At 37.7% G+C, this 126,795-nt stretch overlaps 2 protein-coding genes across 5 annotated transcripts; one reads left to right on the top strand and one right to left on the bottom strand.

Moving 5' to 3' along the window:
* Positions 1-27,837: 27,837 nt before the first annotated feature.
* PPIC (peptidylprolyl isomerase C) lies at positions 27,838-36,248 on the top strand. 2 transcript variants are annotated; one of them, XM_021546252.4, is made up of 5 exons: positions 27,838-27,967; positions 32,006-32,119; positions 32,576-32,669; positions 34,319-34,503; positions 35,680-36,248. In XM_021546252.4, exons 1-5 carry the CDS (start codon positions 27,869-27,871, stop codon positions 35,806-35,808), a joined length of 621 nt encoding a protein of 206 aa, XP_021401927.3. In that variant the 5' UTR covers positions 27,838-27,868; the 3' UTR covers positions 35,809-36,248. The 2 variants fall into 2 exon arrangements, with proteins under 2 accessions (XP_021401927.3, XP_085422587.1); XM_085566461.1 differs by lacking the exon at positions 32,006-32,119.
* Positions 36,249-37,795: 1,547 nt separating this feature from the next.
* On the bottom strand, positions 37,796-126,497 carry SNX24 (sorting nexin 24). Of its 3 annotated transcripts, XM_021546253.3 has the most exons (7): positions 126,372-126,497; positions 81,280-81,363; positions 74,614-74,718; positions 44,372-44,466; positions 43,219-43,251; positions 42,311-42,375; positions 37,796-38,631 (listed from the first exon to the last, which is right to left on the bottom strand). In XM_021546253.3, the coding sequence occupies exons 1-7, from the start codon at positions 126,429-126,431 to the stop codon at positions 38,561-38,563; spliced, it is 513 nt and encodes a 170-aa protein (XP_021401928.1). In that variant the 5' UTR covers positions 126,432-126,497; the 3' UTR covers positions 37,796-38,560. The 3 variants fall into 3 exon arrangements, 2 of the variants coding, with proteins under 2 accessions (XP_021401928.1, XP_085422588.1); XM_085566462.1 differs by lacking the exon at positions 81,280-81,363; XR_014951192.1 differs by lacking the exons at positions 37,796-38,631; positions 42,311-42,375; positions 43,219-43,251 and adding exons at positions 45,147-45,369; positions 49,755-49,791 and having other exon boundaries at positions 44,433-44,466.
* Between the last annotated feature and the right edge of the window lie 298 nt (positions 126,498-126,795).

Here is a 126,795-nt window from a genome sequence, read left to right as displayed (position 1 = left end):
TTCCTTCCTTCCTTCCTTCCTTCCTTCCTTCCTTCCTTCCTTCCTTCCTTCCTTCCTTCCTTCCTTCCTTCCTTCCTTCCTTCCTTCCTTCCTTCCTTCCTATCTTTCTTTCTTTTTCTATCTCTTTCTTTCTTCCCTCTTTCTTGGCTGGGTTTTGTTTTGTAAACAACACTTACGATGGATGCCCTTCTCTTTGGAAACTCGAAGGCTTTATTTTAGACTTGGGTTAGAAAAGGGAGCTAAGCCCCTTTTAGCAAGGGATTAAATCGGGGACACCCTATCTGATTTCGTTTGACACACAATTAAGAAGTTTGCCTTTCATATTAATTAATTCTCCTGATCTGGGGAAGACAAATGGTCGGTCACCTCTGACAGGAGTCCGATAAAGGATTCTGCAGCTTCCCTTCTTGCCCTAGGCGTCTCCTCATTCCAGTTTTAAGGTCACAAGCGGCAGAGTTAATAATTCATTAATATAGACATTTATTCAGATGGGATTCACGGGAATTCGCTCTCTTCTACATCCCAGCGTTCGGATTCCAGTTCCCCTCAAACATAAGAGGGGAAGGAGAAGGGATAGCGGAAGGCTCTACACAATGGTCCTACACGGACCTATCTCTACACACGTGTTTAAAACGTGGTGCTCCCAACGCGAGCGCTGCCGGGTCAGCGAGCCCTGTTCAGGCAGGCGCCGCTCCCCAGGCCCAAGCGTCTGCCGAGGGCAGGGCGGCCTGGCGGCAGCCCCCGCCTCCCGAGCCTTTTCCGAGTCGAAGCCAGGCACTGCCCTCCCCCTTCTACTTCCCCGGAATCGGTGAAATTGCCCGAAAAAGCCGCTGGCAGCGCGCTCCGGGGTCGGGTACGGAGTGAGGAGCGGAGAAAGCTGCGCGGGAGCGGCCGCGACCGCGGAACTGGGGGTCATTGCCGGGGTGTCAGCGGTGGTCGCTGCAGAGGCATTAGGGGGGGTGTCAGAGGACATCACTGCCGGGGTGTCCGCGGGGGTGTCAGAGGACATCACTGCCGGGGTGTCCGCGGGGGTCGCTGCCGGGGGTCGCGCCCGGCAGGTCCGCGGACAGTGCAGAGTGCCGGAGGAGCCCCCGGGGGGTGCCCTCGGGGCCCGGCGGGGAGGGCGGGGGTCGCAATCGCCATCGCCGGCGCTGCGTGTCCCTCCGAGCGGGTCGGGACGGGCGCCCGGCCCCGCCGTGTGGCGCGGGCGACGCCGCCCTGCTGCCGCTCCCGAGGCGAGCGGAGCTGCGGCGGGCGCAGGAGCCGCCGGTGCCCGGGTGTACCCGAGGGCTGAAGGAGCTCCCCCACGAAAGGGAAGTCTGTCCCCGCCTTGGGATCAGGTAGCAAGAGGCTGTCCGAGGGGGTCTGCTGTGGGAAAGAAAGGAAAACACCTGGCCACGTGGAACTGGACAGCAATTGTTAAAGGATTTGGCAGTGGCCACGAGGCAGTTGCCAGCCAGGTCCGTAATGACTTTCTGCCACTATTGACCTGATACGGATGGGAACTCGGGACTCTTGGGGCGAAAAGCGCTATAGTCTATTACCAATTCCCCCAGCCACCAAATCCTCCTCACAGACAGTATCAAATGTTTATGCCCATCAACAAAACAAACTGCTCCAAGCAAGGCACACTGCAGATAGGATGAGAAAAGTAATTCTCAGTTGTAAAGACCTAAAAATAAATCAAGTCATGGCGTGAAGAAAGTTGCCACAATAAATTTGGATGAATTTCTTTCCTACTTTCGCATAGAACATCTGAAAGTACTCTCAATTATTTGAGAATTATAGGTGTTTTTTAAATTTTGTTTTGTTTTTTTTTGTTTGTTTGTTTGTTTTGGTTGGATTGAGGTTTTTTTGGTTGGTTTGGTTTTGGTTTTTGTTGTTTTTGTGGGCTTTTGTTGTTCTTATTGTTGTTTGTTTGTTTTTTCCTTTTTAAGCCCCAAACCAGTGTTTTTATCTATAATGCAGCACTTCAAGATGTTTTTCCAGATAGGATTCTAGAACTTAAAATCCATGTGCAATAACAAGATTAATAGGCAGAATACTTTAATCACTTCTGACATCGTTAAGCCCAGCTCTTGTGGGTTTTTTGATGTTTGCAGTCTGAGTGTACACTCTTACATGTACCTCATTCAACAGTTTTTAAAAGAAGTGGTTAAGGGAGCAGGCAGACCTTTCAGAATGCAGACCTCCTTTAAAATTCCTGATGCCAATCCTTCCAAAATCAAGTGACACAACATTTTGAATGAAGCTCTGGGTGGCTACTTTGAGCAGAAAAATAATCTGGAGAGTTTTCCTTTACTTTATCTAAAAATAGCTCTCAGAAATACAGAATTTATTAAACACGATTGTTTGCATGTGACACAAGAACAATAAGGTCTGGACAAAACTGCCATCATATTTGCAGAAATAAATGGAGATTATGGGGTTTCTGTCCAATTTTGATGCAGGATTGTAATCGTGACTCAATATTTTGGACAGAAACATTTCACATTCTCTGTTTTCCATTTAAAAGTTTTTCAAAATGTTTACTTTTCTAACGGATTTCTACAGGCCTGAACTTTAGCAATTTGTTTTGGTGGGGTTTTTTTTTAGGAGGAACAGGGGTTGAGTTGTTGTTGTTGGTTTTTTTGGGGGTTTTTGTGTTTTTTTTTTTTTTTTTCTTGTTTTATTTGGGTTTTTTTTTTCCTTTATAAATCAGCACTGAATCTATTGATGGGGAAAGGAGAAGACTGACTGTTCCAGGGAACAAGAGTTCAAAGCAGGGATTGTATCTTCCTTTGCTTTGTGTACCACATGGTAAAAGGCTGCAGGTACAACTCTGGAGTATCTGCCCTGCCAATGTTAACTGTTTCTTAGTGGTCTATGTCTGGTGGATGATAATCTGCTTAAAATAAGACTATATGTCAAACTAACTTCAGGAAGTCGGATTCTTGAATACAATTGTTCTTTCTGACAGCATTATTCAGGAATAGCCATCTTGGATTTTATGTTTTAATCCCAGCCAGCAGCCACTTGCTCCTCCCCCACCAATGAGATCAAGGAGAGAATGGGAAGGTTAAAAGCCAGAAAACTCATGTTTTGGGATAAAAACAGGTTAATAGGGAAAGCAAAAGCCACACACACAACCAAAGCAACACAAGGGATTAATTCACTGGTTCCCATGGGCAAATATCTCCAGGAGAGCAGGACACATAAAGGTGACTTGGGAAGACACCATCATGTCACCCGGTTCTTTTAAAAGTTTTAAAGTTGTTTTAAAATTTTCTATGCCTTCTGATGTTTACATTTCTACTGGAGTTTGGCACACACTGTTTATGTAAATAATTATTTCTTTGCATTCTTCTTTGTGGGAGGAGAGAATGGATGGACTGTTGGTTTGACCAGTGTCGTTGGAGAGGTGGCAATTTCACCCTGCAATCCACTGCAACTTTTGAGATTCTATATATTGCAAGGTCAGAAATAAAACTTCTCCTTTTCTATTTTTTTTCTTTTTTGCATCTTGAGTGAATTTTGTGTTGTCATGACACCATCACTGCAAGAATGCATATTCTTCTGCCTCTGCTTTATGTCCTGAGCATTATGTCACATGGTCTGGAAATCCCTTTGGTCAGTTGGGTCACCTGTCCCAGCTGTGCCTCCTCCCAGTCTCCCACACACTCCCAACTTCCTCACCAGTGTGGCAGTACAAACAGCAGAAAAGGCCTTGGTTCTGTGTAAGCCCTGCTGAGCAATAACAAAACATCCCTGTGTAATCAACCCTGTGTTCAGCATAAATCCGACACACAGCCCCATACCGGCCACTGCAAAGTAAATTACCCCAGTCAAACCCAGAACAATGGCAAAGTTTTGTGTAAATAGAAGGAACTGGGGAGAGGGTAGTAGTCCTGAAGAGCTGCTAATGAGTACCATGATGTGTACCATGCATACTGTGAAAAACCTCTGGTCACAGCTTTAGCACTAAGTAGAAAGTTTTAGCTGCCACTTCATTGTTGTGGCACCTCATGATGGCACCTCATGAGCAATAGAGTTTTCTAGGTAAATGAATAAAGCTGAACATTATATGAAGATGAATTCTTAAGGAATATCTAATTCAATAACTGAAATATCTAAGTAACTACAGTAGAGTACTTGCTACTCCATTACAGATCAGTTTCCAATGCTTTACAAGACAAATGTTTGTTTCAGTTCTTCATGTGGTTCTTAAAGATTTCCTATAAAGTTATTTCTAGAACTATAGAAGTCCAAAACTGAATCCAGAAATACTGATGTTAAAGAATAAATGACATAGATAAAACATATAGGTTTTCAATGGAGAGCAAGCATAATGAAGCTGGCAATTTTCTGCAGCAAGGTTTACATTCTAATATTCTTTAGTGTGAATTATTAAAAGCAGGGAGCCAAAACCAAAACAGCTGATGTATGGAAACATACAGAATGGCTACACACTTCAGGTATTGCCTAAGTACCTCATTGTGAAATCCTGAACTCTTCCCTTCTGACTAACAACAATCAGGTTTTCTAGATTCCTGTTTGGTTTCTGACAACCACACTGGCCTTGTTCTTTCACCTTGTGCACCTGAGCTAAATCTATTCTGGGAGCTAATCCCTCTATTAAAAAAAAAAAAAAAAAAAAGAAAAAAAAAAAAAGTAGGCTTTCTGTAGCTTATCACAGATACATAGCCTCCATCTAGCTGAACTCATATTAAAAAAATAGACAACCCTGAAAGCCAAAGCCCTAGAGACAAATGATTTTGTAAGCTATTCCACATTTTGTCTGGAACAGGTTAGGTGTTCTGCTACACTGGCAGTGCAAGTACAGATTTTGGGTTTAGAAAGAATAGAAAGCATAGACTGAGAGGAAACACTTTGGTTGCTGAGTTCAGTACATTGGCATTGCAGTCAACTGTGGAACAACTATTAAGTCCAAAAACAGTTAAAAAAAATAATTTCTGTCTACTGTATGCTGTAAGAGCTCTACCCTCTCCTTCTTCCCCTGAAAATACCCAATAACAATCTCCGGGCTTTCAAGTAGAAAAGACAGGAAATAAACTCCATAAAACTTCAGAATACACTGCACCATAGGCAAGGAACTACAGCTGTGTGGAAGAGAAAGTCTCTGTGTAGGATCTTTCTGTGGCACTGAATGCCATGAGAATTTGCAAAATTATCTCTACTGCTATACAGAAATGCGTTTGCAATCTATTTAAAATTTCCTTGTCTATCAAATGCTCTACTAAGAGCATCTCTCTATTGAGAGAATGTACTTAGTGCTAAAATTGAAAATTTGTTTACTGTTAAAATATTTCAAGCTAATTAGTCATACAAATGATTTTTTTATTGTAAATTCCTAGTAGGACTATTGTTTTCACTACAGTCTTTATAAAATTTAAATTTCACTAAAGCTAATAACTTCAACATGTTACACTTATATTTCCAGGGAATGTAAAATAATCAAAGTCATGCTGTCAATATGATGTATGATAAGTAACTTAAGGGATGAGCAGTATGTGCAGCTCAGGGGAGCTCTCACACAAGTCATTACTTGTGTTGCCTCTTTTCAGACATACAAACCCAAATCACACTTCTTAAATAGAAATGGATTACTGGGCTACTTATGTGAAATAGATTTATGAAATTCAGGAATGTTATCACTGCTTTTCAGATGAAACAACCCATGTCTCTGATGAAACAAACTTATAATGCATGCCAGACAAGTTAATTGACCTGGTGTCCTCCAACATTCAAAAACTTCTGTACTTAAAAGTAGTTTCCTGTCTATTCTACACCTGCATTGCTTATTAAAACATGCCACATGAATCAATACAATGGCACTACCTAAGGTAAAATGCTCTAAAACCCACTGATAATATAAAAATATTAAGCTTTAACTAACAATATTTGCAGCATACTGTTTTACACTAATACATAAAAGTGATCTTCATTATGGAGAGGAAACAAATGCAGTCACCATACAAATCCAATGTAATCTAAACCACGACATATCCCAAACATCTAAACTAAAACTACAGTACTTTAAAAGTTCAAATAGATTCTAGGAAGAAATTAATTTTACAATTCCATTGAGAGATTGCTGTCCTTCCTGTTCCTTAACAGCAGATTCTAGTTATGTCTCTAGGAGGTGAGGTGAGTACACTCCTGATCTTACTCTTCTGTTCCGTTAAGCTTCGCATTCCTTGAGCAACCTTGGTATGTACCTTTTCAAATGTATTCTTCCTGCCATTTTAACTGATAATTTGGTTGTCCAACATGTAATCTTGCTCCTTATGGGACTTCCAGAGAGTCCTTCAGATTTGCTAAACCATTTACAGAAAGAGCAGAGGCAGGAAAGTGAGCAGCTAGAAAGAGAGCCAGAGACACTACTTTCAGAAACCAGCATCAGGAAATGTAAAGATACAGAAATAGCTCCCAGGAAAAAAAAAATAGAAAAAAAAATACAGATAATGTACCTCTTGATTCTTTCAGGCCAAAAAGCCTCGTAATAAAGTCTTGACACATTTAACATAGGACTGCAATATTAGACCTTCAGTGAATGCAGAGCAACATAAGTAGTACAGACCATAACAAAATGTTACATTAAAACATTCATTTTACGATTATATTTATCATTCCAAAGAAAAATATTATAGGGCTGGAAGAAAGCAAGTACCTCAAACAAACACAAAGCACACATTTTGAGAAACTCCCTAATATCCTATATAAGAGTTCTTCTTTTCTGTTTAAATTTTTAGTAATCAAGAACAAAGAGTTATAACAGTGGGTAAATTTTGGTGACATCAGTGCGTCCCAAGTTTCTGATTGCAGGAGGACAAGTGCTATAATAAACACTACCAGGCACTCAGAGTACAAAGCTTGCATTTTTAAATCAAGTCTTCATTTTCCATCCTATTCCAATAAAAGACTGAAGATCTGCAAGATGCAGTTTTGATCACATGCTTTAGACAAAAGAAGTAAGAATCATTTTAATATAGATTTATGCCATAACTAAAGATTGTCCTATTTCTCTTGAGTCATTTGGAGGGAAAATAATCCCTCAGCTAAAACTGCATGACCTGAAGAAATTACAGAATCATTATTACTTCTTTTGAATTTTTTTAAATCACGTACAAGGGGCAATAACATTCACAGACTAATTCAGAATAGCCTGAGAACCTCCTTCAGGTTCAGCATGAGAACTGAACCTTTCCATCAAGTCTGCTTAGTCTTTGAATAAGAAAACTTTCAAAGACAACTTTTTCAGAGTGTATCTTCCATGGAGGGTGCTCAAGGGGTATTTTCTGCAATAATTTTTATAAAAGACAGTTTTTTAGAATAGTGAATGGCATGCCAATGTGTGTGTAGGCAATATAGTGAGCCCTGAGTACAATCTGATCTTGAGTCACAGCACATCTATCTCCATTCATTTCTGTTAAAATCTGCACATACAGATAGATATAGAATTCTGGAAATTAATCTGACAGCTATGCATTATGTTATGTTTGTACCCTAAGAAGCAGATTGGAAATCAATAGGGATAGTCAGAAGGAATAGACACTACATAAAACAGAGTATGATACTGGATTTATTAGATCTGGTTTAGTATTCAGTAGAATCTTGGAACATATTTTCTCTTGCCAAATGACCAAAGTATATACTTATACCAAGAGATATATACACACACAAACACACACACAGGGAATATAAAAGTATCTAAAGTATATATAGATGACTAGTTTGTTATATGTAGTCATCCCCTAGCTTGAATAGACATATGGAAGTTGCCATTTCAAAGAAAATTATTACCGTTAAGTGTACTTAATTTCAGCTTATTTAATGGGAACTTGACACTGTGCTGAAAGCTATCTTTAAGCCTTTTACATTGATTGGTACAATTGTATCTGTTTAAAACCAAAATGTGTCTGTGGTCAGGAAAGTGACTATATAAAAATGACATCTTCCAGCAGCCTTACTCCTGGTCTTAGCTGAGTCATAGCTGCTTTTCCTTCTTCTGTTTTTCTGTGATTAAAAAATATTTTTCCACCACTTTTGATTTCTGGTATTTGTGTAGAATCAACACAGTGGTAATAGAATGAGGTAGACAGTTTTCCATTTACGTAAGATAAGCAGATTTATTAGTTAACATCTGATTCTTTAATCTTTATTATCTGTGATATGGTGTCATCAGAAAAATAGCCCCAGCTTTGATTTTTGAACCCAGGTTGTATTTTCAGGAATAACTTCATTAAAACAAGTTTGAATTTCACACAATATTAAATGCAGGGTAGAAAATCCAAGAAACAATACAAAATGCAACCATCAGTACTGTATAGTTACAGGCACTTAAAATCCATATTTTAAGCATTTTCCCACATAAAGTCTGTTATAAAAAAAATCACCAGTACTGGAATACTAGGGTGTTCTATCACTGGACTCATCTACAATATATATTTTCATGTGATACATCCATAATATTTCATACAGTCTTACAAATCATGGAAACAGAGACCCAAGAATAATCTAATTAAATTTTCCTTTTTCTAACCTTTTAAGGCTTCTTTCTTAACTTGCAGAAAGTTAGATCACTTACTAAATATCCCACATACTTTCAAAACAATCTGGAGAATAGATGCTGACATTAGGAGGACTTGGTTATGTAAAGCATTTAAAATAATATAATTTATAAAGAGAAATGGACCAGTATTTTGGTAGCCTTTTGGAAAAACATGATGTTTTGGGTCTGTTGCACACCAGAAATACCAAGTACAACTTAAATTAAAAGGGCTGAGGATAATAGTTATTAGTTGTGTGTAAGATAAGAGCTGGTAAAACAGGGCATTTGATTGATAAGGCAGGAATACCTGGAGTATCAATACAGAATGCAATCAAGGTAACTATGTGCAAGTACTTTCTGAGAACCAATGATGGGTGTTTTCACTTTACATGTCTTTGTTTTACATCTTCAGAAAAGCTGAGAAAAAGACCAGTGCTAATATACACTGTGTTGCAAAAAGAAGGGATCTAACACCTGAAGACCTAAGCAGACCTGCTACACTGTATAGAATTAAATTATATCTGGGCAGATGGACTCCTAGCTGACAGTAAAATAGCATGGAAACTAACAAAATGGCACAAAAGATTTGCAGAGACATAGAGAGTGAGAAAAGCAGGACTTAAACCTGTTTATATACTGAATAGTGTGCACAAAAATGTGTCAAATAAATAGGCTGAGACAGCATGGCTGAAAAACTATGAAAGTTCTGTAATGATCTTCCTTTCTTCATGATCCCATATCTCTGGTTTCTGTACTCAGGCTAACTGCTTTCCCCAGTAATGTAATAAGCAAACCTTCCTGTCTGCAACAGAGTAGTGCCTCTACAGATGTACTAGTTATTATTGATTTGTAAAAAAGTTTTGATATCATCTGGTGAAAAATCGTGTATGTGCTAAGTATATGATTTGTTAATAGAATGGCAGTGAATGAACCCACTCTGATGGTTAATAACCCACTGGTTATTAACCATCAGACCACCTTTTCGTGCCTGTTCTGTGCTATGACATGCGTAAAGTACTCCAAACTGTGTGTGCCTGTGACTACATGCATGAGAGGGATAGAAAGAGAAAGTCAGGACCACTATGTGCATAAGAGATCTCAATGAAAACTAGAACAAAACCAATCTGAGTTGCCAAGAGACCTAATGTTCTATTATGATCAAAATAATGCCAAAGTAAATCAAGAGGTCAAGCAGCAGCAGCAAAAATTCATCACCACTCAGAGTACGAAGACCAAAAATTATCTCCTTAGAACACTGTTTCCCACTGCAGAGGACAGGGTCCAGCTTGAGATGAAACCAAGAAATATCCTTTGAAAGATACTGCTGCCACATTTACAGTGTACTACAATCACAAGAAAAAAAAAAAAAAGAATATTAAATAGCAAATGCAAGATCTTCTATTGGTAGCAGATTTTTTTTTTCTTAAAACTGGATAGATAATTGGTTTACTTTGTGTCATTATTAAGATGTTACCCACCATCAAAGAAAGATTAACAATGTGAGAATCCAGTGGGATTAGAGAATGAAGAAAAACTGTAACTGTTTAGACCAAAGATGTGGCAAAATGTAATAGTGTCCTGAGGTGTTGGAACATAAAATGCCTGAAGTATTTGTAGTTTGAAAATTTTGACAGGCTCAAGATTTGGAATTAAAAATTGTTAGTGTTGGCATCTTTGTTAGGGGGAAAGTAACTCACAATGATCTTAATTTTGTTCTCGAAGTTGGATGTGAACAGTTCACAAAGTTCTGTTAATGGAGGAAGAACCAGATTAGTCAACTTCCCTGCAATAAAAAGTTACAAGAAAGTAGGGCAGTCTGCCCATTCAGCAATTAAGTTGGAATAATAAGCAGATCTGGCTTGTTTCAAAACATTTCTGTACACATTTATATAGCACAAACTTGTAAGTGTACATGCAGACAAGAAGTCCTCAAACAGCACTTACCTTACAGCCCAGAACATTAACTTTTGAGTACATATTCCAAAAAGAAGTGTACAGAATTGGTATCCCCTTTATAGAATGGGTATCCCCTTTAGGGGATAAAGATGGTTATATTTAAGAGAAAATCTGAAAAAACCTGAAGCAATCAGTAGTATAAAAGGAATCTGCTTTGGTCAGGCAGATAACTACATTCAGTTAGAATGAGTGGAAAGCTAAAGTATCACAAGCCTTATTTAGGTTTTATTTAATTAAGTGGTTCAGAGGTGGAGTTTTGTTGGTTTTGGAGTTGTTTTTTCTTCTGTGAGTGTGCATGTTTTTTTTTTTTTTGTTTTGTTTTGTTTTTATTTTTGGCTAAGAATAAATGGTAGTAATAAGTTAAAAATAAATAGTGGCTAGCACTTCCATCTTTATCTACATCTCTTTCACTTTATTTACAAAGCCTCTTACCAGTATCACTAACTGCAGATGGCTAATCTCCAGATGAAGACACCAAGTCAATGGAAATAATAGATCTTGATCCATGGATTAAGAATGGCTTTAGACTTCACTCATAAGAATATATCCTTTGAAATCAATGGAGTAAGTGTCATGTGAACAGCTAAACATTCAGAGGAAAGTGGTCCAGAAGTGGGCATAGTTCCTTTGTATCTGTGCTTAAATTTGATTAATACAGCCTTTGGTAAAACTACTGAAAGTTCAATTCATGGCAGATCACAATGTTGTTCTTGGAGTTAATGGGACATGTAGATTTGGGGTTTAACTATACAATCCAAAACTTTTCCTAAACTGCCTTGACAATTCATATAGGTTTTATCTTGTATCTCTTACACTTTTACCATATTAAATACTAATAGAGAATTCTTCAATTATTTCTGCATGAAGAAGAAGAGAATAGCATGCTGCTGCTTGCTCTATTTTAGGAGACTGAGCAATTTGCTTCACTGTTGATGCCTTCAGTGTTTATTTTGGTAAGATTAAAGACAGAGTGCATATGGCAGTAATTCTGGTATTCCTACTTGTGGATGAATCATACAGAACTTCACGCACATTCAGAAATCATATTACTGTGTAATTTATTATCAGAAAGGGTCATAAGCAGTAAGTGATAGAAGTTCCAACTCTCAGTAAAAGAAGGAGATTATATAGTATCATGGAAAAGATATGATGGAGATAATCAGGTGCAACTCCTTGCTCAAGCAGGACACCTACAGTCAGTAGCCCAGAACTGTGGCCCATCAGATTTTTCATATCTCCAAGGATGGAGACTCCCCACCATACTGGGTAACCTGTGCCAGTGTTCAGTCACCCTCACAGTAACAAAATGTTTCTGGGTGTTTAGACAAAGCTTCCTGTATTTCAGCATGTGCTCACTGCCTCTGGTCCTGTCTCTGGGCACCACTGAAAAGCGCCTGGCTCTATTTGCACTGTGCTTTCAAGTATGTACATGCATAGGTGAGACCCCCTGAGCTTCCTGCTCCTTGGGAGGAAGTCTTCAGACTTTCTTCATAGGAGAGATACTCCAACCCCTTCATCTATTGTCACTAGTATATCTGTGTCTCTTTTCCTGGAGAGTCCTTAACTGCGGTGCAATCTGTTTTAAAAATAAAATTATGCCAAATATTAACTAATTTTCCTGATTTGGTGTGTTAATTAATATAAATTGTTAATGTAACTTTAAGTATTATAACAGAGAAGAGTTTTGCAGAAAAAAGTCAGATTGGGTACAACACAAAAAGGCATATTAAAAATAAATGTGTAGTCAATGTGGTTTCTTATTCTGACTTATCCTGTTGCACCCATAAGCACTCCCAGAAGTCTGGCTTTTTTATACCACATCACAGACCCTGCCTCCCCCAGAGAAGTTTATCTCTGACAGTTCTGTGGCTGGTGTGTTAGTTCCTGCACCACCTCGTATTTTTACACATGTATTAATTCCCTTTTTCAACAACCAGGGAAAATTCCTTGGAGAAAAAACAGATTGAGGAGAGTAGACTATGGAACTAAAAAAATAATGTGTAGCTGCAGTTACATAGAAAAAGGATAATTTAATGTTATTAATTTCCTATCCTTCAATAATCTACAGCAGCATGCAGAGACACAATGTAAAATGGGAGGTTAGTGTTGTTATTATTAATGAGTTAGCCAGACTTGTTACTTCTTCCTCTCCAATCCTAACTATGGAAGAGACCATCTGTTGAAAAATTCTGAGTAATTAGGAGTAAACACAGAAAGTTTTGATCTCGCAATGCCCCTTTCACTTCCTCTGAAACTCAATAGGAAACACACCTTTGATGATGCAATGTTATAATGATAGCTTCATAGCCTTGCAGGTATCCATAGCTATGCTATGCACCTGCTGGGCTGGTGAAGTCAGGAAAGCTTTTGGGAACTCTCCTCTTGCTGAATAATCGGGGTTCTTGGCCACTAGACATTACACTCAAGAAGCAAAAAATGGGTCAGTAAAAGCAGCTGAAATCTACCTACAGTACTCATCTCTCAGGCTCCTGTTTTGCCGTGTTGAAAGAAGAGGAAGATAGCTCTGTCACTAGGTTTTAGGTGTCTCTTGGCTGGCAACTTTTGAAACACCTACTTCAGTCCTTCTGCAGAAAAAAATTCTTTAGCATCAAAAGAGCGTTCCACTCTGATCTAAGTGGCTTCTCCCTGTATCTCTCCATTTTCTCCAAGTCCAGTTGTGCTACTCCTGTTTCCTATGTGCTTGAACCAAGCTAGGTAAATGGAATAAATCAAACTTAACATAATGCAATTAAGCAATCTATAACAACATTCCTCAAAAAAGGTTATGCCTCCATGATCAATACCAGCAACCTTGGAACATATTAATCTGTGAAAAGGTATGAACCTGTTTTTCCTAAAACAAAGCACTCCAGATGTAATCTATTAACTAGAATTTTACTAAAGACTGCTTTTTATGTCACCCTTTCTGATTCTTACTCCTTTCACAGTCAATGGTAGCAGCCCCTAGGGCTATATGCAGTCAGTGGGAAACTTTAAAACCACTTTTCTTTTGCATTCTAGTGAAAATGGAAATAGAAAGCAAGGTTGAAAATATATATTTCTTAGTGTACTTTTGTCTTGTTCTTATTACTTCCACCTGTTCTTTTTGTGCTATTGGAATTTCTTATACAAAATAAACATGAACTCCTTGTCTTGTCCCTGAGTCATCTCTTCACACTTATGCCTTATTTCCAGGATAAACAAGAGTCTGTTCTCCAAATCCTATTGAATTTATTGCACTTATCATGATAGGGGGATAAAAGTGTTGTTAAGAATTTAAGCACCCAAGATTTGATCTATACTGGTTTTGTGGTAATACTGGTCTGAACTAGGTCACAATACAGCTCTTGACACCAGACTTTTATTCCTCAGTCAAGGCCTTCCAGAGTCAGCTTTGTATGAAGGCAGCTTTGATGACACCTGAAGTCAAGCCAGGCATTCATGATTTCTGCTAGCTCACTCTCTCTAGTCCCACGGGCATCTTCTGGCTAGATTTTTTGGCAATTTCTTTCAATTTCTTGCAGTACTTTCTAGGCTGATATATAAAATTCTGACTGTTTTGAAAGGCAAATCCTCAAAATACAGAACTCATTTTTCAACTGCAGTCTTTTTTATGAGAGAAATGGAACTGCCACTGCAACTTCTGAAGTTTTGTAAGTAGTTGGGTCTGTGTCAGAGATGGATGTGACAGTGTGCAAAACCTTTTTCCTTCTCTTCAGTCTAAGAGTCCTCTTTACATGGATTATTATAATTTCTGCTGCTTCAGGACTGGCAGCTGCCAACAGCTGAGGTCTGGTGCTCCTTCAATTTTGTAGAGATAATGTTTGTAATAAAAGAGCAAATAATTCATGATCTGTAGTTATCTGTGATTTTTTCTCCTGAGAAGGGACCTGTACCTGATTCTGTAATAGATATTTTCTTGCCTACTTGAGGCAACTTTGAAAAACACTTCCTTGTGAAACCCAGAGTTCTATTAACAAACAATTCTATTAATCTGAAGTACAATACTTTCCAAACACATCTGCTGTTCAGAAAGTAAAATGCAGATAATATGCAACTGGTTAGTAGACTACAATTTTAGAATCAAGGAAGTAATTTAACTTAGTTCAACTCTTTGCCCAGAATACTGAGCATATGCTCAGTCTTATAACCATTCCCTACATAATATTAGTGACAGCAAGTGATATTACTCATACCAGCCAGGATTGCTCATGTCAGAACACTTGGTTTATTCTGTTGCTTTCCCCTGCTTTCCATCATGGATATCACTATAGCTTCTGCAACTCTGAATGCCTGTGAAGACCCTTTGAAAATATACCTTCTATTAAATGTATTGTCTTGCTGACATGACTGCTAGGTAGACACATAAATGCAATATTCGCAGGTGATAGAAGCAGGAATTTAGGGAAGGACAACTGCTTTCTACCTCATCCCACTCACTCAGACAATACAAGGCTTTGAAGATGATTCTGCTGAAAAAGTAAATGCAAAACTGGATAGGAGCTCAGTGACTGATGGTCTCCTCAAAGCCTCAAGCAGCCAGCTTCAACTGAAGCAGCTGAGATTGTTCAAGATCTCAGCAAAATTCATTGTTTGCTTTATCAGGTACCTTGCCCAGCAGGGAGAGACATAGTGTCCAGGCAAGATAAATGTTAAATAAAGCGGCTGTAGATACTGACACTATCTGTTTATTCAATTTCAGTCAAGATGCCAAGGCTTCACTGAATAACACAGAGCTCTGTATACTACTGCAAACAGTATCTCAGGCAGGTAGTCAAAGGATCATCTCACAGCACATTGTTGCCCTTACTATGATTCAGAATGAGCTAATTGCACAGCAGGTCTCTTGTCAGCATCTGGATGTCTTAATAGAGGAGGCAATAGCTTCCACTGGAAGATGGAGAAACAGTTGTCATTATGTTCCTGCAGAGGGGACTCACTATTTTCTCTCACAAATTTTGGAAAATACAGACGGAATCTGCAACAGAGCCACTGATGTGTATGTAGCAATGGGGTAGACAGATGAGCTAAATGTTTTTGTAAATCTCTGAAAATGTCAGTGGGAGAAGAAGAGAAGGAAGGAAAGGGAATATGAAGACCTAGCTTCATGTTTTCCTTGTTTGCCACAGTATAAGCTTGTGCCTGTCATCTTAGGTTTTCTTCGCAGATAGTCTGCTCCTGTTCCAGCATTCACAGAGGAATTATTTCAAAATATATTCTATTCTATTCTATTCTATTCTAATTATAATTATAATTATAATTATATTATTATTGATCTGAAATCCATAGTCATCTTATTTTCCTCCAGAAATCAGGACTGGGTCACCTTACAATTTTTCTTAATCAGTTCATGACTAAAATACAGCTTGTGACAGTATCTGTAGTCACAAGTCCTATTCTAGGTCTGAAGGGAGAAGCATGAATCACACCTCTGTCTTTGAACGGGTAAGACAGACACAACTATGGATAAGCTTCATCTAATCAGATCATAGCTTTGTAATGTCTCTTCTACCACTCATATCGCCTGGCAGAAAAGACCACGTGGACATTCTTAGTCTCACTAGAAAAACATCCTTAGTCAAGATGATCCTTAAAGACTGCCAGATATATAAATCTTACACCAGCAAATGTAAAAATCCTACTCAGACAGAAAATGCAATTAATGGGGAAGCATCACAGACAGAAGACAGAGAGAAAAGAAGGTCAGTCAACAAGGACACTCCTGCTGGATGCTTCACCAGCACACTGTTCCTGTGCTCTGGATTATCATGTTCTGATAGAAGCAAACACCACTTGGTTAGAACTGAGTTTACTCTGAGTTTACTCTGCTAAAGAAGCAGAGTAAAGATCCAAGTTCTAATTTACATTTCACTCACTTTCTCAGTGAACTCATTTTGCTTTTGTAAATAGTTTGAATTTAATTTTTTAATGACATTGTAATTTATGAACCTCACCATTAAAAGACAACACTTTAGCTGTGGATGACATTGTTTATCCTTTAGGAGAACATTTGCTGCATTAGCCATAATATATATAGCAAATGTGTTTATGAAACAAGTACCAACTTTGTCTTCATGTTCAGAAAGATTTACTTGTTCAAATTTGCAGATTGGTGTCCAAAGTGTGAAAACAGTAGTTTGCATGTCACATGATATATCCATCTGCTTTTACAGCAGTGTATAAGCAAAACAGTTGTGAATATACTCTGGATTTACAACACTACTGAGGTCTTCCACAAAGAGATACATATAAAGCTGTCACTTCCCTGACTATGTTGTCTGAAGTTAGAGAATTTTGACACAGAACATTGCTGACTCTAAAAAAGTTCTGGCTTTCCTGTCAATGGGGAGAGAGACAGAGCGCTGAACAGGAAAAACCTTTCCTAGAAACAAATTTTAAGTATTCATTGTAATCCTGTGTCTTCAGCAGCAGTTACAACTGGCAGTCTTAGGGCTGACTTTTTTTGTGCTTGTCAGATTGATGGAAGGAAAGATGTGGAGAAAGAGATCTATAAAAAAGTAAGTTTTCTAGAAGCCTTCAATGCCAATGATATCATAAGCATGCTAATGTTTAAAGAAGACTGAACATTTTGGAACAAAGCAGTACACGGACTTTATCAATCTGATGTTTTAATGAGAATAAAAATGCCACCACTAGTTTGCCAGGCCAAAATTTCTCTATTTCTAAGGATACCATTGACATATCCTTAGATACAATCAGAGAAACATCTGCTTTGTTACTCTCATGCTGCTTCTGCTAGAAACCAGGGCTGTATTTTAAGATATGTAAAAACTGACACAAAAATAAGTCAGCTTCCAGGTAGCTTTAATGGAATTACATTTAAATCCACCAAGGTCTATTTTGAACTGAAAACAAGTAATCAATGCAAGTCTTCGGGGCTTCTTATGAAGATAATCTAGAATTTAATGGGTTAAATAAGGGGGACTCTCCAATCTGTTTCACCATCCAAAGCATTAATTTGTCAACCAAAACTGTGGGATATACCATCTAAAGCATCATGATATCCGCATATGCTTCCAGAAACAGCAAAGTATGGTGTCCAGCAAAGTATAAGGAATCTAAAAACTTAAGGAAAAGCAATTCTTTCAATGGTGTTAACAATTACACTAAGTAAATTGGCACATAAAATACAATGTGAAGTTATATTTCTGAGAGCATTTCCCAGTGAGGTGCTATTAACACATCTGCTCTTTTAGCTATTTATCCCAGGTTCCTTTGCTTGCAGTCACAAATTTGATCATCTTCATAGAATCATAGAGTACTTTGGGTTGGAAGGGAACTTCAAAGGTCAGCTAGATCAAATGCCAGGAGCAGGGACATCTTAGACTTGACTAGGTTGCTCAGAAACCTGCTGTTTGTTCAGACCAATTGAAATTTCCCAGACCATTCCTACTTTTTTCTTCACTGAAAATCGGTAAAACATTTAATGACAACACACTAAGAAAAAGTACTGACATTTATGGCTTAGCAGTCTTGCTTCACAGGAAATACAGAGAATACAAACGGCAAGTGGTAAATTGCCATCAGCATCAGTTTCTGATGAATTTAAATATTGAGAAGTGATAGCTGTATGAGCAAATTTTAATTCCAGACAATTGCATTTCCATACATTATGCATATTCTATGTATTTTGTAAGAAATTCTTGTTTTAAAATGCTTTGTGCAGTCTTCAGGGCTTAAGTGGTTGATGATACTTTAAGAAAATCATTAGAATGCTACTATTTTTTCACTAGCTTAACTGTAAAATCTAAAAGCAATACTGAAAGGTTCCACCATAGCTGAAAGCTTCTTTTCCAAAAGTGAACAAGGAATTTAAAATCCCCAGCTTTTCATGTCAGACCTCCTATTTCCTCTTTTGACAAGGGGAATTCAGTGCTGAGATCCTCCACGTATCTCTGAACACCAGAACTGCAAATATAGAGGTGTAGTGTGTCTGGTTGGGATGGATTCTTCTTGTCATCACAGCCCTCACCTTGCTGTGCTGTGAGCTGATGGCTGAAGAGGCACTGGTCATGCTGAGCAGCCCTGGAACAGCACCAACATTCTGCCTCCTCCCTCACCCCAGCAACTGGTAGGTGTACTGAAACCCTAATTCCTGGGAAGTGGCTGGATACCACCTGCAGATGGGAAGAGGAAATAAATCTTTTGCTTTCCTTTGCTTCTATGCACAACGTTGTTTTCCACCTTTTTTTTTTTTTTTAAACTTCCCTCTTCCTAATTAATTGCTGCTCTCTCCATCTTTTTTTCTTCCCCCTCATTCTGCTGAGAAGAGTGATAGAGCAACTTGGTGGGCATCTTGTATGCAGCCAAGGCCCTTTCCCTACAGAGAGGTCCTGCTGCCATCAGTGCAGCTCTCAAAAGCTGTGAAACAGCAGAGTTATTTCCTAATTACCTACAATTCCTTTCCCAAAAATAACACACTTCCATTCATTACAAGCACTACAACAATGAAATGCAAGGATGATTGCTGGAATAAGTTAACGAACAGAAAATGTAGCATTTACAGAGCACTTGAGAATAGGATTTTATTGAAAAGAATCACTTAGAAAAGAGACAATTGACTTAGAATAGACAATGGTAATAGAAAGAAGAATAATGAAGAATAATTTCAATGGTGTTTGTTTGAACATACACAGCAAATGCCACTAAAATGCAAATACATGCAGAGTTATCATATTGTGCTCATCAGAATATTTTCTTTTTCTTTTAAGTATGAGAAATCATTACATTTTCCTAGATAATGTGACATGGAAATTCTTAATGAGCATCAGTGTAGAGAATTTTAACTGTGACTGACTGTAACGCTGTTACAGTCAGTCACAGTTAGAAAACACCAACTATATATATTGGCTAACAGCTGATCACTTAATGCCCACCTTGTATGCAGGACTATTGTCCTTTCCTTGATCCTTACAAAATCTTGATAGAGTTCCTCTATATTTCATATAGACAAAGGATCATGGTAGGTATTTCTCAGAAATTTGCCCTCTGACTGGCAAGATCTCCAAGAATACTACAGCGCTAATTAAAGACTTGGCTTACTTCAATGTATATTTTCTGAAAGACCTAAAACATGCGACAAATAGGGATGGTATCTAGGTCAAATGTATGCAGTTACCTGTATATGCATAAGAACAAAATCTTAATAGAAGTTAAAGTAAATATAGAGGTGAAGAATTAGACACAAATCTTTCTTAAGGTAGATTAAGATATCTTTTTTACATAGTGTAATCTGTCAGCAAATTAATACATCTTTTCAGAAACACTGCATCTTACTGAACAGAAATTAGAAAGAAACTAGGCAGATGAAGTCCTTGACCAGACACTACTTTTAACACGGTAATAACAATGCAGAACTTCAGGGACACTGAAATTACACCTATTTTTTTCCCCTGTACCTTCTAACCCATATTTCCTGTACTAATGAGGCTAGCTTTGTACTTCTGTCAGCACAGCATGCTCCAGAGTGAGCTGGAGAGAGAAATATCATGTATCCTCACCTTTCCCCATCTTGAAACAAATGACATATTTTCCTTCCACTTAAAACTATCCTGGCAGCAGTTCTTCCCTTGTTCTAGATGCTCAGGTCTTTTCAAAATGATCAGTGTTCATACAAAATCTCTCTAGATATTCAATACTTTCCTTATGATTTGTAAAGGAAAAACTCTTGTAATTTTCACTTTCCTTTTGAACAGCTTCATTTTCCCTTTTTATTACTGCAACATCATCTAGTATTTGGAAGGTCAGGGTGAAACACATTCACATGCTTTAGCACTACTGATTATGTTTGTTTTCTTCTGAATGTTACTCTTGGGTTGCCATTTACCTCCTGGACAATTAATGAGCTTTCACTGTTTCACTCTTCTTACATCCTTCTTTCCCTACCTTTCTCCTGCTCTGCCACCAAGAACAACAGTAATAATAATTGAAAATATCACATGAAAAGAACAAACCTGTGCCTATTCTTCACCACAGACATGTGATGGAATGCTACTTTTTTAGTTTCCCATTTCCATATTTGAGGAAGTTATTATCTTTTTTTCTTAAGAGCCTAGAAACATAGACTATATATTCTGATTTGCACCTCTGGGCATTATCAGGCTGGAAACGTAGATTTCTGGAACTTAAATTTAATGACAAAGACATAGTTTTCAAACACTCGTGCCTTCCTTTAGGTGTAAGTAGTTCCATGGCAAACAGATTGTAGCCATGATTTATGGACATGCAATAGCGTTTGGAGAACTGGAATGAACAACTTGCTATAACTTGAAGTAATATTTGGGGAAGGAAAAAAAAATTACGATCCTATGCAGTTTCATCTTTTTTTTTTTAACTGGATTTTAGTTTTTTGCCTTGAAAACAAAGAAATCTTACCATACATTTATTCACAGCTATGCTTTACTGAAAAAAAAAAAATCAGCTTTGTCCTAAGGGATCTTATGCAACCACAGATGCTATGAAAAACAGAATTTAAATGAATGACTATGTGCTAAATGAGATGTGCAATTACAGATAGCTCTGATATCCTGTAAACATATAGGTTTAAAATGGTTCTGCCTCCAGCTGCACTATTTTGAAAACACATTGCTGGTATCACCTAAATAAATGCTTTGACCATTAGAGTGGAAAGGGTGACACTTCAAATTGTGTTTGGATACAAAATTTAAAAAGCTTAAAAACTATTCACCAGAAGGAAGACACTTATCTGGAGCATAGGACATATTTATTTTGCATAAGTGCATCAGATGACAGGAGCAGTCTAAGCCATTTTACAAGTGGTTTAATAGAAGAGACAGCACATACAATACACTCCATCTTTCTGAAGTCACATAAAGGAAAGGGAAAAAAAAAAAACAAACCCAAACAAAACTTCCCATAAACCTCTTTCTTCATTATTCATGAGTACAATATACAGTGACTTACAATTTGCAGACCTTAAGCTGGTTTTTTTTAACTGTTGCATCTCAGAATCATATGTCAGGTCACAATAGCTCTGATCTTTTAACATTTTTAACCATTTTATAATGGTATATAATATACAGTGTGGCATTTCTTAGTCTTTATGGGATTAATGCTTGGCTTTAAACTTATGATTTTATTCTGCCAGTGATACATTAAATAAACAAGACAAGTAACACTATGTCAGTGTGAAACTTTATGGACAACGATCAGACCTGGAAGGGATGACACACTTTCAGTGATTCAGCCTTGAGAATCAAAAACCCATTTCAAAGTGAGAAAATAAAAATAAAAGCTCAGTTACAGCAGTCTTACAATTCTTACTCCAGGTTTTACCTTGGTAGCTATCAAGCAGTTAACACCAATGAACGTGTTTACAGAACCATAAAGCATTGTTACATGTATCAGAATTCCTTTACCTGTATAACATGATATACTAGAATAATTTTGATATGAAATATTTCTATATAATGACAACAAATTGTAGCTCACATCATGCCATAGTGCTGAAGAGAAGTCTAGAATTACTGCCAATGCTAGTACTACTAAAAATCAAAATCTGTTAGATTCTATATGGTCAATAGTTCTCTCTTCTGTACTCATTTTCAGTTGTAGAGAGCCTGTAAGAAACAATGAAACATCTCATTACCGACACTATTACTTAAATTGAAGACTGTCAAACAGTAGCAAATTATTCTTTTAAGAGGTTGGTGACTTCAAGAGACAAGCACCCACATAACACATCAGCTAGCTCTAAAATGCAACATGTTCTATACACCATAATACAAACACAAGATAGCTTAAGCATATTCTTTGAATGGGTTACACAATCTTTGCCACAACAGCCTTATGTCACTTGAACTACTTAAAAATAAAGGGAAAAAAAAAGCAAGATATGACAAAATGTGCTTATCTGTAGCTTCTACTCGTGTAAGGACAAAGGTAATATTTCAACTAAAAGTTATACATCCAGATGACACCTGCTCTAATACTTCACCCATGTGGAAAGATAGAAGGTATTGGGATTGTTAAGTCTACAAAGTCTAGGAAACAAAACTGAGGGAAGAAATTATAACAGTTTTTTCAAATCAACTTCATTGAAGAGGTGAAAAAATTGATCATAGCTAGGAAAGATGGAAAGATGGTTTCTGTTGTAGACCCTCTCTTGATTTTGCACCTTTTATTAAAATTTTAATATGGAGAAGCTGTCTCTGTGCAAAGTCACAGTGTATTCAGTGTAGTTTGCAGCACACTGTATCTAGCTGGTGTAAAGAGTTTGCAAAGATCTCCAAATTCTTCAAGAAAGCGATGAATAATTAAGGCAGAAAAATAAAGACGTTATAACAAGTTTTTACACATTGTCTAGCTTCATTGAACGGATTCCTTTCTTTTCACAGCTAACACAAAATTTACTGTCATGTCAAACTTTTGTGTACTTCCAATTTGATAGCCATGACATCAAACTCCTACAAAAAGAACATGTACTTCTTTTATCATCAGGAAGATATTTTGTTGTGTAAAATTGACTTTTCACTGAGCGTATTAAGTTTCTGCCTCTTTTCAAGATTTCCTCTTTAAACATTGTTTTATCTTCTTCCAAAAATTATTTAGCAGCATCACCAGTATGCATAAACTTTCCAAGATAATATAAACCAGATCCCATCTCCTCATCTTGCTGTTTTTAAATATCTTCAGTGCTATCAAGCACTCCTTTCATTCTTTCTGACTGCCCTCTTGTACATGAATGAAACATATTTACATGTCAATAAAAGGGAAGTCATCCTTGCAAACACCAATATTTTTATTGAGGGAGAGTGAAAGGGAACTCTTGCAAGTACTGCAACTTGATAGTGTAGTTCAGCATACCTACACCTACATATACTCTGTACAAAGGAGTATGAAATTAAGGAGCCTCTCAGCCAGATCATCTTTTTTGTGTCTTCCCAGCTCCTTGCTCATTCTTCTGCACCTCCTGGTTTGAATCAATGTACTACTCTAACTGATTTACTCAGAGAAAATACAGTCTCATCATCCAGCCTTTCAAATTGAAAACCTGGAATTAGCCTTGGCTCCACCTTTTTCCTTATTTCTTTACACATTCACCGGGTGACCCACATACATTTGAAGTAACAAAAATGTTTTGTCCCATGAATGACAAAATTAAAAATACTTCAAATTAAAAGACTAAATGGTTTAGGTCAGATATTAAGAAAATTGTTTATGGTAGAGGTGGTGAGGCACTGGAGCAGGCTGCCCAGAGAAGCTGTGGCTGCCCCATTTCTGGAAGAGTTCATGGCCAGGTTGGATGGACTCCGAGCAACCTGGTCCAATGAAAGCAGTACCTGCTCATGGCAAGGGAGTTGGAACTAGATGATCTTTAAGGTTCCTTCCAACTCAAATCATTCTATGCTTCTATGATTCTCTAAAAAGAGATGGAAATGGTAAATTCACAACTCCTGGATTTTAACTGTGGAGACTTAATTGATGAGATACATATGTAGAAAATACTTCTGTCACTATTTGACAGAATCCTTAACTATTGCCTAATGATTTTATACAGCAATAAAGATTTTTTAAAGTTTATATCCAACTGCTGGAACAAACCAATAAGCATTTGGACTTTGTTATATTTCTGCAGTAAATCTTGATGCTAGAGTTAGTTGAGCACCATTGCTATGTGTTTGCAGCACAAGGAAGGCAGATGAATCATAATATTAAATTCTCAGTACCTTATCAAACTGGCAGAGACTGTAAACACATAAGCAGTTTACTCTGAGTAAACTCTCATACTAACATACCTTCTGAAAAGGCAGTGACATATTAAAGAATATACCATATGAGACATGTTTCCTTTTGGGCCTGCTTTGTTATTTAAAGGATATTACTGTGCAATATTGTGCTCATTAGCAATGGGATCAGAGAAGTGCCACATGCACCTACACACACATGAATTAATTTTGATTTACTAAAATGAACAGATCTCAATAGCTACAGGATAAATGTCTTGTACCATGCACTGAAGCCCTATATCCCCTAGTGATGATGGCAGTCCCCAGGCGCAGGGCTTTGGTAAAACCCTCAGTTGTACAAAATGCCAGCACAAAATTCAGACGTCAAAGTTAAGTCCTAGGTTAGTCCAGATCACTCTTTGACTCAGGAACTACAAGTATGTTTTACACCTCTTGAGGAAAAAGGATCTATTTGTGTCAGTCATCAATTAAGCAAGATGATAATTAGGTGTTTCTACTCATGTGTTATGTAATGTGGAATCTGTAACCATGCCCTCTGCTGTGCCTGGGAAATTAAATTTTACTGTAGTCGTCTGATGAGAAATCTTGTTACACTCAGATACACTTGTGCAGGCAGCTTGTGAGCAGAATGGAAAAGAGCAGAAAAGTTACATCCCCTATGAAAAACAGTCTGTGATCACCCCATAGAGTCAAAAGTGAGTATCAGGGTATGCTATGTTTTGAATTGGATGAGGAATGACTTTTGAATTGGATCTTTCCAATGTACCAGCTTACTGTGTTTGTTTCAGAGAAGCCTTGCCACACATAAATGAGATGACTGACAAGCGTCTACATGAGAGAACATGTTCTACAAACATGCCTGAACTCTTCAAGTGTTGTAAGCATTTGGTCAGCTGCGCAAGCCACCTGAAAACACACAGCGAAGACATTCTCTGTTCATGCAAAAATGCACTCTTTCACTCTTTGCTGCCCAAAACCAGCTGGATGGCCAGGCCCAGGGAGTGGAGGTGAATGGAGTTAGATCCAGTCCTAAGTGCTGTTCCCCAGGGCTCAGCTGGGGACAGCCTTGTTTAAAATATTTACCCATGATCTGGATGCAGGGATCAAGTGCACCCTCTGTCAGTTTGCAGATGACACTAAGTTGGGTAGCAGTGTTGATCTGCTGGACTGTAGGCTCTGTTGAGGGATCTGGTCAGGCTGGATGGGCTGATGGCAGGATTACAAGGTTTAACAGAGGAAGTGCCAGGTCATGCACTTTGGTCACAACCCAAGCAGTGCTACAGGCTGGGGGCAGAGAGGCTGGAAAGTGGCCCAGTATTAAAGAACCTGGGTGTGCTGGTCAACAGAGGCAGAACATGAGCCAACTGTGCTCAGGTGGCCAGAAAAAAATGGTATAAGCCTGTATAAAAAATGGTGTGGCCAACATGACCAAGAAAGAGACTGTCACCCTGTATTCGGCAGTGGTGAGGCCATCTCAAAATCTGGGTTAAGTTTTGGACCCCTCACTACAAGAAATATGTTGAAGTGCTGAAGTGTGTCCAGAGAAGGTCAACAAAGGTGGGGAACAGTCTGTTGCGTAGGTCTGATAAGGAGCAGCTGAGGGAGCTGGGGATGTTCAGCCTGGAGAAAATGATAACCAGGCAGTCACCTGATCACTCTTTACAACAACCTGAAAGGAGGCTGTAGCAAGGGCATTAGCCTCTTTCTTGCAAGCAGAAAGAATTAGGACAAGAGGAAATATCCCTAAACTAGAGGCTTAAGTTGGATATTATGAAAAATTTTTCCATGAAAAGGGCTGTTAAGCACTGAACAGGCTGTCCAGAGAAGTGTTAGAATCACCATCTCTGGAGGTATTTAAAAGACATGTGGATGTGGTGCCTAAGGACATGGTTAACTGCTGGGCTTGGCAGTGCTGGTTTAATGGCTGGACTCTATGATCCAAATAAATTCCATAAGTCTGTGGCTATTGTCTCTACTTGTCAGCTGAGGCACAGTCTCAAACTGAGGGGTTCGGCAGACATGTAGTGCACATACAGTAGTGCAGAGCACATTCTCCCTTGGGCACTGCACCTGAGCTCTGGGCTGACTTTGTAATTGTCTGTGTAAGTACTACGCCATACACCCAGAACTACAGAGCTGCTGGCTTTAAGCCTGAGTGCATTTACATAAGCCACTGACAGCTTCCTGCTTGCAGTATATTGGCATCTATTTTAACTTTCATATGCTGGCAGCTGAGAGGCCACAAAATTTCAATGTGTGCTATAATTTACATATTTTCTAGGGACTGCGGCAGCAACTCATGAAAATGAAAATCATCATGAAAATTATTATTTTAGCACGCAATGGCTTGGGAGAAACATTTGTGTTTGATGAATGCTGTTTATTGTCCAAAGTCAGAGGCACAAGCTGGCATGGGTGCTAAGCAGTGCATCACCACTGCTAACACAAATGAACCCAAAAGTATTACAAGTGCCTCACAGGCTCCTGTTTCTACTCAACACATTAAATACAACAAACATAAAAGACCAATGACCCACTCTCAAATCATAGTATCAGAGAACTGGTCAGGTTGGAAGGGACCACAGGGTTGTCCTAGAGTACATGGCACAGGATTGCACCCAGATGGTTCTTCACTATTTCCAGTAAGGGAGACTCTGCAATCCCTCTGGGCAATCTATTCCAATGTGCAGTCATCTGCACAGTAAAGAAGTACTTGCTTGTAATCAGGTTGACCATCCTGTGCATCAGTTTCTGCCTGTTGCCTCTTATCCCATTGTGGGCACCACCAAGCAGAGCCTTCTTGACACTCTCCCTTCAGATACTCATAGACACTGATGTGGTCCCATCTCAGTCATCCTTTCTCCAGGCTGAACAGGGCCAGCTGTCTCAGCTTTTCCTCGTAAGACACATGCTCCAGTCCCTTTCTTGCCCTGTGCTGGACCCACTCCAGAAGCTCCACACTTCTCTTATGCTGAAGAGCCCAGCACTGGAGAGGGCAATCCAGATGTGTTCTCACCGGGGCTGAGGAGCACCATCACCTCCCTCCCCTTGCTGGCACCACTCTTTCGAATGCAGCCCAGGATACCATTGCCCTTTCCAACAAGGGTACACTGCTGGCTCAAACTCTTAAGCGTTGGTTTTGCTACTTCACCCACGTGTGGGACCCTGCTGGGTGCACAGCCTGGCCGAAGCCGAAGGACTTCTCCGGGGTCCAGCAGCCGCCGCTGGGCGAGGCTGGCCCGGGGGAAGGCACAGGGCTCCCGCCACGCCTCAGGACCCGCCCCACGTCCGGCTGGGGCGCCGGGACCCGAGCTCAGCCCCCGGGCGTGTCACCGCTTCAGCCGGGATGGGTGACGGCTTCTCCAGGATGGGTGACCAATCCCTGGCATGCGTGACCGGATGAGTGATCGCCCCCTGGCATAGATGGCCATTCCTCCGGATGGATGATGGCTCGTCAGGACGGATAACCGCTCCCTGGGATGGGTGGCTTCTGCTCCGGATGGGGCACCTCTGCCCCGAGGCTGACGGTCTTTCCCCGGGGCCGGACCACAGGCCGCTCCCCGAGCCCCCCGCCCCGGGCGGGAGGAGCCGCCCTTCCCCGGCGCAGGCGCCGCAGCGCTCGGCCGGCGCCATGGCCCGCGGGGCGCTGCTGGGCGCCGTGGCCTGTCTGTGCTTCCTGGCCCCCGCGGCCGAGGCCTTCAGGAGGAGGGGACCCAGCGTGACAGCTAAGGTGACTCTCGCCCGCGGCTGGAGCGGCCGCCGGAAAGCCTCAGGACGCGTCGGGCGGGGCCCGCGGCTGCGATGTCCCGCGGCCGGGATGTGCCGGGAGGAGCCGGCCGGCCTCTGCCCTGCCCCACTCCCACACCGGCCCCGCGCCGCGTCCCGGGCACCGAGGGCTCGGGCCGGGCTTGGTCTAACGCCAGAACTTCACCGTTTTAATAGGTTTTCTTGGCTGGTTGGTTACTTGGTTTTTAACCCCTTTGCGCATGCCGCCTTTCTGTAGGCGCTGGCACACCGTAGGGTTCGGGCCAGCATAGCCTCCCTTTGGCTTGCAGAAGTGGAAACTTTTAAATTCTTCATCCCTCCAGCGCTGCGGCAGCCTCTGCTGCTGCCAGGGCAGTTTGTGGCTGCTGGTGTTGCCAGGCTCCCCGAGCAGGACCGGGTTTAACTGCGCAAGGGCTCGCCTGTGCCATGGGTTTAATTAATTCCTCCCTGCCCTCTCTCCTGAAACTCTTGGAGAGGATCCAGCAGAGGGCTACTGAGTTGGTCAGGGGAGTGGAGCATCACTCTTGCCGGAAAGGCTGGGGGAGCTGGGCTTGTTCAGCCCGGAGAAGGAAGAACTGAGAAAAGGGCCTTATCAATGTCTATGAGTGTGTGAGGGGAGGGTGCCAAGAGGACGGACCAGGCTCTGCTCTGCCAAGCTGATGCACAGGAAGTTCCATCTGAATATCAGGAAGGACTTCTTTACTGTGCAGGTGACTGAGCAGTAGGAACAGATTGCTTAGAGAGGCTGTAGAGTTTCCCTCACAGGAGATATCCAAGAACCATCTGGACACACTTTTCTGCTGTGTGCTCTGTTGATGGCCCTGGTTGAGCGGAGAGGTTGGGCTAGATGACTTGCTGTGTCCTTTCCACTTTGACCGATTCTGTCATTGTGTGAAGCTCTTGGTATTTGGAGCAAATTGGTATTTGTTGGCCCCGTAGGAGGTGTACGTGGTGCGTGCAAGGTGCTGCCAGCAGAGATCCATGGATCTGGGATCCATGGGGCTCAGTACTGCAGGGCCCTGGGCAGGCAGGATGGATGGGTTGTGTGTCTGTGGCACACACGGGCGTTGCAATGGCACTGCCCAGGAGATGGACTTGTGGGCTGTGGGGCTGGCTGGCAGGATAGAGATGCACCTAACTACTGCAGCATAACAGCATCTCTTTCCAAAAAATGTTTGTTTGGTGGTGGAGGTGGACTGTCCCAACTTTGGAATTCCATGTTTCAGCCCCCAGGTGTTTTTCCACCTGCGGAAAGGAGAGAGAATTTGCCCATGCTGGAAAAAGACACCTACACTGATGAAAGTGTGACAGGGAAGGACAGAGTCAGAACTGCTTCCTCTAGTATGGCTTCAGCATCCTAAGCCCTGGGCCATGCTTTTGTCTCTGTACTTCATTGCCACTGTTGTCTGCAACTGCTTGTAGTTTCATTGCGATGGACTTCTAGATTTTAATTTTTTTTCTGGGGGGGTGGGGGGTAAATTTGACCTACAAGTAATCTTCTGGAAATATATTCCCATTTAATTATGCATAAATGCATAATTCTTCTTCATTCCTTCTGCGTGGACTATAATTTTATGCTCTTCTCTAATTGTTGTGGCACATAAAGAATTGCATTGCCAATTTTTCATGTCCTAGGCAGTGACTTTACAAGGCTCACACCATTTTTCTCTCTTCCAGTTTTAAGTAGTTTTCTGTAACCTTCTTCATATAAAAGATATTTCATACTTGTTGAGCATCTGTTCTTCCCATTTTCTTGCATTTTTTTAGGCTGGTTTTATCATTCTGCGATAGAGAGGTCAGAATTACATGCAGCACTCAGGGTGTGAACTCAGAGTACGGATGTAGCTATGCCCGTCTCTTTACTGTATCCATTTTAATTATTTCTAGTATTTGTTTTCCTTCTCTGACCTTCACAAGCCCAAAGCCAAACCTTTCACTAAACTACTCAGGATGATTCCATTTGGCCCCCTTGTTGGGGCCCTTATTGTGGTTCTATATAATATACAGTATTTTTGCACTTACGAGGTTATTACATTACCTGGTCTCTAAGAATCATGCGATCTTCCTTTCAAAGTCACTTTAGTTTCCTTGAATAATTGAATGCTTTTGTCCATTTTTTCAATTAGATGTACAGCATCTGGTGTAAATTATATATGAATATTTGTGTAAATATGAATATATGAATATTTTATGAGAACCAGCCATTCTTACTGGTGTATTTTTTTTCAGAATTTCAGTCTTGAAATACTTAACTGTAGATTGTAAACACTATTAAATATTTATAAAAATATTAATAAGACTGAAAATTTGTAATATTTATTTTCTTTCAAAGTTTTTGGTGAAGAATTTGGCCAGATGCTTTTTGAGATTTAAAAGTGCTGTATCAACCAGCTCAGAAGTGTCTACATGCTTACTGAATTTCCAGAGAACCTGTGGAAATACACTCATAAGAACATAGCTTTCTCTATACAGAAATAATGTCAAGGGCTACCAGATGTTTCTGTACTTGATTTTGTGGCCAAAAATGTGCAGAGACACATTTTTAAAAGTACTAGGTTTGCTGCTTAGGCAAGCAGCAGTGCCACGTATGAAACCCTGTGGCTGTGCTAGGTTTACAGCATATGACAAACTTGTCTCCTTGTGCTGTCAACAAAGTGTGTGATGTTCCTGCCCTGTGGGGTAATTGTTTGGTAGCCTTGGTCTTGTTACTTATATATGCCTATGTATTTCAGGCATAGAAGAACATTTCCAGGCAAAATAGACAGGCAGTGGGTTTAGCAAATGTAGGAAGGTAATACCCCTTACCTGCATAACCCTGGTGGCACAATTCAGAGAGGTTTGTTTATAAAACCGTTAAAACGTTAGTGAAAGTGTGCTGTTAATACTTTGGGAGCCACACATCTATGAGGCATGTTATTCAGTGCCAAGTACCAAGGAAATGAATGAGGTGTATCAAAAGGAATTTTATTTCCTTTATAGTGCTTTTATAGTGTTAGCCAAAAGTTCAACAGTCAAAACCACATAGAAGATCAAGAAATGGTAGAAAAGTTTAGTAGGAGAGCGTGAAAGAGACATTCACACTGGAGAGACTGTGGTCATTTATTATCATTATTGGACTAATTTCTTAGCATTACAGACAAGTAATACTTGGTTGAGTGCCACAAGGAACAGCAAATACCACATCATAGGAATACACATTGCTGTTTCCTAGAAGTTGTAATAGTCATTATGTAACTTTTTCAGAACTCCAGAATGCCTCATTTCCTGACAGCTGTTCCTATTTTCAGTAATTATTGGAACATTTTTGTACATTCAAATATGCATTCATAGATAAAATGTCTTGTAACTCATTTGTCTTTTTAAAGATGCTTTTCAATGAAATATACATTGAAGATTTAGGCAATCAGCTGAATAATCTGGCCTGCTTATTTCTCTGCTGGGTTTGAATTCATGTTTAGGAAGGCAACTGCTTGCTTGAGCCATAAGATTTTCTTCCCACTGTTTGTCAATTCAACGGAATTTAGGCTTTTGTGTATACGTACTGATGCCTAAAACATTGACCATTATGAATAGATAGCAAGTGGTCATTTGTGGGGAGTATCAGTACTATAGTTCCTTGTTATTTTCCCCCATATGGGAATAGAATAGTTGTTCTTCCTTACTTTCATTTTCATTTTTTTTTTCATTCAGCTTTAAAGATGTACATGTTTGGGAAAAATCTTCTTGAACACTATCTTCAAACTTGAGATACAGCAGTCTCACCAAGCCATTAAAAGCAGTAAGAATCAAAACATATAGTCATGGGTTCTCAAACAGTTTTCTGCATAACCTTATTTTGTTGGCTCTGAAAGGACTTCTCTGAAACAGCACCCTTAGGAATTGCAGGATACTATTTACACAGACCAGCCAGAAATAATTTCTTACCACCTTGCTCTTTGAAAAGCTTGGCTGTTTGCTGTGCTCACATCTTTATCACTTTTGTTCCCTTCACAAAAATATTTAGGTGTTCTTTGATGTGAAGATTGGAGACAAAGATGTTGGCAGAATTGTAATTGGATTGTTTGGAAAAGTTGTCCCAAAGACCGTGGAGAACTTCATTGCATTGGCAACTGGAGAAGTACGTTTGGTTTTGGGAAGGCAGTATCTGTTTAATGCTGTTGCAGTTGCAAACTGTCAATCTTCATTCACTGGAGCTTGTACACAGGTGCTGTCCCCAAGGATGTGCACTAGTGTGTGTCTTCTCAGGTCCTTGGTTCACAAGATGTAATTACGAGATGCTGGATATGAGCACATCAATCTCTCCCTGCCTTGCAGATCTAGCATGTGGAGTTACTGTGGTCAAATACCAGTCAAATAAAGACAATGGCTTTGATCACCTGAATAAATACCTTCTTTGTGGCAGTGCAGTCCAGCTGTGTTTGCATGCACCTCAGTTTAATGTGTTTCTTGACAGTATTATATTCCTTGGTAGTTTGTTCTGTGAAATCTAGCTGTTCACAACTTGTGTATTTTCATATGACAGTATATAGAACTGGATGTTATATTCATTTAAAATATTATTTCATTTTCTTAGAGAGGATATGGATACCAAGGAAGTAAATTTCATCGAGTGATCAAAGACTTCATGATTCAAGGAGGAGACTTTACAGCTGGAGATGGATCAGGAGGTAACATACCTAGTATCTTCCAGGTTCCCTTTTCTTTGTTCAAATGTCTGCTGAAAGTATGGGCAAACCAGCATATTCCTTCATAGTTTCTGCTCATATAAATGAAAAAACACCAAACCAGCCCATATTTATTTTAGAGCATCTAGTACTTTTCCAAGTGTCTTGTAGCCTAAGCTGCAGCTGTTTCGATTATCTGATTTATAAATATGTGTAGCTCTTCCTTTGTCCTCAATTTTTGCAGATAGCTCTTTTCTCTATGTGACTTGTCCCCATTCAAGAAGTATGGCTTTGTGTGCTGGGCTGGAGCCACGTGACCAGCTGAGCTGCTTCTGCAACTTACCGTCTCCAAAAGATGGATGTCTCCACCCTTCCCCTGCTCTGGCTTTGTGACAGCGCTCCTTCCCTGAGGCATTCACTGATTGCGTGTATAGGTGAACCAGTTCAAGTCATCCAGCAGAAGTCTAATCTGTGATGAAACAGTGAAAGCGCATAGAGGGAAGGCACGTAGGGAAGGAGGAGGCTGTCCTCTGTAGCCTCAGCTCAGTCTGTTCTGACGAACCTCTGAAATGTGCTGTGAGAAGGAATTTCTTAACAGGAAGAGAGAAAGAAATCAGAAGATGAGAGTCATGCCCTCTCATTTTTTCTCTTACTAAAACTGAAACCATAAACTTGCTGGTGCTGAGAGTCCTGCCTGTGTGTATCACTTCTTCCTCCTGAGCCTCCAGAAGAACAGTTCAGTACACTCAGAGGGGCAATGCCAGCACAGCATCTCTTGCACTGCACTCAATCTGGCTGCAGATCTCTTCCTTTACATGCACATTCTTGACATGCTATGATTTTAACTGTCTGCATGAACTGTTAGTGATTGTGCTGCTGGGATAGAATGGAATACACATGTTCCTTTTCCTAGCAGTCAGCAATGGGGAAGACCATAATACCAAAGACACAGTTTTAGCATTAAAGGTAGGCAGCATTTTTTTCCTGCTGATGTTGTTTATTGGGATAGCATTTGGTGGTGCTGGGAACGGTGTCCCCATTGTGCTAGGCACTGCACAAGTAGAGTTAGGCAGACAGCCTCTGCTTTTCAGAGTGATGGTGGTTTAACCATGACTGATGTGTTTTCTCTCTTAACTATTAGAAACATCAGAATCTTTATGTTGTGGTTGTACACATACACACCAAGTATTTTAGTCTAACTTCCATTTGGTTTTCATATGCTTCTAAACATGCCTAAAGCAATTTCTTACCATAAGGGAAAGGTTTAAATACTGAAATTGTCACAAAACCTGGCATTCTTATTGTTAGTGGCCATAAGTATGTGCTTTAATTTGCTCAACAGGATGAAGCATACTGTTGTTCAGTGGTCTGTAAACCATATCTTTGAAGGTGTTTAGGTTGCTTAAATTCAAGTGATAAAGCATCATGAGCTTTTACTGTTCTTTCCTTATGCGTGGTGGTTTAACTTACCTTTACACACAAAATTATTTTAGTTATGGAGTTGCTGATGGTTGAACAGTGATGCTGCTGTGTTTACTCAGTCAGTCTTCAAGTCCTGAATTCATACTTAATTTTCCCCATTTTTGAACAAAAAGGGGCTTTTGTTTGATTTATTTTTTTTAAGTTTGCTTTCTTTTTTTTTTTTGTCATAGGAAGAAGCATCTATGGAGAAAGGTTTCCTGATGAGAACTTCAAACTCAAACACTATGGAATTGGATGGGTTAGCATGGCTAATTCTGGCCCAGACACCAATGGATCCCAATTTTTCATCAGTGTGACAAAGCCTTCCTGGTTAGATGGAAAACACGTAGTATTTGGCAAAGTCCTTGATGGAATGGTAAGTTTAAAGTATTGGTTTATCTAGACAAATTGTGCCCCATTATACCATGGCTCAGAAACAGTTGCCTGTTCATCTAATATGTACACGGTAGAAGATGATTGTGAAGAACTCCAGCTGGATGATTTAGAACTGAAATAACAGAAATAGAAACCTGTACCATGCTTTTGCCTTTCACAGCCCTTATTTCAGACTGCTAAACACTAACACCTTTGCAAATTACAAATGGAGAAAGTTCAACTCCTCCTTTCAGTAACACTGTTACCCATGAAATAATTGTTTTTCTACAGGCTAAAATCAAATTTTGTAGCACACGCAAGTTATGGGAAACACTTTTTAGAAGCATGGTAATGTAAAGCAGGCAAACACAAACTGATGAGAGGCCAAATAGCATTTTAAACTAAAAAAATATATTTTCAAGTGATTATACTTTTATTAGTCTGGTTCTCCTTACAAATTACTGCTTTTTAATCTGTGTTTTGAAATTATTGGGGAAAACACGAACTGCTGGATGGACTTGGAGGAGTTTGAAAATTTCATCAGAATACTTGCCCTTTACTCCCACATTCATACTGAATTCCATTTTCATGATCTACAGTAGTAGATGTAAATTTTTGAGAAGGTATTTAGACTTAAGTTTCAATTTAGTCAGATTAATGGACAAATATCAAAAACCAAGTTGTCAATATACCTACATTAATTTTGTCCTTTAAAAAGATTGGTGCCACACTAAAAATATGTATGTGTGTGTTATATGATAAAGGTAAAAGCAGTAATAAGATTTGTGGAAGCACAGTTATGCTGTACAATTAGAAAAATAATAATGCTTGCTTTTTCTGATCTCTGGATTCACTTTCTGCTCAGAGGCCACAAACAGAATCCTGTATGTGCCAGCTTAATTAGCTGAATGTACATTTTCAATTGCCCCTTCAAAATGTTTTTGTTGGCTGAAAGATTTTCTAGGAGGACAAACAGCCTTCCCTGTGCTTCTGTCAACTGTGTGTGATTTACAGAGCAGCACAATTGCCAATGTGGGAAGAAAAGGTAGTTGACAGGGTAGAAGTCTTTGTTCACAAGTTGGTTAATAAGCAGTGATGTTTCCGTGGCTCCAGACTTCAGCCACTGGAGTTTGTTTTGCTAAAATGAACCTTTCTGTTTTCTTTTTTTGTTTGACAGTCTGTGGTGCACTCAATAGAACTTCAGCAGACAGATGAACATGATCGGCCCCTTCAAGACTGTGTGATTGTGAACAGTGGCAAAATAGCTGTAAAGGAACCATTTGTAGTTGAAGTTGGTGACTGGTGAGACCAATAGCCAGCATGGGAAGTAAAACTTAATCACTTCTCTTTAATGCTGGCTTTTGACCAATCTCAATGATCCACTGAGTTTTCTTCTCTAAACATATGAAGTTACATTTAGGCAATGCTTATAATTTGCCAAATACAGAAGAGGTAAGACTATTTCTATAACAACTTGTTGGAGCTGCCACTCCTTGAAATTCAAGACATATCCCACAAATTTTTAGATCTTGCAGAAATAGTCTTTTAATGAAAAATTATAGCAGTAATTCTAATTTTCCAGGGTTTAAAATATAGTAATTTTGTTCTGTTTGGAACTTTTAGCAATATTTGTTTTTGTTTTTTCAACTGAAAATATTTACTGTAACACTACCAGCATTACTAAAAACTTTTAAAAAAAATAAAATATATAAGTGTTTTGAATAAATAAACTTTACTTTCAGATAAGTACTTCAGATAATTTTTTACTCCACCCCGCAAGGTTTTTTTTCTCACCTCAGCTGATTCCACAAAATATGTGGGGGGTTTTGCTTTCCAGGAGATAAGGTTGTAAGGTTAGAGGAGAGATGGAAAATTTTCTTAATCTAAATATGTCAGATAAAGTCCCTACTGTCTTTCAGAGAACCACAGTATTCAGATACTATTCTGCGATCAAGAACAAGCATCTTTTCTGTCTATTATTGAATAAGGTAATCAGTTAGAAACTGATTAAAACAGAAGAACTTTTGTTTCACAGCATGGTGAATTTTGTAACACAACTAATGTTACTTGTGTTAAAGCTCAGATGTTTTTTCTTTATGTTTTTTTCTGTAAGTTTGAGAACTTCAGGTTCGTTTTCTTTTGTGATGCTTCATAAATACTCTTAAGCTGACAACTGGTAGATTTCAGAGAAAGTGTAGGGTAACACTTAAGAGACATCTGTGTTAAGTTCAGGGCAGAGATGTGGATTTTTTCCTTTTGAGTTGACTCTTTTACAGCTCAAGATGGAAGAGGCAGTACCAAGATCTGATGAAGGGCTCATCCACTTGTACCACGGGCAGGCAGCCCATCACTCCTCTTTGTAGTGTGTAGTTTCCTGAAAGGTGTCCTGAAGGAGCTCTGAGGTATCCAGAGGCGAAGTGATTCAGGGTAGGAGAGGCTGCTACAATACAAAGCTTGTAGGTACCTACTGGCATTCCTACTCACAAGGAAACAGGAAAAAGCTTTGAGCAGAGATTTACCCTGGGTTCTTCTGACATGTCATTTGCAATTAGAGGATGCTCCTACTGGTTCTTCATCCACAGCCCTGGGGCCTCTCCTTAAGGTAAATACTTCTTTTCAGACCTGTGAAAGAATTACTGTTCTCTGCAAACAGAACTGGAGGAGAACATGGCAAGGGCCTCTAAATTTGCCTAGTGCTAGGCAATCAGATTTATATTTTATCCCTGATAACTTTTCTTTCTACTATCTCTTTAAAGTAAAATTCTCTGAAAAGCAGTTCTAGGAGCAGGGTTAGCAAGCAGGAGTGAGAATACCTCAGCTTGATCCTCAGCTGAAATACCCTCAGCTGAAAACCCTCCTGGAGGCTGAGCCTACAGACCTCATAAAGTTATGCTACCTGAACAGGTGCTGCAGTCACAGGCCTACCTTTTTTTGAAGTCCTAGTTTTCCACTCTCCCCCAATGGCTCCCAAACACATTTAGTAGTTAGAGCAGGCAACCCGTATGTCTCCAGGATCTGACTTACGTTTGTGCCCAGATTTGCCATTGCTGCTTTTGTGTAACACTCCCTTCTGCTGATGAGCCCAGTGTTCCATTAAGCTTAATTTTTTTTCACCAAGACATACAGTTCTGTAACATTATCACATTCAGCTAAGAGAAGAGCTAAGAGCTTTAAATAAGCAGACATGCAGGTATTTTCTTACACTTCATGTGGAGACAGACATCTGTGAGACCTATCTCAGATGATAGAATCTCAGAAAAATTTCAATAGAAAAATTTCACAAAAAAGCCACATTCATGTCCTAGTAATTTATTTTGTAATGTCCAGTAGCACACATACAAATTTCCAGTTAAATCTGAACATATGAACGAACACACATACATATGTATCAGTTTTAGTTTGACCATAATCTTAATAATATGCTTGCTTTAGTTTACCACAGAGTTGTATGTTCTGTGACTTATAAAATGTTAATATATGGAATACAGTCAGCAAGTTGGTGTGGAGAGTAAACAAACACACAGGTTAGATATCATAACTGAATGGAGATGTGCAAAAGCCACATAAAAGCTCCTGGTAAGTAAAATAATTTCAATTGAAATCTAGAAAATTTCCTCAGAGAGTGCTATGTAAAAGCATGTTTCCAATTCAGCACACACTCTTCAGCGCTTTTAATCCATCCAGAGCTAGCAATGGGTAATGTGCTGGGAAAAATCCTGGTGCAAAATTTTAGTGTTTGCTTTAAGAGATATTATAGAAATAATTAGTAAAACTTTTCAAAGGTTAGCATAATTCAGTGTATGACTTAGAACATTTAGTGTTAAATAGAGCGTGTCAATATATAGAAAGTAGAAATAACTTCAATACTGTTGTTTCCATATATTTTTTTTTTTAAAGCAGAAACTGTAATGACAGTGATTTAATTTAAAAAGATATAATGCTTGAACTTAATCTGAGATTGTGCCTCTTGCTTTTGAGCATAATTTTCCCATCACAGAATTTTATTCCTGTTAATTCTATTAACCATGACTTCAGCTTCTTCTTGCCTTGTATTACTTCTACCTGGGCAGTAAGTGAGGATAAAATATTCCATGTAGAATGCCATCTATAACTACATTTGGAAAGTCATCTAAAAAGGAAAAAAAAAAAGAAAGAAACTTACTTTCTTATCCATGTCAGTACAATATAAATGTTTTTGTGAAACTTAACTAGGTAAGGCCTTACTTACTTTCGGTTACTGCATCACTCAACTGTTTATCCATGTTAAGGATGTGCTATTAGTAATGCTGTTTCAGCACTAAAGCCACTTTAGGGTAGCACTGGGCATTGCATGAATGTGCTGCCAGATTTGTAGCTTATTGATTTAAAGGGATGCTCTAATACTTAAGGCTGCTAGGCTCCAGCTCTTTATCTGAATCTTTTCTCAAAAGGAAGATGGATTACACTGGCAATTCAGTTTCTAACAAAATCTCAATATACTTGAAGAAATTTCTAGATTACTACTGGGAATACTTCAAAGCTGTATTTTTGTATTGTGGTTTACAGTAGTGTTTAGACTGGGAAGACTTGAGGATGCCTGTACAAGAAAGATTATTTGAGGCAAGAAATTTTGAGGTTGTCCAATCAACATAAAATGCCATGTTACAAAATGTCATCTTACAGTACTTGAAGGAAAAAATTTCCACTGCTTTGTTGTCACGGATGCAGAGGAAACTACCAGTTAATTTTCACATTCCATTTGGCATGAAAGAAGTGCCTCATAGAACACAGTAATAGATCTATGTAAATGGAGGTACACTATTGAATTGAAAAGATTTTTGAAATGCACCAACACCTGAGGGGTTAATGAAGGGTCTATTTAAATCACCAGGCATTAAAATGAAGAATTTCTTATCACATCTTACAACTCTAAAATTGTTAGTATACTAGAATTGGATTTCCTAAGAGCAGATGGTTCCTGCTTTCTGCACAAAACAAAACTTCAAATATCAGCCTACAGGTTTGTAACTGTGGATCTTATCTCTGGAAAAACAGTCTTGCAATTCAACAGTGCATAAAACTCAGTCACTAGAATAATAGCAAGATTGTATTTTATAAAGACAAGTCACAATGCGGTGACAGGGTAAAAATTTGAGTATTGTATTCCAGAAATAGTTATTTATTTTGTTTAAAACTCACACTATTTCCTATTTATTGAAATATGTTAACACAGGCATTCTGGTATCCAGGAAAGACTTCTGATTGAAATTCACCGTCTTTAAAGAAAACATTCAATAAACAGTTATTTGTTAATGGACACTCACTTTTGGTCATAAAAACTTTGGCTGTTTTTACAAAGGAATCAGAGTCTATTAAAGAACTCATATCAGAGGGAAAATTTTAGAAAGCTCATCTGTATTTTCTCTGTGCTGCAAACTAAGAATGAAGAATTAAAGTTAATGGTAGTTTTGTAAAAACTTTGTTTCTTTCTAACTAGACTTGAGTCAACTAGTAGAGGCCCTAGACTCAGGACTTGCTTTTCTTCTTCCTTTTTTAAACCATAATTCACATTCTAATTTGTGTTTTAATTCATGTAGTTAAAGAATGACTTGCAGTGAATTTGATGTTCTAGGGTTTTCAAATTCAAAGAAAATTCACCTGCCATATAAAATTCTAAATACTGTGGATCAAGGTCAGAAAATGCCTTGGCGAAAGTCTGAAATGTCCTTTCTATTGTATGTCATGAATGAAGCCTACTCAATATTTAAACATTATTCATTAGTAGAGGACTTTATGCTTTTTTGCATTACGTCAAAGAACAAAAATTCATTGGAAAGTTCCAGTGATGTCACAAAAAGGAGCTTTAGCCTTATTCAGAGTACACATTACGGAAGGGAGCTAAGTACCATCCCAGAACTGCAGAATCTTGAAGTCTTACAGCAAAATGTTACATGTGGGCTGGAAATGCTAAGCACCATCTCATTTTTTTGGGATAACTGTATATGAAATCCATTTTCTCTCTTCAGAATGGCACGGAGTTACATAATGTTCATAATTTATACCATGCTCTTGAGGAATCAAGTATACAATTAGGAGGAGCATTAAACACTAAGATTAAGACATGCAATGTGGCTCACTCAAAATACTAGTATAGCTAGCATCTGGACCAAATTTTAAATAGAGGTTACTCTGTGGGTGATTCTTCATTACTGTTGTCACATCACTGGGTCAGATGTGACCCTGTGCAGTGACGCCCTCCCCTTACTGTGCTTTGGCTTATCAATTCTGTGATCTGCACTTCAGCCTCAAATGAACTTTCAGTCTGTGAAATCAGACTAATGCCAAATCAAAGTAAAAGTTAAACAGCCTTGCAATCTGTCTTCCAAGGTGGACCTGAATCACACTGGACCTCTGCTGTCTGTGTTTCACTATAGTTACACACTGGAGTTCAGTAAGACTTCATGGGATCAAAGAGTGTTTGGCCCCACCTAGCTAGCATGGACATTGCCTGCAAGAGAGACTACTTAACCCTCTCAAAATATATGAGCTTGTCCCTATGGTTTTGGTGAACAGCATGAAAAAACAGCACTATCACATAACAGCTGCAGCTGGGGGATGACCAGAGGTGATCTGGTCCAAACCCCTTTTCAAGAAGGAGCACCTGCAGGAATCACCCAGGACCATGGCCAGGCAGCTTCCAAGTGTCTCCAAGAGTGGAGACCCAACACAACTCTGGACAACCTGTGTCTGGGCTTGGGAAAATGTTCCTTATGTTCTTAGTCCTATCACTGCGCAGCACTAAAAAGAGATTGGCTTTGTCTTCTTTATTCCCTCCCCTCAACTATTTATAAACACCTTGAAAAAATATCAAGGAAGTACACTCCATTGTCTAGAAAAAGCAAAAAAGTGTTCTTTTCTAAATTTATTGCTAAAAATTTAATGAATTTTAAGGCAGTGTGAGAATCTGCTTTCAACACATTATTTTGTAAAATGAAATAAAATGCCACATTAAAAAGGAATTTATGTGCAGCTCAGGGAGAAAATTTTCTTCTGAAAGCATATTACATTTTAAAAATAAATATTTATTTGCAACAAGTTCAAACAAGTAAAATTGACAAACCCAAGAGGAACCCACTCCAAAAATGGTTTTTTTTTCCCCTGCACACATTGAATTTGAGACTGTAAATTCTCTGAATTATTAATTCAAAGAACTTTTTATATTAAAGAGTTTATAACAATTTCCAATGCTCTTTTGAACCACAGAAGTCTACGGTAAATGTCCTATGAAATACATCACTTACACTTAAAGTACACTTTTTTCCCCCTATAAAGAACTCCAGAGGTTCCAGAGGTTATAAATTATAAGACATGATAATAATAATCCAAATGGAAATAAAAACACACTTGCAGTAGATCAGCTAGTGTTTAGGGGAAAGGCACTTACAAAGGACTGGCCTCCAAGTTTAAATCCTTCAGGCAAAACAGCCAAAGGGTCAACAACAAGAAAAGCAAAGCAGTGTTGTTCTTTTGATTTGAATTCTCAGTGGGTTTGCCTGAGAGAACTGGGGAGAAAATTCTACCCTTTTACAAATCACCCACCCCACTTAGTGTTTTATTGGTTTCTTACACATGAACTATCATTTTATTGGCAGGTTATTAGATGTGGACCAGTGTCATTTGACTAGGCTGGCATAATAATAACAATAATAAATAAATAAAAAAAAACTAACAAACAAACAAATAAATAAATAAAATAAAAATAATAATAGGTTTATGCAGTGCAGGGTCAAATTAGTAAAGTGGTGCTAACAGATGACAGGTTTGATTACCGTTTGCTTTAGGCAAGACATATGGATCCCTTAGGAACAGCAGCACAGGCTGGTGGGACAGTTTGCTGGAAAGGTCAAGAACAGCGATGTCAGTTTCCAGGGACAGTAAATAGACTGTTCTACAAACTAGCTTTGATAAAGTGAGGTTGTCGAGCTACCAGGAGCCATGCAGTGCGGTTCCACACACCAGCACTGCCCAGAAGGGCAGGCTCTATCTCTGGGAAGCAAAGCTCGCTGCTCCTCAGTCATACAGCAAAACCCTCAATGTCAAGCCGGAGTGAAGGGGCTGAGTCCAGGAGGAGTGACTTGCAGCTCTGAGACTTCCTGATGCTGCTCTGCTCCCTGGCACGTGGTATCATGCAGGCTACAAGACGATCTACAATCCATAGGCTCTCCAGGCCACCAAGCCAACTCAAAATGTCACCGTGTTCTTACAGCACCCAAAGTCTCACCCATGGAGAGAAGCCCTTGGAAGGTCCCCAGGCCTTACTCCCAGCCTTGGCCACAGCACAGACAGCCTCCCCTAGCCCTCTCCACTCTGCTCTGTACACATACATTCCAAATAGTGCAATCAGATGCAGATGAAACTCTATCAAATTCATGGGGAAGAACCCAGACTTTGAATTTCTTCTGCTAAATCTTCTTGCTACAAAAAATACATTCCCAGATATATTTCAGAGCTGACAGTGTTCTGTCAGTTTTGTAAGGAATTTCTCAACACTAGCATAAGGATGTTCAAGCCACACTAAAAATGTATAGATATAGCACAGCTGATGGTAATATTTAACAAATACAATTTTAATCCTAAACTACTAATTTGTTAACTGCAAGGAACTAATAAAGCAAATGGCAATAATTTAAGTAGTTTATTAATCCGGTGCCCTAAAAAGAGTAGAAATCAAGCTCACCTTGATTCTTCAGATTCTGTTTCATCAAAAGAGCTGCAAGTAAAGTGATGAAGCTTTGGTTACTACAAAATTAATTTTACAATTAAAACCCCCAAATCCTTTAAGAATCACCAAGGGGAATAATCTTCTTGTCAGTGGCCACATAATGCCACACAAGTAAATATACGTGGGAGATTGTATCATTTTATAACCACCACAACTCAAAAATAACAGCATCCTATAACACAATGACAGCACACTGTAACAGATTAATTTCCATCTATCTGTGAACAGCTCAGGTGTAGTTCCACTGAGGATACTAGCTGATGTCATTAACTGCAAGTGAAAACTATAAGCCTGATGATAGCTTCTGAACCACTTTGGACATTGCCCTGTGCCATAGAGATCTCCAAGGATAAGAGGGCCTCAAAATTATCTTTATGTAAATTTACCTGCTCACTACTGTGGATCCAAACAGCCTGCCCCAAAGTGGAAAATGGCCATGTGGCTTTCATGGGGAGCATGTTCTGATAATGCTTCTGCACTATCAACCACATCATCTTACATAGCAAAAGAAATTCTGCCTACTATGCTTACAGCTACAGATGGTAACAGAGCTTCTAGTTACACTGGTTTGGGTATTTCTGTAGCCATTACATTTATCGTACTAAGATTCCCTCCTGTCACTCTCATTAGGATCCCTTCCCAGGGGATGATGGGCAATTGGGTCATGTCATCAGAAAGGTGAAAGAACCTCATTTTTGAATACATAGAGTGAGATCATAGAATGATCATGGAATGATGCACTGTTTTGTGCAGATACTATGATCATAAAACACATGCAAAGGCTTTCTATGCAATTTTTTTACTGAGTGCTTATGAATATCTTACATTTCAGTAGATATTTCACAATCTACAAGAAAGTCATATTTTTCTCATCTAAGCTCTACTTTGCTTTCCAAGAATATTACATTAAACTTCCCTTCTGTTGTTGAACATGCTGGATTTATTTTACAACCTTTTGGGGATATATAAACATACTTAACATGAACCTAATGCCCATTTATTTTACAGTGTTGGCAGCAAGACCATTTTAAGTCAGTGGAATTGCATCAGCACTGAGTGGATATGGGCCTTTTGGCCTCCATATATTTTTCAGTAAAGGAGAGCTTACCCACAGCTTTCTGCTTTTGGCAAAGTAGGTACATGACGAACATTCAGAAAATCAAGAAATATCTTAGGGAGCTCTTCATTTTCTAAAATGACTGTCTGTCAAAAAAAAAAAAAAAGGCACAATAGAAACCCAAGTTTTAAAAATATTTTAGATATTGCACAGTTCCATTCAAGCTAGAACATTTCTCTCTTGCAATACTTTTCAATTCTCCGTTTTTTACACCTATTTTGGAATGCCTCATTTCAATAGGAAAACCACAGTTCTTGATGAATCACTTAGAAATACATTCAACTTATGTTACTACATTGTTTTTCACCTGCCATCACTGATGCCAACATTTATGCCTCTCAAACAGAGATGTCTGATTCTGGAACTAAGTTACTCGCATGCTCCTTTGTGAATAAAATTCTGTTTATTTAAAATATAAAACAGCCTCAGCTTAGTGCTTTCATGTTCACCTCACAGAAGACTACCATCTGGCTTACGAGCAGAAGAAGTTTTCACTTTGTGCAGTTTTCTTAATGTAAGTCTTGTTATATGACAACAAGGGAAACTCCTTGCTTGGCTTGACAGATCAGCTTACAACACGTATCTGCACTACGGCTCCAAATGACAAAGCTCTGACCATGCTGCTGGCCAGACTTGCCACATTGTTCCACAATCATGATACAACAGCCACATAATAGCCAGACTACATCTTCTGTTTTTTCCTTTGATGAGCTATACTTTTCACAAAGCAAAGAAAAACAGTTCATACATTCAACCAATGTCTCACCTGAAAGATAAAGCCCCTTTTTCTTTACTGTTCATACTGACATGCATTCTGAAGACATGTGTACTTCACAAGAGAAAGGAAGCCATAAGCTTTCTTAAAGAGATTTCTTTCATAAAGGCCTGATCTGAAGTGAATGTACATATGGAAGAAACTTCACTGGATTTAAAATTAAATTGACTCCTAGAAGCCAAGCTTTCCATGTTCATTCTGTTCACTTTCCCACCTGTGATAGAAGAAATAAATATAGAGAAGAAACAAATCTGCAAAGACATGTCACTCCTACATTCAGAAGGTAATTTACTCCTGCATGTGTATTCTTTTACATTACAATATCACAAGGGAGACACAATGGAATATATAGAGGATAGCAGGATACAAAAAAAAAAAGGGTTGGGAGAGACATCTAGAAGTCATCTAGATTTTATAGCAAGTTTTATAGCAAATTATTTGGTTACTTGTGTAAGGAAAACCTGCTTCATATTAAAATTGCATAATCTCATGGTTTGACACTGGCACAATGCCAGTGTTCCCTTGAAAATACACCTTTCCAAATAAGTGCTGTGAGATACGATCAGGAGCAGAGCATGCCCAGAAAATAAATAGAAATAAAGAAAAAAAGCTTTATTGAACTACTACTATGATAAAAAAAAAAAAAAAAAGACACACTAAATCCAAAATGAAAACCTTCCAAAACATTCTTCCTCCCACCACCCCAACTCCAACAAACCACAGTGAGATGCAACTTGGACCCTCAATCAAATCATCACCCTTCAATATAATCAATACTAAGTCCATGAGGGGAGAGAGGAGTCTCCCTTGCACCACAGAACCCCAGGAAACACAATTGCCACTTCTTGTGTTTCCATGTCACACATGCCCAAAGAAAATCTGCCAGTGTGACACTCTCCATGTCACAGTGCTCTCACCACCATGCATGGACAGACTGCTCATAGGCTTCTTTAAGGATATTTTGCCAAGGATCAAAAGAAACAACATTCCAGCGTCTCATTTTGGGGCCACAGTACACCCCCATTTTCCTCCTCCCCTGGGGCCAAGAGTGAAAAGAGAGATCTTCATCTTCCTGAAGACAGAGGGCATCATCACACCCTCCTCAGCTTTTCTCTGTTCATTCCATTCCTGTGCTGGTAGTTGCTAAAGCAGGTCTCTTGGCTCACCATTGCATCCCCCTAAAAATGCAGTCTCTGTTGCAGGAGAAATTGGTTCAGTCTATGGCTACCAAGAAGAGTCCAGCCAAAAGCCATTCCATCATCTCCCCCCAGCCTTCTTTTCCTAACATCTCTGGTCTCAGGCTGTCGTCTCTCCTTTCAAATCGAGGAGGAGTAGTATTTCACAAAGTCTTCATTCCCCAGGAAAGGGTTAAAAGTCCTGGACTCCCTGGACAGATGAAATCTTGGCCCAGGACTCCATCTCCCATGCTGGGCACCTTCCCCCTGCTTCTCCTTCTCCTCTGCTGGCAAACTTCCAGGTGTCTTCAGGCTCTCTGTCTCTTTCCCTCTTGGGGGGAGGCGGGGAGAACAAAGACATCTCAGACTTCCTCCACCCTTCCATTTACAGGACATGGTCTGGTTCCAGTCCCTTCACACCCTGGCCTACCTCTCCAGGCTGCATGGCTTCCCCTCCCTGCCCAGCCTGTGGCTGGGGAGGGGAGGTCTGCCCTCTCTGATGACTGATGACGGGAACCAAAGAGAGCATTCACTGGGAGTTCTTGCTTTTTAACCCCCTGTGTTCTCAGAGGCATGTCCAGCCTTCAGTGATCACTCCAGGTGCCAATATCCAAACTTGACACTGATTGGTTTGACTACCAACTTCCTGAGAAAATTCTCTTCCGTGTCAAACCACAACACGTAAGATGTGAATGGATTTAAAAGCATTTAAAAACAAAGGTATCTGTGAACTGGATCTTTTCTTCATTTTACATTTGCAAGTCTGAATTCAGAGGCTACACTTTCTTAACAGCAGATACCATCACTAAAATGTTTGAAAAAAAGATCACAGAAAAATGCAGCTTTTGAACTTTTCTGTTCTAGATTTTAAGGGATGTAACAAACAAGGAAGTCCAAAATGATGGTAAGTATTAAGCCTTTCACTTCACCTCTGTATGAGGATGCTGCATTAAAAAATTCCACTCTGTCTGCATTCTGCAAAATCAGCACTCTGCTGCTGAAAAATTTATCCTGTTCTGCATTCAAGTTATGCACAAAAGAAGGTGTAGGTGGATGCATATTCAGAGAGAGTGTGTGAATTGCATAGAAATGTGTATGACTAGCTCAAGTAAAACCATCTTGCTAATTATATGCAATGAGGTACTGCAAAAATTTGTAGAAAAATGTTTAAGGGCATCCAGTGCTTATGTGCAACTTCATACATACAACTCTTGACATCTTTTTCTAAAAGCTGAGCTACATGCTAAGGCTGCTGAATGGAGCAGAGAAGAACAGGATACACCATTTTATGAAAGGAAAACTACTTACAGCTCTTACAAGCCTATTTGCTTCTACTTCCACTCACGTGAGATTAATCTCATTCTATTTTGTTTGGTTTTTTTTTCCCCCCACAACATGTATCAAGTCAACCCTAGCCATGCTAACCGTGGCCTAACCAAATACCTTTCACAAAAAGATGTAGGCAGATAATACCATTTTAGTGCGTTAAGCCATGCAGTTTGTTAGCCGTCAATAACTCTGTTTTGCTGATCACTAAACTTGCAAATGTAGAATTTGCAGAGAAGCAAAGGCAATTTTTCACTCCACTGTGTTTGTATACCACCTGTGCTGGTTGGGAATTTTGTCATTTTGAGAATTTGATGAAGGAAGAAATGACTGCATTGACCAAAGGAGGATTTTGCAACTGATGTAATGTAATGTGATATTGATTTCTAGGCATCAAAAATAAAAATACGAAGTTTACAAGTTAATTATACTAATAGGGAGCAAATTAACTTCTGGCTTGGCTTCACTGGCTTTGATTCAACAAGGGGTGAGGACATAATCTTGCCATTTAAGATACATAGTGGAAACCAGAAGAAAGGAGAAGAAAAAGGCCTGATAACAACAACAACAATAAAACTAAACCAAAACAAAGAAAAAACCAACAAAAAAACCACACAAACTCCACACCGATCAAACAACCAATACCAAAACAAAACCTCTACAAGCACCAACCAGCCACAATGGATTAAGTGTGTGGATCTAGAAAAAGAAACTAAGCATTCTCAGCTTTCTATTAAAGTTAAATGAAATTGCTGTTAAATCAGGAATGTTATTATAATTGGCTTAATTTACCTGGAACAACCCACAACACACATTTTTTATTTCTGTCTGAAAAATTGTAAGTAATCCATATTTTGCAAACCTGAGCATCTTTACACGATAGGTGTGCAGAAAAGGAACCTGCAGGTAAAGTTGCTCAACCACCACCTATACTTTGTGATGTAATGTGCTCAACTGTGTTCAAGTGAATATATGATACTGGCTTGTACGCATGACTAGCTATCTTGTTTGTTCTGCTGTCAGAAACAGAAAGATAAATATTTTCATAGAAATAAAAACTCACACTTAGTTCTTTGTAGTGAATTTTTGTTGCATCCAAATTCTATCAAGATTATAGCAATGAATTTCAAATATGGGTCCCAGAGCACTAAGTAAGCTAATTTAAGAAAAAAACCCCAGGATGTGTATTTCCTTCCTAAACTAAATAAAATTCCCTCTTCCCTCAAAACTAAATCAGCTACTACAACCTCCAGCAAGTGATTTGGGAAGTGACTCCAGAAATACATTTTTCAACTCATTGATTTCAGCTGAACCAGAAGTGTCATATTTTCTTAGAAAATTGTAAAGGGTATTTATCTGTTACTGTCACACTTTAATGAACAACTCTGTTCTTCAGGAGAAAAACCCACAACACAACACAAGGGAAAGTCTGATGTTTACATCAGTAGAAATGTCTTTTTCATTGGAAGGGTGCAATTATTATTATGCAAGACAAATCATAAAATCCCCGATTTTTCTACCTTATCAGTTTCATAAAATCATGTTCCCTAAGGATGTCATTGATTAGTTGCACATGTTCTTTCAGTGACATCTGAAATACTTAATTGTCGGTTATCTTTTCTCCTTCGGTAAGTAAAATATAGTCACAAAATTGCAAAGGGACTTGTTCTGCCTTAACCTCAGCTAGATGCCATCATGCAGTAGAAAACAGTGTTAAAATATCACACGATAATGCTCTCCAACAAGGGAGACATATAAACAGCATAATGATTTCCCATGAGTTTCCTTTTTAGAAAATTGTCACTAAAGCCAGGGTAAATGGTGACATATCTTCATAGAGGACACTGAAATCGAACACTGGCATTCTAGTTAGGCCCAAAACCTACTCATCAGCCAATTATAACAGTAACTGAACATCTTGCTGAAAACCTGAACAAGACCACTTTGCTAACCTTCAGAGATCATGCCACAGAAATGCATAATTTTCTATTATTGTTATTATTATTATTATTATTAATATTTTTATGGTTATGGTTATGTTTATTATGTTTATTATTGCTGTTTTTAATGAAGAAATATCTAAAAATGAATTTCTTACAGTCATTTATCACACTTTCCTGAGGTTGCTGGAAGAACTGTTGGAAAGAGAGAAAAGAGAGTGGGAGCTAAGTTACAGGGTTTTTACAGACTTTTCTATTAGGGTTTAGTTTAAAAGGCCATACTGTTAGGGTGAAAAAGTTCATGACAGTTTTTCCTTTCTTCACAGGGAAAGCTGCTTCACAATACCTAATTCGGTGGTTCAGCTAAAATGGGGGAAAAGAAAATCAATACATTCCAGCTACAGTAAGTAGGCTAGAGTGTCAGTCTCCACTGGGACCAAAATCCGCATCTTTTAGAACATTTTAGAGTCTATAGTCTTCTATTACCCTGCTTTTCCTGAACTGCTTTACACAGTCCCATGAAATGATAAAAAGGTTATCAAAAGAACACATTAGCTAAAAAACAAGTAGACAAAGGAATCAGACTTGTAAGATGAAGATTTTCTTTTTTAAAGTAATAGCAGATACAATCATGTTTCATAATATCCATTGTGAAGAACTATGAAGAAGCTTACTCCCTTGTTCAGTGAGGCCTGTTAGAGGTTATTAACTGGGATTAATTCTAAAAAGTATTTCCACTTTTTATTACTTCCACAAGTATTCACATATGTAAGAACAGAACAAAGTTATGACACGTACTTAAAAACCTGTATAAAGTTGCAAGAAGTGTGCAAACACATGTACAACAACACAGAAGTGATGCTCCATATGAAGCACCAGCTACTTAACACTCCCATACTGTGTATCAAAGGGAAGTCAACAGTAAGAGTGACATCCATGCAGTGGAGCTTGAAAGGGAACAAATATTGACTATAGGTATTATAAGACAAAATATATCCAGTGAAGATCCAGAAGTTCCAACTGAACTATCTGAAAGATAATATAAAGTCACAAGAGTTTAAAAAAAAAGGAGGACAGAGGGGAATTGCACCTCTGAACCTCAAGACTGGAGGATACATCCTGTGAACTTAAAACACCCCCAGTATCTCATGAGTGACAAATCAATCTATCATAGTAATCTCAAGCTATGCAAAGGATAAATTAAATGAAAGGGAAGCCCAATAGGTTAAATGACTACTGGATCATCAAAGAAAATGTATATGCAGAAATTCGGACAGTGTCTAAAACTTACACTGCAAGGAAGTTTACTGATTTTAATTAAAAATACTACCACATAGGTCTAAAGATGAGAGCACTTTAGTTAGATAGCAAGTTGAAAACACAATTACAGTTCCAACTAATATTTAACTACTAAGTGTAGGCTTGTGACTAAGTCTACAAATACAACCTATTTAATGAGAAAAATAAAACACTGAATTTTTTTCCAGAAAACTGGGAATATAATTTAGTGGGAGCAAAAAGTGTACTTCTCTTCAGCAGAAGAGGAGACTAGTCCTTGAAAGATTAGAAACAAAGTGCAAGAATGGTTCCTTTGAAAAATACAAATGAAAGAAAGCAGTCAATACAATTTCCTGAAACACTGCTCAAAGGATTGGAGGTTAAGACAAAGCTGGATGGAAATAAATGAAGAAATGAAGAAATCAACAGAGCAAAACGAAAGGAAACAGGCAGAAAGGAAAAAAAAAAGGCAAGCCATGCTAATGACATTATAAAAACTTAGCAGGAACAAGAAAGGCTTTTAAAAATAAGTAACAGGAAAAAGTAATACCATGAATAAATACATCCACTCATGACAAAATTAGATGCTGATTTCAAAATATGTAAATTGAAGTATTTTTCAGAAGTAACAGACCACTGGAAACATGGAAAATTAACAAGTAATTAAGATGATGTGAATAGTGGTGGTGATAACAAACAGGTGCAGGAATACCTTAGATAACTCTCTCTCTCTCTCTCTCTCTCTCTCTCTCTCTTTCTCTCTCTGTATATATATAGTATATATATATATATATGGGTCAGTATTTTCAGAAAATACACATTCTAGGAAGATACAGAAATTAGGCTTGTAAAAAAGCAACCATATTTAAAATTACAATACACAGTAGATTGCAGTACTGTTTTCTAACAGCTTAAAATAACTAAATACAAATATACTATAGTAAAAAAACCACTGAACATTCAGGAGAAGAAAGGTGCCTCATTTACTCTACCCTCTGCCAGTCCCTCTCCCAGGGCAAGCTCCAACTGGCAGTGCCATGGAGCACCAGGATGCTCACCTGAGACAGGCAGCATCGGAGTCCTCTTACACAGCCCCCTAGACCAACAGGGTCACTGGTAAATGCCAGAATTTCCTTAAAAAACACTCTAGGTACAAACCAGCCACAAGAACTGCCTGCACACAGCACAATTCATATCACCAGAAGCATATTTATTTTCCCTGTTCAGGAAGTTTCTGCTATCGACTACCAGAGCTTTATGAGACACCAGTTACCTATAAATTACATTTGGAGAAACATCAAAGAAAGAGACCACCAAGACAAATAGAAAAAAAAAAAAAAAAAGAGAGAGAGAGAAGAAGGAGTGTAAGAAATGTAGTTGCAAATTATAACACCTGGCAAATTTCAAAATTGATAGGTTTTTGTATTCTGTCAGTCTGGTACTGCTCTCCTTCTATGCTGATGCTTGTGCATCAGGGTGAAGGTTGCATGGGAAAAAGAAGCAAAACTCTGCAACAGATCTGACTAGGTAATTAAAAACTATCATAAATACATAATCTACTTCAAAGTGGAAATGTCAGGTTTATATTTGCCGAATTTGCAAATCCTAAACTTCTTCCTCTAAATATGAGGGTTAAGTCTACATTCCTGTCTACTTAGTGTGTGACAATCCCTTCTTAGAATTGTAGAATTATTTAGGTGGGAAAAAGTCTTTAAGACCCACCCTGAACCCAGCACTGCTGAATCCATCACTAAATCAAGTCCCTAAGTGCCATGCCTATATGTCTTTTAAATACCTCCAGGGATGGTGACTCAACTACTTCTCTGGACAGGTTGTTCTAACACTTAACGACCTTGAAGGAATTTTCCTTCACATCAGATTTAAACCTCCCCTGCCCAAGTACAGGCAGTTTCCTCTTATCCTGTCACTTAATATCTGAGAGTGGAGACCAACCCCTATTCTGTCACAACCTCCTTTCAGGTAGTTGTATAGCGATCAGGTCCCCTATGGGAAAAACTTTCTCCAAACTAAACATGCTCCCTCAGCTGTTCCCCACAGGACTTGTGCTCCAGACCCTTCACCAGCTCCATTGCCCTTCTCTGGACATGTTCCAGTGCCTCAATGTCCTTCTTGAATTGAGGAGCCCAGATCTGAATCCAGGATTCAAGGTGTGACCTCACCAGTACCCAGGACAGCAGGACAATCTCTACCCTGGCCCTGCTGGCCAGGATGCCACTGGCCTTCTTGGCAACCTGGGCACACCCTGGCTCATGTTCAGCTGCTGTCAACCAGCACCCCCAGGTCCTTTTCTGCTGTGTAGCTTTCCAGCCTCTCTGCCACCAGCCTGTAGCACTGCAGGGGGCTCTTACAACCCAAGGGCAGGACACAGCTCTTCACCTTATTGAATCTTATCCAGCTGGCCTCAGCCTGTCAATCCAGCCTGTTCAGATCCCTTTGCAGAGCCTTCCTACCTTCCAGCAGATCAACACTGCTACCCAACTTAGTGTCATCTGCGAACTGACTAAGGGTGCACTAGATCCCCACATCCAGATCACAGATAAAGACTTTACACAGGGCTGTTCCTCAGCACTGAGTCCTGTGGAACAGCACTTGTGACTGGACATGAGCTGGATGTAACTCCACTCACCTCCACTCCCTGGGCATGGTCATCCAGCAAAGAGTATGACCATCTGAGACATGAGTGGCCATTGTGAAGCCACCAGCATTTATCACTGTCAGATTTAAACTCAGAATATCCACCATACATTTCTATTTTACCTTTTTTTTGGATCCTCATCAAAGCATTTCCATAGTTGAGATCATAAAACACACAGAAAGGCATTTGCTTGTTACAGTAACGCATCAGGAGGAGCACAGTATTCCTTCAAAGAAAACTCAATTTATTAATTTTAACATTGGTGTGTAACATTATTTACCATTGGTGTGTAACTGGATTAACATTGGTGTGTAAGATCATGTTTATAGCTGCTTTAGAACCAGAAATTTAAACAAATTACAGTAATAATTATGATGATGATGATGACAGTAACAACAACAACAATAGTAGTAATAATAATGGCAATAGAGTACCATGGGTACTCTGTTGGGTATTAAAGTGATATGCCTGTACCACGAAGTTAGTAACTACAATAAGAACTAGAATTATTGGCAACAAAGATATACACATCTGAATGGAAACATATCACAGAACTGCTGTGATTGAAACAGACAGACTTTGGATAGATGGTTACAGACTATATATTACAACAAAGGAAAGAGACTCTGTTTCAATACTTACTGCAACCCCTGAAAGGATAGAGCCTACTTTCATTTCTAAAAAGCTTTTGACAAACCTCCCCTTTCCCCAAAAGCCTTAAGGCAAACTCAGCAAAGATAAATAAGTTGTTACAAGATCCTTGCTAAGATAAATAAGTTGTTACAAGATAGGTTAGGAGAACACATAGAATGGACCTTAGAATGGCCATTAGTGATTGGGGGAGTGAGTTGCTATTGGTAATATTTTCACTTCTTTTTAGTTTCATGAGGAATCTCCCATAGCTCTAACTCATTTTGCTGCCTTTGCTCAGAACAAGGAAAGAGCCAGATGTTTGGTAAGGTCTGAGAAACTTACCTATGACAACAAGTCTTGCTTTCCAAAAGAATAATAATTTCATGCCAATCTTTTATCAAAATTTAAAAGTCATCTGAGCATGATTTTCTCATCTGCATTATTTCTACAAGATACTGTAACAAAAATGCTATTCAACTCTACAATAACTTCTTATTTTGTATCTCTGACATTTTCTTGTCAGATGTTTCGGGTCAGGGTAAACTCTTGAGAAATGATTCTACATTCCCTTTGAAACTAATTAGACTAAGCAGCAGGTACCCACTCCGAAGTCCAAACAAGAGAATGCAGAAAGCCCAGGGAATTCACTGCACCTGGGGTTAATGAACTCAATTGTGTCATTTTTGCAGAGGTAAAACAGGGGTAACATACCTAATGAAATATATTTAGATATATACAGTGGTGGTTTTTGGGTTTTACTTGTTAGTTTTGAGTGTTGGTAGCCCTTTCAGCACAAAATACAATGTTGAATAAGTACCCCAGGTTATTTTGTAGTGTTGGAAGTGTAGTTACAATGAAATTGGCAAGCTTTATTTTAAAAATTCTGAAGCTTACTTAAATTTTAGTCAACAAGAAAATACATATTGTGTACTAGACATTTACTTACCTTAATCAGCAAAAGAAAGGTAAAAAGTCTGTGTGTAGGACTGAGTTTTTTTGGTTGGGTTTTTTTTCACCTGAATAGTTAATATACTAACAATTTACTTTGATGCCTTGATTCTGTACTTGAGGGGGGGTTGCTAACACAATGGCAAAGAAGCACAAAGTATACTTCGACCACTGAAAAACTTAGAAATGGAGAAAATGAAGAAAATCAGAGTCAATACTAACAGTACAGATAGACATCATAAGTATAAAACATGAATATAAATGTATTTGTTTAAATTTGTGAAAGCAATGGGCTTTCTCATAGCAAGAGAAAACCCCGTTTTAAAACACACTCTTATCCATGTTCTTTATATTAACTTGTGTTTGTAAAGCTTCGTATGTTTCAAACATTTCCTTAGCCCCACAGGAGAGCAAGACCAAATCAACTCAGAACAATGCAATAAATGCTGTGCTGATAGCATTAGCAATTGATTTAAAAAAATCTGTTTTCTGAAAAAAATCACAAAGGTTTGCTTTGAAAAACACTCATAAGAAATGTCTACTATGTATTGGAACCAACAGGTTAAAGTCAAAGATTCAATGTCTTGTTGCTTGATTATGCTATAGAAACATCACAAGAAATAGTCAAGATGTAGTGACACTTAACCGTATGGATATTAAAAAAGAGTAAGATAGCATTACATAAATTACACAAGCAAACTGAAATCAATGTGAGAAAGAACAGAAATTTGAAGAGATGAAGTGTTTTTTAATAGACACTGATATGCATGTTAAAATTAAATTCTTGATAAATAATTAGCTACTAACTATGCTGTGACAATGTTTTGCCAGTAATAACTCAGTCTTTATTTTCATTAAAAAGAAACACAATGTAAAAAAAATAGAGGACAGTAGAGCAGTCATAAAGGAGTAAATAATTTAATTTTATTTTCCTAAATCACATAAGAACAGGAAGATGCTCAAGACTGTCCAAAAGCAAGAATAAGCATTTCCTGCAGAAAATCACTGCAGAACAATCAGGTGAGCAAAAAAGGCTTTAATATGTAACACTTAACTCATCCAGTTTTGTCACCAAGAATCTGAATTTAACTCTCATACTACAACACTTGTGGATCTTGACAGATAGGTTATTTCTATGTGAAAACAGATTGATCAAGGACTATGCCCTGCTCCTCAGTACCACCCACTAAACTACTTTTTCAGGAATAAGACTATATATTAACTAAAACGTTTTGTCTTAGAACAAATATGCCTATACTATATTTGCTGACACCCTCTTCTATCACATACCTGCATTTTGTTAAAATCTGCCAATTTTGTTCATGGCAAAATTCTGCATTAAATACTGTTCCACATACATTTTCAGAAAAAGCTGACTTTGTCTGCCTGCATGTTGTCCATTACAGGAGAGATCCAGCAGCAAATTATTAAATTCTGTATTCTTCAGTGAAAATAACTGTTTGCATAATCAAGCCCAACATATTGCAGTATGATTTTGTCTTGCTAATGAATCAACAGTTTTTACACAAGTAGGACCAAACATATATAAATCAAAAAATCCACAGCAGTTAGGATTTGTGGTGTGGAGCCTGTGATGTTAAATTCTGTCTATTTTAAAAATCCTAAGTACTTGCTTGCTCATGGATTCAATCCACATTAGGAATTAATGTCATCAGAAGTGCCAGAACTGGACAAATTCCCTTCCTCTGCAAACACAGAAATCCTGCTTTTTGTTTGCACAGGACTTCAACATTTTTTTTTTAAAAAACCCACAACCCCAAAACAACCCTCATAACCCCCCATCCTTCCTTTTTTTACTCCTGCCACCCTGGCAAAAAAACCTCACCTCTCTTTCAGAGAAATGAGCATGCCTTGTTACATGCTGCTCTGTAACTATAGGAGCAAATCAATAGCAGCTGAATGCCATCTGCTTCGGGCAGCAGAACAGCACCAAAAGTGTGAGCAATGCATCTTTCCTTATTGAAAGGTTATTTTATGCAAGTAAACAATTCATCGTCTTCTTGCACGCTTGATGCTCATTTACCACTTTTGATCAATAAAATATGCAAAACAACAAAAAAATTGAATCCTAAGAGTAGTTCTGATGCCAGTGTGATAGGTAATCAATACCAGGTCTCTATTCAGTAAGGCAGCTAGTAGGGTAACTCCTTTATTGCATGAACCCAGGAGAAAGTGTGGAAATTTGTCTTGTTACCTATAAAATACAATAAGAGAGTGAAAAACACAACTTCTATCCTGGAAATTAAAAAAAAATAAAAGAGGAAAGGGGAGCCACTATTTCAGTTGTGTTTACCCCCTAGCTATGCAAAGGTTACTAATGTCCACTTGCTTGATCATTTCTTGCAAAGAGTCTGCTGTTACGGTGTTGATAGAGCTTCACTATCATTAACACATATATCTGGTTAAATTGTAGTCATTACAATTGGATAACAATCCCTCTTCCTTCTGAAGCTGCTCTACCTTATTAAGCCTCAGTTTTCAATGTATTTATGGTTCAGGTGAACTCAGTTTTTCTGTTAAAAACAAACTGCTATGGGAATTTCTTCTGCACAGTGTTTCTTTTAGTCAGACCACAAAATGCCTTATTACATTAAGCCTCTTGACAATTGATTCAAGTAGAATACTTCTCTCCCAACAAAGAAAACAACATCATTTTTACAGATACTGCAGAACAAAACCTCCAATTTGAACAGTTTCCTAAAATAACATAAAATACTTGAAATAACAGCTGCTACCCACAAATGCTCTCCAGCTTAGTGTACCAGATATTCTAATATTAAAATATATTAAAATTACTACTCTCTGATTTGAACAGCAATTTTTCAGATTGTATCACAAAGCTAGAAGTTAAGCTGCACACTCTATATTCTGATCTGCACTTCACACCAAATTCTCTTCAATCTTATTTCCTGCATGTTTCTGGAAACACAATTATTTGGGTATGTGACGTTTACATACATTTGGTTATTTGAACTGCAAAAAAAGCTTGGTATTCTTCAGTAGAAGAGTATCTTATGCAGCGCTTCCTTTTAAGAGAGCTAATCAGTACAACTAATCAGCACAATTAAGAGAACTAATCAGTACAAAACCCAAAAAACCTTGATCTTTTAAGTATCTGCAATGCAAAGACATTTTCCAATGCACAGGCCTTGAGAAAAGTTCTTCTAAAGTAAAACCAAGAAATACTGAATAAAACCCAATTTCACCATAAGATTATAACCAAACAGTAAGTTGTAGTGAAGCAGCAGTGCTTCTACACAGGAAAGGCAAAAAAATCTCTTCTTAGCAGTTCAATTCTCATTATTATCGCAAAAAGAAGGCAACTGGAAGAACATCTGTAAATCAGCATGTATAGAATTTTTAAGGAAATTACTCGTACATATTTGCACACGTGGAAAAAGTCCTTCTGAACAATCTATGACATTTACTGAATGTAAGATAGATTTGGGTTTAGGATTTATTTAAATCTGTGAATTAGAGGCAGGTTTGCAAGCGACAATTCAAAATTTTTCTTTTATTACCTTTAAGATCCCTAACATTTGTAGTGGTAACAAGTAACTGCCCCTTCTGTATAATGTAGCTTGGATCATGTTCCTCCAGCATCCTTTCTTCAAAAATGCTTATGAGTTTAAATGAACTTCAATATATGGCTTGCACACATTTATAGAAGCCAAAACAACTTTGATCAAATTAATAATACAGAACATAGTAGTGAAAGTGCAGTAGCTTGGAGTCAATGACCCAACTAGCAGCAAGGGTATAATTTAAAGTCAGAAATTTCCAGTGCATGCACCGTTAGCCACAGTGAACCTGTTACTGCTCTAAAGGGAATTGTTTGCCTCTTATTAGATTTTCTACAGCACAGCCATAAGTGATAAATGTACTGCTGTACTCACTGTCAAGTTAATCAATGCTGCCAAAGTTTTGTTGACCTAACAGTAATCCATAAAGTGAGCGGCATTTTCTCCATCCCTGTGACATCTCGGTCCTCAGTGGGGATACAAATCTTACAACAGCTTCTCAAAAAGAAAAAAAAAAACAAAAACAAAGCAAAGCAGGGGGAAAAAAGATATTTTCAAAATTCTGTCTTTAAATTAGCAGACTGTGAGAATGCCTTGCTTCTCTGACAAATTGCTTAAAAATGATGGCCATAGAATGGAATCAGTTTGGTGGTTAAAATACTAGCAAATGGATGACTTCATGGAGGACAGAGCCTTGCTTACTAAAGAGAAGGTAAAAAACAGCTTCCTGAGTCTTTCAAGGAAACAGTTGTGAACACGATTTACATGTAACTATGTAACTAATCTAGTGCACTGGCTAGAACAGAACACATTGCAGCAATTCTGAAGACAGTAATGTGAAAACAATAATAAAAAATCACCACCAATAAAACTTGTCTATTTCTGTGTCTAGCTGTAATTCACAGTCCATGTGAAGCATCACCACTAGAAAGAAGAAAAAGGAAACAATCCCTGGTAGAACAAGCTGCTCTATAAACAAACTGCTGCCATGCTCTCACAAGCAATTATAGACATATGAAATATGAATTGCCATTGATTTTTCTTCTAGAGGTCACTCTGCTCCATGTTTTACGCAGTCTAGGCATTTATTTGGGTGGCAAACTGACAAGTTTTTACAGAATTAACAGAGCAATGTAATCCTTGCTCAATCACAGGTACTTCATTATCGTACTACTTCTTGACACTTGTCCCTCCCAAAACTCACCAGCAAGGGAGTCCTTCAGAAAAGTGAAGAATGATACAATTACTTGTGAAAAGAGACCATCCTAACTTGGTCAGTGAATGCTTATTTACCGTTTCTGTGCTGATGGCACACAGACAGCATCAGCTGGAAGGCTGCACTTGTCACACCATAGCAATTCAGTGGACAATGCCCTGATTTGCCTAAAAACTCTCCATTTTCTTGTTATTCAAAGAGGGATGACATCTCCAAAATAGCGAAAAGATATTGCAATTTAGCCTGCTAACAGAAGCAGAATAGTTATCTGTATTTCTGTTAAAAATTAATCATAACATTAGAATGCTGCAAGAATGCCAAGATGTTCTCTATAAATCCTGTATTTTTGATGTTATATTCTCACTTAGCAATTACTTGATGTTTCTCACTCAGCAACAAGAGAACTACTTATTTATGGTCAGTAAACTCCACAAATTAGGTTGAAATTGAGTATCACAGATTAATGAATCATATATTCTGGCATTTTAGACAGCAATCTTCCTTATTTCTATTACTCACTTTGGCACAAATATTTCGTCTCTGCATTTCCCACACAAGAAGAATTCCTAAAAAAACCGCTGTGCTGCACCTCTTCTTCCCAGTGATTACTGTTTCTCTGAAGGCTCCGGTTTACTTTATAAGAAAGATTTAGCATCTGAAGCTAGGTAAAATTGTTATTTAAGTTACTTTTTTTGGTCCTTGAATGAAAAGACAACACAGTACTATATACAGTGGTACATAGAGATTAATCAGACTCTAGACTCCACTATAAGCAAATGAAAGTGAGTATGCCACCAGATGTGGATGCAGTGTAACAGTTCAGAAAGGATTTATAGTAGAACTGAAATCCACAAAACACCTATCATTGTCTGTTGACTGGCCACAGAGATGACCTTCAATATGTGATCATCAGAAGACAATACTATAACTGATATATAGATTGAATTGAATAAGATTGAATACAGTCAAAGGGACAAAATTAAATTTCAGGGGAAAAAAACAGAACAAGAAAAGGTTGTAGGGTGGAGAGCTGAAAGAATCTAAAGTTAAAAGAATCTGTCATAGATATAAAAAAAGATAATATGATGGTTATAACTGGTAAATATGTTACAGGGAAAATAATGTCTCCATACACACAGTAACAAACCCATCAGTCTTGTCTGATGATAGACTTCTCTCTGACCTCCTTGGTGAACATCACTGCTTTGTAAAATTGGGCAATTGTTTAATTGGCAAACTAGAGAAATTTCGATTATTTTTGGAATTTTTTGCCACTTAAAATTCAGGTTGAGATGTCAAGCCTGGCTGCTGGACCTCTGCCCTGAAATATTGCCTGTATTTTTACATTAATAATACATTCCCTGAATTTCTGCATTGAACTCAGTTATCAAGAGCCTCCTACAACACTAAAGGGCAAATTCATCATAAAACCCACTAATCTTTATTTCCAATACTACGAAAAGACCCCAGTATTCTGTGGTAACTTATTCTTAAAGTACCTGTTCTTGTAATTCCAGCAGTTCAAACTGGATAACTAATTCAGGTCACATAATTAAACTTGCCTGAATTTGATTAACTATAAAAAAAATCCCCCTGTAAAGCAGGTAAGCACTACTCCATGGCATTTAAATACAGTATCATTACAGAAACACAAATTGCTTCTAACTGTGACATTATACAACTGATGCTGTTCAAAACTATTAGCACATATCACTGCTTGACCCTGACTGATTCCAAATACACAGAGAAATGTCTGATGGGATAATGTGGAGATGGCTGCTTAAATGCTGTTCATTGCAAGACTGTAGACTCTGAATTCTGTGCATGGTCTTTACTCCTCCATACTCTCCTGTGGTTTTGTGAGTGCTTATCTTATGAGTGTTACAACAGGAACCCTTCCCATTATGTGTGAGAGCTGGATCCCAAAGTGAAAGTGCACTTGAAGATCTGGATGCCTCGACATCTGAAGAAACTAAGAGAGTTTTCACCTGTCCAATTTCCTCATGATTTTTGGGAGATAATCTAAGTATTTTTAAGAAGCCAACATTAAGGGGAAGCTGCTCAGAAGAATAGTTACACAGAATACAACCATGATCTTATGTGTGACTTACCAGCAAAAACACTAAGAAAAATACTGTAAATCACCTGTATTCAAAGTCCTATGTCTGTTACAGAATGTATATTATCATCAGTTCATGAGCTGATATAACATCATACTATCATGGTTATGAATGCTGAATTCCTCTCATGATGATGATATTCCAGAAATAAAAAAATATAAAGCTCAAAAAATTTGAGGATGAACTCTGCCAGTCAGATACACATAACTGAAATGACATTTTCTCAGAAGGTTTTATTGGGAAGGTTATCACTGACCTTTTCATTTTCCTGGAATAGATGTACCCAGTGGGTTGCAACAGCATAAGAAATAAGATTTTTATCCAACCATTTTAAAACTGTAATTCTGCAAAAGTAGACTCCAGCCACATTGCTGCAGTAAAGGCCAGAGATGCACCACACAAACTGATGCTCTTAGCAAGCAGTTTAAAAGTTGTGGCAGCTGGTATATTTGTGCTGTCAATTTACACAAATGATGCCAACATGTAGAGCAGCATTACAATTTACCTAGCCAAGGTAGTTCTATAAAAACTGAGGAAATTAATCTATTTCATGTGCCACCTTCCTGATGGAGTACATTACCCCAAAGCAGAGAATACAAAACAATTATCAACAAGTGAACAAAGTTGTAAAACTTTTTTAAAACATATTTATACTTGGAACCTATAAGTTTTTTCCAGTATCTAAGGTGACAGAGAGGCTTTCTCCTCATGATGATGTGTGTGCTGTCAAAATGCTTTTTCTGTTTTGTCATTAGGAGAACTCACATGCAGAATGCAGAATGATGTTTACACCAGTGGACCAATGCAATTTGGCATGCACAGGCAGCTGGAAGAAACACCCATCCAAAAGGTCTAGATATATAGGAATACAAACCTGCACTAAAAGAGAATCAAAATACAGTGCGTAGGATAAGTCTCTACCAAACACAGGAGTTACTGATTATTAACATAAGCAAAGCAAACTTGCAGATTACTGTGTCTACAAACACAAGTGTTGAAGTATATGCAGGGCTTTCTTATACTTTAGATGCAATTGGAATAAATCTTGTGATGGTTCTGAATTGTATGATCTGTGATTCTCCCAGTCTTTTCTTTCTGTATCACATATGAAATTTTCCTTTGTGCTTAGTGGCTACTCTCAGCTCTGTTTTGTTGCATCAGTGCTTCTTACTGCTTTACATAAAATTTGCATTAATTGATGTTTGTTCAGTCTAACTGTTATACAGAGCTTTGAACTAATTGCTCTCAATTAATCTGTTCCACTCTTTGATAGCTTATTTATCAGATTGGGAAAGATAGATTTAATGGTGCTTGCTGGAAACAAGTTCTTTAATTGGAAATACCTGAGTGCTTAGCTCACTTTGTGCTGTGGCAATTAAGGACAATTTGGAAAAGCGTTTTTCCCCCTACTTGATTAGATATCCAAAGAAGCAGACAAAACAAATGACAACACCACCTAGCAATATTGGTTAAAATAAAAGCCCAGCAACCAAATTACTTACTATGAGAAATGTGAACCATCCCCATCAATTCCAATGCTGTGTTACATTCATTTTGCTGTATCTTTGCCTCCCAAGTAGGTAAATGGCAAAATTTATTTCAAAATGCATAGCTCTATGCCCGCCTCTATACAATTATCCCTTTCCACAAATAAGCCAAATCAACAGAAGAAATTATTTTTCTTGATTAAGCTCCCACATTTCTCTTGGGATGAAACAAAACAAACAAGTAATCTTTCCTTATTTGTTCTCCGAAGAACCTGCATCCCTTAAATGTACAATAACCAGGGTACCTGTGGCAGGCAGTCGGCAGCAATTAGGCTTGTGCTGAAAACGAATGGACTAGAGTCAGAATGCCTAATCTGCTGAGAGTTTCTACAGGAGGGCAAGGTTAGACCAGGAAAATTCCCTTGCTGTGGAAACACTGTTAAAAATTACCACCTGACTTCAGCATAATTAACAAGGTTTGGGAATTTATATGAACTGAGTAATTGAAAAGAATTAGCAAGAGATATATACATTAATCTTTGCCAGTTACAACATGCCTAACAAAATTAATGTTCTACTTCTGCTTCATGCTTTGTTTCTGCAAACTTTTTCACCTATAGAAGAAAAAGTATATTAGATAAAGACAACTATAATTATAAGAAATTAAAAAGAAACTGCACCACAAGCCTCAATTTTTACATCAATATTGAATATTTCCTTATATATAACTCACAGTGTTTATCGGAAATAACCCTGGAAGTTCCTTAATTTAATGTCCATATTTTCAAAGTCTACATGAAAAATGCATATCAGAGTTATACATTTAGGCATCATTCAATAATGTGCATTTGTTTGCAAATGCACCTTCACCGAAATCCAAGCCTATCTCAGTCAAAAAATTCTGCAATGAATGGGTTTAGTAAAATGAGCTTTTCTGCATGTAACTAAATCTATATTATATTTGGACAACAAAGACAATAAACAGGAGGAAAAAAAAGATAATCAATAGTGATGTGGGTAGAGATAGACAATGTTAGAGAAGATAATAAGCATTTGTTATTCTTCTAAGCTACCCATGACCACAGGACCTTCCCCCCTTACTTCACCCTGAAATCCTTCAACATTTTTCAGAAAGGAGTCATCTAAGACTGCATAAATGCCAAGAAAAGGCAGCACAAATAGACACATGGGAATTATACCTAATGCAGGAGTATTGAATTTACTACAGAACCAAAGGAGAAGGCTCACTGACCACCCTGCCACAACCTGAGGAAGACTATTTGCCTCTTCCTCTGCTTACCTCTCTTAGCTACTGATAGACCAGCTCTCATGTTTTGCTTAGCAGTCCTTCTAGCAAAGAATTCTTCTGTTCCTATGCTTCTTCCTTTCAACATCTAAACCAGAAGTTCAAGATTTACTGCTTATTTATTTCAGTATCTTTCTGGTAACCCCCTGTGATTAGTTCCACAGCTTGTTGGGTTTTGTTTGCTTGTGGGTTTTTTTGTTGTTGTTGTTGTTTTTTGATTTTTTTTTTCCCCAGAATGGTCTATGTTAAATGATACAAACAATATTGGACAATAAAGTTATTATGGCACACTAGAATCAAGCTGTAATTCAGCTTCCTTATGTATAAGGATTTATTTAACATTGCTTACACATGTAGCATGATCCTACACTACTTTTTCCCCCAGAAGGAGTTCTTTATCCAGACCACATAACAAATGGTTCAGTTATCCCATATTTTGTTTTCTTCCTCTGGCTTCCAAACACAGGCTGTGCCTTATGTGCAGATTCAAATCCTGATGTAAAAAAATAATTATTAGCTTCTTCATTAACATTTTTCCCCTGCCCTCATGTGCAATTTATAAATGTGTAAAGAATATTAGTGGTGGATCTTCATTCACACAAAGAGTGTATGCAGAAGAATGCTACCAGATGGTATAAGGTCAATGCAATCTAAGTCTAAACTACATTCTAATTTAGTGCTGTATACTACTGAACAACCTTAACAATACTGTAATGAGTGCATTACAGTACTCATGCAATAATAAAATACTCCTTCAGTAGAAAATAAGTTTATCACTTTATTAGCAATCCATTAATTTTATGGACTAATTTTGATGAAAAGGCCCTTAAGATTTAACTTGCTTTGAAGATCCAATTTAAAAAAGCAATAGCCATTTGTATACTTAAATATAAGAATTACCTCATGTAAAACAGCACAGAAAAGGAACTGAAAATGTTTTTAAAATGCTATGGATTGATTAAAAAGATGAGGGAAACCTGAGTCTTTTTACCAAACTTCAGGTTGTGACAAAAAGACTGCAGGAATTACTGCCCCCTCTTTCCCTCTTTATTATAATGGACAAACATTTTTTGACTTCCCTCCCCTTTGCCAAAGAGCTCAACCAAATCTATTAAATATGTATTAAGGAAAAAGAAAATTTACTGCCTACACATCAAATGTGAAGCTGCATTCAGGATAAGGAAGGTGACCACATTTTCTTTCACCACAGCTAAATGAATTAAATATCTTGTATTTTGTATGGATTTAGAAGGAATCGGGACTGTGAGAACAGTCATCAGCAGACTACAAGAGTGTGTTTTTAATACTCCTAGCTCTGTTTCCATAGACTGTGATTTAGATAGAGAACTTAATTTCTTTTTCTCTCCTCTTAAATATTTTCCACTTATTCTGAGCATGTATAGTCATGACAGAGACCATTTCTCACTGTATGGAAATGCATGATTAGTACACTTTGATGTCCATCTTAACTTGGGCAAAAGAATGTAATACAATATTATTATGACACACAGTATAATGAAAAGAGAACAAGCACATAGACAATGGTTTCTAAACCTGTCATACCAACTAACGTGAATTCTATGATTAACTCAGTAAAATTAATTTTGATCAACCCTGACACATAAGAGTAAAATGAGAGAGTTCCTGCAGCACAGTTCTATACAGCAAAATCAAACAGATTATTGAAGATGAAGGAAAAAAATATTAATCATAAATCACAACATAGCACAAGATGAAAAGCAAAAATTTAACTCCTAAACCACAAACCAGCTAATTTTCTGAGCGTGCTTGAAAAATGCTTTAAATAATTCTTCATAAATCTCTACAGACACACACTTTTTAAAAAGGGGTCTTCTTTAAATTATCTACGGAATTATTTTACTTCCCTGTTTTCTTTGGTTTTCTGCTTCTTCTTAACAAATATGAAATTTTGCATGTGTCAGGCACGCCTTTAAAATCCACAGCCATCTAAATCCAGCTATGTATCTTTACCACCAAAGAAACACGTATGCACAACAGCATCTTAAAAAAGCTGGTCACAGCAATGATGGATTTAAGTTATTAACCTATCAAAAAAAGATGGATGGTGGTCTGCTTTTCTTAATCTACATCATCATCTAGATCTATTTAAGGATATGTGGTACACTAACAAACTTAGTTAAGGTTTCGATAAAATCAGTAGAATAATCTGCCCTGTTACATTGAGACTGTATCGATCAATAAAATCACTTGTACTAGGAAAGTACTGTTAAGTACTGACAATCCCAGCCATTAATATTATTTAACACTCTGCTCACAATCTTTAATGAGGACAAAGAACATTTTGTCTTTTTATACTTATCATACCATTGCTTTTCGAACTCCTTACAGGAGCTGTTCAGCCTTGATTACTGCACACTAAATGGAGTTAGAGACGGAAGACACTGATTAATTTTGGATACTGGAGAGAATTTTCAATGTGATTAATAGATGTGGGTGATTAAACAGACTTTCTAGCAAAACATCAGTTAAATCTTATTTCACTGAATCCAACTTTTTTTTTGCAACTTTCTAATGCTAGACTCTTTCTTCTCAGCATATTCTCCTGCACTTAAAATAAAACTGGTTTCCAGAAACAGCAATCAGGAAGATAAGCATCTGTTCTGGACTTGATGGGAATTTTTTTCCTGCAAAAATGCCGATTTGATCTTAAATTAGTTAGAAATAGATCCTAATAATGTATGTGTACACAGGACAAAGGGAAGGACTGCCTCTGCAGAAACCTTTGTGGTGCCTAATGAATGATACAAGGAAGTCAAAGTAATTTCTATTCACTTCTCTCAGACATGGGGAATGGTTAAGCAGAAGCCTAGTGGGAAAAAACCCACAGATTAGGCATACACAGAATGAGGTGGAGAAGAAAAAAAATAAGCCCATATTTTGCACAAAACTTTTATAGCTTAAAATTTCAACCTATGAATTCAGCTTTTAAGTATATAACCAAATTACCTCCCATATATAAAGCATTTGGTCTGAAAAAGCCTTAACAGGTGGCTTTGCACAGTCACATCACCTGCATGCCTCTTCATTATGTATGTATGTATGTATGTATGTATGTATGTATGTATGTATCACTATAGATATATCTCAATTATTCAAATATATCTTCTCAACCACATAGTTAACTCCTTTTTCTTTTTAAATAGTGGCCATGATATATACAGGGCTCAGTTCCTAAAAACACATTAATGTTTAAAGAAATATAATAACAAGCTGGAACACAAGCATGTCTCTAACTGCTTTAAGGATTATAAGAAGATCATTACTTCAGACCAAAGATCTAGCTAGCACTGTATCCTGTATCTCAAAATGGCTATGAATGAATACCAAGGAAGAGTATAAATATGCAAGACTACCATATAAAACATTTTTCTTCAAAACAAAATCAGCTTCAAAAGTTATTTTCAACTAGAGGACCTTCTATGCTTGATATAGGCTGTCCTTCCATACACCTTTCCAACTTTCCAGTTGAACTAACTCAAAATTTTGTGTCTAGAATACCCTTTGGTGAAGGTACACAGGCATGTGGGAACAATTAAATGCTTGATACAGAATGGATTTTTGAAAATATAAAAGAAGAAAAATTGCCATGAATGGATAAATGTGATGAATGAACATGGACAGAATGGATAAATGGAGTGAATGTGAATTGCACAGAAATAAAATTTAAATAGTTGAATGATCGTTGAATATTTCTAAGATCATTTTGCCACTGCATTTTCATAATTAAATAGTAAGCAATTTGATTCATTTTTACTGAGCAAAGACAATAAAATGACCCATAAAAGTGCATGTATCACACACAGAGATCTCAATAATCCTAAACATCTCCAACAGCACCAGTCACCTCAACAGATATTACATATGTAACATCAGAAACTGTTCCACTTAGGAAGCACTTACAGATAAAATCTGATCCTAGAGGTTCATATCAGCTTAGGCCACAATCAAGATCTTCATGTCTTTATATCAAGTCCTAGTTTTTGTTCAGTTCCTTAAATTCTGCTTAAGAGAGCTCAGATAACTTTTACGTACTACCATGGGACCATTTTTACCTCTACTTCAAAGAGAAGACAATGAAAAACTATGTACATCACCAATAATTTCTTTTCCCCAAATAAATTTCTTTTCTGATCCTACTCCTAAAGTTCTGAAGCAGAATTTCAGCTGCAGTTACAGAACAGGTGTTTTTGGCTATTGAAAGGCGAAGTCTAGCAAACACACTATGTGGAGTACTTGCACACTGGCATCAGGAGCCTAGATGCCACATTTTAGAGCAGAGAGCTCTCCAGTCTTTTTGACAATGGACAAGGTTATAAATGGCTGAGTTTTCATTCCTTCTTGTTAGAATAGCGAGAGGTCAACAGAAATTGTATCAATTAAGCAGTGAAGAACTAATGAAACTCCTCACAAGGTGATGGAAAACTCTTCACAATTTGATAAAAAACCCTGAGAAATCACATTAACCCAGCCCTCAGAATGATAGTGAAAAGGGACAATGACCGAAGCTCAAGGAAAGGACAATTCTTATCCCTGGCTGAATATGAAATGCCATATTAGGTCTGAAATGCTCTGCAACAGAGTTTTCAAATCAATAAAAAGAATCCTTCAGAATTTTTTAACTGAATTTAAAACTTTTACAAAGTAATATCACAAAATTAGATCAACTTAAAAGAAAATAGTACAAAAATTTTGTTCATACCCACTATCCAGTCAGGAAAGGTTATTTACTTATTTAAACTTTACCACAAGGAATTTTGTATCAATTCTTATTGTGGTAATTAAAGAAAATCATAGTGGCCTATGAAGAAAAGACACCTTAAGTCAATTTTTCTATATTGACAGTTTGTCCTCTGCAATCTAACTAACTACAGAAAAACACATTTGTCCTCATTTTTTGCAGTTGCAGTTGTTCTCCCAAAAAGAATTTTAAAAAGCAATATAATAATGTGTGGTCTTCTTCTTCACATTTCTGATGAGCTTACTCATAAAGCAACAACATATTATTTATTACATTATTACATTCACTGTTTTCCTAACTCCACCCTGCTGGAAACTAAGACAGCTAAGGAGTATAGAACTGGATTTTAATTTCTTAAGAGAAAAACCGTAACATATATGGTCTTATGTTTTACAGGAAAGATTGGTTGTTAAAATATTTTTAAAGAGATTTGCATTCTGAAGAATACTGAAATATAGGTCAAAGTGCTTCTCAGATCTCCAGATTATTTCCTTAAATGGAAAAAAAAATCTCTAGTCCAGTTTCATAAATGCTATAATTCATTTTTAATATTTGGATTCTGAAACTACTGGAATGTTGAAGTTCATCAAGTCTTCACGTCTTACAGCCAAGGAGCACTTTAACCAATCTTATCTCCAGGAATCAGGACTGTTCTCTTTGTAAAAAGTTTAAGAATAAATAAAAGGCAAGTATGTTTTCTTGACCTCAGCCAAAAGAGAAATATTAGCTCTACATATTAACTCTGGTTAGAGACATATGTACATAGAGACCCTACATATATACAGAGCACTTCAGAAGGTCTACAGCTCTCTGTTTTATATTAGAGCCTTGCTAGTCACAAGAAGAATTTCTTCAGGTCATCCAGACCACATAAAATTAGTTAGTACCCTGAAACTAATAAAAAATATGGGCCTCCTTCAAAATCTCTCCCTATAAGCAAAATATTTCAGTGAAGACTAGCAGTAGCTACCAAGTCTCATGCTGAGATGTGGGTGCTACTTCAAAGTGAATTCTCTTAACGATGCTTGTTATCTTGTTGGACTGATGATATCAGCAAATTATGAAATTTCTTTAGCCCAAGGGGGTTGAAAATATCTATTCCATTGAACTTTAAAAGGCAGACCTGTCAAAGGGCAAGTCCCCGGGGCAGACAGACTGGATGGCAACAACATCCAGTGTCAGCTTACTGGGACAAGGATATGACCTAACTCCAAATGAGCAGGTAGCTACATCAAATTCTTCTCCATTAACAATTCACAGGAAATAAGCACTGTAAAAACTGCTCCTGAAATAGTGTATCATATCAAATGTATTTGTAACAAATACTGATTTGACCCAAAGCAGCTGCAGCTGCTCTGACAGCCAGTTAGGTAAGGTCCCTCCAGTGCCACCCCTCAATGATCAAACTAAGACCCAAACTACCTGTTCACTTGGTCCATCTACAAAATGACTTACTAAATTCAGACACAGTAAAAACTATGGAAGAGGGAGTTTTCAAGTGATTTATATCTTATTTAAATACACATACAAACCAAATTATATTTCTGTATTGCTTTGTGATAACTGGACAGAGGATGAAAAAAAAAACCCAAACCAAACAAACACCATCCAGAAGCTACAATGCTGGTTATCAGCCTGCTTCATCATCTTCCATACTTACCTTCACCTTCTGGTACTTTAAAGCATATACATTCATCTACACTCACTACTGTGAGGAGTCACAGGCTTTCAGAGTAGATCCTTTTGGCACCCTTCTCAAATTATAGGCGCCTTATACAACCAACTGCTTAAAATCCTTACCGTCTACCTTTCTTAAACAAGAAGCTCCTAATGAGGCTCATCAAGAGAATATATTTCTAACCATAAATAAATATTAAGTTCAAATCTTACTGCAGACTAAAACTACTAACGAGAGATTTTTGTGAGCAATAGTGTAACCCAGTGATTTATTTTAGAAAATTAAAATCAAACCACCTTGCTTCTCATCTCTGCTCTACTCTAAGCTACAAGCTCAGATATACAATCAAGTAATTATAAAGTTACTTAATGTACTCAATGGCCACCATAAAGCAGTAAAAGCTGGTTAAGTGCTCTCCTACTGGCAGTAACAGGTGTTTTGAAATTTAAAGGAAACCAAGGGGAGGCCTCATTTTCAACATCCTCAGGAGGGGAAGAGGAGGGGCAGGCACTGATCTCTGTGACAGGACCCAAGGTAATGGCCTCTAAGGAGATTTAGGCTGGATATCAGGAAAAGTTCTTCACCCAGAGGGTGGCTGGGCACTGAACAGGCTCCCCAGGGAAGTGATCATAGCACCAGCCTGAGAGAGCTCAAGTGTTAGGACAGTGCTCTTGGGCACAAGGAGTGACTCTTGAGGCTCTGCTGTGCAGGCCAGGAGTTGGACTCGATGATCCTTGTGGGTCTCTTCCAATGCAGTTTATTCTGTAATTTTTCTTATTTAGCAAAGACTAAATCAGTTCAGTTTAAGTGATTTGTGCTGTAGTTTAACTTCATGCACAGAAACATTTACCATGCTAAGGAGAGTAGCAATAACTTATTTCTTCATACTAATTTGCTTGAATGTTTGGGGCCACAATCTGTCATTCACTTATCTCTGCATCTGTTTCCTCATTAATAAATTAAACATAATCCTTCTTTCCTCTTGTTAGTCAGTTGATTGTTCTCAGTATTCACAAGGACTCTGTAAATATTATTATACATGCAATTGAATTACTAAGCATATTAGTGCTCTAGTCAATTGTTTCACAGTATAAAAAACAAAAGTAGCACATTCCAGTCAAACTTGTAAAATATGTCTTACTTAAAAATAGTGTATGATAAATGATTCTTTCAAAATTCCATTAAAATTTGTCTACTATAACAAGAAAAAGTCCTGACCCAACCTTTCAAAAACAGAAGTGAAATAAGCAGTCTTATACAATTAGCTGCCAGTGGCTACTGATACATTAAAAAATAATAAATAAATACTTTTTATTTTTAATTGTAGCTCACAATTTAATAATACTTCATTTATTTGTATTTTGCTACTCTTCAGAAAGATATAATGAAATGTTTCTGAGCTCGTCTCCATCCACTCCAAGAAACAATCAACCTGTGTTTAAAGGATTTAAAAGGGCAGTTTCATCATGAAAAGGTCACAAAAAGTAAAGTACTGGCAACTGCAGCAACTTCTGTCTTAGACAGGAATGTCTTGCTTTCCTTTCTATGTAATAGACAGTGATTCTACTACCCTCATTTCATGTCAATATTTTTATCTGCATTTAATTACAGACAACTACTTAATTAAAAATATCTCAAGAACCCAATATGTACCTTGTCAGTCAGGTACAGGTCTGTATTCCATGGCCATCTGCTAAAACAAATTAATTGAACATTACATCTGTGTAATAGCTCAGTATTGGCATATGGTTCTGGCTGGTTTTATCAAAAACAATTAATGACTGGCATATCTTCATAAAAGTTTATCAGCTGCACAAATGTCTGGCTACAAGCACCAACACTGACTAGTGAAATTAGTAGCCAAACAACTCCTACAGATAAACTGTCAGTAGTACCATCTGAAAACATGTTTGCAATATTTTACATACATGGCGTTAAATAAAAAACTGATCATGTCTTCTGAAATTGTAGTATATTTCTACACTGTGCTTTGGCAAATGCTTGGCACTATTAAAAAATGTCTCATAACTGAAGTGCCTTACTACCAAATTTTCATTGTCTAGAACCAGGCTCTAATTAACTTAGAAGTTAAAATTTTACTGACTAATTCTGCATTCTATTAGTGGAAACAGAAATTAATTACTTTGACAAAAGCATTAACAACTTTTTTTCTTGTTTAAATTAGTATGCACATTAGTATGGATATAACTTAGAGGCTTGTCATGTTTTAAACAGATGATGCCCGGTAGTCCCTTCCAACCGAAACCATTGCATGTTTCTAAGACAGCCAACAGCAATAGACTAGAGGAAAAGTTAATTAAACGTGCAAGACTACAAAAGAACAAGAAATAACTAACTCTTCCAGTAGAGGGAGATGTTCTTTTACAGTTTATCAGCAATTAAAAGTGATAGCCAGATTACTTTTCTACCTTTTTAATGAAATAAACTGCTTTAGACTTAACTGGTACATGTGCCTTGGTAGTGATTATGTCCAAAATAAAGTTGTATGGGAATCAGAAAAAACAAAAATTCACTGCAAGTGGCCAATGTGAGTAAAAATAGAAGACTGTTAGTCTTGCCTTCATTCCAAAACAATTATTTTTTGACACATTATTTCTATGAACCCCTTCAGTAAAACAGCACTTGCATGAGCATAGCTGAAAGTGCATTGAACTCAGAACATGTTTAAAGGAACACCTTAATCTGGATTTGTCACTAGAAAAACAACTGTGAATGTACACCATGGAACTTTTTTAAAGCAATCATGGTGACAATAGAAATTTCGTTAATTAAAAATAAATAGGATTTATTCCTGATATATTTAAGTGTCTATACAACTGCATCATTCCTGAAGACTCCTTTTATTGTCTTGATCAAAATCATGACCCATCCAGGTAGAACCTAAGACTTAAGGCAAATGTCCAAACCAACAGAGATGAATATGAGATGACAGGTGCCTATTTCAGCTAGAGGTACAATTAATATACAGGTATGTATAGAAGAGTGGTATGAATTTGATGAGCTGATGCTTCCCTAGTCTGTCTAAATAGAGGTGAGCTAAATAAAGTCTTCTTATAGTTTTTCTGCAACACTTTTGATCAGCATAGTCAGAACAACTTTGGAAAGAATAACATTATTTTCCCCATTTTAGACAGAAGAAAATGAAGACAGCCTTTGGAAACTCAGGGAAAAAATGCAAAAAAGCCTGCATTTCTAGCTGGTAGGTCTGCTAAGTGAACAGAAATCACTGCTGCTGGTAAGTTCACAGGTCACTTCCCACCTCTAAAATTGCCTATCAGTAAAACGCTACACTTCATACTTTCTAATGCTGTGGAAATAGATGCTGCTTTCACCAGTCTGCAAGAAGACACACCTGCAAGTACAACTCCAAGCCTTGTCGTCGCTGCTCCAGGACCTTGGGGACCCAGTTTCTCACGTGCTTTGAAGGAATCTCTGGTGTTCTTATGAACTTCTTGAGCTGCAAGGAAAAAAAAAAAAAAGCATAAAAACCTATGCATTAGGGACAACAGCATGGAAATGAAGTTACTTACAATTCATCTCCCTGAAATAATAGCAGATGTCATACCTACAGAATGTGGTTAAAAATCCTCGCATCCAGTTATCCTGGACAGTAAAATGCAACCATACTAACAATTTTTTGAAAATAATAGCCTGAAAATAAAATGGCAACCACTACATATGAATATTTGAAATTGGATTTTCCCATTAGTCTGTCTGGGACAATACCTCATAACATTACCACGACATAACCAGAAATTACCCTGCTAAGTGCCGTGAACACATAATGATGGTTTTTAACTCCAGACTTAAGCAATTATGAACAGGTGTGAAAACTACAGGGAGGAGTGCTAACCATTTCTCTAGAGAGCTGGCAATCAAAAGAGTGAAATATTGATGCTCTCAAAGTGTACCAACAGATTGACAGTCTGTGTTTAATATCTTACACAGAGAAATAGCAAGATTGTCACTAATTATATTTCAAAGAGAAGTCCGTAACTATTCCTCTAAAGATTCCCACAGGAAATCTTATACATGTATCTACATAGATCTATATATAAAGTGTATCTATATACACACATACCTCGTATATATATATATATTTTTATATATGCATACATATGATTATATATAGATAGATGAAAATATGCACCTGACAACACAAAAAGTCCTCTTGCTGGAGCAACATATATTTTTTTAATCAAAAAATATTAATGTTTTCCTCAAAACTACAGAGCAAAAATAATAACTGAAATAGACTCCATTGCATTTTAATAGAAGGTGGCATTCCTTCTGTTGGATATTGTCTCTGAGTAAATCTGAAGCAAAGAATGCAAGGAAAAAAACTCAAAATTGACATTGACATGCATACCCATGGGAGACTGAGCATTTACATTTCATCTTTGAGCTTGCTGGGATGTCACTACAGGAAAAAGCAGTAGCAACGTATCAACGTCTCTGAAATCACAAGTATCAAAGCTGCAGCTGGGAAACCTCAAATGCTCTGGAAACATTTTGCAACTTCTTTATTTCTTAACAGTGCTAAATTAAAATTAAATGTGAAGTGAGAAAAACAACACTCGAAAATAAAAGTCCAAACCCAGCCACATTTACTAATTGATATTAAAACCAGAATACAACCTCCCATTTTTCCCTCCAAATTGATTGGGGATGTTGAAGAAACTACGGTCACCACTGTTGCCAACTATGACAGAATCTGCAAGCAAGCAACAAATGATAATGCTCCAGATGAGCGCAGACAAATCTGAAACTATACAAACATCCATCAAGACCTAGCTGCTTACAAAATAAATACTCTGTGGCTGGTAACTCAGCTGATGATTAACAATCCCCTTGTGCTCTGTGGCCCTGTTACATATAAAACATCCAAAACCCAACTATTTAATGTGCTGGTATAGATTCTGGTTCTAAGTTTGAAGTCACATTATACAGACATACAAAAGATACATGAAAAGCCCACTTTCTTATGCTTACAATAATCTAGTCATATATATTGCTATAAATTATTATAACAATATCAAGGAGTATTAAGCAAAACTACATATGCATTATCTGTATTGCTTTAGACTTGTCCCAACACAAAATAAAACATATTTGAGGACTATTACTGCCCATAGTACCTTCCTGTCTGTGACACTGACTTAAAACCTATTGACATACTGTAGTCTCTACTTCTTGAAAGACTTAAAGATGGTGAACATTATCAAGTAACGAGTTATTTGTCCAATAAGAAAACATGATGTAGAGTATACGCTAGTTATTCCAAATTTATAGACAACTTGCAAAACAAGATGTTTTACACTTCAGATTTTTGGAAATTTCACTGCAGTAGTTTTAATACTGTGACCTTCTAGCAATATTGTACTTAAAAAGAGCTACCAATATTTATTAACATATAGGGAAAGAAGTATAAAAAGATATTTGGGAATAAAAGTGAACAAATGGTTGTATTTTAAACTATGTTATATACCTATAAATAATTCAATTTTTGCTAAAAAACTTTCCACACCAGAATAATAAAACTTTTGTTCAGACTTATATACAATACTATAATGGGAATGCTGCATAGCCTGACAGGAAAGGCTTGCTGCTCATAATCAGGGCAAAGCATAATGGTCTATGCAAACTATTTCACAGTAGCTAATATCTGTGGGTCGTTTCTGTGAGAAGAATCAATTGTATTCCTGATGTAACATGGAAATATTGAAAATATTTTAAACCTTTTCCACTACCGCCAGATTGCACAGGAAGTCGGGCTTTACTCTTTTACACAACTGGAATCCATGAAAGATCGAACCCAAGACAGAAATCTAGACATGTTCTTGGAAACAGCTTTGTTTAAAAAATACAATTAATCAAAACATTAATTGGCATTCTGATGAAAAAATAATGTCTTATATGAGCAACAGTCCTCCTTCCTCCACACAGTGCCAGCAAGGCACACTGTGCCCCAGTGAAAGGCACAATCTCCCTATCAGTCTTCACGTCCATTGTCTACCACGGATGTTCTCTACAGAAGCTCTGTTTCTCCTACACTCTACAGACACCTCCAACACTAAGGGCACCTAGAATATGCAGCAAGTCTAAAGAGACCTGCCATGTACTCAGAGGAATTTAGAATGAAATATACATTTTAAATTAAAGGGGAAGAGAGGAAGATAAATACCATATTGGCATGCTGATAGCAAACTGATGCAAATACTTTCTCTAGGATTTCTGTAACACTGAAAGCACTATGGTTCACACTATGAGCTGTTCAACAATATTAACAAAAATTTTACAATTTCAAAAAATAAGACTTATTAAAAAGGTATATTGTGACCAAAATATGCTATAAGTTTTGCATCTGTGCTGTGAATAATTAAAGAAACAGCAAGTGAATGAGAAAATTAAACAAATTGAAACATGGTGCAAAGTGCCTGGTTAGAATATCTGTTTTTCAGATTTGTTTATTTTTCTGCTATTTTCTGCAGAGAGAGAAAGGGGCATCATTTATGGTTTTTCTGGTGTTGTAAGAAATCTCTGCAAAATGAGTTATTGCAGTGAAAATGGTGCACAAGAAGACAAATGAGTGAGATGGCAGTCATCCATTACTTTTATATGGAGTAATTGTGCAGCTCCAGAAATTACAGTGAAGTTAAACCTGCTGTCCCATCTCTCTGGACAGCTAGGAGAAGGCCAGTTATGTGATGTGGACCCTCCACCAGTTCTGCTACCTGTCCATCATGTGATGGGCTGAGGACAACCCAAGTAGTCCCTCTGCAAGAGGAGTATCCTGTCAGTCTTGCAATCATTTCAGCTGAACAATGACTGGAGGATGTCACCACACCCCCTATGAATCATCCACCAGGTGGGAGTGGATCTGGGCCATCCAGCTGCCCAGGACCTCCATCATTCTGGAGCACCACAAAGGTGGGCTTCAAGAAGGAATGCTCAGGTGTCTTGTGGGTAGCATCCAGCCTCTGTGTGCTCACTATACTGCTTTCAGAACCATGCTATGCTCCTCTAGACACTGCAACCATGGATCCACCAGGGGATGGCAATATTTGGCAACAGTGTTGGATGAGCCATGGTGGAAGACACCATCAGAACTATCCCAACCAAAGGATGAATGCAGAGCTGCTGGGCTGGATGCTGGGAGTGTCCCTCCAAAACTGCATAGTGACATTCATGCAGCAGCACGTGTGTGTCACTGTGCAATGCAGCAACAGAAAGGCCAACTCCTCCCCTGCTGCTCGTGGGGATCCTGGCAGCCACCCCTCAACTCCCATTGCCATCAGATAAGGCTGTGCCCAGGGCTGCAACTTCCAGAGGCAAAGTAAATGCTCCCTTGAAGGGTCACAGCAACTCCTGAAGAGAAGGGAAAGAGACCCACAAGGCCCCTCCACCAAAGAACCCAGCACCACGTCAGTGATGTTGGAAGGTGCCTTGGAACATGGCTAAAGCAGGATTTGGCATCAGCTGTGGCATGTGCCAGCCCTCAAAAGCTCCCAGCCCCAACTGCTGAAATAAAATAAATGCACAAATCTATAGGAGAAGCCTCAGTGTTATTAGCAGTATAGATTCTATCCTCACTCTTTTTTGCATTTTTACTAGGTAGGATGGAATGTTAATCCTGATGGGTCCTTCTACTTGTGCCAGGTACTGCATCATTGTTCCTCTACAGGCAAGCACTGGCCTACTCCATGCCTGCATCTTTGCAGCTGATCTGGGACACGTGTTTCTAGATGGGGGTCTCCCGAGCCAGCCCCTGACCCACTGCCTGCTTCCTCTTCTCTGTACCTTCTGCTCCATGTCCCTGGGCTCTGCTCTCCTACCAGCCTGCACTGTGGGGTGCAGCCTCCCTATAGTGGTGCCCAAATCTTTCCTCTTGCCTGGAGTCACAGTTTGGTGCTTCTCTCTACATCATGCCAGAGTCATACACTGCCACAGCAGGAGCCTAAGAAGGGCAAGTACAAAGTCCTGCCCCTGTGAAGGGACAGCTGCACATGGGACGGCTCCCTAAATGGTGAACAGCCTGGGAAAGGCTTCTACCCACAACCACAGGCTTTCTTCTCCCTTTTTCAGATCCAGCCTTGGTGCTGGCTTTTCTTCTCTGCTTGCAAAGGACCCATCTATAGTTGCTCAGCAGATAGATGCCAGGTGGCTGAGGAGTTTGCTTGGTTTGGAGAAAAGTATGATGAGGGGTGATCTCATTACTTCGTGAGGAGGGGAAGTAGAGCAGGAGGTACTTCTCCCTGGGATCCAGTAACAAGACATGTGGGAGTGGCTCATAGCTATGCCAGGTAAGGTTTGGAGTGAACAACAGGAAACATTTCTTTACCAAGAGGGTGATCCAACACCAAAACGGGCTTCCTCAAGAGGTGGTGGATGTCCCAGGCCTGTCAGGGACATTTGAACAATGCTGTTATTTCTGGTCTTCCCTGAATTGCTTAGGCAGTTTGACTATACAATTGTTGTACACCTTTTCCAATTGAAAATATTCAGTTCTATTTCTAATTCTAATTCTGTACCACATTGCATTACACAATACTATACTATTCTAAAAATAGGAGACTGCCTGCTTGGATAGGGTACATTTTAAGGATATAAATCCTGATTTTTCCCTCTTAATGTTTCCTAGCCTATTTCACTGTATAAACTCTATTCATCTACTTTACCTTCAACTGCAGTATTGTTCTCAGAATCATTCTCAGAATTATTCTCAGACAAAGCACTCATATATTGCAAGGTTTAGTGGTGGGTGAGTGAGTTATTTTACTGTTTCTGATACTGTTGCTTATTTGGTTTCATATTTAATATGAACATAAGGATGATAGTATCTGAGACATATCTGCAGTAAAACAATAAACAAGAAAATAAGTATTAATAAGTGGCAGATAATACCATTACTGAGGCAAGAAGCACTTAAGCATCTTAATTATGGTGCAGTAAAGCAAATGGGTCTTGTTTTTATACTTTGATGGGTCAATAGTTGCCTTTTGCTCAGACAAGTTTGCTTAAATCTATACTTACAAGCCTGGCAAAATCATCCTCAGGTTAATGCTTCTTTCCTGAGCTAATTCAGGACCACCAGCAAACACACTGGTGAAACTAAACTCCTCCAACATTGCACTGACAGGAGCTGTAAATACCCATGCTGGTCTCTTGTTTGCAGAGGAAGCTTTTCTACAATGAAGACCAGCAGCATCAGTCAAAGTAGCTGATTGTGCCCACACTCCACTGCCACTCAGACCTACAAAACAAGAGACATTTAGTTGACCCAGATCCTGGGACTGAAACTCTTCAGTACAGTCCCACTGCTGGTAATGGGCTGCAATGCTCCTCCAGAATTCTCCTTCACAAAAAAATAAAGCTTGCCTTTCAGCAGCACAACTGCACAGCAGCCTTTCAGTTCAGTTTGGAGAGAAAAATTCATATTTTAACATACTTTAACAATGGTCAAAGTAATTTAAAGAAGTATTAGTGGATAACCAGCCTTGAAAGTACCGAGCTCCCTTCTATATATTACTAAGATGATTCAGTAGACAAGCTTAGCAGATATTTTATGTTACTTTAATTGAGATGCTTTACTCAGTCACTTTCTTATCTGGTTTCCTCATGTACAAAAGTTGTTTCCTCATCTTTACATATGGCAGGTTAGCAATAAAATTTAGAGAACTAACAAATTAATTGCCTAACTGGGAAAAAACCCACTCTAAACCCATGTGGTTTGCATGGAACTTATTTTGTGACTTTGTAAGAAGACAAAATTATACTAGACAGCATTTTAGCCATACAGCATTTAAATAACAATCAAAAAGAAAAGGAGACTTAGTAACAAAAGTTATTAACTAAGTCCCTTCTACAAAACAAAAAGAAATTGAGTTAGTTAGGAATTAATTTCCAGAGGCATGAATCACAGGATGTATTTAAGATAAACCATGATAAACAATTACAAGAGAGAAGAAAACATCACTGAGGCAAAAAAAGCTACTATTATAAAGAAAAAGATCAGTACCTTTTTATGAAGTGCATGGAATTCACTATACCTCTTCTCCACAAAATGTTTCCTTCCACTCACCAGCACTTCTATTTTAAAGACCTGAAAATTATAAATAATAAAAAAGAGGGTAATGTTACTTGCAAAAAACAGTTCAGTGACAAGGGTTTGTTTGCACATTTTACTACAGTCATCCTTCTAAGTAGTTCCAAAAAAACCTATGTGCCCCATGAGTTGCAGAAGTACAACAGTGAGTAATGGTAAATATGGCTGAATCTTCTGTTAAACTGTTAGTTCAACAAACATATAAAAAACAGCTTATAAAAACAGCTTAAGCATGGACCATATGCTTTACATTAAAAACTAAGCATTAAAATATCTCCTTTCAGAAAGATGCACATGCTTTGAACTAATCAAAATAAAAAGGAATGGTAGGAGCAGGAAAAAAAAAAAAAAACAGGGAGAAAACAGGGAGGAAAAAAAAAATAGAGTTTAATTATTTTCCCCTTCTTACAATGCAGAGTACTAATACATTCACACATGTTCAGTAAGACCTGGACAATATATGCATTATGTTATGCATGGAAATAGAGAAATAAATGTAAATGCTATAGCCTAGGCTAATTTCCTCCCAACCTACAAATTCATCTGTAGTGTCAATTGAACTTGTGCTATGTACATTCTATGAAAAAACAAAACAAAATGCACACATAGCAGATGTTTGTTTTCTTTGTATGATACATGTGACAGCTTTTGTTGCTGCCTCTGGAAGGTTGAAAGGCCAGGAGAAGCAACTCTCTGGATCCACTAATTAGTAGTCACTAACATGACATTTTCTTGATTCTCAGGTCAGCGGGTCAGTTTTGAGGGCAAGTGACGAGAAATATTTTGAGGTACTCAAGAAAATATGGTCTATTAAATGGAGACAAAATTGGCAGAGAAGTAATACAGAAAAGGTGCCTGTTCTATCCAGGAGTTCTTTGTTTTCTGTTTTGCCCAGAAAATGCTGGAAATAATTATCTTCAGGACAATGAGAAACAATGTTCAGCACAGATGATCACATCAAGACCCAAAACTTAGCCAAATAAAATGTTCTTTGAAATAAATTTGCAAATAGTGTTTATGCCTGAATGCAGAAAAAAGGGTTTTCCGTCACAACATGCCCAGCTAACGTTGATCAGTGCAAACACTGACATATCATACTAGATAAACACTTTCTATTGTCCACTAGAACCTGCCTTTCAAACAGGACAAAATGCTATGGTTTCCACTGGCTAACCAAACAACATTAAAAACAGACAGCATTTTATTTAATCCAGACTGAAATGCTTCAACCTTTGTTTGAATGCAGTATGGATAGGACCACAGTCATTACACCAATATTTACATTAACAAACTTTGTTTGGGTTGCTGTAATAACCTGTGCTACATTCTGCATCTTTGAATAGGCCTGTGTCTGTGTCCTAACAGTATGAGCAGATGATCTTATTTGGGTGCACTGATTTCTCACGCTACACCTCCCCCCCTTCCCCCCACCCCTATCTATTTGGACTACTCTGGAAGAACAGCCAGTGGCTATTAAACAATTTTCCTACACACATGAAAAAAATCCAAGGCACCCTACAACTTTAAGTTCAGAGTTGTAAAGAGTATCATATGAAAAGGAAAATCAATGTAGATACTTTGCTTTATTTAAGACTTAACATAATAACTAAATGAGAGAAAAATTTACATTTAATATTCTACACACTACATGAAAGATACAGTTCTGCAAGGAGCCATCTGTTTTGGATTGCACAAGAACAAAGGCATTTTAAGGATTATTTGTTGGAAGGAATGGATAACAAAATATGAAAGTAGTTTATTGAAAAGTGATCATGGGTCTCTGGCTAAGGTGTTGCAACAGTTTTGTATTTACTTGGTATTAAATCTCAAGAAGTTACGAGGAACTTATAACATCCACTTACACCTCAGTCAGCTAAAAGCCACTCACCACTTTAAGTTTAACACTTCTGTTGGCTACAGGATTTGCCAGGCAATTTGGAGAAGTTTAAGGGACTCCTGCCTCAGCTATAAGCACTCCCATGGCAGGTAACTTTCTTGCAAATCACAGGTTGGCATGTGCAGTTCCATTTTTATTTTATTCATATGTGTGTCTTCAGAGAAGTATCTGTCCCTTGAAATCTACACAATTGTCTTTTCATAATGGAGAACATTTGGATTTATATGAAATGAAATACAGATCCCTATGTGGACCTTCTTTTCAAAGCATGTACCTGTTTTGTTCTATGTTTCATCATGGGTTAAGGAACCACTTAAATGATTTCAGAACACCAAAAACGATGCTACATTTATTCTTCCTCCTGTTTTAGTAACAGTTTTACTAAGTTTCATAATTTTTGCTATCATGACATTGAACAATATATTTGACTGTTACTTTCACAGAAGGTGAAAGAGAGAAGCATAGCTTAGCATGTTAAGTAATGTTATTTCAAAATACAGACAGACCCTTATACCCTCAACTCCTTCCACCAATGTAAAGGCTTTAACTTGCCCTTCACCACCAGAGGCCTCAGATCCAGCTTTAGGAGACACCTAAAATTTACAAAGCCAACAACAACTCTGAAATGCTTGAAAACAAAACACTGTTTGAAAACAAAAATGTGCAAATGATGTTTCTAATCTACTTGCTGTAGCTCCTAGACTACAGAAATATAAAGAAATTTGTGATAAATAAGTGGATAACCCAAACCCAGAAATATTTTTGCTTCATTTAAATCTAAATATTAAACTGTAAAGTAACTTGTAATGCAGAAAAACTTGTACGATTGTATGACTTTACCCAGACTGCCTAAGTTCCAAGTTTGCCTCCTCACTATTTACCAGATCGTACTTCACAATAGCAAACTAAAACATATAAATTAGTTTCTGTGACACTATTTCATAAAATGACATGGCTTTGTGTGAAAGACAAAAAATACGTTTAGTTGAGAGAGAGAGACAGGATCTCTTAATGGATAAAAAATAGCTATAAGCAAATCTTGCACACAGTTAACTGTGCAATTGCAGGCCCTGGCAGAAAAACAATATAAGGAAACTGGTGAACGTAGATGAAAGTGCCAAAATAAAGACAGAAGAACTATGGGGAGAAACTTGCAACAGGGCTAGGAAATTACTTTTCTAATAAAAATATTCATGTTCCTTGAACAGATAACTCTGAAAAAATACATTACTTTTTATAAGTGACAGATAGTTAAATGAAAAATGCAAGAATTAATTGCTGAATTAATCAAGCAAAATACTTTTCCCATAGTCATTGAAATACCAGAAATTACACTGCACTGAACGATTTGCAGTTCACCCTGACTAGGACACAAGGGACCACAGATTTTAAGACACCAATTAGAAAATTCCATGTGTACTTTGAAACTAGAAACATCTCACTGTTCTTGGCTGCTGCCACAATAGTTATCAGCAATGTCTGCATACAGCTAGAAGATCATTACCCATTAAAAGCATTCTTCCAACAGTCTTTAACACACATTAACAATGTACGGGGCAAAAATCTCTGTATTGGATATCAGTATGAATAATGTTGATTTCTTAAACTAGAAGAAGTCTGCCACTGTAATTCATAACCATCAACCTTGTGATGAAAATTAAAAAACAACAACAAAAAAAAGAATTCCTAAGGTCTTTGTTAATAAAATAGTAAAAACTTTCAGGTCTGAGTATAAAACAAATTTACACATCATTTTTTTTCCTCTTCACTTTGTTCCAATTATATGGATTATATTCAGATCCTGGAAACCATTTTCTTTTCTTATTGTTAGCAACTATGCCTGATTTTGCCATTTTCCTGAATGTATCAGTTTCTGATCATTATCAAACCTCTAAATGAATGGTCCTTTTTCAATACTGTCAAGAAGAACATATACATTTCGCTTGTTGTTGCAGAAACTTTACAGTCCTACATAGCAACTAAAGTGGATTATATATGGGCAAAAAATTGGTACTGTATCACTGTGAATTTCGAAGACAGAAAGCACAAATGGAAGAAAACAGGAATTAATAAGACATTCAAAAACTGCCCAAGGTGCCCACAAGTGCATATCATGTATTGTGGGTAATACTGACACTGCCCCCCTTCAATTCCTACATATATCACATACGTACATTGGATACAAAAGGACATCTTTTATCTGATAATGTGATGCAAAACTATGCAGCTCCAGTAATTTAATCCCAAAAATCATATGATGATCAATTTAACAAAAAAAATGCAGGCAAAAATTATAAACCTGACCATGAGTAGGGATGAAAACTAACAAATGTAGAAACATCTCAGCTAGGTTTTATATTACATAAGAAATACACAGATGACTATCACATTCACTCATGGAAATTATGTTGGCTACATAGTTTACTATGTTTACTATATTTACTAAATTAATCCTAACACCCTGTGCATACTTACACATGAAAAACTGAATTGCAATATTTTGAAAAATTACAGTTGAAAGAGAGATTTGGGCAGTGTCATTTAGAATAAGGAGATACAAAAAACAGAAGCAGACAGAGATAAATTTACAAAAAGGAGATACATCTATCTAATATTCACCAGGAAAGAAGACTCTAAAAAATTCTAGTGTCATGTTTTTATCTCTCAAGACCAAGCTTACTGATTCTAATTCTATTTAATATATTACTTGCAGAATTAAATACATCCTTTCAGATGCTTCAGTATACTTGACAGATTTATGTCTGAGGAACAGTTAATGCATTCGAAGTGTCAAGAAAACTCAACCTTAAACCTTTGTCATGGCCATACAGAAGGAATTCCTGAGCAAATGAAATGACAGCTATGGTCCATGAAACACTAATAGGATTTCCACGTGTTTAGTGTTCCATTATTGCTCAGACAATGGCACATTTTCTCTCTTGGTTGTGCTACAATTACAACTACAACTGGAAGAAAACCACAGAAAATAGTAGAGATCAAAAGATAACTTTAAGCATATTTCCATCCTACTGTTTCAGGGGAAAACAATATTCTACATGATCAGTAAGAGCACCTGGGTGGTGGTGGCAACCAGAGCTGCATGTAGCTGCAACAGCAGTTCTGTGTCTTGGGAGTGTCAGTGCCTCATGGCAATGCTCCATACTTCTGAATACCCTCCACAGCAGAGGCGGAGATGAGGACAGTATTCAGAGCCAACTCAAACTTCAGAGTAGCCCTGATAAAACTGAATCTCACTATTCCCCCAATGAAAACACATTAACTTATTCTGACTTCATCTTTTGGAAAGCAGGGCAGCAAAATTCAGCTCTGTAGCAGGCACAGGGCAGCTCAAGGACATGGTGGGTGACATGGGCCACAAAGGCATGAGGCAAGGGAAATCTCCTTTTGGCTCTCCAAACATATTCCCCCAGTTCTAGTTCTCCTTTGTCTAGCAACCAGTGTTTACTTTGGTTATTGCCACCATTTCAAGTTACTGAGACTTAAGACCTTCTATTCCTTAGGTGGATTGCTTATAGTCACATCTGTTGACTCCTCTCTTTAGAAAACTGCTCTTCTACACAAGCAGCCCTTACATGAGCTCCTGCAGTCTGCCCATAAGGAAAGGGCCCCCTTTCTGCTGCAGAACTGGAGAAGGAGTTGGGGCACAGTAAAGAAAGAAGCAATACAGCCCCTACAAAACCAGTTTGCTACATGTGGTTTTTCTGTAGGCCCCAAACAAGAGATAAGAGTGTCTGCCAGAGGCAGTAAAGGAAGAGAAGTAAATGCCTAAGGAATTGAGAGTGTTGAGAGAACGTATAAACAGGCACAGAACTAAGAAGTCACCCACCCTTCATTGGTATCATACTCACACATGCTGATTATTTTCCTGATGGCTATGAGAGCAGGCAGAATGCTGCAGAACGCTGCAGTGGAGCAACTCAGCTGGTGCAGACATTTGGGCACTGGTCCTCACAGTTTCTTCCACTTCCCTGCTCACGAGGTGCTCCTCGTGCCTGCACCTCACCCTCCAGCAGTACAGCTCTGCCCAACACACGTTTCACTTCTACTGAGGGGCCCCAAAGACACAGACCCACTGCATTATAAGTTACAAGATTTGCTTATCTCACCTTAAGTCAGCTCACAAGTTGGGTTAAACTCAGAGTCCTTTCCCTGACCCCAAGCACTGTCATGTCTGTTATATGAAATCAGACAGTTGTACTTAGTCCCAAGTACTATATACAATATTAAGTAACAGCACAAGGAAAAAAGCACACAATATTATTGACTGTGGAACTGAAAGCTTGATATTATCCAGTTATGACACTGCTTTGTCCAGCGTTTGTGAGGGAGAAAAACCATGACAGAGAAGTGAAATGTTCACTGTAGGATTTCCAGAGAGTATTCCCAACAGCTCCAGCCTGTGTGAAGCAGTTACATGACCCATTCTGGCCTGGAAAACAGCCTTATTGTTTTTAACATATGAAAATAGATTTTCTATTCTGACATAAGAGAACAAGTCTGTTGTTTTACTGACTCCTTCTGTTAAATCACATGTTACTGCAATCTAACTAGGGCTTTCATTGCTAAAAAGAATAAATTAAAAAAAACCCTATGTGTACATAAGAAAAATCACTTGTTCTTATGTATGTGACTCCTAATTCAAATGCCTCCTTACCAATTTATACAACCTTCAGACACTTGTTTACTTAAAAAGTTTTCTCTTCCCTAACAGTTACCAGTTTTACTGGTACCAGTATCTACTTAAATCAAATTTCAGTCTCCTCAAGAACCTTCCAGAGTGCAGTTCACATTTTCCACCAACAATATAAAATAGTTAAGGATTATTTCCTTGCACTACACCTACATTCTTCTGCAGTATGAGGCTCTTCCAGTTGTAAAATGGCAGTGTTAGTAGGGATTAATAATGTACAAAAGGCATGCATCGGATTCAGGGATAGTCTTCCTGAAAACAGCCTTTTAGAGGTGTCTGTCATATTTCTTAGGGTTTTGAGGAAGAGATACTAAAACAATTTATACTGCAACCCAGTCAGGCAGTTTTGTAATTCTTATAACATGGAAAGCTCTAGGGAGGCTTCTACAGAGCTGTCACTGTTGAATGAAAGACTAGTTGACATATAATAGTAAGTAGTTTTCGGATTTTTTTCAACTCTCTTTAAAACAATCTTTTTTAAACACATGATTCATAAAATCCCATAGGAACCTCTCTATCATTTCCTGAAAAATAACTTACTTGGCTTTCTAAACTAAAAACCTACCCCTTGCCAATGATACACTGGCTATGGAAATCTAATTTGTAACCAAACCAAGATGCTACAAGATCTGACTGTTTTTGGCATTTTTCTTTATTGGACCTGCAGAGGACAACTGTTACATAGATGACAGACATCCTTTCAAAACTGAATTGTCACTGTGGTTACCTATTAGGCTAACTTCCTTACAATCAGACTTAAGGGAAAATGTGTTGATAGTTTACTGAAAAAGGAAAAAGTTTACAACCCATGCTAAAGCCTATAGTTATGCAGACAAAAAATAAGATTAGCCTAATCTGCTCTATTTGCTCATCTGGATCATCTCAATGCCTCTTATCATAGATGTTCTACTAATAGAAAAACTATGAGCATTTTTAAGGAAAATATTAGCTTTCCAACAGAAACAGTAAACTGGGATAAAATTCTTGAATACTGCAAAAATAACTGATGCCAGAAGTGTATTTACAAGAAACAGATTAAATCTGAGTTGTATAAAATATAAGGAATCTTCTATTTTGTCATAAAATCATTTGCTATTTTCTCTAGAGAGTCTGTAATTAATCCTCTCACTTCCTAGGGCAGGATGCAATTCCTAACCACAATGAAAGTACCCACATATTGCAGCCAACTAGCAGCAAGAAGCTCCTTTTTGTGAGAGGTTAGACACAGTATTAAGTTTTTTCCTAGAAATATTGAGTCTGTGTTATTCTGTTTGCACTTGAATTTGCTGTCTGGGTGACCTAATTCCTCCAAAGCACAGATGTTTTGTTTACAAACAGAAATGTAAATAGTACCAAAGAACACATAAAAATACATACTAGCAGCAGGGTAATAAGCATTTCAGAGGAACTGACTTCCTACTGTCTCATTTTCCATGGTATGTCTACCAGAGTACATGAATTTAGTCTTTTTCTCTCTTGGCAACTAACAAAACACACATTAATAAGAAACACAACAGGATTTAGTCAAGATACCATACACACAAGCTATTAAAATCAGCTCCACATTTCATCATGGTGATTAAATACCAGGGGGAAAAAATAATGTATATCCACTTTGCATCATTTCTTATTAGGGTCTCTGCAGTAATCCATCTGAGAAATCTCTGCTCATCTTTACCACATAAGTAGTTAATCCAAGCAAATTTTTAAGAGCAGGAGGTTGTTTTTCTAAACGTCTATGCAATTTAGCAAATATCCTTCATGTATTACACTTAAATACCATGATTATCATATTTTCAGACCCAAAATGGAGGACTCATATGTTATTCTGCTAATAAGAAGATGAGCAGACAGGATCCATGTAACACCTTCAGGCAGTTACTTTCACAGAGTTAAATCATCCAAACTTCAACTAAATTGGCATTGGCCTGTCTTCCAAAATGGAAACCTCATTACCTCTGCAATTGCCTGCCACCTGTATTACTCTTACACGCAACTAACAACACTGCTTCAAACATCAGCACTGCATCAATTCATTAAAGAATGCCATCCTGCTCAGCAAAGGTTTCCTTTGCCAGGTCAATGTCTTTGGAATGGTAAGTCAAAGTGGGACAAATAAATAAGCTCAAATAGATTTAAGACAGTTTTGTTACTGGACTATGCCTGCTGTGGCTGAGACAAGACCTGAAACAGGTTACCAGGATGTTATCAATGTATCCAGCTGCAGAAAATCAAATGCTTCTTCATGTGCAAGGAAGGTAGAGAGAATGGAAGTGACAAACTCTGCACAACTACTGAATAAAATGCAACACCAGCTATCACAAACCGTGCTCAGAAAAAATAAAATATTGCACCCAAATTGAGATTTAAGTTCTTGAGCTTCTGAATTTACATGCTGTGACTAACAGAGTATTTATATAGTTGGCTTGTTGAACACAGTGAATGCAAATATTCCTGAGTCAGATTCAAACTGGCTCAGGGACTGATGACAACATTAAAAGTAGCAGCAGCATGGGCAGCACACACTGCAGAACTCATTGTAAAGTTTGGACAAAGCTCAGTGACAAGAGAGCCAGCCTGGATCTGTTCAAGGTATGTCTATGGGAACTGCAGTCAGCAAGGTTCAGGCATACCACAAAAGGCAGCAGGTGAGCATGAAGTTCAGAGCAGGGTATGGATTTTACTTGAACATAAATAAATAACACCAGGAAGAGAAACAAATTATTTCCTCACTTGTTTTCCTTACAATAGGAAACATGTAAATCGAAGACACTTCAGAGAACTACATTGACATTAGTGGAAGAGCTTAGGCAGCACAGATTTTGTCTCAAACAGCCATGTCTGAGAAAAGGCAACATCTAAACCAATTATGGGAACTACTTCCAGTACAATTGTTAACAGATTCTATAGCTTCAAAGGCAGTAAAAATACTAATCAAACCAATATCCACTGTAAGATATATATATAATACAAGTATCCTATTAGTAATTTTGCAATGTAAGATTGAAGCTATCCAAGAACACTGGCTGTACAGTCACGTATTCATAATTTCAAAAACATGAAAATTGATTCAGTGAATATTATATTATTTTGTAACTGATCTCTCAATCACTTGGAAGATGGTGAAGCAAATACCAGCTAATTACATGCCTGCACAAGTATTCAGTCAGATAAGGTTTTATGTATCCAGTATATTTCTGAGAGATTTTAAATAAGTTATAAATTTAGTCTGATGCAGGAAATCCATAAATAAAAGCATACATACTGCAAACAAAACAATGGGATGTGGATGACAGAAAATTGCGCTGTTTTTAACTGCTGAATGTTGCTTGAATTGATAATACAATGTGGCCATCTTCTCAAATGTTAACTCAAAGCATCAAACAGTACTAATCACAGACCCAAAAATCCACAACTGCCTTTTCCTCAATGAAGACAAACATAGAAGACACAGCCTAGCACAGACTACCGAAGAACAAACTTGACTTGAACACTTTCATATCAAAAGCTAATATCTACCTAAAAACAGTATTATGAGGAAATAGAATCCATACACTCATTTAAGCTCAAAGATGAGTCACATTTCATGTTCTGGACTTTGGGTGTGAAAGAAATCTTCATTTATTTTACTAGAAAATTTGATATTCATCACCAGCAGATACCCAACCAAGTTCCCTATTTAAATACATAAAGGCTTCAAACCCTAAACTGAGCTGACAAAAATACTACCAAGAAAAGATTAGAGATAAGATACCACTAAGAAGTCTTACAGGTACGACATGATACTGTTACAGGTATCACTCCTTCCTTCATTCTGAGGCTTCAAATTTTCTTCTTGCTTTATTAGGTACTTAGCAAAAACTATTTGCCTGTCCAAACCTTTTCCCATTTTCCTAGGTTCTACCTTTTGTACTGAATACAAAAACTTCTGTCATTTTTATTCACACAAAATGCTGCCATAAATAGCTTTTTCTAGTATTTTTTCTGTTACAAAGGCTCTATTAATATGAAACTCAGTGTGCCCCTGCAGAAAGCATGCAAATGCCTAATTAACTCTAAGTTTTTATTTGCAGCAAAAGTTGATTCTCCTACATATTTAGAGAACGTGTCACTTTTCTATTTACAGGGCAAAAAAAAAGATGCAACTTACCCTACCTTAAGTGTGACTGAGAAGTCATCTCCAACTGACTCAGCAAGATAATACTCATCTTTCTGTACAGCCTCTGTCCCTACTTACCTTTTCTTTCGCTTGCCTGTTTTTCATGGGTAAGAATTCTAAAAGGGGTAATGAAGGAGGATATTCATCTTGCACCAACAAATTCCTCAACCTCTTGTTTCATGCTGCAGCTCAGACACACTACTGTTATTTTCTTTTTACAATCTCAGGAAAATCTGAAGAGGACTTGAGATGGAAGTAATTTAATAAAATGCATTACAGAATTCAATGGCAGAGCCAGGAGCAATTAGAATAATATAATATTTTCCATTACAAGACTGTTCTTGGTTACTTATAGTTTTGCCAACCTTTAATTTTTGGGCTTAGATTTTATGTATCAGGTATGTGATTCAGACAGAAAATATTTTTAGAAAGTTACAGCTGAGACAGTCCAAACACATACTTAAAGAAAAATACTTTTTACATTATCCATGCCAAAAAACCTAATCAAAACCTCAAAAGCCAATCCAAAATAAAACCCAAACTGCTTCACTCAAATTTCTCCAAGATGTGGACAAGAAGACCAGGAAGTCATCTGAGAGGAAAATTTGGCCATGTCATAAACTTCTGAAAAACTGCCTAACTACTAACAAAACTTTGCACTGAGTATGTTCATAATGCAGTTTTTCCAACAAGTTAGGCACTGCTGGTGCTCTGTTATTTTCACAGCATGTCTGATCTGATTGAAAACTCATGGCTTCTTCACAAAGTTAGGATAAATTTCAGGCCTATAGAACACTTTTCTATTCAGGAGCAGCTATAAAGTTAGGAAGCAGAAAAACAATTGGAGGACATTTTAAAGTTTTGTGTAAGAGATGCTGGACAGGAATCTATGGCACAGGGAAACAACACCTGAAAACATCATACTGCATTACTGTTAAAATGAGGTGGTCAAGGAAGAGTAGGAGAAGGGGTCTATAGTCTGAAATACTCCCACTCTTGTATTTTTAAAGGGAATATACAATTCCACTGTGTATGAATCAGAAGTGTAGGTCACTGCACTTGCTTGCTCTGAAAACTGACTGGTAACACATGGTACTCCTCTCCCTCCCTGCACAGCTGGTGAGGCAGCTGGATGACAAAAAACTAAGTGTCTCTTAGTCAAGAGGTCTGTATTAGGGACCTCAAAGGTTGACATCAACATATGTCTGGGGTAGTACCTATGCAAACAATATATTCCCTTCCCTTCCCTTCCCTTCCCTTCCCTTCCCTTCCCTTCCCTTCCCTTCCCTTCCCTTCCCTTCCCTTCCCTTCCCTTCCCTTCCCTTCCCTTCCCTTCCCTTCCCTTCCCTTCCCTTCCCTTCCCTTCCCTTCCCTTCCCTTCCCTTCCCTTCCCTTCCCTTCCCTTCCCTTAATTCCCAATTACCTGCTCAGGGATGAAAGAAGTAAATGGGTAAGTAGAGAAGAAGCAAACTGCTAAGCAAAAAGGATTGTGAATTTAATTGTTCACAGTGCCATTTAAGCTTTTCACACAATGCAACACACACTGCTGCACACACCTACTTGCAGCACTCAATCACACTCTCCTTTTTCCCACTGAATGTCCACTTGGCTCAGCATGCATGACCAGCTGTGGTAGAAACAAATGAACAAAGGACAACATCCTTATGGTGTTCTTCCAGGCAAGAACTAAAAAAAAAAAAAAAAAAAAAAAAAACCAGAACATTTAACAAGGAAAACCACACATACAGAAAAGTATGGCAAATAATAACATCATGGTTACTTTGGAAACTTTGGATCTAAAATTTAAGTGCTCCTGAAATGCTGAACAACTTATTTCATGTTTGTTCTTAGGAAAAGCTACTAGGAGCATCCAGATTGTGCACAATTCAGAGGCCTGAAGTTAAAAGTCCAAGCCCTAAACACGTATCTTTCTATTATATTAGGATATTCTGTTACAATTCTATTCCCACATCTTTCTTTCCACTGAAAACATTTTCTATCAAATCTTCAATCTGTTCTTTTTAAAGAACCAATGAATAATTACTGTACGCAAAGATCACTCAATCCAAATCTGGCTTATTTAATAGTTTCATTGGAAAGTGCATATTAGAAAAACACTAGACCTGGGGCCCAGTGAAGTAGTAGAGAAAGTCAAAACATGATAGAACATGACCCTGTGGAATCTGATCTATATTAGCCCTGTGTGGAACAGCGGTGGTAGAAGGTGTGCCTAGACCTCCATGGGGCCCTGCCAACCCAAATGACCCTATGATCCTATAGGATTTCCTTCCAAGGCAGGAGGAAAAGAAAAAAATATTTTAAAAATTGCTTCTTTTTCTACGCTCATTTTTTGGAAGACACTGAGAAGACTCAGTTATACATTCACAACTTTCACAAATTTTAGAGTTTTTTGGGTTTTCTGTTATCAAGCAGCAATTTGCACTTCAGGTTAGCAAAGTTTCTCTGAAGAGCCTGTTGCAATATTTTGAAGGTTAATGGGATAGAAGATTATAGATAATACCCATTAGCTTCATGCTGTCTTTCTTTTTAAGAGTCTTTAATCTTTCCCACCAGGTACAGAAAACTTTGGACCCTTAGGTCCAAGTTACTACCAAAACAGCAATTTATTTGCAACTGATAAATTCCTTTCAAATTACAAAGAATGCTGGTTTGTTCTTATGGGAATTCTAGTGACAGGAAAGAATCTCAAGCATGCCTCACCTTTCTGGTTCCTTCCATTTCCTCTATGACTTCTGAAGTGCTTTCTTATACATTTATTATTTCCATTCCAAACAAGGAAAATATTAGCTTTTATGGGTTCTCCGAACAGAAGTGAAATGTATCAGGTTGCTGGTGACCTAACAGTGGCTTCACTGCTGTTATCACTGCACACTATAGTATGCACTGTCTGTAACGCTAGCAAAAACTGGAGTCCTCCATATGACATAAAAATTGCCGGATTAGTGATGAAGTCTATCAGATTACCAACAATTGCTATCAATTAACTTAAAATTACATATTGATTAATATAAAAAAAGTTACTATTTAATCCTGTGCTACATGATTAGGATTTAGGATGAAGTTTCTAACTGAAGAAGCCTTTTCTACATTCAGAAACATGCAAACCATCAACCTGTGTTCAATGAGACATAGTAAAAATTAGAAGTTTAGTAACATTTCGCCATAAAATGAATTTAACCTCAATAAACTGTATAAATTTACATAATCAAACCTATTTTTTCATGTTTATCAAACCTGATCCACAGTGTAATAAAAATCACAAGATTTATGCTGCATAAATTTACACCAATCCAAATCACACATGCAAAATATGCCTAATTCTGAGCATGCATTCTAAAATGCAGCAGAAGAAAGCTTTATGCTGTCAAAGCAAACTATTATTTAATGTGAATCATGTAAGAGGAATTCTACTGTTGGTTAAAAATAAGGGTCCTCAAAAATACTTAAAAGTGTTAACCTTTTTTTAGGCCCAGTGTCCATTTAGCAGATAACTGAAGCAAAGACCAATCTCAAAATGCTACAAAAGTCCCAAAAATACCCACAATAATCTTTATCAATGAAAACTAGCTCAGATAATGAATGAAAATGAATGTAGGAGACAGAACAGTAAAAAAAAAGGAATAAACAAATCTTTTAAGCACAAGCTTTTACATCTGACTAACGATACACAACCATTAAATGATCTTTTTACACTGCCAGATCTATATACATTTCAAAGTTCTTTAGGTTTTGGGGCATTTTTTGAATTTTGAGGTAGCACAAAATACCTAGTAATTAATGAACACATTGAGTTTAATACATCAATCAATCAATCATGCAATCCCCTGCCTGCTTGAAATAAGAGGCATTTAAAATATCAGCATATCAGGGATAGAAGCCTGAAAACAGTTTTCATGTTTTCCCTTGTTCTTACAATGGGAATTCAAATTTTTAGTGAAAAGTCCCACTACTGACTAAACACTGACACAATACCTCCGCTCCTCTACCCCCTTTATACAAGCTGACTCACATACCACCCTCTCATAAGTATTCTTCCACAGATCTAAACAAAGAAATTAAGACATGTTTCCTCTTTTCCCACCTTGCCTATACGGTATTTTAATCAGTGAAAAGTTAGCACTTTCTAGACTTTTGTTAATGTGAAGAAAAAGGTTCTATGCCTAAAAAAACCTCAGGTGACTTGCTTCCAAACCAGATTTCTACTGTCCCCTCTCAAGACACTTATTTACGTGAAATCTCTTATAGTTTCTCTGCTGGTATAAAATGCAGATGCCACTGCACATCAGGCCTGTGTTTGCCTCTTTACACAGACAGTCCAAAACAGTTTTCCTGATCTGTTTCAACTTGAAATGTTGTCAATATATGGATTGTCTTGCTTTCTAATTCAGTGAAAAATCTAGTTTTCCATTAGTCTCTGCCTTTCTAATTTTCGATACAGCTTTACTAAATGTAATTATTAAAGGCAGATTCAAGAAAGCAATTACTGAGCTACTGGTTTGTATCTCTGAAGTCTTAATAAGAAACAAGAAGTTGAAGTGACAGAAACACTGCAAAATCTGTAAATTAAAAAAAAAAGCCAAACCAAAACAAAGCAGGTTATCTGCTTACTTTATTATGTACAATACAACAGAGAAAAAAAGAATAGTATGGAAAATCACTAAATGTTTGGAGCAACCACACAACCATCTGTTACCACAAATGAGTTTTAATCTTTTTTAGTGCTGGGTTATACATTATAATCACAAGTGCATTTCAAAACTCCAGCAGAAATAGCTCTAGAAAGAACCTTACAATTATCAGATCCAGAATGGGACTGTGAACAATGGAAAGTAGCATTTTATACCATCTTTTTGGGGGGATTTTCAATGTGTTCTGGAGATTACAGTATTTGGAGGTATTTACTGGGCTATGAGATATCTAATCTCACTTGCCAGTATAAGGAACAAAGGAAAAAAAAAATGAGACAACTACATCAGATTGGTCTAAACCTATAAAGCATCCTAAAGCACAAGCAGGTGCTAAGTTGAAGCAGATCCCTAGAGCCCTCTTACTAGTTTCTAGAGAACTTGAATAATTCTCAAGATTTGAATCCAGACATAAAAGACCATATAGATAAGATATAAGAATACTCTAAGTATAGAATATCTTCCTGCTGTGTAATGACTTCTCAACTCCAAAAGTCAATCACTTCCCTTTCTACATGCCCAAAAAAGTGCATAATATCCTGGTCACAATTAATTTAGTTACCAAAGTCCTGCTTAACTGACATTACTCTTTCTGTTATCATTATTGTATGCACACGAATACTGTTTGGTTGTTTTTGTATCAGAAAGAGTGACATTTCTTATTTGCACGACCACACTATTGGTTCTGAGTGACTTCATGAGATAAATTAGAAATAAACTCAAAATAATTTTCTTATTTAAAATAAACATTAGCTGACACAAAGCTGTCCAGCAGCATCTCTTTCACAACAATAGTTTATAATTAGTAAATTAACTGAAATATGCTAGCAGAATAACAATTGATAACTTAACATCACATACTTTGTACATTGTACTCCTTGTAAATTTATAATGGCAGATGAGCACCTGGTCATTCCCTGTATACAACACAAAGCACCAAATAATTGACAATATAAAGAAAAGGTAAGGGTATGATCTGATATCTGAGAAAACAGGGAATGCATGTAATCTAGAGTGGTTATGCTTGGCTATTCTTAACCAAGTTTCATGCTAGTCTCAAGAAACTTGTTCTAAATGTTCTAAATGAGGATAATTATTGTCTGAAAACCCTGCAGAAAACCCCTTAGAGAGAGGTGATGGAAACCTGAGAGCCCAAACTAAGAACTCCAGAATCATGACTCCTGCTCTGAATCCCGGCTTCTTAGCTGAGACATACAGGTATATATGAACAGTATGGCCAGTGACTGTTGGAGACTCAATCTCCAATACATAAGCACTCCAATACATAGGCACATGCCCAAAACCTGGCACAACAGAAGCATGGGCTTTTCTCCATACTTCAGCATAGTGGGTAAGAACACTAAAGCATGACAACATTAAGGCAGAAAGATATTGAAGAAACACAAAAGGGTTTGGGTTGGAAAGCAGCATAAATATCATGCAGTTCTAACTCCTCTGCCATAGGCAGGGACACCTTCCACTAGCCCAGGCTGCTCAGAGCCCCATTCAACCTGGCCTTGAATACTTCCAGGGATAGGGCATTCATAGCCTCTCTGGACAATGTATTCAGTACCTTACCACACTAACAACAAAAAAATTCTTTCCTATGTCTAATTTAAATCAACTCTTTTTCAGTTTAATTCCACTGCCCCTTGTTTTATCACTATACACCCTTGTTAAAAGTCCCTGTTCACCTTTCTTGTAGACTGCCCTTAAGTACTGAAATGTCGCTAGAAGATCACTCCAGAATCTTCTCTAGGTGAAACAATCTCCGAATCTCTCAGCCTTTCCTCGGAGAAGCAGTGCTCCATCCCTCTGATCATCTTTGTGTGTAGAGGTGCAGGCTGTGAACTCCATTACATTCCTGTATGCACATGCATACACCATCACACAGAGGTAATACTCCCACTTTCTCAGTAGTTTTTCCAGTGGCCAGGAAAGCAGAGTGCAAGCTGAATCAATGACATTGCTGTTTTAAGTAGGCCAGAGCTCCGATCAACACATCAGCACGTATTGCTTTAAGTTACAAAACCTATAGATTTTTTTAGAAACAGATTTTATTTTACTAACATATTTAGTTTCTCTTCAAAATCATTACTTCCATATTTTGCTTCTCATATAGCAGCAAATACAGTAAAGAAATATATATATGTCAGGAGATATATATATATATATATATATATATATATATATATATATATATATGTCAGGAGATATATATATATATATATATATATATATACACACACATACTGCATCAGAAGGATTAAACCAACCCTCAAGATGAAAGGCCAAATACCATGCTCCTTTTCTTTATCTATCCGCAACCATTTATTACCAAAACTTCCTCACTGCACAGAAAACTGTGCTCTTGAACTCATATTGTAAATTTCTTATGGAAAAATAGGAGTAAGTATGTTCCACAGTGCAAGACCCATAACACACCAAGTATAAATGAAACACTGAATAGTGCATAACTCCCTCCTCTTCATCTTAACTGCAGGCAGCTGATCTTCCTTGGAATCATGAAGCATTCCAAAAATACTTGAAACTAAAAAAAGCCCTGCACATTCCAGGTACAATTCCCCACTATGGAATATAGCTGTTTTCATAGTTAGTCCTCTACTTTTGAAAGTATTTTTAAGCTTCTTCACAACTGAAAAACAACATAAGCAATCAAACTGCCTCCAATTTTTTGATTCTGTAGTGAAATACTGGAGCTCTCTAATGCTTTGAAAGATTATACTAGCATGAATAGATATTTTACTCATTGTATGCTGCCTAGGAAAACATTTTGAATATTTATTTATTCTTCCCTCATTTTAGCATCAAGTAGGACCCAAGATTTAATACCAAAAGGCAAGAATAAAAATAAAGGTAATTTGTAAGTGGGTCATTCTGTTCAGTGCTGTCCTTCAATATAAAAATACATTTTATTCTCTTTGGTCTTTTTTGAATGATTTTATTTGTACAAGCCAGAACCATTGTGTTGCATGCTTATGGAAAATGAAAAATCTTGTCTGTAGCAATATCAAATCATTTATACACGGCAGACATCAGCTGTCATTTCTGTCTATCCCAGCAGCACACCCCTCCCACACTTCTCTCTTTAGTCTAGGTGAGCTGTCAAGTTTCTAGTTTCTGATGTGTATTTACATCACTCAATGACATCTGACAGTAGTGAAAGGCCACAGAAAACTGCTTATTGATCAGAGCAAAACTAGTTGACGGAACAGATGAGGTTGTATCAGAGAAATGCAGCCACACTCAGGTGATGACATTTTGCTCCCTTGTATACAAGTGCTTAATGGAATACAACTTCATTATATCATGCCACTAGTGTTTAAAGAATTGCACAGTTCTCAAAAGTGTTTTGTCTATGTGGCGATGAGGACTATCTATTTGTACTGGTACCAATATATTACTAACCTGCTTTGCTCAGGAACACTTGCAAACTACCAGCCAGTGTGTCCTGATGAACATAATAAGAGACACTGAAGACTCAATCTTGCCAAAATCTAATTGAACTGACCTTTTAAAAAAAGATGGAATTACAATTAAGGGAGCCAGATCTACTTGAGATATAGTTCTGCAGAATACTGTGCTGCTTAGTAAAGACATTTTAAATGACCACTTTTATGCTTGGGACTGGTACAGTTTCCCAGTGGAAGTGATAACTCATCATTAGTATTTCAGAGGTCATTATATCAACTTCTATGAGAGTCTTTCAAACTGTATTGATTTAAATGCTGAGGCATTCATGAGCAGAGGCTCTCTATACAAAATGTCCTGCAGCTAAAATATTAATTTTCTTATTTTCATTACTTTCTTCTTTTGTTATCTTGGACAGAAAACTCATTTTCCACAGAGTAACCTCTCAGAGTATAATTACACTATACAACCATTTCTTACAGAATCTATGTTTACATTATCAGTGTAACTGGAAAACTCAGGACAATGTTAGCACTAAGTAAACTGTAGTGATTAAAAAAAAGCCCATATGTTACAAGTAGTACCTGAAGGGATTGAAAACGTGAAACTTCTAAGGGTACAGCACAGACATCAGAATGTGCTTTCAATTTTATACCTTACAGAAGGCAGCAGCAGTAGGTTTTTGTTCCAAATCAAAAATCCAGAAGGAGAAAAGATACTGATGGTCCAAAAGTTGCTCTTTACAGTAGGCAAGTGATGATCAACCTTTTGAAGTTAAGCCTTGCATTTAGCCTAACTGCTTATAAATGAATACAGTGAATATAAATGAATCAGTCTTCTGATCCAAAACAAAATTATTCATCACCTCAGACAGAGAAATTTCCTTCCATTTTAAGGGGAAAGAGATAAAAGACTCAGTTCTCAGATAAAGCATTTCCTATACCTTGACTTAGGCAAGCAGCATGAAACCAGAGGTTGACTAAATCCAAATCTCACACAACTAGAGAAATCCAAGCTTTGAAAATAACAGAGAAATGCATGTGAATAATGTCTTAAACAAGCAGAATACATTTTCTGTTATTCCACAGCAGAAACAATATGGACTAATCTGTACAAACTCATTAACAACAAAGGAAAAATGTGAAAGCAGTCTTGCTAATTTTCAGTCCAGGTATTATCACCAAAACTTCTTTCAGACAAAACTAATAATGGTAAGAATGTTTTCTTCTTTTCTTCGGGTTCTTGTAATATACTTTCTACAAAAACCCTAGAAGAATTTTGCTTTCAGACTCAACCTTGGGGTAAACTGACATTCTCAGAGATCATCTGGATAAGACTGGTACAGAGCAATTACTTTTCCCATCCCAAAAAAACTTTGTAATTCTCACTCCAAAGAGGGGAAAAAATAAGGTAACACAGAAGTTACATGATCAAATTTATTTTATTAATTCTGGCAAAACAATTTCCTCATTTGTTGGCATTTTTTGTTTATTTTTTTCTTCTCAGAAGCAGACACATTATCTCACTGAACCTTCAGAATTTCAATGTGTACTAATTATTTGTGATGGAAAATTTCAGCTCAGAAACCAATATTTAAAATTATTTACAAAAGAGAAACCAAGAACTGATTTATAGCAAACAGTTTTCAAATACATTTTTAACATTTTTCATAGCTAGCTCAGTCTGCATTAAAAGAAACTGTGTCATCTCAGATGCTATGGTTAGCTGTCAGCATTTATTTGCACATACATAAAACCATGCATATTTAATATGTACAGATCTAGGGGGAAAATGGAAGATAAAGAAACAGTCACACATTCAATGCATATGATGCCAAGCGTTTAAAAAGCAAACTGGCTATAATCTTGAAGTCATTGGGAAGGAAAGAGGAGCTACCCCAGATAATGGAAAGTATAGACAGGATGCTATTTTAGGTATATCTATGAAACCTATTTTAGCCCTGAGGTTTTTTTTTTTTAAAAAGAAAACAAATATGTGTTCTGTATTCTGTAAAATCTTCCACTGCATAAGCTTTTACTCATAATGACTCAAAATTATTGAGAAGAATAGAAGAGTATCTTTAAACATGAAGTTGAAGACAAATTACATTTTGTTCTTTCCAAGTCTGGTCTTTGTACTTTGTGCTTACACAGAAAACAGGAAATTCTTTTCATCTGAGTTGTCAGATACGCATTAATATCTAGGCTGAAAGCCTTGACACTGATACTGGTGACAGCAGCAATTATGAAAACCAAAAAATTCCTATGTGAACCTACTTCCCTGGATCCAAAACTATTTGGTTTATTTGAAATGCAAAGTATCTGTCCAAAGCACAAGAAACATCTATCTTCCTTCAATGAAGTCACCCTGAAAATTAAGGAAACACTATTCCAAACTGCACTAGTACCTTGGAGTCAGTTCTCTCAGGAAAAATACGAAGCCATACATGTCCACCCTATTTGAGCAGGAGCTAAGAGAAATGGAAAGAAAAATTGTACAACAGGCTGCTGACGTACGGATGTATAGAGGATGTGCAGAATTTGAAAGTGAATCTTTCAGTCTTTACATAATCTAAAACAACTTTACATCTGATAATGTTATTACTTAATTTCTTTTAGATTCAGTTTTTATTTTTTTATGGCCAATCCTAACTGTATCATGCAATAATAAAAATGGCTTGCTCACATTTAGGGCACCATTCTAATATTTCTTGATTTCCTTACACAAAGTCATATATCATAGGCATTTGTTTCTGTTTTAGATGGCACAGAAGACCTTCTCTTCCCTGTGAATAATTCACAGAAAGCCACATCGCTTCAAAAGAACAGAAACTGACTCTTTATGACAGGGATATATGAACTGGGTAAATGCCCAAGCCATTGCTCAAAGCATGCCTGTAGCAGTATCATCATTTCTTCCTGGACAGGCACACTTAGCTGAAGCAATGACTTTTCTGTTTCCTTAGTTAAACTCAGTGGAGTTAAAGTCAAAGTTAAAAGAAAAAAACTAATACTTGGATTAATTATGCATTAGAGGCATATTTCTTTGTTAGTGAATAAGTATAGATTGTGGTGCCATAGACTGTTGTCTTATAAAAGGTTCACAATACACCAAGAACCCAACATTTCTAAAAGGAATCCTAAAAGCTTAAGGGAAACAAATGCATGTAGTCACAAACATTACAATATTTACTATTTTTAATAATGTACAGTTCTCACTGTAATTTTGAATTCCAAAGCATGAAGCAGTACAACCTGCATCAACCATACAATTACACCTTTCCATTGGCAAACATCACTTAGGAAGGGCTCCTTTAAGCAGGGATTCAAATTTGCACTGAAGGCACACTGCTCAAAAGGAATCCACATTGAGCATCTATGACAACTTCAACAGTGCCATTTTCTAATGCCCCCTTAAGGATCAGTCTTCTTTCTCTGCTCCTTGACAAAATTAATGATTTTTGTTCTATGCAAAGTTCAGTGTACATGAAGTAACTTTCAAAACCAGTATAACATTTACTACTATATGATTAACATGTTTTTTCACCTTCTTTAGGTGGCTTGACTGACCAATTCTCAGTTACGTTACTGCTTGGGCTCTTGAAATCTTTTTTCTTTTAACATTTTTTGTACTATTTTTTACTTTTTTTTTAAAGTTAAGTTTTAAGTTTTTTATGTTAAATATTAGTATATTTGAAAATGAGATTGAGTTTTAAAAATGTAAATTGATATATCTGTGATTCAAGAAAAGCCTAAATAGAATCAAACTTTATAATGTACCTACAGAAAAATAGTACACAGACAAAAAAAAAAAATCACATGTTTAAAAGAAACCATAGAAATACTGTTTCAGTCAATAAAGTGTTAAAGTATTTTTATCTTCTCAGATCTTTTAACCTGTTCTCTTTATCTGGTCCAAACATTTAAATCTGGTGATTTTGCCAACATTCCTTAAAAAACATTTTTTGGATAGATTTTGAAGAAAGTCCATCTTTTCTCTATGGATGAAGAAGCAAAGGAGTGGTTTGGTTGGTTTTTGCTATTATGCCAGTCACCAGGTTGCTGTGTGAAAATATAGTTCAATATGTTGATATTTGTCATATTCCTAATTCATATCAAACCCCTGAACTCTACAAGTCTTATTTCACTCTGACTTCAAATAGATAGCTTTATTCAATAGAAAGGTGCATAAATTAATACAAGTAATCACTGATACAACCATTTGCTGTAACTACATTCTACCTTAAAAAACCCCAAACAAACAAAGTACAAAACAAACCCAAACAAAAAACCCACCGAGAAATCCCCCAAAATTCTATAATCTCCCAGTTATCACAACTCATTTATCATTTACTATTAAAATAAATCATCTGTGGTCATGTGAAATAATGTGCTAAGTATTAGCATTACCTAACTGAAGCTAATAATCTCTGTGCTATCATGTAAGCAACAATAGTGTAAAGCTACTGTAGAATTTTGCTACACACATCAACCAAAGAGTGAAAATACTCACATGTTCACTCTTTAAAAATTACAATAAGCATAATAAAACATAATGAAGTATTTGCAATTCCCAGCGTAACAGACACATGAAATTCCTGGGGTAGGGCCAACAGAGGGCTTCAAAGGTTTTGAGGGAAATGGAGAATGTCTCTTACTAGGAAGGCTGAGGGAGCTAGGACTGTTTAGCCTTGAGAAGAGTCAGCTCAGAGGGGACCTTATCAATGCCTATGAGTATCTGAAGGAAGAGTGCCAAGAGGATGGACCAGGCTCTTCTTAGTGCTGCCAAGCAACAGAATGAGGCAGCGGGCAGAAGCTGATGCATTGGCAGTTCCACCTGAACATGTGGAAGAACTTCACTGTGACAGTGACTGAGCACTGGAGAAATTGCCCAGAGAGGTTTTGGAGTCTCTCTCACTGCAGGATATTCAAAAGTCATCTGGACACAACCTTGAATAACATACTCTAAGGGACCCTCCTTAAATAGGGAGACTGGCGAAAGTTACCTCCAGTGGTGCCTTTCAACCTTAAATATTCTCTGATTCTGTGAAAAGGAGAGCAAGCTTTTCTTTCAAAGATCAGTTTTGGAGAAATAAGGGCTACATATAGAGATGTTAAAATATATTCGGCTTAGATGACCAAAACAACCAGTATGCATGGGGGCAGAAAGAATAAAGAAAAGCTGTGATTTATTTAAGCCATAATGACTTCACTGGAAATGCAGAGAAAAAATACTGCAAGAAGGAAAAACAAGCAGTCTCACTAAAAAAAAGTCCACTAAAGTTGAATTAATTTTGTGAATTCACGTAACATTTTCTGGAAAGGTACTAATAGCTTTGTGTTACAGGATAACAAAATTTGTTATTCCATTCCAATTAAAAACACAGCATTGTCATTTAAAGATGATGCTTGTAAGATACAAGTATTGCTTACTGCTTGTAAGACACAAATTTTTTGACTACTTAAAGAAACAAAGTATCAGTTTTCTGAACTAAGAATACAAGCAAAATATCTATACTCTTCTTATCTCTTATTTCTTCACCTTTCCCTTTCTTCCCTGCTACACACTTCTAAGTAGAGAGACAACAGTTAACAAAAATAAGAAACTATAATCTTTACTATAATAAAAAATTGCCAACATAAACAGAAATTCAACCACTTCACTGAAGAACACAGACACAGATCTGAGCTGATTTTTTGTTTTCTCATTAAAATGCAATGCATGCAAAAATGATCAGCACAAGTTTTCAGATACCCTTATCAATCAAATTAAGCACATTTCACCAGGCACAGAAAAACAAGCAAATGCTGGTCCTTACTACATTGCTATTATTTTTTCTGCTCCCATCTGCTCTTGTGTTAGTGTTACTGAAACTCTGAAGCAAATATCATGAATATTACAATTATGCTCTTCCTCTCTATCTGTTTCATGTAGTTAGCCATGCTTTTATGAAGCAAACTACCAGAGTACTGTGACTTGCCTGAGTCAGAAACTGAACTATCATGTACTGGATTTCAGCAAAGCCACTGGATTGGAGTGATTTTTGCTGGGCTTTTTCCATAGACCACTTACATTGAAGACTCTCTGTGGCTTCCAACTCTTTTGAAATAAGAGCTGAGCTCCTGTGTACAACTGTGGCACAGAAAAACACAAGACCGTAAACTACTGCAGTTAAGTGTGGAAGGGGAGGTCACAGAAAGGATAGGAATATAAATAGTTCCATCAAAATGTGCAATGCATCTGTCATTAAGAAATCTTAGTAAAGAAAGTATTATGAAGTACAAACCTCAGTCTTTAATTTAAAACTGGATAAATGCCCCATTTAAGAAAGAATTATATCCTTTCACAAGCATTAAGACGCTTTCAGCTTTCTCCAGTCTTGTATGGAAAACATTTTAAATCCTAAGATATAGATTTCAGAAGACAGCAGGAGGGGAAGATATATTTCACAACACTGCCACTACAGAAAATCTGGAAACAGATGGATCTTATATACTGGTTTTCAGTGACTGCATTGATCATCAACTAGTTGCACAAATAACTGTCTGACTTAGAAGACCAGGATATCTTTACCTATCTATTTTATTTAACAGATGCATACATGCTTGATATCCTTCTTCTAGAGTTTTAAAAACAGCCTTAAAGTTTGACTTTGAGAGAAATGGAGAATACATTTATGTGGCACATTGACCTGCCTCACCAGACTTTCCAGCCTTTTTTTTTGAGATGGGGCATGGAAATACAGCAACTCCAACCAGAATCACTTTCTTTTCAGCACACCCTCTTTCATCAAACTGTGAAGACTTTTCCAAAAACTCTTCTGAAATTTTATCATGAGATATCCAGTCTGTGATATAGCCATGCTTCATAGTTAGTTTATAAAAGGTTAACATGCTTTGTACAGATACTCCCAGCTCAAAGAAAAAACAGTAATTTAATAAACAATGAGTAGAATTCTCCTCTAGGATTTCTTCTTTTCAAGAGTACTAGCATATGCAATTAAATAGAGTAATTAAAATTACCAACGTGTTCCCTAAATTCAATGCACAGAGTGACCCCTACTGGTCTGTTAAGCACCCCAGCAAAGATACAAGGTGACAAGAGCCATCACTCCAAGGACTGAACCTGAGCTAACTTCCCTCGAGAAAGCTCAGGCTGAGCACACATACCTTATTCAAGTACAGAATGACTAACACTAGTAACTTAGTAGAGGCAAAAAATATTCCAGTGCTTCCTATATGGCCTTTTATACTTTAATTCCTCTTGTAATTATAAATACCCAAATGATCAAGTAGATGGCTTATAAAGAACACCACCTACATACCAGTATCTATAGCTGAAAACCATATTCTTATGAAGAATTTTAATTAAAGAAAAAAAGCAACTTAAAAACTATCCAGAAAAAAAAAACTTTAGTGTACTAGACGTTTCTAAAGGAGATAAATGTACACTTTCTGTCACAATTGAACATTAATGTGAATTACAACAAGCCCCTATGATTCAGATTTTGCTTGTTTATCTTTTATTTTATACATAAAAAGCGATCAAAAGAGCATTTCATTATTTGTCTAAATACTGTCTGCTTTAATGCCCAACTAATAAGTGAGGTAATCAATAATGCTCCATAATACACACAATTTATCGACTAATACATTCTTCTATTATTTTAATGCTGTAGGAGAATCTATTAAAGATGAATACATTAACAGAAAAAAAAAAAAGAAAGTTATGGCCGTTTATTTGAACTAATGAATATTCTCCTATATTTCTAAACAGACATATTAGACACGCATACACACACTTGGATCAGAACCCAGACAGAATCAAGAACTAGAAAACAGCAAAATTAAGCTATGTGTGAATCCTAAATTCATTTCTTTGACCACTGGATTTTTTAGTAACAAACACAGGATTACAACATAAAGTGCAGAAGACACAACACACAGAACAAATATTTGCTTCTGACTTCACTTCATCTAGGAGTAATACCTAGTAAGACCAAACAACCTAGTAAGACCAAAACAGTGCTGATTTCCTCTTCTGAGGAAAACCTTTGCTTAAAAAGCTTAAGCAATTTCTCTGCTTCAAAACTTCTGCTAATTAGAAAGGAATATTCTGTAGTGACCGTAAGTTTCCATTGTATCTAAACCAAGTCAGTCCAATATGTACTCATACTGGGAGCTTACAAAAAAGGCTGCTCAGGAGTACGTGGGTTAGTCTCCAGGTCCAGAGGCAAATACTGGACCTCCAGCTGTTTCAGTCGCCACCAGCAGGCTGATCTGCACCTTGGTTCTTACTTCTGACCACTAGTCAAGCTATTGAAGCAAATAATTACAGCCACAAGTTATTTTTAAAATGCATTCAACCGGTTCTAACTTAGTACACCAAATCCCTAAAGCCTTCAACAAGAGTTGAGCATTTTAGAGAGATTTTATTTTTGGGAGCCATATTTAAATATTTACAGTGTTACAAAAAGGAGAATAAAAAGCAAAAAAAAAAGAACCCAACAGTGACATATTATAAAACATTTAAGAAGCCTGTAACTCAGCTATTTTTCCCCCAAACTATACAGTGAACTTTTCTATTGTTTTCACTGAAATACTGAGTACTACAGTAAAGTATAAATGTAGACATTATTCCATCAAAAGAAATACAACAAAACCATTGAGGTTAAAAGTCAAGAACTCCAAAGTCACAGAATTGAAGAAATAATCCTGTCCATGTACAATTTAATCAATCCCACTGGGCTTGCCTTAAGTGATAATTAAAAACTCATTCCTCAAGATCGTTGCATTATTCATTAAGCAAGTGATCTACCTTTGTTGTGGTTGGTCTTGCTCATGTTTGATCCCAGGCCTTTTAAGTGCCCCCTAAACACAAAACTGAACCAAACACCAAGCTGAGCAGTACAGCTCATTCACTAAAGAGAAGGGATGTCATTCAGAGGGACCTTCACAGGCTTGACAAAGTGAGCCCATATGAACACCACGAAATTAAACACAGCCAAGAGTAAACATGGGTTTGGTTAACCAGGCTGCACTATGAATGGGTCAAGAGCAGCCCAGCAGAAAAGGATTTGGGCAACTGGTGAATGAAAAGTTGGGCATGACACAGCAATGTGTGCCCACAGCCCAGAAAGCCAATTGCATTATGGGCAGCATCAAAAGCAGCATGGTCAGCAGAGAGAAGGAGGAGATTCTCCCTCTCTGCTCTGGTGACATGAATGAAAGACATGGATGTCTTGGAGCAAGTCCAGAGAAGGGACAGAGAGAGAGCTAAAACAGCCTGCTGTGAAGAGCTATAAAAGGAAAATAGTTGTGGTTGTTCAGCCCAAGATGAGAAGGGTCCAGGGAGATTTTGTGGCCTTCCAATAAAATAATGGGGGCTTACAGGGAAGATGGAGACAGGCTAATTTTTACCAAGGTTTGTAGTGACAGGATAAGCAGCAACGTTAACTCTTAAATTAAGAGGGTAGATTTAGACTGAAAACAGAGAGAGTTTTTTTGTGATGAGGGTGGTGAGCCACTGGAACAGGTTGCCCAGAGAAGCTGTGGATATGCCACCACTGGAAGTGCCAAAGGTCAGGCTGAATCTAACCGGGAACGTGATCTAGTCAAAGGTGTCCATGCCCATGGTAAAGAGTTGGATTAGATTTTTAAATCAAATCTTTCCAATCCAAACTACTTCATGATTCTGTGCAAGAACACATTTTACATTTCCAAGCTGTCTATACCAGAAAAAGGCCATAAGTCTATTGGGAACCTTGACTCCCTTTCTGTGGTCATAAAAAGTAGTGCAATGCCAAAGCTATTGCCAAGCCAGCTTCAGTACCAAACATACTACTGGGATAGAAGGCCATCTGATCTAACTACAACTTTTTACCTGTTTTAGTTTCAAACCTCTGACCTCTGTACACCAGTGCAAAGCTATGGTTTGACTGCATGAGTATGAAACCAATTTTGGCTGACTTGGGGATTTCCTTCTTCAGCTGCTTTTCTGACTATGCTCTCATGGCACCTTGTCTCATCTGCTCTCCACTAGCAGCTAAGCAGTCCATGCATGCAAAGAGCTCTCAGGTTAAAAACACCCAGAAGGAGGTTAGTCAGTAATCAAAGTTAAATCTTGTGTCTCCTGTGCTTGCATGATCCAGCACTGGGGCCTCTGAAAGGCTGACAGTCAATATATGCCAGTCATAAAACAGCTTACCTGCCTACACACTTGCATTCTCTGGGGAATGAAAAATTAGTTGTCAATGCTCTTTTGCAAATTTGCTCACAATTTGCAAATGGAATAATGTTTTACTGTCTACAAACAATCAATTAAAAACGTTTGCAATGTAGGAGGTAAAAATGGGTTTATAACTGGGGAGTGAGTAAATGTCAACTCATGCTGCCTACTTACCATGCTGCCCAGCATAACCCCACCCTGTCACCTTGAGAAGTATAGACATAGCCTATTTGAGCTATGAGGAGTAAAAAAAAAAAACAAACAAAAAAACCACACTGTAATCATATTCCTTGTCAGTGACCATGATTCTTGCATACAGGGGTATTTAAATCACTTAGCATCAAACCCACGACTACTGAGAAACACATCAGTGAAATATAAAAGGTTTCTATTCAGTGTTTAGGACAATGGCACATCATCATACTGCTGTGCATCCAATATTTTGCTCCAAGCCTTCTGTTTTAAAGTACTTTTCTTGCTGAAACTGCAGAATATTTTTTGATGATTTCCATGGTGTGAAGTGTAAAAAGCTACATCTACACATGAGCAATAAATGTGGATTACATACATCAAGAATTAAGTGAAGCTGAACTATCTGTGTATGTCCTTGGTTAAGAGTAGCAAGAGAACTCAAATGGCAAGTGGCAGAGCACTATTCTTTGGCATTGCTCTGACTTGGACTTCTGGCAAGGCACATGATCACATCATGGAATGGATCACAGCAGTGCCTAACAGAAAACACATGAGAACAAGGAAACTAGAACATACGTCTGAGAGTCATCATATCATGCCTCCTGCACCAGGGCAGAGACAAGATCTGCACTACCACTGCACATGCAAGAAACATCAGGAAATGGAGATAATGTTTGAGCACACACTGACAAAGCAGCAACTCTTCCCACAAAATTAAAAAGAGCACATAATTCATTAATCAAATTAAAGACTAGGTGATACCTAGAGCAAGTTCTGCAGATAAGGTATATAATTTGGCAAAAAATTGTTGCCCTACAAATCCCTCTGAAACAATCTTTTACAAATACATTTTTTTTCATCAGCTCCTAAAAATACTTGGGAATAAATGGCAAAAATTGCTTGCTCTTCTGTTATTTCTGTCATTTAGTAAACCTGAAGAGCCTTCTAACTAGTACAGTCTATCTTCATGTCCTTCAGATGAGTCAGGATTGAGGTGAAACATACTTGTGAGCAGAACAGGGATTAGAGACTCAGACCTCTGACAGGACTCCTAACCTTCCAGTTCCCACACCTTTCTGCTTCACAGCTAAGCCACCAATCTAGTCACCTCTTAGAATGCCACACATCCAGCAATTTAAACACTTAGAAAGCTTTCATTTTGTGATAAATACTATAAACAAGAAGAGGCATATTGACTGAAGTAACAGTAGCACTTAATTTTTGCATTTTCTTGACTAGCTTATAGAGGGAGATGTCAGCCCTGATGTTCTGCACCTCCTTTCATTGCTATGTATATTTACAGTTATGGAACCAGATACATGTAGTCCAATTCTGAACAGAAAAAATACCAAACAAATTTTATTTACTCATTTAATTGATTTACAAATTTCATTTACTGAATAATCATAGCTAAAAATGGGGAGAAAATCTTGACTTTTTACCTCCCAGGAAGACCTTGAAAAAGGCTTACCTAGGCAAATAAACAAATTACATTTCTATTCTTGCATGAAGAAACAGAGTTGGAGATTGTTGCAGCAACTGTTCCATTATCAGAGGCTTCCACATTCCCCAGGAAAAGAGATAGGACTAGTCTGTGTGAACTCTTAAATAAGAGTTTTAGAAAGCCACTGAATTTTTAAGAGATAAAAGATTAGGGCATAGATACAAACAACAGTTTGGAAATAATGCAAAGGATGATAGCCAAGTATCAATGAGGGGCTCACAAAAAAGAGCTTGAGGTCTAATCTGGGCCTATGTCTCTTGGAGTTACCTGGCTCTTCCTGCTGTCCCCAGGCTGTACTTCTTACCAACTGCACTTCTTACTTTTAACAGAAACTTCTAAGCCTCGTACAGACAAAGCTTCCATACCCTGCTCCTGATGAGTGTTCTGGTGCTGTAGTATCTTTAGGATTCAGGACCATTTGATAATTAGCCCTGTACTTCTGGTGGATAGGACAGATAACTGCACAGCAGCAGACCACAACACTGTCAATACACAGACCAACTACCTCTGTTATTCAACAGCTTTTTTGTTGCTGGGGATTGTCATGTGGTTCTGTTCTGTGTACTGTTTTGTTTTCAATCCAAAGAGCTCCTGATCTAAAGAACTCCTTCACATTTGATCAGAGATCCAGAAAGCAATGTAACTTGCTGTAAGTGTTCCTACATTACCTTTTTTTGTCTACAATTTATCTCATACACTCATGTTTCTTAGCATGCAGTACCTAAACTGGACATGGTACTCCACACTTAGTATACACTTCACATCACTGACCCTTTTGTTACATTCCTCTTTTGAAACCCCAACAGGCATTTGACTTGTGACATGGTCACCTTGTGATGCATGATAACCCCCAGATCCTTTCAGGAATATGTTGCCTAATCTTTTGGATGTTATTCCATGTAACTGATTATTTTTTGATAAATAAAACATTTGGCACCAGTTCCTATTGAGTTAGCACCTCATTTTTCTTTCTTAAATAAACTTTCCAACTTATGAAAATTATTTTAAACTCTTCTCTGTCTCCCCAGCATGATTGCAGTCACTTCCACCTTGGTGTCGATGGCAAATTTAAATAAGGACATTCTCATTCTATCATCCACATCACTAAAACATCAAGTCATACTGGAACTCAACAGACCCTTCAGCAACACAACCCAACAAATCCTTCCAATGCTGTCATATGCATGTGCTTCTGTATATCTGCACCCATGAACATGTGTGTGTGTGCATGCCCACCTACATTCTGAATATAAGCATATTACACTGATCTCAAAACTTTGCTGGTTTGATGTTGGTGTAGAGTAAATCGATTCAGCCTTCTGTACAAACAAAAGCCTGTGAACACAGCATGGTTACTGGACTTAACTAACTTGTACACTCCACAGCCATCCCTAGGATATCGGGCAGAGAAGTTTTACTAATGCACAGCAGCATACACAAAGCCTAGCACACTGCAAAAATATATGCTGTTTTAATGGATCCTCTTACAAAACACTCCACTAAGAAATAAAAGCAAAATATGCTTTCAAAAGTTAATACCAAGTTTAAAAAGAAACTTTACTTCTTTCTTCTTATGTGCACTATTAAACAGTGAGTTCTAGTCATAACACAGAATTACTCTAAGGAATTGTATAAAACAACACTATTTTTCTAACATATTTAGAAGAAAAAAGAGAAAAAAATTGCAGACTCATGTAAAAAATTTGCTTAGCTATGCAAAGCTGCTAAGCAAATGTGGAAGTTACTGCAGAAAAGAAAGTGGCAGACTTGCACAGACTTGCTAGCAGGGTGCTCAGTTATACTGCTGTCAAAAATTCTCCAGGTAAACATAAAAAGAAATAGTTTATGCTGAAGCATTTTTACAAATTCCTCAGAGATACCTTAAATATTAATAAGAACATATTTTAAAGCGGTCTTTTAAATAGTAAGGCATGTGCATATATACTGTATTAATTAATGTATGATTGGATAAAATCTATTCTTTCCAGGAGAGTCACTTAAAAGTGTGGGAATTTTTTTGGTTTTTTTCAGTGGGGGGTTTGTTTTGGTTTTTTGTTTGGTTTTTTGTTTTGTTTTTGTTTTGGTTGGTTTCAGGTTTTTGTTGTTTGTTTTTGGGTGGTTTTTTGTTTTGTTGGGTTTTTTTGTTGTTGTTGTTGTCTCACCAGAGAAATCCTTGTTAACCCAAACTAACATGTTCAAAATAACAAAATCCAATGATCTGGCAGTTTTTAAGAACCAATTACTGACATGGTTTTGAATGTTTTTTAGATGAAATCACTAACTAACACCTTCACATTAATTGATTGGTGTCAGCAGAATTCTGGAGAGCTATGCTGCAGGCTCCAACACCAAAGTAGTAATCAATTAAGGAAGTCAGCTGAAAAAAATTATGCAAAGATTAGAATTGTCAATGGCAAAATAACCTCATCTCAGTGGTGTCAAAGGAAGAGTAAAAAATGCCACACACTTACTTCACAGTGTAAGAAAAGAACTTCAAACAAAGATTTAGTAATCAAATAATTGTCAAATAATTACATAAATTAAAATCTATGAAGAAATTCTTCAGGAATCTATATTTTGGGCCATATTTATGTAATTTTTTAACAGATACATGTTAGTATAAATTGCACAAGCCTTTTAAAACTTTTTATGGTATTAAATAACATACTTGCTAAAAAACCAGGGATTTTTATTTAGAGACAAATAATAAAATTGATAAATAATAATAAAATGTAGAAACAAATAATAAAAAGGTAAACACCAAGACAAATATCTATCCAGTTTACTTCTTCAAAAATAATTAACATTTTTGCACGCTTTGCACACTTTTTGAATAGGGACAAAAAAACCACTGTTTTTTTGCTGTATCTCTCATCCATAAATAACTCTGAAGCACAAATAACAATGCTTTGCTGAGTTGCTAAGTTCTTGGACCTGCTGAGTTAGCAAGGATGTCCACAGCAGGGTGTTGAGGAGGGCACTGTTAAATACTGTTCAAAATAGGGATCTCATTTCTCCATACTCTTTGTTCGGCTATCACCATCATGAGGGCCTCCACCAAACTACATGCCATAGAAAGCTACCTGACACAATCTGTACTGCATTCTTTACCTTCCACAAGCAAACCATCAGAATCTATTAAAATTACTTTACGCCGATAGCACTAGAGACATGACAAATCACAGGCCAAGAGTCAGATACCAAAGAATGTGTCTCAGGGCGTTGGGGCCAGGCCCATTTGCAAGCAAATGATATTGTGCAAAGCTGGCATGCTCAGTGCATGACAAACTGATGCAATTTCAGTACTGTCGGAGAAGCTGGGTGAGATTTCTCTGATGCTGGCTATGGTTAGTGTACAGAATTGTGCAGAGTTCCCAGATTTGAATCACCTGGGGCCTGAAAGGGCTTCACTTGACAAGCTACAAATAATTACACTACACTCGTTCTGTTGTACTCTATTACTTTACCTCTTATCTCTAGGCTTTGAGCACTCATGAACAAGCAAGGTCGCTTCTATTTTGACCATGATGCAACAAAACATTGTTCTTTTGTGATATGATAAATAAAATACAGCCCTGCGGACTAAACATTTTTATCAGGTCCATTTTCCACTTTTATAAGCAACAACAACTTGGGAGCTTGTTAGAAGAGTGGAGGTAGGAAATAACCATGCAGGAAAGTTCATGAGTTTTTCACTTAGGAGTGTGATATAGCTATCTCATTACTGTCAAAACTCATTTGAGCAATAGGGCATTAAGTTCTTAGCCCATAACAGATAACAGTTGTATCTGTGATTACTTTAAGCAGGTTTTTACCCCCTTTCAAATCAGCAATTTTTGACAATTTACAGTAGCAAAAAAAAAGCTTTGAATGTGCAGCATGCTACCATTTCTTCCTAGACACCAAACACACTTCAAAACTAACTTTTTCTTTATCAGTTCCCAAAACATATTGTTTAAACAGTTAGTCAATTAGGAAATTTTTGTGTTAGTGGTATTATCCTCGTCACTGCATTCATGGAGAGTAATGCTAACATTCAAAACTTATTAAAAAACCAAACCAAAACAAAAAAGGCAAAGAAAAGCAAACAGCAGCGACTTTCATGATTTAAGTAACTAACTTCATCTTTTCTTAGCACACAGAACAATTTTCAGGAGAAATTTTCTTCCTTCTCCCACTGGTTAGACAAAAATTACTCTTTTAATTTAGAGTTCTATACTATGAACCAGATGGTACCAAGATTTTTCATCCTTAAAACTAAGTTTAGAGATTTTCTAAAGCTGCAATTAGATATAAGCCAGGACTGTATGCAGAGAAAAAAAATATTCTAGTAAGAACCCTCAAACTGTTTCTGATCCCTATTATCATAGTCTCCTTATTCTCCAGATAAATATGCAGTAGCAAGTAGGTAGCAGAAGATAAAATGTTAAAAGACTTCTTAGCTGCAAGTGCTGAACTTCTTACAAAGTATATTTTTCTACTTTGCCTGTAATTCAGGCCAACATAAGGACTGAGAGAAGAAAATTACTACCCCAAAAAAACCACTCCCATCAAGTTCTTACTAAATTGCTTCAAAAAATATTGTTTCCCTCTTCCCAAATGGCAAAAGGAATCCATGACAAAACTTGTCTGATATTGAAAAATTTTTGACCAGGGAAGGTAAAACCAAAATTAGGAATGGATTTTGATAGAGAGGACAAATATGAAGAGGAAATTAATAAATTTAAAAAACCATCAAACACCACCAAAAATACAAATAATAACTACTAAACCAAACAAAACAACAAAAAAATCCACCCCAAACTGAACCACACTTCAGAATCTGCTTGAGCTTTCTAGTCACCGTGTCACAGGCAATGGTGTAAACACGTTATTCCTATCAATCACATAATCACATCCACATTCTGAGCACTCAGCAAAAGGAAAGGCCTTTGGCATTTTCTATTTAACACCAAAAATAGATATTGTCACTAATTACTGACTTTTCATGCCCCCTCACTACAACATAAACCTGGAAGGGAGGTCTTTGGCTTTTAGTGAGAGAATGAATCTCTATTAGAAACTAGTTTTCAGATGTTCTCAATCTTGTTTGTAAGAATCAAGCATTTCAAAAATTTATAGGAAGTATGCCATCACAACAGATTATTTTTCTTAGAATTTGGAACAAATCAGAAAAAATAATAATATAGTTTTTTAATTCTATAATGGCACAACTTTCAAATCTAATGTTGATGTGCATTTTTTCCTGAATATCCATTTCTTCACATATTGAAAGCAAAGCTAATATTTTTATTACACTCCCTGACATTACCATAAATTTACTAGTCCATTAATTTACTATTAAACTGAAGACATATTGCTTTTTTCTTTCTCCACATCTTGAAAGAATAAGAAAGTCAGACTGTAATTACCATCCTTGCAGCTCAACTGCAAGGAAGACATATGATCAGGGAGTCCTATTCTTGGTAAGAGCTTGATTACTAAATAAAGAGTAGAGAAGGGAATCTGTACACAAAGAAAGAGTCCTGTGCAAAACCAGAAGTAGAGGTAGTTAGCTGTAATTCTCCACTCATATGGTCCTTTTCCATAAAACCAGTGTATTGTAATCAATGCAGACTTGCTGCTGAACAATTCATTATTTCATTACCTAATCAAGACTTTGTTTATCCTTTTGTAACAGATTATAAGGAAAGCTTTAGATTTCATTATTTTCCAATCTGAAGATACCGCCACACTTCAATACCTTCTGCTCTGGTATAAAAAGGGGCTTCATTTAAAAAAAAAATAATCAATTGCAAGAGAGACAACAAATATAAAAAAAATAAAATAATGAAGATTGGTAATTCTTATTTTACCATTTTCAAGGTAACCTAGTGGGACAGAAGACTTTAATGGAAGTTTTATAGTGTTTTCACTTTGTTAAAAAATTAAGTACTCAAATAGTAAGAAAATATTTTTGGATATGTAATGTTTTCACAGCAACTCATCAGGAAATTACTATTGTCAAGTGTAGGCAACCCCTTTTAAGAGTGACTTTTGAAGCTCTGTGCAGCATGTACATTATTCCCCAACTGTCTCATAGAGGCCCTGGACTTAACTGGGACCCACAAACACTGTGATATCTAAATAAATAATACACTAGATGGAGATTGCAGTGGAGTTTTGGCTGACACTTCTCATAAATTACTTACCATAGTCAGGACCCTACATTGAGGGGCAAATTCAACATCCAAAATCATGTTCTCAGATCTCATACGCTGCTAGAACAGGAGGTTTTTTGAACAAGAGGTGGAGCTCTCACTGCACCAACAGAGGAGGAATGAGAAGAAATATACTTTGTTTCGAACCCGGCATGGACATGGCACTCCTTGCTTATTACATACTCCTTCTGCTGTGCCCCAACTACTTTATTAAAAAACAGAAACAAAACAAAAAACCAAACCAAACAAACAAAAAAAGTCCCACACAACCAAAATCCTACAACATTAATTGGTTTATGAAGTGTGAAATTTATAACACGACAGGTTGAAATAATAATTTTAAAAAGACTGTTTACAGGACATGGGTATTCATGCTCTACCTGCAAGACTTACCATGACATCTCAGAATAAGTCTATTAACAGACAATATACACTTCTTTCATCTTCTATTAAAAATACAATACCACTTTCAAAACAAATGACACATCTGTTTTGTCTTTAAAATCCTCTCACAGAACACTATCCAAAATGCTATTTTAGTCTTCCCCAAACCACAAAACTTTCAGCCTTATAGAAAACTGCAAATGAAAAGTTAATATGAGTCCTCATATATTTCCTGTAAACACAAAAATATAATGGCTACTGATAGCAAGAGTATTCAGAATACAGTGGCTTCAAAGCCTCCATTAGCACACTTCCATGAAGCATACCTAAACCAAGTATTTCCACTATACCCATATGCAGCACTGAAGTTATCCCATTAAGGACTCTGCACAGAAGCACCTCTTAGGTATCATATCCCAAGTGAAATTCCAAGATAACTTAATAAATCGCATAACAATGGTGACTGACTATCAATTAAACCTGGAATGAATTACATCAGGTGATAAAAAAATTCAAAGACCAATTAAAATTGCATTGCAGTAAGAAAAAGGGAGAAATCTATTCCATCTTCCTTCCTATTGCATTTTAAAGCCTGGTGTGTTCTCACTCCTGGCTAGTAAAGAATATACTGTATACTATGTACTTGTTCAACACTATCTTTGTGGACAAGATTTTACAATTATCATGAGTTGATGCTACCTGGAAACATCACCAGGAGCAGTTAAGCATGAATCCTCTGATGAAATAATTCCACTGATAGTATTACATTACTAACAAAATTTTGCTACCAATACCTCCAAAAGATTCAGTGGGATTCCAATAGATCTTTATTCTGATGCATGTCTGAATGCTCTGCTACCTCCAGTCTTTCTGAAAATGTAAATTCCTCATTAAAACTGCTAACTAGTGGATACTGGGAGATGAATGGATAATGGATGCTTTGCAGTTATAGTGTACTATAGAAGGTGTCAACTTTTGCTCTTTCAGATGGAAAATTGATGGAGGTAATCATGCTGCTGCTTCTCTACTCAGCTGTCAACACTCTCATCACAAATAAAGCATAAGGTATTTCTTCCTCAGGGAAATCTTATATAGCCCTTTCCAATAAGATTCCATGACTGTGAATCAGGGGTCTTCATGGAACTGCACAGCAACTGGAGACCACTGGAGCTACATGTGTCTGTCTGATCTATCCACAGCTCTAACTGATTGCTGTGTACAAAGTCAGCCAGTTTTCACTTTGGTTTTACCTTTTCCTATTTTCTCCTTTAGCTGCCATTGTGTGCACTGCAAAATTCTTTGTGTCTTACTTTACAGTCTTCAAATTCCCACTGCATACCAAGTGGTCAGTTTCATACCAGAGAAAAAGTCTGTCAAACAGGAAAACTGCTGACAAATGCAGAATTTACTCACTAAAAAAAAAAAAAAAAAAAAAAAAAGTATTTTAAGAAACAGTAATCTGGCTTCAATTACCTAGCCTGTTTCCTCCCATAATATATGGGCCTTCATTGGAACATCAAACCCACCAAAACCAATAATCAAAATAGCATTTTTATGACATAACAGAATCACTCACATCTGTCAAATTATCTTTTATCATCTTCACCATCCTTGTAGTAGAGAAATGTAGTAGAGAAATCTGTACAGACCTATTCTGACTAGCCTGCAGAGAAACCAGAACATTTGAAAACCCTGTATGAAGACACTAAGACTGTACAAGACTAATTAGATCTAATAGATTGAATACTTCTGTTTAACTTCCTTGAACTTGGAGTGACTGCTGTGTCACTGATTTCAACTTGTGACACAAGGTCAATACATGGTGAGCTTACAAAAGCCTGAATGGTAAGTAAGTAGTCTTCACACAGATTTCATACTCAAAATCTGTTCAGATTTTTTAAAACAACCAAGTTTACACAGTCTAGAAAAGTGGAAGTGAAAGGGCTAGAACAGAAATACTTTGAAATCTTCTTACATAAACTCATAATTACTCCCTTCATACTTTGTAATTAACAAAACTAATAAATATTACCTCATAACTTGCTATAGTGGCTTATTCTAGGTCTTCATGGAAGAACAACTAAAAACTTCCCTTTTTGACTCCATGTACATTAATTTTAACAGCAAAGAATGCTAAAATAATAAAGTATACCAAACTTTAGACCCTTGTGATTTTATACTTCCATAAAGAGAAGTACAGCCTTGTAGACTGTTGCTTCAATGGAGGTAAAGCAAATGAACTTTCAAAAAAACACATTAGTTTATGATCTTATATGTCAGATCTTGCTTCTACATTTGCAACTCCAGAAGCAATTTGGAGAGTAGTATTGGAAGTGTTAATTAAAAATGCAGTAAGCACTTGTGTCAGTCAAGTATGCCCTCTGCTCTACAACACATTTAAATGTATGTCACCTTGACCTGCAACATACCACTGTAAAATTTTTTTGGTCAATATAAATCAAATGTACATTAATTTATTCAGTAAGTTTCCTGGGATCTGAATCAACATTAGAAATCTAACTAGTATTTATTATTCTGTTATTGACAAAGAGAGCATATTTAAATGACAACAAGAACACGTGGGTGTCATTTCGAAGTTGAATTGTTCTCTAGGGACATCCTTAGAAAGTGCCTACATTTAAAGGTCATTCACTGCCAAATTATGAACAACTGTTGCATTTATTAGCACAGGCTCAATAGTTTAGAAGCTAGTGTCATCAATTTAAACTGACAGTGAAATTTAATTGTCCACCAAGAAAACTGACATTTCCCATGTTATGTGTTTCATCACTTTATGTACACTCCAAACAGAACTGGAACAAGTGAAAGTTTACTCTGGGATCTTTGTTTGGGTTTTTTTTTTGTGTAGGGGATGAGAGAAGAAGACTTTGAAGATTTTATATCAGAGGAATAGCACTTTAGGAAAGCTGAGCTCCTGAAACAAACACTTTTGAAAGAACTGTGCTTCCCATTTCCTTTATTGACATAACTCAATCTCAAACATTGTATAGTGATATTTTTTCCTAATTTTTCTTTCTAATCTTTTAAATCCCTAGTATTTTATCTCTCTGGTAAATATCTCATTTTCTATTTAATAATGGCACTGTAGTTTTCCCTCTGAAGCTAGAGAGAAATTTCCACTTTCCCTGACAAGTCATTTCCTCCCTCTCTGCAGAATTGATGGATTTCTGACCATTCCACTTTCCAAGTGCTACCTAGCCACATCAGGGAAAAAAAGAAAATAATCTAAAACAACAGGCTTAAACTGAAAACAAACCAGTAAGTTGGTAATGAATACCCCCTTTATGTCTTTTCTTTCCAGAAATAAGAACACAGAGTAGCAGCCTGCATCTAGGACAACTGGATTCTGTTCCACTAAAGATAAGGAAACACAGGGATCTCAGGGAAGCATGCTATGGTTGCAATGCAGAGCCACCATAGAGAGGAAGAACTCTCCCTTCAGTCTTTCATTTAATGCAGGAGGTCACTGTTTCCAGCAAAGACACTAGGACAACCATCACCATTCTATACAAACCATCCTTGACTGCTGCTTGTCTGCAATGGCCCCAGCAGTCACAGAGCAGAAGGCACCCTCTGTAACCCACTGGCATGTGACTGGACTGGTGGGCAGTCTGCAAGTCAGCAATCTTCTATCTGCTTCCATCATCTTTTTCTGCTATTAGTTGCATAACCTGTGCTAGTTCCTTGTTCCAGCTACTTCAGACCAATAAAACACTTTAATTTTGAGCAAGTTAGCACTTGTGGGAAAGACAACAGTAAAATGATCAACTGTGCAAAGTGGTACTTCCATGATCACAGAATCGTGTTATAGTTTGGGTAGGAAGGGACTTTTAAAGGTCATCTAATCCACTCCTTCTGCAATGAGCAGGGACATCTTCATCGAGGTCAGGTTGCTGAGAGTCCCATCCAGACTGGCCTTGAATGTTTCCAGGGATGGGCCATTTGAAACCCTTCTGGGCAATCTCTGCAGGGTTTCACTATCCTCAGTGTAAAAACTGTGTTCCTTATCTCTAACTTGAATCTACCCTCTTTTAGTTTAAAAGCACTCTCCTTGTTCTATTGAAAAAGACTTACTACAAAGCCTGTCCTCGTCTTTCTTAAAAGCCCTGTTTATTGCAAAAATGGAGCACCAAAGTCCTCTCTTCTCCAGGTTGGACACACAGAGTCTCTTAGTCTTTCCTCACTGGAAGAGGACAATAGAGCTGCTCCATGCCTTTGATCCATTTTTTCTGGCTTCTTTCTGGACTGATTCCAACAATCCTCTTTCTTGTACTAGGGACCCCAGAGCTGGATGTGGCAGATCTGTCTCACCAGAGCAGAGGGGCAGATCCCTTCCCTCCCCTGCTGGTCATGCTGCTTTGGTTGCAGCCCAGGACACGTGTGGCTTTCTGGGCTGTCAGTGCCCATGGCTGGGTCATGTTCAGCCTCTCACCCACCGGCCCCCCCAAGTCCTTCTAACAGGGCTGCTCTCAATCCCTTCATCCCCCAGTCTGGGCTGGTAACAGAGGTTGTCCAAACCCAGGTGCAGCACCTTGCACTTGGCCTTTCTGAATGTCTTTAAGGTCACACAAACACACTTCTGGAGCTTATCCAGGTCCCTCTGGATGGCATCCTGTCTTCAGTTGAGTCACCACACCACTCAGCTTGGTGTCATCTACAGATTTGTTGAGGGTGCACTCAATCCTTTTGTCTATGTCATTAATGAAGATATTAAAGAACACTGGTCCCAGTACAAACCCTTGAGAATACTACTTGCCACTGATGTCCACTGGGACTCTGAGCCCTTGGCCACTAACCTCTGGATGTGACCCCTCCCATCTAACAGTTGATCTGCAGAATCCATCTCTCTCCAACTTAGAGAAGGATGTTATGGGGGACCATGTCAAAGACCTTACTGAAGTCCAGATAAATGACCCCTGTAGCCCTTCCCTTACACACTGGTGTAACCACTCCATCACAGAAGGCCACCAGGTTGCTTGGGCAGGACTCATCCTTGTGCAGCCATACTCTAGAGTGTGCAGCCACACACATGGAGGCTCCCTGGCCTCCATGTGCCTAGAAGCAGAGCTTCTAGGAGGATCTGCTCTGTGATCTTCCCAGGCTTGGAGGTGACACTGACAGGTTGGTAGTTTGAAAGGTCCTCCTTTCTATGCTCTTTAAAGTTGGGAACACTTTTTTCCAGTCACCTGGGATTTCACATGACTTTTTAAGTATCAAGGAGAGTGACTTGGCAACTACATCAGCCAACTCCCTCATGACTCTGGCATACATCTTATCAGCATCCATCAATTTAGGTATGTTCAGGTTCTTCATGACCCTTACTGTCTCTTAGAACTTACTTCCCCATTCCCTTGATAGCCTTGCAGCCTATCTACTCAAGAACTGTGGGGAAAAGAGACCGCAAATAAAGATTGAAGCAAAAAAAGTTAAGTAGCTCAGCCTTTTCTTCTATTTTTTTACTAGTTTGCCAGTAGTGTTCATTGGGAGTAAACTTTCTTTGACTTTAAACCAAACAGTTTTAAATGCTAATATTGTAAATCTGCTGATAAAAATTAACTTAAAGTGGATTGCCTGTATAATTTCATAGCTAGTAAAGAGCAATGGTCAGCTTTCATTAACCTAAGTTTTGTTGTAAGGAGGACATATAGTGTACTCCTTTGAATTTCTGTACTTGGAACAATACTTTTGTAAATTATTTATATAATCAAAAATTAGCAATTAGACTGGCGTAAGTTTTTCTCATGAATAGTCCATAAGCCCTTTAAAACACAAAGGAAAGATGCATGTTATTATCAGGACAGTTTTCTATATCCTCTCCTACAAGCATGCCTGACTCAGATTTCAGCCACAATTCCTCATACAGTTTCATGGCCAGCATAAAGTATGATCATGTTTCATATGGGATGTAGAATTTAATCTCCTCACTTGACTAAAATGGCAAAATAATCATGCAGGAAAAACTGTCAAAACCTACTGAACTACAGCAACTTTCAGATCCATGGGACTGACTTACCACCAGTAAATGATTAGAGAGGAAAAAATAGTGTTGTCATAGAACATGTTCATTCTCAGGATCATTTTCTTGGAAGACTCCTAGAATCATATAGTTTAATTTCTGATTTCTTTGAAGCTTACACAGCTTAATATTTATGAAATTTAAAAAACCCAAATCCTCTAAATAGCAGGAGTCATAGATAGTATTACATTTAAAGAAACTCATTAAACGCAAATATTAAAACTAAACATTACTATGATAAATCCTATTTGTGCAATATGCACATCTCAGAAATCACTCTGTCATTTCAATTAACTTGCTCAACTAGGATGTGGTGGAATTGTGGTGCTATTGCAATTACACTCAATCACATTCAGTCAAAATGTTTGAAAGCCACGTGCCCAAAATCACACAGCTGTCTTGTAGAGAGTCACTTACATTTAAGTTCACCCAAGAGGCAAAAATATTTATGCTGTACACTACCACATTAACACAACTGAAGTGGTTTACCTTTTGCAAGGCCTGCAAACACTTTCTAGAAGTGAGGACCAAATAATATACAGCATTAAGCATAAGGAAGATGAACTTGCTTCATGGAACTGTGCCTACATGGATTAATCTTCTAGAAGTTCTAAAATATTCAATTTTTTTTCCCCTAAGCTACTAAATGAATTTATTTAATAGGGGAAGCATGCTTTGAATATCTTGGCTACCCAGGATAGTATCCAGTCAGGTTTTGAGAACTTGCAAGGATGGAGACTTCACAGTCCTCTAGGCAACCTATGCCAGTGCTTGACCACCCTCATGATAACAAACCAGTCTTGCCTTATGCTTAAAGAGCATTCCCTGTGCTCTGATGTTTGCCCACTGCCAACTCTCCTGTCACTGGGCACCAACATCAAGAGTCTGGTCCCCTCACTCTGGCTATTCAGATCATCTGTACACACTGAAGAGATGCCCCTGCCCATTTTCTTCTCGAGGATGAGCAGTCCTGGCTCTCTCAGCCTTTCCATATGCAAGAGATACTCCAGCCCCTTCACCGTGTTTGCCCTGCACGGGAGCTGGACCCCGCAGGACTGTGTGGCGAGGGAGCAGCTGCTTCTCCTCCCTTGCTGGTCAAGCTGCACCCGCCCCGAACAGAGCTCGTGTGAGGCAGCAGGTGTCTAGCGGGCTGAGGCCATCCTTCCCGTGCCGAGAGGGGCCGAGCAGGGATGGGCTGCACTGGGCAGTGCACGGTTGGGCAGGGAAAGGCCTGGGGGCAGGGCTGGGGTGTACAGCGCAGTGCTAGGATGGCTCTACAGGACACGGTTATTCAGGCCATGCTGGAGAGAGAAGGGCGGGGCAAGAGATGGGGGAATAGGGTAAGGCTGGGCAGAGCTGGAGAAGGCTTGCGGGGGAAGGACGGGCTGCGCTGGTCGGGGCAAGGCTGGGCAGGGCAAGTCGGGGCTGGCCTGGGCAGAGAGAGCAGGACGGCCTCGGCACGCTAGCGTCTGCCAGGCGCCCCAGCACAGCCCCCGCTGGCTGTCGGCACATGTCCACCCCGAGGCGCGGGCGTGCTCCGCCCCGGCGCACCTCACCGTGTATCCCCGCTCCAACTCGCTCTCCTCGTATCGGAAGGACGGGATGAACACCTCCATGCCGACTCTCCTCAGCGCGGCGCCAGCGCCGCCGCCATCTGTGTGCCCGTCACGTGACCATACGTCACGTGAGCGGGCGGAAAGCCGGGCTCGCCCCCGCCCCGCGCGCGCCCTCGCGCTGCCGGGATGGGGCCGGAGAAGCGTGCCTTGGAAAAACGTGGTTTGAAACGAACGGTGCTCGACAGCGTCGGCTTCTGGTTCAGCCAGAGCTGCAGCACTACTGCGGAGCTCGCAAAAAACGGAGGGGAAGAAAATTAACTTCCAGAGGGATGTTAATTCACACCTAAATTCACACTACAGCTCAAACCTGTATCACAGAATCGTTAGGGTTGAAGGGACGTCTGGAGATCAAGACCAATCCCAT

The sequence above is a fragment of the Lonchura striata genome, chromosome Z (assembly GCF_050655825.1).
Source record: "Lonchura striata isolate lonStrDom1 chromosome Z, ASM5065582v1, whole genome shotgun sequence".
Taxonomy (NCBI): domain Eukaryota; kingdom Metazoa; phylum Chordata; class Aves; order Passeriformes; family Estrildidae; genus Lonchura; species Lonchura striata.
The sequence above is the reverse complement of the archived record's forward strand: the minus strand, read 5'-3'. Positions and strand labels throughout refer to the sequence as shown.

Excerpts from the sequence above, each read along its gene's own strand:
- PPIC (XM_021546252.4), top strand. The coding sequence starts at position 27,869 with ATGGCCCGCGGGGCGCTGCTGGGCGCCGTGGCCTGTCTGTGCTTCCTG. Across the intron at positions 27,968-32,005 it reads GACCCAGCGTGACAGCTAAG|GTGTTCTTTGATGTGAAGAT; the intron begins GTGACTCTCGCC and ends AAAAATATTTAG. Across the intron at positions 32,120-32,575 it reads TTGCATTGGCAACTGGAGAA|AGAGGATATGGATACCAAGG; the intron begins GTACGTTTGGTT and ends TCATTTTCTTAG.
- SNX24 (XM_021546253.3), bottom strand. The coding sequence starts at position 126,431 with ATGGAGGTGTTCATCCCGTCCTTCCGATACGAGGAGAGCGAGTTGGAG. Across the intron at positions 81,364-126,371 it reads AGTTGGAGCGGGGATACACG|GTCTTTAAAATAGAAGTGCT; the intron begins GTGAGGTGCGCC and ends TATAATTTTCAG. Across the intron at positions 42,376-43,218 it reads ACAGAATCTGAAGAATCAAG|CAAACTGTCCCACCAGCCTG; the intron begins GTGAGCTTGATT and ends TGACCTTTCCAG.